Source organism: Microcaecilia unicolor, chromosome 2 (genome assembly GCF_901765095.1).
Source record: "Microcaecilia unicolor chromosome 2, aMicUni1.1, whole genome shotgun sequence".
Lineage (NCBI taxonomy): Eukaryota > Metazoa > Chordata > Amphibia > Gymnophiona > Siphonopidae > Microcaecilia > Microcaecilia unicolor.
Genome location: NC_044032.1, coordinates 71,166,660 through 71,275,724, shown reverse-complemented (window position 1 = coordinate 71,275,724; position 109,065 = coordinate 71,166,660). Strand labels below are relative to the sequence as shown.

Genomic DNA, 109,065 nt, shown 5'->3' with positions numbered 1-109,065 from the left:
GCATGAAATAGATCTACATAGAATGGGTCTCCAGTACATGCAACTGTATCTCATACATGTTCATTATGGTAATCCTGAAAACCTGACTGGTTTGGTGTGCCTCCAGGAAAGGGTTGAGAATTACTAGCATAAACTGTAGCATTTTTGAAAGCTGTCTTACCACTGGATAATATTACTAATATTACCAATAAATGTGAAAAACCCAGGCCAGTTAGAAAAAATGAAATGCCCAGACAACACAGGCAGAAAAGAAAAAAAATAATGTAATACTTATAAGGACTGGAATATGCCCAGTTTGGGAAATGTACATATTTTCTGTTTTTGTTTTGCAGAGTACAGGATTGTGGCTTGCGGCTGGCTGCAGGACCTCATAGAAATGTGGCACTCACGCACACAGGTTGCAGGTAAAAGTAAAATGTACTTTGTGTACACCGGTGTTGCTGGCGGCCTTGCATTTCAGGCGGCTCCCTTAAGGGAAGAACATAAAAGAGACTGCACATTTCTTAATAATGTTTATTAATCAGACACACCACCTCTTTTAGGGAAGGAGAACATATAAGTGACTCTACATTTCTTAATAATCTTTATTAGACACACCACCTCTTTTGTGCACTAAACCTTTGGCCATTTTCTGTTTTCTTCTTATGGGAAGTTTCACCGGAAGTCTAGAAATCCTTCTTTTCTGTTAATGTGGACTTCTTTCATGTTTAAAGCCCTAACATCTAAGAAGACTAGCAGGCCGTGCAATGCCTCGGGCGGCCCTGGCAGGTTACCAGGCTGTGGGCAGAGGCAGCTCCGGCTTTCTGTGCTTAAGCGACCTGCGTTGCCCTAGCAACGGCACCTGTGTGCCTCAGGCTGCAACAGGAGCTGGGCGAGGACATGCAAAATTTCCCAGGACAGAGGGATTGATTTCCCCAATCGGTGTCCGAGGAGTCTCATCCATAGCCTGCCTGAGCCAGTGAGAGCCTGAGAGGTGCGGCTGGAGTTGTAAGAGGCGGGACGAGTGTCCCGAAGTGCAGAAGGGGAGCGTCCATAGTTTCAAGTTGAAGCTGCGAGTTTCAAGGGGCGTCCGAAGGTTGAAGGTAAACGTTTTTGTTAAAACAACTGCAGCAAAGCTTTCTAGAGACGGCGCGTTTTGTTGGCGCGAGCCGGGTGCTTTTGGAGGGGTCCGAACTGTGGTGGTGCTGCAGTGGGTGGGTGGTGCGCACAATGACCTGGCCTGGGGGCAGGGCTAGTTTCTGGATTCTCTTAAAAGGAGCAAGACTGGCCAGGCCGGTGCCCTGTACTTGACCTAGCTCTGAGGAGCCAAGCAGATTCAGTCTCCTGTGGTGTTATTACCCTATCTCCCTAGTCCCTATCCTGACTGTCCTTGGGTACTACTGCTGTTTTCTCTGCTCTTTTTCTTTCCTGGGTGTCCCACTACTATTTTTATTCGGCCTCGACCCACTCCTTCCATCAAGCCAGCCCCCAGATATTCCCACTCTCTTCCTTGGTCATTTTCCATCCAAAGTTAAAAGAGCCATTTACCTGGGGCTTGTGGAAAGTCCTAGGCTGTCAGGAGCCAGTATGGGGGTGGAGTCGCAGGTATCCGCGAACCCGGAAGTGCTCCCGTGCCGGTAAAGGGAGGTGAGGCGAAGTGAGGCGTGGCAGTGGGGGGGGGGTCAAGGGCCGGCGAGAGACTGGGCCAGGCCCGGGGCAAGGCCACCCCCCCTGGGCCCCCCCTCACCTCTCCGAGTTCGCTGCTGCCGCTCCCCCCCCCCCCAAGGTCACCACCGCGTCCCCCCCGAGGTTGCCGCCGCTGCTCCCCCTCCGTCCGCCACCGGGCCGGGCCCCCTGCATTGAAATCACAGTCTCACCTCCGTGAAAGCAGCACTGTAGGCAGCAGAACGCCTCCCTTCAGCCCTCCTTCCCTCCTTGTGTCCCGCCCTCGCGGACGTTATGTCAGACTGCAATTTTAATGCAGGGAGCAGACGGTCGATGACGGAGGGCGGGTGGGACAGTGGCACCGGGTCCCCCTTGGAGGCCCGGGCCCGGGGAATTTTGTCCCCCCTGCCCCCTCCTCTCGGCGGCTATGGGGTGGCCCTCAAAATGTGCCCCCAACTTTGGGCTCTGGCCCCCTCCCACCGTAAGGTATGGCTACGCCCCTGGCCCAGAGGCAGGGGGAGCCCGAGGAAGCTGTCGTTCCGGTGCCAAGGTGGTCCTGGTTGCCGGGGCTGCGGGAGGCATGTTTTCAGTGCATGCGTGATCAGCGCACATGCCCAGAGGTGAGGAGTGAGGTCCCCACGAGGGGAGGGGAAGAGCAGAATTGGGTATAATTGTCCGGATGTTTGTGGCGCGAAGAGCTCCGGAGGAGTGTTGTTCTGATTGGCTCACACATGCCCAGCAACAGAGAGAAAGAAAGAGTCCCCAGATGTGAAGGGCGCAAAAAACGCCCGGAGGAACGGTCCTGATTGGTGCAGAGGCACCCAGTAACGGGGGGGCTGGAGAGAGTGTCAGTGAAAGTTGTGCACGGAGCCAGAGCTCAGTAGCAGGGGTAAGGTTGATCAACACAGTCACATTAGGTGTGGCTGAATTTTTAAAGTTTTCTGAGGCTTTTTCAGGCTCAGGGGTAGTCAGGAGCAGTCTGTAGCTGTTTGAAATGCTGCAAAGCGGAGTGGCTGCTAGAATGAGAGGTGAGAAATGGCAGTGTTAATATTGAGGACTGTCAGAAGATTTATCCAGCAGTGATCTGTGTGCTGAGAGCTGGTGTGCTGGATGGCTGAATGTGCTGTTGTGGCTGAACTGGAGGACTGTACACAGTGGTGTGCTGGAGCCGGTTGTTAAATTTTTTAACATCTTGCGAGCCAGTTCTGGCACGGTGAGCCGGCTCTCCAGGGCCGGCGCAACCCGGCGGTAAGCGAGGTAAGCATGACAGGAGGGCGCCACAAGCCATGCTTACTGCCGCTTACCTCGCCTCCACAGCCCTCGTTTGCCTGCACCCGTGCCGCCCCGGGGGGGGGGGGGGGGGGGGGGGTTAAATCTTTTATTTACCTCCATCGCAGCGGCCATGTCAGTGAAAGCCCTACCCATCTCTAGCCTTCCCTTTGTTCCCTCTCAGTGTCCCGCCTTCTTCTGACGTCATTTCCTCTTTCCACGAGGGCGGGACACTGAGAGGGAACAAAGTAAAGACTAGAGACGGGCAGGGCTTTCACTGATGCGGCTGCTGCGATGGAGGTAAATAAAAGATTTAAACCACGCAGGGTGGCAGGAACAAAAAGGGGGATGTTGGGGGTAGAAGAGGGCGGGCAGGTGGACATAAATGGGAGGGGAGGATGGGGGCAAAGGAGAAATCGCTGGACATGGAGGGGAGGGCAGGGCCCAGGGAGAGAGGAGAAATTGCTGGACATGGAGGGGAGGGCAGGCCCAGGGAGAGAGGAGAAATTGCTGGACATGGAGGGGAGGGCAGGCCCAGGGAGAGAGGAGAATTGCTGATTATGGATGGATAGATGAATGGAGGGCAGGGGAGAGGAGAGTTGCTAGACATGGGTGGATGGAGGGGAGGGGAGAGGAGAGTTGCTGGACATGGGTGGATGGAGGGGAGAGGAGAGTTACTGGACATGGGTGGATGGAGGGGAGGGCAGGGGAGAGAGGAGGGTTGCTGGACATGGATGGATGGAGGAGAGGGCAAGGGAGAGAGGAGAGTTTCAGGATGGAGGGGAGAGAAGGAGAAATTTTGGACATGAATGGAGGGGAGGGAAGACAGGATGGAGATGCACATGGATGGAGGGGAGAGAGAAGATATTCTGGACATAGATGGAGGGGAGGGAAGACAGAGGAAGTGAGATGAACATGAATGGAGGGGAGAGAGAAGAAATGCTGGACATGGAGGGGAGGGAAGAGAGAGGAAGGAGAGGAGAAAAACTGCACATGGATGGAGAAAATAGACAGAAGCTGGATCAACTGGACAGTCAAGTCTGCAGAGGACCCAGCTTTTACTTATGGAGGGCAAGAAATGAAGAGGAAAGGAGGAAAGTAAAGAAATAAATGGAAAGGAAACCCTGGAAACGGAGTTAAGCAGACAGATAAAAAGCTGTAGAATCATACTGGCCAGCCTGATCAGAAAAACAGTCACCAGAACAGGGGCGTAGCTACGGAGGGCCATGGGGGCCTGGGCCCCTGCAAATTATGTCCGGGCCCCTGGTTTGGCTGGTGGGGGTCCCCAACCCCCGCCAGCCGAAGCCTTCAGCGCTGTCTCTGTGCAGCCGCATTCCTGCCCTGCTCGTTTTGCTCCTCCTGTCCTGTACATGCTGACGCTTCTTTACATGAAATTGAGAAGGAGCGTCAGCGTACACAGGACAGGAGGAGCAAGAAGAGCAGGACAGGAACGCAGCTGCGCCGGAGACTGCCCTGAAGATGGCTTCGGCTGGCGGGGGTTGGGGACCCCCGCCAGCAAATGTATTTGCGAGGGGGGGGGGTGAGTGTCAGCGTGCACAGGAGGAGCAAGAAGAGCAGGGCAGGAATGCGGCTGCGCCGGAGACGGCACTGAAGAAGACTTTGGCTGGTGGGGGTTGGGGACCCTCGCCAGCAAAGGTATTTGCAAGGGGAGGTGTGAAGAGGCGAGGGGGGGGCGTGAGGAGGGGAGGTGAGGCGTGGCGGCGGGGGGGGGGGGGGGGGGGGTGGCGGCGGGGCGGCCCTCAAAATGTGCCCCTAACCTCGGGCTTTGGCCCCCTCCAACCGTAAGGTCTGGCTACGCCCCTGCACCAGACAACAAAGGTAGAAAAAAATCATTTTATTTTAATTTTAGTGTGTGGAATATGTCCAATTTGAGAATTTACATCTGCTATCATATTTTGCAATGTATAGCAATGTGTTTCTTTCTGTTTTTCTGGTATTGTGCTGCATGCAGAGTCTAACTTCTTAGGATTTCAGGTTAATTTTTGAAGAATTTGAAGAGGGGCTATCTTTTCTGCATGTGTGACTGCAAGGCCAAGTGTCTGAATAGGGATCTGTTAGGTTCTGAAATTTTGATAACTCATTGTTTTTCAGAGTTGGCAAGACTGTCTGTTCTCCTAATTCTTGGTCTGCAGCTAATTTGGTTTGTGTCATTTTGGGTATACTGGAGCTGTAACAGCTTACAGAAATGATTTATAATGACAATTTAAAAAAAAACTCCACACAAGTTATTTTTCTTCTATACTGGTGTAATATTTTCAATGATGCCATGGCTGGTAAAACGGGTGTGACTACTGTAGGGGCGGAGCCATAGTAATCCCGCCTCTGGATGGGTAGGGGCACTGACTAATAGGCTGCAGGAGGGCGTCAGAAACCGTAGTTCCGGCCCTGCGGCTCTCCGAGTTACAGGGTCCCAGGTTCCAAGTCCAGTACATACCTGAAGAAGGCAACCACCTTAGTGGTCCAGTGGATTCTTCAGGGCAGGCAGGAAAGATCGCCAGTCTTTCCTGCCCACTGCCGGCGCTGACCCTCCCCTGCTGCCGGATCGCTCTTTAAAAATGGCCGCCGAGACTTCTGCTGAAGTCTTGGAGGCCACCCTTGTAAGTCTTAGCAGCCATTTTGAAGAGTGATTTGGCAGTGGGAGAGTCAGCGCGCTGGCAGCAGCCAGGAAAAACAGGGGATCTTTCCTGCCTGCCCCAAAGAATCCATTGGACCACCAGAGTGGTTGCCTTCTTCAGGTATGTACTGGACTCGGAGCCTGGGACCTTGTAGCTCGGGGGGGGGGGGGGGGGGAGAACAGCCAGCTTGCCCTGCACCACAGAATCTTAGTTTTCACAACATTTATAGCGTATGAAAAATTAGTTTTGCTAGTCATCTTATATGTGGTTTAAAGATCAGCTATGCATTTATTATTATGCCTAAGTAGCAAACCTTATGACAAATTGAAATCATGGTATGGATGGGCAGATTTGATATGCCATTGGTCTTTATTTAGGGTACTATAAAAAATAAAGTTGTATTTTCAAACATGTCGGCTTGTGCAGCATACGGATATACACAGAGGATGTATAACAAGGGAATAACTTTTCATTGGTATAGTAATTTGTTGTAAATCGTAATTGATGTGTCATGTGGAGGGGTTTAGTACAGGGCCACCCTAATCCTGTTATATTGGTGCAGAGATTTCTTTTTTTTCCTGGTAAAGGGCTTCTAAAACAGACATCATGTTATGAGAATCAGGTGCTCCCTCTCCTTTTCTGCACACATCCAGCAGATAGCCAAGACCTGTCGCTTCTTTTTCTATAACATCAGCAAAATTCGCCCCTTGCTCTCCGAGCACACCACCCGAACTCTCATCCACTCTCTCATTACCTCTCGCCTTGACTACTGCAACCTACTCCTGACCGGCCTCCCAAGTAGCCATCTACTCCCCTTTCAGTCCATCCAGAACTCTGCCGCACGTCTTATCTTCCGCCTTAACCGATATACTCATATCACCCCTCTCCTCAAGTCACTTCACTGGCTCCCAATCAGATACCGCATACAGTTCAAGCTTCTCTTACTCCCCTACAAATGCACTCGATCTGTGGCCCCTCCGTACCTCTCTACCCTCATCTCCCCTTACGTCCCTACCCGTAACCTCCGCTCTCAAGGCAAATCCCTCCTTTCAGTACCCTTCTCCACCACCTCCAACGCCAGGCTCCGTCCCTTCTGTCTCGCCTCACCCCATGCCTGGAAGAAACTCCCTGAGCCCATACGCCGTGCCCCCTCCCTACCCATCTTCAAATCAATGCTCAAAGCCCACCTCTTCAATGTCGCCTTCGGCACCTAATCACTACACCTCCTCTCAGAAAACTTATCTACCCCAACTTGACATTTCGTCCTTTAGATTGTAAGCTCTTCCGAGCAGGGACCATCCTTATTGTTAATTTGTACAGCGTTGCGTAACCCTAGTAGCGCTCTAGAAATGTTAAGTAGTAGTAGTAGTATTTACTTATTTATGGCATTTTATCTCACATTAAACGTGAATTGGATTGGAACCTTGGAGTATTTATTTTTTGTTTCCTGGAGAGGGTAATACATTGCCCCCTCCAAGCTCTCTCCCCGGCTATAGCCAGCTCTGCAATTTGTGTGTGTGTGTGGGGGGGGGGGGGGGGGCGCAGAGGTGGACCGGGGGAGAGAGCCTGTTGTGAAACATTTACCAGCACACCACTGACTGTGCAGGTTTAGCTGCTGGAAAGGTATTTTGTGCAAGTATGGATGTATTAGTGGTGTGCATGGAAGGCAGCTCTGAAGAATGCTGTGTGAGAGATTGATGATTATTATTTTCTTTTTTGTAAGAAAGGACTAGAAATCTGTGTCTTTAAAAAGAGATAGAGATTATTTGTGCAATGTTTGAAGATGTGGCATGTGCAGGGTTTGGAACTTTCACGTGCATGAGCCTGGTAGAATGTGTGATGTCACCAGGAAAATTTCAGTTGTAGGAGACTGTTGGAAAATCTGAAGAGAGACAGAGGCAACTGTGACTGCAGTCTAAGTTTTAGATGAAATTAAGAGGAAAAAAGATTAGGCTCATTTTCGAAAGAGAAGGACGCCCATCTTTCGACACTAATCGGAAGATGGGTGTCCTTCTCACAGGGTCATCCAAATCGGTATAATCGAAAGCCGATTTTGGGCGTTCCCAACTGCTTTCCGTTGCAGGGATGGCCAAAGTTCAAGGGGGCCTATCGGAGGCGTAGCGAAGGCGGGACTTGGGCATGCCTAACACATGGACGCCCTTGACCCATAATGGAAAAAAAAGGGTGTCCCTGACGAGCACTTGGATGACTTTACCTGGTCCTGTTTTTCTTACGACCAAGCCACAAAAAGGTGTCCGAATTGACCAGATGACCACCGGAGAGAATTGGGGATGACCCCCCCCCCGTACTCCCCAAATGGTCACTAATCCCCTCCCATCCTCAAAAAATATCTTTCAAAATATTTTTTGCCAGCCTCTATGCCAGCCTCAGATGTCATACTCCGGTCCGTGACAGCAGTATGCAGATACCTGGAGCAGTTTTAGTGGGTAAGGGCTATGGTAGTGGTGTACAGTTGAGGTTAGTGGGTTTTGGGGGGATTTGGGGGGGGCTCAGCACACAAGGTAAGGGAGCTATGTTCCTGGGAGCAATTTATGAAGTCCACTTCAGTGCCCCCTAGGGTGCCCGCTTGTCCTGGCGTGTCAGGGGGACCAGTGCACTAGAAATGCTGGCTTCTCCCACTACGAAAGGGCTTGCATTTGGTCGTTCCTGAGATGGGCGTTTTTGCTTTCCATTATCGCCGAAAATCAGAAACAACCAAGTCTGGGGACGACCATCTCTAAGGATGACCAAAATTTCAAGATTTGGGCGTCCCCGACCATATTATCGAAATGAAAGATGGACGTCCATCTTTTTCAATAATACGGGTTTCCCCGGCCCTCAATCGGGATGTTTTGTGAGGACGTCCTCAACAAAACTTGGGCGTCCATTTCGATTATGCCCCTCTTTAGGTCTCGAGTTTCAGGATTTTCAGTAGTTTGGGTGACCAAGGATACTGATTTAGTGAGAAAGGGAAAAGAAAACTTCTGTTTACAGGGGGATGAGAAAATTATTGGAAACTAGAAATTTATTTTAGTTGATGTCAGAGCTCTGAAAAGAGTTTGAAGAGCTGGGGATTTTAAAGAAACAATATTCTCCTGAGGAATATGACAGGAGATCAGGAAAGTTATTAATTTCACTAGTAAAAAAGGCCCGTTTCCGAAACCAATGAAACGGGTGCTAGCATGTGGTTTTTTGTGTGTGTGTGTCACAGAGTTATTTTGTGTGTGTGTGAGGGTGCGGTGTGTGTGCAGGTTGTTGATGTGTGTCTGTTTTTGTTTTGTTTTTTGCTTGGGGGTTGGGGGATGTGCTGTGCTGTGGTGGCAAAGTGGGTTGGATTGGTGTGTGGCTTTGAGGGTGTGTTTCTGTTGTATTGTGTGTGTGTGGTTTTGTCTGTCAAGGAGGTTTGTGGAGGGGGGTCTTTCTGTTGGTGAAATGTAGGGGGTGTCAGCCTTTGTTGAGTGTTTTTTTTTTTGTGTTATGCTGAGGCAGCAGTGTTGTTTTAGATGGGTGGAAGGTTGAGGAGCACGTTCTTTGTCTGTCGGTATTTTTTTGGCTGTTTCAGGACTGCTGTAGGGGAATGCTGGAAGAGAAATGTGCTGTTGGAAGCAGCGCCATCTTTTTCCATTGGGCTGGGGTTCTGGGCATCCTGGAGGTGGGTGACGGGTTGCCTGAGGACGGGGATGGTTGTTTTAAGTTGGCGGAAGGGAGAAGAGCACGGTCTCGGGCCGTCGGGGGGTGATCCGGTATGTTTGGTCCATTTCAGGCCGGCTGCAGGGGAATGCTGGAACATTTATGCGCTGCAGGAATCAGCGCCGTTTTGTTCCGGGTGCTCGGGGAATCCCCGAGGTGGGAGACAGCTTGCCTGAGGCTGGGGATGGTTGGACACGTCCTTGGCCGCTTCGGCAAAAGGGGAAGAGGAAGGGAGTGGGGAGTTACCTGCAGCCGCCTGAGAAACCATGTATTCTTTGTTTGTTTTGTTTGCATTTCTGTTGAAGAAAGAGTGGATGCCTTTCTAATGATGGAGGTGGTGCGTCGGTGTGCGGTTGTTTCGTTAGTTTGGCAGCCAGTCTCCAGCGATTCCTAGGCAGGGAAGGAGTACTCCTCCCCCTTCCTTGGTCGCTGTTTGCTGCTGGCTGGGTCGCGGGTAATCCTTCCAGCTGGGCCACAGCTTGTCCTGTTCGCCCACGTCCCAGATGGTGACGGGCACGTTGTTTTCCGGCTCCTCTGACTCCATGTCAAGCGATCCCAAATATAGTCTGTGCTATAGGCCCTCTGGCACTCTTCAGTACTGGCATTAGGCATTTAAAAATTCCCCCCCCTCTCCCCTGGTCTATTTTTGCACATACCCACAGCAGGAATATTCTTCTCTCGTTCCAGCGGTGGTTCTGTGCTCTCCGTGCTGCACAGATAATGAGCCATTCTGCTGGGGAATGCTCCTCCCTTATTGTCACGTAGTTTCCTCTGATTGGTCCGTCTTACGTTGCCTAGTGTTGCCTGGGAACGGTGTTGTGATGATCCTTTGTGTTTCAGAATGTTGAGGGTGTTTTTTCTGATTGGTCCGTCATGCGAGGGCGGGGCAGAGAGACATGGTCAGTGTTCTGGCTTCACCACCATGAATCCATGAACCCTTCAGTGAGTGACTGAGTGACTTCAGAACGTTGTCTTCAGAATGTTGAGGGTGAGTTTTATTATAGTAGATGATTTCATATTAAAAGGGAACTGGTGTTTTGAAAGGCTGGTTTTAAAGAAAAAAGAGCCTTTAAAAACCAGATTCAGGGAAGAGTAATTTCAGGGAATACTGTGTTTTTTTTTTTTTTTAAAGTAATTTCTGATTGCTTTCTTGAGTTTCTGAGGAGAAAGAGAAAAGCAGAGCTGAAAAACAGTTTAGAATGCCCAGTGCTGCATTGACGCTGACGTGACCTAAAGCTTGAGACAGCATTAGAATGTTGGGGTCTGCAGTGCTGGAAGCAGCTTAGAAGGTTCAGTGCTGCATTGGAAGTAAGGAGACAGCTTGGAATCTGAGCAGTGCTGGAAGCTGCTTAGAGACTGACTACTACTACTACTTAACATTTCTATAGCGCTAACTTGAACCTTGCTATTTTTTAGAATTTATGGTTTCTTAAGTGGAAAAGGTTTGTGTGCTGTATTGTTGTGTGGAGCATTGCTGAGAGTGAACTGTTTAGTGTGCATTAAAAGACCTTATGGGATTTTGGGACATTAGCATTAGCGCAGGGACACATAATTATATTTTGTTTTCTTAAATAGTTAGTGTACACAGCTTTTCTGCCAAAGAAGGCACAGATTTAGCTGCACACACAGGGAGTTAGGTCTTGCTTCTTTGATTTCTTTGAGAAGGTTGGTAGGTCCTGAGGACACCATAAAGAAGAGATTCCAGTGAGGGAATCTGGAGACTGTTCCAGCTGCTCAGAACCTAAGGTACCCACCGCAAGAAAGAGCCGGTGACGTTTTAAAAAATATTTTTATTTCTTTTTGGTGTGCACACTCAGTTTTCTTTTTAAATGCAAATGTCAATTTTGGTGGCATTTTAAATGGACATTGGGCCAGGACAGAGCAATACTCAAGTGAAAAGCTGTAGTACCACATTCCTGCCAGGAACACAAAGGCTGCTTAAGCCTAGTTAATTTTGAAGACTCCTGTTGAAGTAAAACTATGTAAGGGTCTGTAAAGAAAAAGAAGAGTTTTAGTAACACATACATGCAAGCTTAGAAAAAGGTTAAAAGAATATTTTAAAAAGTACTTACCTGATGTGTTGATCAAATGACCTGCAAGATAAAGAATAATTGTTGACTTGAATAAATACTGCACTTTAGAAAGTTCAGTTGAGGTATTTAAATGTCTTTGAGTTTTAAGAATTTTAAAATGACTTAAAATGTAAAAATGCACTTTAGCTAGTGGTATTAGTTCACTATTTTAAAACTGTTTAGGATGCTATATATATTTTTTATGTTTATGTGCAATAAAAACTTGGAATACCTGTAAAGCCTGTGGAAGCCTTTTATTGCCTGTTGCCTGCGTGGAGGTCTCACTCACTGACAAATCAACACGGGGTGATATTTTTAGCGGCAGTAGTAACAAGGGTGGAAGTGTGCTTCGTTTCAGGGGAGCCATCTTACCCCCCGGTGCTGTGACCAATAGCAATTTTTGTTACTGTTGCGAAACGAAGCAGCACTGAAACCTAGGGGGCGCTACAGTACCTCTACTGTTGTCTCCCACCTGCTTCAATCCAGCTCCTGAGTATTTAATTTACCCTGTCCACTCTCTCAGAACTACTTTGACCTTTGTGCATTTGCTGTACGCCCTGCCTATTTTACCTAAATCTAATCCCATCTTGAGTACCTAATATCCTCAACCCTCCTGTCTCCTGCTGCTGCTGATCTGAAGTCTATTTTCTAGGTACCAGCTACTAAGTGCCCACCCGTTGCCCTGAAGGCCAAACAGCTTCAAGTGATTTGTAACTTATGCTAACTATTTGGATCCTGAAATCTGCTCATGACCCAGGACCTATTCTGCACATTATGCATTCTCTCTACTTACTGCTCTGTGCCTCATCTACAGGTGTAGGCAGAATTGCCAAATGACTGTGTTTTTGAGGATAGGTTCATCACTGCAGGTTTTACTCCATTGTATGCATGGACTTGTATTCCTAGAAAGATTAAGATCAATACAGAAATCAGATCAACCTTTCCTGAAAAAATGGTGCTAGTTGGACTGAATAGGAAAAAGCCATGGCATGCTAACATGAACATTAACAGCACTGCTTGTTTTCCACCATATACCTTGTGGTTCAATGCAGTTCACATCATAAAGGAACTTGACATTTCCAGGAAGTAGAATATTCAATCCGAGCTATGGTGTTCTCACCCAGCCCTTTCTGCGAAAGTGAATTCTAGGATGGCTAAATAGATCTCCCTCTTGTGCCCTCAGCATATCATAGTATTTGAACATCTTGTGTCCCACAAGTAACTGCAGATTCTTTTAGTTACGACCAATCATTTTCATGCTACCCACATGCCATTCACTGTAGTCTAGATTTGAATGTAGATCTATTGCTTTGGAGTATCGTTGGTTCTGAAATGCTTCCCACAAAGTGGGAGAAAATAAAGGCCAATAGAAAATCTACAAGGTGATAGTATTAAGCTAGTTAAAAATGTATGATTTAAGGCTTTTTTTTTTCCCATTATGTGTCTGGGGAAAAAGCTTATGGGGCAGTTCTATAAATTGGCGCCTTGGTCTACATACCCCAGTACCTTTTGCTTAGTGCCAATTCTATAATCTGCTATAAAATACTGGTGTAAGTCGACATTGATGTGCCCTCTTACACCATGTCAATGGCAGGCATAAGTTGGTATACCTCGGTTTGCCAAGTGATGCGCGTAATTTATAGTATTCTATAAAGTACTTGCATAAGTACTGGGTTTCTGCCAGGTACATGTGTTCTGGCTTGGCCACTGTTGGAAACAGGATACTGGCCTAGATGGACCATTGGTCTGACCCAGTATGGCTACTCTTTTTTTTTTTTTTTTTTTTCTTATAACTGGGAGGCATGTCCATGCTCTGCCTCCATGTATGCCCCCTTGCAGTTAGATGCTATGGCACTCAGGCGCTACCTTAAAAGAATAGTGCCTAGTTCATATGGGTGCCTGTCAATTAATGGTGCCTTCGACACATAAATGGTGTGTTCCTCTAGGTACCAGTCAGTGTATAGCATTGCCTCATTAGTAAATTGGGCTTTGTTAGTCCACTAAAAAGGTATTACCTTATTGATTTTATTTATTTTGACCTTTATTTTCATGCATATAAGTGATCTAACATGGCAACCACATTATACAAAGTAGGAGAGAATTGGCAGAGACTTTCTGGCCCAGTACTTCCAACTCTTGAAGACAGCAACTTTGTTTTGGAGGAGTTACAGGGTAGGTTCCAAGTGATACTTTCCCTTTAAAATAGCTGCTATGTACTGTGAGAAGCTGAAGTGTCTTGAATAAAGTTATTGTCTGATTTACATACCTTCAGTTCAGATTTTAAAAAAGAGATCCAGATTGCAAGTTTAAGCACAGTGGAGGAGTGGGGCCGCTTGATAACAGTGATCATAATATGATCAGTTTAGATATCGACCTTGAAGTAACTATACACAGGAAGTCAAATACATTAGCGTTTAACTTTAAAAAAGGAGACTATGATAAAATGAGAAGAACAGTGGAAAAAAAACTTAGGGGGACAACTGAGAGGGTAAAAACTGTACAACAGGCATGGACGCTGTTCAAAAATACCATCCTGGAGGCCCAGGCCAAACATATTCCGCAAATTAGAAAAGAAAGACGGAACTCCAAAAGACAGCCGGCCTGGTTGAAAAGTGAGGTGAAGGAAGCTATTAGGGCTAAAAGAAATGCCTTCAGAAAATTGAAGAAGGAACCGTCTGAAAATAACAAGAAGCAGCATAAGGAGTGTCAAAGCAAATGCAAGGCGCAGATAAAGAAGGCCAAGAGGGATTACGAAAAAAAGATAGCATTAGAGGCAAAAAAACATAGTAAAATTTTTTTTTCGGTATATTAAAAGCAGGAAGCCAGCAAAAGAATCGGTTGGGCTGCTGGATGACTGAGGGGTAAAAGGGGCGATCAAAGAAGACAAAGACGTAGCGGAGAGATTGAATGAATTCTTTGCTTTGGTCTTCACCGAGGAAGATTTGGGTGGAATACCGGTGTCGGAAATGATATTTCAAGCAGACGAGTCGGAGAAACTTACTGACTTCAAGGTAAACCTGGAGGACGTAATGGGGCAGTTCAGCAAACTGAAGAGTAGCAAATCTCCTGGACCGGATGGTATTCATCCTAGAGTACGGATAGAACTGAAAAATGAGCTTGCGGAGCTACTGCTAGTGATATGCAATTTATCCTTAAAATCGAGTGTGGTACCGGAAGATTGGAGGGTGGCCAATGTAACGCCCATTTTAAAAAAAGGTTCCAGGGGAGATCCGGGAAATTATAGACCGGTGAGTCTGACGTCGGTGCCGGGAAAAATGGTAGAGGCTATTAAAAACAAAATTACAGAGCACATCCGAGGACATGGATTACTGAGACCGAGTCAGCACGGCTTTTGTGTGGGGAAATCTTGCCTGACCAATTTACTTCAGTTCTTTGAAGGAGTAAACAAATGTGGACAAAGGGGAGCCGGTTGATATTGTGTATCTGGATTTTCAAAAGGCGTTTGACAAGGTACCTCATGAAAGGCTACAGAGGAAATTGGAGGGTCATGGGATAGGAGGAAAAGTCCTATTGTGGATTAAAAACTGGTTGAAGGATAGGAAACAGAGAGTGGGGTTAAATGGGCAGTATTCACAATGGAGAAGGGTAGTTAGTGGGGTTCCTCAGGGGTCTGTGCTAGGACCGCTGCTTTTTAATAAATTTATAAATGATTTAGAGATGGGAGTAACTAGCGAGGTAATTAAATTTGCTGATGACACAAAGTTATTCAAAGTCATTAACTCGCGACAGGATTGTGAAAAATTACAGAAGGACCTTACGAGACTGGGAGACTGGGCGGCTAAATGGCAGATGACGTTTAATATGAGCAAGTGCAAGGTGATGCATGTGGGAAAAAAGAACCCGAATTATAGCTACGTCATGCAAGGTTCCACGTTAGGAGTTATGGACCAAGAAAGGGATCTGGGTGTCGTCGTCGTCAATAATACACTGAAACCTTCTGCTCAGTGTGCTGCTGTGGCTCGGAAAGCGAATAGAATGTTGGGTATTATTAGGAAAGGTATGGAAAACAGGTGTGAGGATGTTATAATGCCGTTATATCGCTCCATGATGCGACCGCATCTTGAGTATTGTGTCCAATTCTGGTCGCCGCATCTCAAGAAAGATATAGTAGAATTGGAAAAGGTGCAGCGAAGGGCGACTAAAATGATAGCGGGGATGGGACGACATCCCTATGAAGAAAGACTAAGGAGGCTAGGGCTTTTCAGCTTGGAGAAGAGACGGCTGAGGGGAGACATGATAGAGGTGTTTAAAATAATGAGTGGAGTGGAACAGGTGGATGTGAAGCGTCTGTTCACACTTTCCAAAATACTAGGACTAGGGGGCATGCGATGAAACTACAGTGTAGTAAATTTAAACAAATCGAAGAAAATTTTTCTTCACCCAACGCTTAATTAAACTCTGGAATTCGTTGCCGGAGAACGTGGTGAAGGCGGTTAGCTTGGCAGAGTTTAAAAGGGGGTTAGACGGTTTCCTAAAGGACAAGTCCATAAACCGCTACTAAATGGACTTGGGAAAAATCCACAATTCCGGGAATAACATGTATAGAATGTTTTGTACGTTTGGGAAGCTTGCCAGGTGCCCATGGCCTGGATTGGCCGCTGTCGTGGACAGGATGCTGGGCTCGATGGACCCTTGGTCTTTTCCCAGTGTGGCATTACTTATGGTCTAATGGTTAGAGCAGTGGCTGAGAACCATGGAAGCCCAGTTCAAATCCCACTGTGGCTCCTTGTGATCTTATGCAAGTTATTTAACGCTCTATTGCGTCAGGTACAAACTTAGGGGCCCTTGTATGAAGGTGCGATAGGGCTATCGCGTGGGTAGCATGCAGCAAAACAGCGCTACTGCTGGGTGCGCCCAGGTGCCCTGCGGTAGGTTTGCTTTTGCCGCACTCCGTTTCCTGCCCTAGAAAATAATTTTATTTTATTTTCTAGTGCGGGGTCAGGCAGTGGATGTTCCTGGTGGTAGTCAGGCAGTGTGGGCACATTGCCACACGCTGCCTGATTACCACACAAGTAGCGCGTGAGCCCTTACTGTTTTCTAAATAGGTGGCGTAAGGGCTCAGGTGATAATGGCTGCAATTAGTGTGTGGCCATTAATGGCAGAAATAGAAATTTGGCCATTTTAGAGCCATGCTAAAAAGTGGCTGGTGTGCACGGGAAACCCATGTGCTAAAACCTTTGCTGGCCACTTTTTAGTGTGGCTTAGTAAAAGGACCCCTTATATTGAGAGCCCTCCAAGGAGAGGGCAGTACCTAGTGTACCTGAATGTAACTCACCTTGAACTACAGTTGAAAAGGCGTGAGCTAAATCCCAAATTCCTTCCCTTTCTCTTCTTTTTATGCACACTCTGTGGTGAAAGCAGCATTTGGGGGTGGGTGTGTGTGTGTGTGGGGGGGCTGTATCTTTATTCCTTTTCAGGCTGTGCATATCATGGGAATTTTCCTAAATAAGAAGGGTTACAGACAGTTTGATATGATGGAAGCAGTGTATTTATTATGCAGCCTAGCTCAGACCTAAATACAATATTTTACTTGCACCGACATCCAAATATCAGAGTAAGTATTTTTGAAACTCTTAGTGGATTTTTGCATGGTGGAGTCCTTTGACTTGCTGTTGGTGGAGAACTGTTTCTATATACGTACTCTGCATTGTATGTGATTTGTGTACTATACACTGCTTTGGACCAGTTTTGGGATTTAGCAGTTTATAAATGCTCAAGAATCAAATAGAACAGAACTGGGAACCCAAGAAGAGTTGATCACTTTTGGTTAGGCTTAGTGACAAATAAAAGGAAGAAGCGTGTTATGTATCCTAATGTCTCTCATAGGCAGCATAATGGGGTGAGCCGTTGGGGCTGGAGACTGGTTTGCTTGGCCCCTCCAACAAAAAAGGTGTTCTGCTGCTCTTGTCTATAAAAATATGCAAAAAGAAAAGAACCTGTTCATACAGCAACAGTGTTAGTACGGCAAGGTCTCCAGAAGAAGCTGTTGTGAAATGGGTTCCCGTCGGGACCAAAGCTGTCTTGTCTGGACATATACCGCGTTGAGAGCTGCAGCATTGCTCAAATGCTTTGAAGATTATCAGGCTCATTTTCGAAAGAGAAGGACGGCCATCTTTTGACACAAATCGGAAGATGGGCATCCTCACAGGGTCGCTCAAATCGGTATAATCGAAAGCCGATTTTGGGCGTTCCCCAACTGCTTTCCGTCGCAGGGATGGCCAAAGTTCACGGGGGCGTGTTGGAGGCATAGCGAAGGCGGGACTTGGGCATGCCTACCACATGGACGTCCTCGACCCATAATGGAAAAAAAAGGGCATCCCTGACGAGCACTTGGACGACTTTGCCTGGTCCTGTTTTTTTTTTATGACCAAGCCACAAAAAGGTGCCCGAACTGACCAGATGACCACCAGAGAGAATCGGGGATGACCTCCCCTTACTCCCCCAGTGGTCACTAACCCCTTCCCACCCTCAAAAAAGCATCTTTTAAAATATTTTTTGCTAGCCTCAAATGTCATACTCTGGTCTGTGACAGCAGTATGCAGGTCCCTGGAGCAGTTTTAGTGGGTGCAGTGCACTTCAGGCAGGCGGACCCAGGCCCATCCCCCCTACCTCTTACACTTGTGGTGGTAAATGTGTGTCCTCCAAAACCCACCACAAACCCACTGTACCCTCATCTAGGTGCCCTCCTTCACCCCTAAGGGCTATGGTAGTGGTGTACAGTTCTGGGGAGTGGGTTTTGGGGTTGATTTGGGGCTGCTCAGCACACAAGGTAAGGGAGCTATGTTCCTGGGAGCAATTTGTGAGGTCCACTGCAGTGTCCCCTAGGGTGCCCGGTTGGTGTCCTGGCTTGTCAGGGGGACCAGTGCACTATGAATGCTGGCTCCTCCCACGACCAAAGGGCTTGCATTTGGTCGTTTCTGAGATGGGTGGCCTTGGTTTCCATTATCGCTGAAAATCAGAAACGACCAAGTCTAGGAATGACCATCTTTAAGGACGACCTAAATTTCAGGATTTGGGCGTCCCCGACCGTATTATCGAAACGAGATGGACGTTCATCTTGTTTCGATAATACAGGTTTACCTGCCCCTCTATCACGACGTTTTGCAAGGACGTCCGCAGCAAAACTTGGGCGTCCCTTTCGATTATGCCTCTCTTGGTCTACTATGATGTGGTGTGAGCCGCAGCACTGCTTCAATGCTGTGAAATCTACAGTATAGAAAAGCGCTTCTGCTATCTACTATTTTGCAGTGGAAAGAACTACTACAGAGCTAAGTTTGCGCTGGAAAGAACTACTACAAAGCTAAGTGTGTCTTTGATGTATTAACACACAGATGTTTATTTTTTTGATACGATTAAAGTAATTGATTTTGGAGATTTTTCTGACCCATGATTACTTTATTTTTACTACTTACAGACAAGAAGTTAATACACTTAACAACTACATTATTGTAGCATTATCTGCACCAGTTTGATGAGGTCTTTTCCTCCTATTAAAAAAAAAGTAATAATTAAAAAAAACTATCTTTCAATAACATCTTTTCTATATGTTTTCCTGAGTCTTCCAGTTTTTCACTGTTTTTTTGGTGTTACTTGTCGATATTATGGTGCCTAAGATCTGAACTTTGTTATTTTATCTTTGACTATATAAAATATAAACATAATGTAAATATTTATAGTGAGAGCCACAGTTTGAGCAAAATGTCTCATGTTATGACATACTCTAATAACATGTTGTGCTGAATAAACAGGGAACACAGAGCGATCTGCACACAGAAAAATCAGGCATCAAACTAGATGACACTAAAAACTGCTGACACAGACATGATTTTATTAGTGAACGCTTGTATCAAGGGAACACAAGCAGTGAGATGGAAGAAAAAAACAAAAGTTAATAATGAGAATATATGTTTATGAAAACAATACAAAGTTCTTTTAAAGGTGCAGATGTCTGAAAGGTCAGGGTGTCGACAAACTGCATGTATGTTCTTTAATTCTCTTAGGTCACAATCATTTTCTGCAGCACATCTTGGTAATCAGGAAGTCTCTAAGGGGCTAATTTTCAAAGCACTTAGCTAAGTGCTTTGAAAATACGCCTCAAAAAAGTCTAATACAATTTTGCTGCAACCCAACTGGGAGTTATTGCCTGCAGGAAACATACTATTATTTTCCATATCCATATAGTATAGTAAAATCTGGCATATTTTGTCAGTTGAGAAATTGATCGTCTTTAGAAAATATATTTCATAACTGTCCTACTGTTTTTGCTCAGTTTGTAGAGTATAGCAAGGTGCTCATCCCATGGTTTTGGTTACCCTGCTAAAGCCTTCTTCCTTTCCTCCTTTTTTTTTTTTTTAAAGTTTCCTACTCTGGATGTATCTTAATGTCCATTGCTCTAATGAGCTTTACTGTTTATTTGTATTGTTATAATAATAGAAGAAGCTGATTATAGATTTGCATATGATGATATCAAACTTCTGGGTTCTATAAATACTGAATGGTCTGTCAAATTCTTTCCTAATATATTTCTTTGTATTTTTGTCTATATATGTAAGAAATGTGTTCTTACTGGAAGGAAGGTTCTGAAAAGATAAATTCCATATTACACCTTCCTGAAAAACCAGGGTATACCAAAATCTTATGCAACGGTGACATAAGCAAACAGAAGGCTACCATGCACTTAAATTGCTGATAATCTCTCTTCTAGGGTGATTCAAAAGCTTTCATAACAATGTTCTGACTAGTAGTGCTGCAGGAGTCCATTTTGATATAATTACTTGCCTTTCCCTTCTGAACTGAAGGTGCATTATAGCTCAGGTATAGGAGGTACTTCCCTTCCTCGGAGGGCTTACAAAAATTATGTCTTGAGTCAGTGAAAAAAGCAGAATTTGAACCCCCTGGCTTCCATGGTGCTTAGCTCCCTTTAACCAGTAGGCTTCACTTTTGCTATTGTAAGCATTGAACCAGGCAGCGGTGTGGCAGAAACTTGTGAAGCTGCTACCAGTGCATGGATGAGCCACAACCAGTCTGTGGCCCTTATTTTAAAAGGACCCTCATGTTTAAATAACAGCATTTAAATATCTGGAGAGGCCCAAATGTTTAAATACCATTTCAGAACAGGAGACATTTAGATGTGGGGAAGCTGAGTATGTCTAGATGACAAGAGGGCATGGGAAGGACAGGGACAGGAAGTAGCCTGGGTGGGACAATACCGATATGTATTCCCTATTTCACATAGGAAATCCATGTCTGCATTGGGAAACCTGGATGACAGAATTTATTCCTGCTCCAGGGCACATCTAAGTACTTGCTGTATGGACAGCTATAAATCCTGATATTTTGGCTCACTGCAATGGTAGCCCCCTACACACCCCTTCGACAACACACCTAACCCCATGACAGAACTTAACCCTTCCAGCAAGCACACTTGAACTCCCCATGCTAATGGGCTCCCCCCCCCCCAAGCAAAGACACACTTGGAGCAACCTCAATCCCTTCCCTACCAACAAAAACAATAGGGTATACCCAGTGGTGAGCTGGAGCCGGTTGTTATTTTTTTCAGAATTTTGGGAGCCGGTTGTTAAAGTAGCTACTTTAACAACCGGCTCCCAAAATTTGGGCTCTGGTCCCCACCTGGCAGTGTCGACAGCGTCCCCTGTGGCTTTGGGCATCTTCTCACACCGGCACACGCAGCACTTCTCTTGTTTCTCCTCCTCCCCCCCCTTCTTTAGCTTCACGCGAACCCGCGCTTAACACCGCTTTAAAAAACAATTAACACGTCAGCAGGAACAGGCTGCTTCAGCCAATCCCAGGGGCCTTCCTTCAGCCCTCGGGGGCAGAACACGCTGAAGGAAGGCCCCTGGGATTGGCTGAAGCAGCCAGTTCCTGCTGATGTGTTAACACTGCTTAAAAAAAATTAAACGGAGAAGACGGGCAAGAGCAAGGGGCAAGGAAGTGCAAGGGGAGAGAGCAGAGAGGTGCTGCTGGGGGAGCAGGGGAGAGAAGAGAATCGATGGGTATGGGTGGCTGGAGGGGGGCAGGGGAGAGAAGAGAATCGATGGGTATGGGTGGCTGGAGGGGGTGCAGGGGAGAGAAGAGAATCGATGGGTATGGGTGGCTGGAGGGGAGCAGAGAAGAGAATTGCTGATATCGATGGATGGAGGTAGGGCAGGGGAGAGGAGAGTTGCTGGACATGGGTGGATGGAGGGGAGAGGAGGGTTGCTGGACATGGGTGGATGGAGAGGAGGGCAGGGGGGAGAGGAGGGATGCTGGACATGGGTGGAGGAGAGGGAAGGGAGAGAGAAGAAATGCTGGACATGGATGGAGGGAAGTGAGGAAGGAGATGAGATGAGGGAAAAGGAAGAGAGGAGAAAAACACATGGATGAAGAAAATAGGCAGAAGCTGGATCCACTGGATAGTCAAGTCTGCGGAGGACCCAGCTTTTACTTACGGATGTAGGGCAAGAAATGAAGAAGAAAGGCGGAAAGGAAGCCCTGGAAACACAGTTAAGAGGACAGATATAAGCAGAATCGGATTCTGCGCCAGCATGATCAGAAAAACAGTCACCAGGCAACAAAGGTAGAAAAAAATCATTTTATTTTCATTATAGTGTTTGGAATATGTCCACTTTGAGAATCAGGTGCTCAACATTAAAAGTTTATATTTATTTACTTATTTATGACATTTTATCCCACATTAAACATGAATTAGATTGGAACCTGGGATCATTTATTTTTTTTCCTGGAGTAATGCATTGCCCCCCCCCCCCCCCAGGCTCTCTCCCCGGCTATAGCCACCTCTGCAATTTGGCGTGGGGGGGGGGGGCGCAGAGGTGGACGGGGGAGGGGGGTGCAGAAGTGGACCGGGGAGAGAGCCTGTTGTTAAACATTTACCAGCACACCACTGGTATAGCCTTCATGTGTGGGCTTGAGCCTAACATATGGCAGCCTCCATTAGACTCACCTCCCCCCCCCCACCAGCAGGGCCCAAGGCCCTCAAAATGGCTCCTGGAATGCAAGTCTTCTCACTCTCCTGACCCCAGTTCCTGAGCTTTTTGGGGGGCCCCTGTTGTCTAGTGGGATGTGAGTGATACCCACTCACTCCTACCTCATGCCCTCTGGGTCTTCAAAATGGCTATTGAGGCCTTTAGTGGAAATATCATAGTATTATTGCTGGGTCAGGCTTTGATATATGAGAAAAATGTGATATTTATTTATTTATTTATTGCATTTGTATCCCACATTTTCCCACCATATGGCAGGTTCAATGTGGCTTATATATTGCTAAAAAGGCGGTTACAAAAATTAGATTTGTAGAAGTCTAGTACATAATACAGAAGTACAATAAACACTTATGTTGATATATTAGCATATTGTGAGAGAGGTTAATATTATTGCTTTCCATTTCTGAACTTTCGTGATGTATGGTGGTGTGGGATTAGGCAGATCCAGGTGGGAAAGACTTCTTGAAAAGATGTGTTTTCAGGTTTTTTCTGAATTGTGGGTAGTTTTCTGTGAGTTCCAGGTCTTTGGGTAGTGAGTTCCAAAGTTGTGTGCCTATAAAGGAGAGGCTGGTGGCATATGAAGATTTGTATTTTATACCTTTGCAATTGGGGTAGTGAAGGGTTAGGTAGGTTCTTGCTGTTCTCATCAAGTTTCTTAATGGTAGATCGATAAGTTCCATCATGTAATCTGGTGCGAGTCTGTATGCATTTTGAATGTTATGCAAGCATAAATAGGAAGCCAATGTAAGCTTTTTAGGAAGGTTTCGCGTTTTCGAAGTGTGTTTTTCCGAAGATGAGTCTGGCAGCCTTGTTTTGTGCTGTCTTTTTCTTATGACTTGATCTTTGCAGCCTATGTAAATACTATTGCAGTAGTCTGCATGGGTTAGCACCATGGTTTGGATCATGTTGCGGAATGAATCCCTGGGAAAGTAAGGTTTTATACATTGGAGTTTCCACATAGTGTGGAACATTTTCTTGGTCGTGTTCTTAGCTTGGCTTTCTAGCGTTAGGTTGCGGTCTATTGTTATTCCTAAGATTTTCAAGTGGTCTGAGATTGGGAGGGATGAACCCTTTGCGTTAATTGCCGAGGGGGAAATATTATTGTATTGAGATGAGAGAATGAGACATTGGGTTTTATCTCTATTGAGTTTTAACTTGAATGCCAATGCCCAGGATTCCATGGTGATCATGCTGTTTATTATTTCCTTGGTGATTTCTGTGGGGTTCTGTTTAAAGGGAATACAGATGGTGATGTCATCTGGGTAGAGAAATGGATTGAGGCCTTGTTTGGATAGAGATTTAGCCACTGGTGTCATCATTAGGTTGAATAATATAGGTGAGAGCGGTGATCCTTGTGGTGCTCCACATTCTGCTTTCCAAGGTGGAGATGTATCTGAGTTTGATTTGACTTGGTATGTTCTGGATGTCAGAAATCCCTTGATCCAGGAGAGTACTTTTCCTGTAATTCCTATCTTGTCAAGGATTCTCAGTAGTATGTGGTAGTCGACCATATCGAATGCGCTTGATAGGTCAAATTGAAGCAGGAAGATGTTTTTACCCCTTGCTATTTCCTCCTTGAATCTGGTCAGGAGTGTGGTTAGCATTGTTTATGTGCTGTGCTGAGGTCTGAAACCAGATTGAGATTCGTGCAGTATGTTGAAATCAGTGAGGTATTCTGTTAGTTGATTGGCGACTATGCCTTCTGTCAATTTGGTTTTTAGGGGTATGGATGCTATCGATCTATAATCCGAGTGTCTTCTACTTTTTTTTTTTTGTATCGTTTGGAATGGGAGTTAGTAGGATATTTCCTCTGTCCTGTGGGAATAGGCCTCTTTAGGGGGGGGGGGGCTCATTATATAGTTGGGACAGGTGTCTAGTTGGCAGTGGGCGGAAGAGAATTTTCTGATATTACTCATAGAGGTCTCAGTGGCAATCTTGAAGACCTGGAGGACTCAAGGCAGGAGTGAATAGATATTACTTCTGTTCAATGAGACATCAGGAACCTCCAGTAAACCTGGGGACTTGTGGCCCAGAGGTAATTTTGAAAGCCTTTGGCTCTAGAGGGGGTGAGTCCAGAGGAGGCTACCATGTGTTGGGCTTGTTTCCCTTAGGTGTGTATGTGTGTGTGTCTTTGATGGCGGGGGGCAGGGGGTGGAGAGGTGGGATTAGGGTGGCTCTGAGGGGCATGTCTTTGTTACCCAGGAGGGGGGTTGGGTGTGCTGGTGGGGAGGTTGTCTTTGTTATCCGGTTATTGGGGTTGCGGTGGTGGGGAGTTTATTTGCTGGTGGGGGGAGGGGTAGGAGTGCTGCTGGGAGGGTCAGGTGTACTATTGGGATAGTGGCATCTAGAAAGCTGCACCAATGTCTTATATAGGGGGGGGGGGGAGTACATTTTTCCCTTTATTCAACTTTCTAAAATAGCTGTTCCCTTTGGACATGTAGGGTTTTGGACATACAGCCCTGCTCCTATTTTACGAGACGCTTTCCATTACCTCACCAAAGGCCCATCTACCAGCAGGTGGAGATAGAGATCACTAATGAGCTGTGCTTTAAAGAGTACTGTGCAGCCTGACTCAGCCAGTATTCTCTATCTCCAACAGGTGGATAAAAGCTCCTGTGCAGCTCTGTGACTATTCCTGGCTGTAACTGTTCCTTTGGTTCAGTTGAGTCCGGGGTTGAGGTTCTGGGGTTGAGATTCTTCTCCCCTACTACCACTACTCTGCCTCTATTCCTTCCCCAAAATATTTTATCCTGCCTCCTTAAAAACAGAATACAAACAAAAAACAAAACAAAGTAAGAGTTCTGGTGAGATTTTGTTTGCCTTTTTAGGGAAGTTTGGATCTCTGAAGTACTTTTGAGCTAAAATGACTGGCAGTTCCTGCACTGAAGTTGAGTAATTTCTCCTTTAAAATTTATGGCTGAGTTATGAAGTGCTGTTCCCAGTGTGGGAGTTGGGTTACAGCGTCGAGGCAGTGCCCTTCTCATCAGAATTTGTCCTCCTCCTGCACCATGCTTTTATGTAAAGAGGGACATAATCAAATGGGGCCACCAAGTTTTCCTGAGGACGTCCTCGCAGGACGTCCCGGCGAAGGGGCAGGTAAACCCATATTATCGAAACAAGATGGGTGTCCATCTTTCGTTTCGATAATATGGTTGGGGATGCCCAAATCGCGAAATTTAGGTCATCCTTAGAGATGGTCGTCCCCAATTTTCGGCCATAATGGAAACCGAGGACGCCCATCTTAGAAACGACCAAATCCAAGCCATTTAGTCGTGGGAGGAGCCAGCATTCATAGTGCACTGGTCCCCCAACCGGGCACCCTAGGGGGCACTGCAGTGGACTTCACAAATTGCTCCCAGGTGCATAGCTCCCTTACCATCTGTGCTGAGCCCCCCAACCCCCCCAAAACCCACTCCCCACAACTGTACACCACTACCATAGCCCTAAGGGGTGAAGGGAGGCACCTACATGTGAGTACAGTGGGTTTCTGGTGGGTTTTGAAGGGCTCACATTTACCACCACAAGTGTAACAGGTGGGGGGGGGGGGGCTGAGCCTGGGTCCACCTGCCTGAAGTGCACTGCACCCACTAAAACTGCTCCAGGGACTTGCATGCTGCTGTGATGGAGCTGGGTATGACATTTGAGGCTGGCAAAAAAATATTTAAAAAGTTTTTTTTTAGGATGGGAGGGGGGGGGGGTTGGTGACCACTGGGGGAGTAAGGGGAGGTCATCCCCGATTCGCTCCGGTGGTCATCTGGTTAGTTCGGGCACCTTTTTGAGGCTTGATCATAAGAAAAAATAGACCAATTAAAGTCGCCCAAGTGCTTGTCAGGGACACCCTTCTTTTTTCCATTATCGGTCAAGGACGGCCTTGGCTACGCTTCCGACATGCCCTCTTGAACTTTGGTCGTCCCTGCGACAGAAAGCAGTTGAGAACGCCCAAAATCGGCTTTCGATTATGCCAATTTGGGCGGCTCTGGGAGAAGGACGCCCATCTCCCGATTTGTGTCGAAAGATGGGCGTCCTTCTCTTTCGAAAATAAGCCTGAAAGCGTTCACAAAATGTTTCTGAATCACTTCCCTCTCAGATTCAGCCTGAGGAACACCTTTTTAAAAAGAGGAAATTAAATGCTGTTAGGTTGATGAAATATCTCTGTTGTCTCAGTCAGTTCTTTTTGCACCCCACCTTAGATAAAGGCAGTTTATAAATAAAAATTCTAATTCTAATACTGCTTCTCAGGAGTTAGCTGAGTCAGAGGTTCCTGGTGCAGAAGGAGATGATCCCATAGCAGCAAGGCTTTTCCTTTAAGAGGAATTAACTTTAATTACAAAAACCTTTGAGGTGCTAAATATTTCCTCATCAGCTTTGCAGGGTCTCCCTGCAGCATCATTATGTCAGGCACCAAGAGGCCTCCAAGAACCTTTCATATTCATGAGGCCATGCAAGAGCTTATTGTGGCTCAGATTAATGTTAAGTAGTAGTAGATTCCAGTCTCAAAGTGGCAAGAGCTATGGCAAAGCTTTATCTTTTTCTTTCCTCAGAGCTGGAACAGTTTAATTTGCCTAAGGTAGATGCACTTATTACAGCTGTCACCAAGGAAACAACTATTCTGGTAAAAGGTGTCACAGCTCTTAAGAATATACATGACCATAAGCTAGAAATTAGAATCATCTTGAAAGCTCGCCTTTCAGGTGGCAGCGCTTAGCTTGTAAGCTGCAGTTTGCAGTTCTTATATAGCTAGGGCTTCCTTATCCTGGGCTCAACAGTTATCTGCATTGAATTCTCCTCCAAGTTATGGTTGCTAGATGGTTGAAGGAGGCTTTTTCTTCAGCTTATTTATTGTCGGGGAAGTCTGCTCCCCTAGATTGTTAAACTATCCACCAATATATCCAGCACATAGAAAATGTGTTATAACTTGTAAATAATACTTTCAACTCCAAACCAAATCATACGCTCAGGATCATGCAAATTATATTAAACTTTGTCATTCCCAATTTTTCAAAAATCGTGTTATTCACAGTGTTAGTAATATTTAAAGGTACCCTCAAGCAGTGATTTAAAAGTAAGTAACCAAACAACTCACTCCAACTTTTCTCGCCATTGGTCTCCCCTAGATGTTAAGACTCATTCTATGAGATCCCTTTCTACTTCTTTTGCCGAGGTCCAAGCTACTTCTTTGGAAGAGATTTGTAGATCTGCTATGTGGTTTTCTTCTCATACCTTTATTAAGCATTACCATTTAGGTGTGTGGCAGCCAGATCAGATGCCTCATTTGGGGCTCAGGTTATTTCTGCAGGGGTGTCACAATCCCTTCCTAATTAAGGACTGCTTTTTTACATCCCATTAGTCTGGACTGATCCCTTGGTGACGTAGTGGAAAGAAAAATTAGTTCTTACCTGATAATTTTCTTTCCTTTAGTCCCAAAGGATCAGCCCAGAACCCGCCCTTGACGGATATTCAGTTCCTGGTTAATGTATATAGTTTATGGGTTTCTTTGGTTCTTGGGCATGAAATTTTGCAATTTTTTTCACTTTATTTTGGTTCATGTTGCTATATGAAGGCGGAGTTTTTGCTTAGCTAGTGCTCTCTATCTCCACCTGCTGGCAGATCGGCATAACCCATTAGTCTATCCCGCTGTCAAAAGAGCTTACAATCTAAATCAGGACAGACAGACAGGACAAATAGGGATAAGGGTAGGACAGACAAATAGGACACATAGGGAAAAGAGACTATTGAAGAGAGGAAGACAAGATAAAGGTTACGAGCAGGTGACAAGTTAGGAATTAAAAGCAGCATCAAACAGGTAGGCCTTTAGCCCAGATTTGAAGGCGGCCAGGGATGGAGCTCCTCTCTTCAATAGTCCCTTTCCGTATGTGTCCTTCTGTCTGTCCTACCCTTATCCTTATTGGTCCTGTCTGTCCTGATTTAGATTGTAATCTCTTTTGAGCAGGGACTGTCTTTTCTTCATGTTCAATTGTGAAGCGCTGCGTACGACTGGTAGCGCTATAGAAATGATTTATAGTAGTAGTAGTAGTCTGAACTATCTTTTGGGACTAAAGGAAAGAAAATTATGAGGTAGGAGCTTCTTGTAAAATAGTATGGGAATTCCACATCCTGACTTGGATGTTTGAAGTTCCCTCTACACATCTGCCTCTCCAGTGAATCAGAGAAGACAAATAGGTTCAACTTCCTGAAATTCAGTGAACTAATTTTTAATATTCTAGTCACAAAATTGCTTTTTACCAGTGCAAATCTGTTATGATACTGGTAGTCATACTGCCCTGGTGTGTGTTAGATATCCAGCAGACATAAGGCTACAGACAATTTTGCATATATCCTTCTAGAAATGTAAATAGAACTGTCTTGGCTTTCTCATTTATGTTTGCACAGCATAGCATGTGATAACTGTGTTCCACATCATGAGACGTTTGGCTGAAAAATGTGGTTATTACTGCTTGAGTGTTGTGCTTTGAGTATATTTTAAACATATTAGGATATTGGTTCAATTGTTTTGTTTCAATAAGTTTTTATTTAAAAAAGCTGTAGAACTTAATCACAAACTCAATAATAGTAATAACAGTTTGCAAGACAGCATAGCTTAACATCTTTGTAAATGAATCAACGTTATAGGTATATAAATCTAAACCACCCTCTCCTTCCCTTTTTCCCCCTCCTCCCCTCTACCCTTGCAAACATATAACATGAGTACACTGGTGTTCTATCAGTGTACCCCCAAACACAATACATCCCCTCCCTGTCCTTCCTTTTACCCCAGAAGGCTGGTCAAGTTAATCCATTCCTCATCGGTGGGATCATGTCTCACCTGGTGAATGTCTGTAAGCTTTTATACTTCTCCCAGAACTTTCAAACACAGCAACTAATGTTGCACAATTGGGCCTTGATGTTGCCTCCAGTGTGCTGCAATTTCACATTTAGCTCCTGCTAACCCCATATGACAAATGAAGTTGCCACTGTGCTCCTCTCCTTTTGCCCAATCCCAAAAGACATGATTTCGGGACCCTGCCATTTTGAATTTTACTGCAATTCCATTGGATATGGTAAAAGGTTCCCTCCTCCTCTCACCACCAGCAACATACGTCTGTAGCAGTATACGGATAAATACTTTTCAATCTGTGAGGAGTGAGATACCGTTGGGTAACTATTTATGTATTTATTTATTACATTTGTACCCCGCACTTTCCCACACACAGCAGGTTCAATGCGGCTTACGTAGTAAATAGAATTACAGAGTCTTGTAAGGAAAATAATACAAACTGTAATAAACATAATAATAGGTTTTAATAATATATGAATTGGATATGGGAAGGTGAACAAAGATAGGATAGGCAAAAGGAAAGGAAATTGGGAGGGGTATGGTATAGGAAAGATGGAGAAGGAAAGACTGGAGGATGAGTATAAGGAGATTGGGAGACAAGGTCAAAGGTATAATCGGTGTCAGTGTCAGAACAGGAGTTGTGTAGATGAGCTGATAAGATTAAGTTGGGTCGTTAGGGTAAGCTTGCTTGAAGAGATGTGTCTTCAACATTTTCCTGAAGGGTAGATAGCCATTAATTGTTCGGATGGATCTTGGTAGAGCATTCCAAAGCTGGCTGCCCGAAAAGGAGAAACTGGATGCATAGTAGGTTTTGTATTTAATTCCTCTGCAGTTGGTTGGGAAGGTGTAAATTGAGGTAAGTATGTGAGGACATTGATCTGTTTCTGATTGGGAGGTCGATTAAATCATTCATGTAGCTAGGGGATTCTCCGTATATGATCTTATGAATCTGGTATGGACCTTGAAATTTATTCTTTCTTTGATGGGGAGCCAGTGAAGCTTCTCTCGAAGAGGTGATGCGCTTTCAAATCTTGACTTGCTAAAGATAAGTCTGGCTGCTGTGTTCTGGGCAGTCTGAAGTCTTTTTATATGCATTCTCTTTAACCAGTAAACAGAGGGAGGTTTTCTGTACTTCTGCAAAGATATATTTCCATTGCCCACAACTCATATCTTCCCCAAGATCTCTTTTCCGGGTCTGCATAAATTTATATTTAATAAACTCTTTTGCCATGCATGAAACACTTTTCAAAGTCTTCTGTCTCCTCAGGATCATCTTTTTTTCACCCCTGGGTCTTCATATAATGCTAGACTTGCATTACTGGAAAAAAAGTCCCAGGATGGTAGATGGTATTGTTCTCTTACATCATTAAAAGTCAAACTCCTCCACATCCAGGAACTGTATGAAACAAGCCCCTCTCTTGTTTCTGAGCCCAAAGATGGGCTCATAATGGATGGGAGCCAGTGAAGATATCTTACCTTCCCTTCTTAGCTGTGACCACCCTCCAAATCTCCAATCTTCAAATCTCCAACAAGTGTTGTACAAAAGAATTATTGAGATGCTCTACCCCTCTCTAGGAGTAGAAGACACTCTCACAGAAGGTGCCTCAAAACAAAACAGGGAAACTGCATTGTGCAAGCTGTACAGCTGCTTTGTTTAGATAATGTTCCCACTGAAATTTGTTTGAGTTGTGCCATCCAATAATACAAAGTCAAGTTAGGGACAGCCCTCCCACCCATCTCAGCTCTGCACCACATATGTCCTGTAGAAGCATGGAGGTCTCCCCTGTAATATAAAATGGTTAACCAATCTCAATCCAATAGCATTTTGGTGGGGACTCTAGTGAGACCTTTATTTAGAATATTGTGTACAAATCTGGAGATCGCACCTTCAAAAAGATATAAACAGGATAGAGTCAGTCCAGAGGGTGGCTACACAAATGGCCAATGGTCTTCGCAATAAAGCATATGGGGACAGACTTAAAGATCTCAATATGTGTATTTTGGTAGAAAGGCGGGAGAGGGGAGATATGATAGAGGCATTTAAATAACTACGAAGCATTAATACACACTCTTACAATTGAAAGACAGCTCTGGAACGAGGGGATATAGGATGAAAGTAAAAGGGGATAGACTCCGAAGTAACCTGAGGAAATACTTGTTCTTGGAAAGGGTGGTGAATTCATGGAATGGCCTCCATGTGAAAGTGGTGGAGACGAAAATGGTATCTGAATTCGAGAGAGCTTGGGACAAGTACATAGGATCTCTAAGGAAGACATAGGATCTCTAAGGGAGACATGGATGGGCAGACTGGATAGACTATATGGTCTTTATCTGCCTACATTTTTCTCTGTTTCTATGTACTGTAGGGTTTGAAATTAAAAAAAAAAAATCAATTCATTTTTATTTCCGAAATCCTTCCCCACCAGAAGAGCCAACCTCCATGCCATCTATCTAAATTTAGCTCCACTGGAGGCATGTCCCTCCAGGGGCGGCCTCCTCTTCGGCCTCCAGAGGTTGTGGTGGTGGTGGGGGGGGGGGGGGGGGCGGAGTGGCACCTCCCAGGGCTCAGGGTGCATTTCTGTTTCCTCCCACACTCTCTCTCAGGGGCGGTCTGGTGCCGGGCAGGCTGTTCCAGATTAATATTTTACCCCCTATATACCAAAAGCATCTAAGATTTCCTGTAGCACTCGGTAATCCACAATATTGCATGCACTAGAAAGATCAAATTGCATCAACACAATTTGTTGACCATAAATGTCCTAAAAACATTGATTAGTATACCTAATAATGTCTCAGTACTAAATTTGTTTCTAAATCCTGGTTGATTTTGATGTAACAAATTAAACTGTTCCAAATAGTTTGTAAGCTGAATTGTTACTCTACCCCTAAGGTTTTAACACGCGGAAATATAGACACCACTGGTCTATAGTTAGCAACATCTCTGCTTTTCTTCTCATTTTATATTGGGTTTTCTGGAGTCTGAACTTTCCCTTAAATTGTTTCCAATTTATAGTAAACATCTCCGGCACCTGCATAACTGCCGGCTCCTCCCAAATGCCTCCTATGTACCACCCTTGACCTGTCCATTTTTTAAATGAGTCATTGAGATAGAGACAAGCATTCAAACGGACGTTGGACCAAAAACAGGGGAGAGAAGAAAAATTTTTAAGTAACTTGCAGGGGCATTTTTGATATGATGTGTAAGTCCAACTTTGGACTTTTGCTAAAAACGTCCAAAATTCAATAGGGGAATATAGCCATTTTCAAAACAGAAAAAATATCTATCTTTTTTTCATCAAAAATGGCTATTTGCTAGATGTTTTTGTGCATTTATCTTTTTGGTCCATTTGCAAAAAAAAAAAATCCAAGTGAAAAATGCACATAATCAAGCCATTGGGAATGTATGAGGAGCCGGCATTCTTAGTAGACTGGCCACACAGGCATCCCAGGAAAGCAATGGGGTACCCTAGGGGGCACTGCAGTGAATTTCAAATAAATGCTCCCAGGTACACATCTCAGTGTTGCTCCCTTATCTTGTCTACTGAGCCCCCCAAATCCCACCCAAAACTCACTACTCCCAACTGTACTTCACTCCTTATGGGTGAAGGGGGCATCTATATGTGGGTATAGCGGGTTTCTAGTGTGTTTTGGAGGGCTCACAGTTTCCACCACTAGACTACTCCAGGGACCTCTATGCTGCTCTAATGGACTTCAGCATAACATCTGAGGCTGGCATAGGTGCTAGTAAGTAATGTTTTTAATCACATTTTGGGGGGATGGGAGGAGGTTAGTGACCACTGGGGGAGTATAGGGAGGTCATCTCTGATTCTCTCCAGTGGTCATCTGGTCATTTAGGGCACTTTTTTGTGGCTTATTCATTAATAAAACAGGTGTAGACCAAAACGTCCAACTTACAGCCCTGGATGTTTTTGTTTTGTTCCATTATGGCAGAAAAATGTCCAAGTGTTAGGAACGCTCAGATCCCACGCTTAACATGCCTCTGACATGCCCCTTGTGATTTGAACACACTTCTGACGGACTTCATAGAAAAACATCTAAAAGTTGGTTTTGAAAATGCCAATTTGGATGTTTTTGTGAGAAAAACGTCCAAATGCAGATTTATGCCACTTTTTGGACATTTGTCTCTTTTGAAAATGAGCCCCATAGTAACATAGTAAATAGCAGCAGATAAAGACCTGAATGGTCCATCTAGTCTGCCCAACCGTCACGTTCATTATCGATTCAAGATTTAAATCAACAATGAACGTGATATTATATATTTGATCATAGTCTTCTATTTGGTTATGTCTTTGAAGGCCTGGAGAGAGGTAGCAGCTCTAAGGGAGGGGGGAAGGGTGTTCCACAGAAAAGGACCTAGATAGCTGAAAGCAATCTCACGAGTATATGACAGCGACAAAAGCTGAGGGTGATGGGGTAGAGAAGAGGTTACCTGATGAAGAGCATAATATGTGTGCAGCAAGTAGGGCCTCTTTTATCAAGCCGTACTGGTGATTCCCGGTGCAGTAATGCTGACCAAGCTCATTCACTTTGAATGTGCTCCATCGGCATTGCCGCGTGGGAACCATGAGGCTCGATAAAAGAGACCCTTAGTATAATACACATAAACTATATGCATCAAAGTAGCAGGCAAAATAAAACATGTATATAACTTATGTTACCGCCGTCTATTTTGTAGATGGTAAGGGCTCCTGGGCTAAATCCCATGCTGACTAGTTAGTGCATCTATGTAAGAACATAAGTATTGCCATACTGGGACAGACAGAAGGTCTATCAAGCCCAGCATCCTGTTTTCAACAGTGGCCAATCCAGGTTACAAGTACCGGGCAAGATCTCCAAACTGTACATTTTATGCTGCTTATCCTAGAAATAATCAAAAAGCGAAAACAAATGGCTTAAACGTGTCTGTAATCAATATTGTAAAAATACACAAATTCAATCAGACCACGAATGCTTATTATGGTGTAAAATTAATAGGCTGATAGAGGCGTCTCATATCTGAATGGAAGCTTCTGAATGTATGCTCCCTGAGTGGCTATCAAGCCAATGAAAAATTATAATCATCGACCACCTCCAGCCAACCAATCAGTGCCTAAACATTGCTGATCCTCAGCGAGTATTTTTCATTGGCTTGATAGCCGCTCAGGGAGCATACATTCAGAAGCTTCCATTCAGATATGAGACGCCTCTATCAGCCTATTAATTTTACACCATAATAAGCATTCGTGGTCTGATTGAATTTGTGTATCCTAGAAATAAGCAGTGGATTTTCCCCAAGTCCACTTTAATAATGGCTTATGGACTTTTCTTTTAGGAAGCTAGCCAAACCTTTATTAAACCCCACTAAGCTAATTGCTTTTACTACATTCTCTGGCAAAGAATTCCAGAGTTTAATTACACATTGAGTGAAGAAATATTTTCTCTGATTTGTTTTAAATTTTCTACTTTGTAGCTTCATTGCATGCCCCCTAGTCTAGAATTTTTAGAATGAGTAAACAATTGATTCACATCTACCCGTGCCACTCCACTAATTATTTTATAGACCTCTAATATTAATTACCCTCAGCCGTCTTTTCTCCAAGCTGAAGAGCCCTATCCACTTTAGCCTTTCCTCATAGAGAAGTCGTCCCATCCCCTTCATCATTTTCGTCACCCTTCTCTGAACCTTTTCTAATTCCACCATATGTTTCTTGAGATGCGGTGACCAGAATTGCACACAATATTCGAGGTGCGGTTGCACTATGGAGCGATACAAAGGCATTACAATGTCCTCATTTTTGCTTTCCATTCCTTTCCTAATAATACCTAACAATCTATTTGCTTTCTTAGCCGCCACTGCACATTGAGCAGAGCTTTTCAACATACCATCAACGATGACACCTAGATCCCTTTCCTGGTCGGTGACTCTTAATGTGGAACCTTGCATTACGAAGCTGTAGTTTGGGTTCCTTTTTACCACATGCATCACTTCGCACTTGCTCACATTAAACATCATCTACCATTTGGACGCCCAGTCTCCTAGTCATGTAAGGTCCTCTTGTAATTTTTCACAATCCTCTTGCGATTTAACAACTTTATATAACTTTGGGCCCTGTTTACTAAGGTGTGTTAGCGTTTTTAACGTGCCTAAAATTAGCGCATGCGCTAACTGTGTAGGCGCCTGTAAGGATATTGTAGACGCATACACTGTTAATGCGTGTACATGGTTAACGTGCGTTAAAAATGCTAATGCGCCTATAATGCAGCTTAGTAAACAGGGCCTTTTGTGTCGTCAGCAAATTTAATTACCTCACTAGTTATTCCCATCTCTAGATCATTTATAAATGTGTTAAAAAGCAGCAGTCCCAGCACAGACCCCAGTGGAACCCCACTAGCTATCCTTCTCCATTGAAAATACTGACCATTTAACACTACTTTCTGTTTTCTATCTTTTAGCCAGCTTTTCCTTGTCAACAACAGCAGATGAATCCATTAACTGATGGGTTGTATCCGCCTACCAGCAGGAGGAGATAGAGAACACTGAAAGCACATGGTGTTCCTGGATGCCCAGCCCCCTGTGCCTTCAGTATATCTCTATCTCCCAGCAGGTGTGGACGTCGCTTTCTCAGCTCCTGGATTTCTGCCTGGAGTGGCTCATGTGCTTTGCCAGTAGAGCGGGGGGTGTTGTGGCTGGTGGTGCCCACTTTAAAGGCATACTTGATTTTCCCTGTCCCTGCCTTACCCTAGTCCCCCTCCTCCCGGAGTTTCTCTTTGGCTACCTGCCTCTAACTTTCCTCACAGTAAAAGAAAAAAAAGAGAGGCTTTCTCCCGCTTGACCGAAGCTCGTTTGACTCGGTCTCCTGAGGTAAGAGTGGTGCCCAGCTCCTCCGGGGAGGTTCCCGCTGACAACGCTCTGTGCGGGGTAAGTTTTGGTGCAAAGGCGCCATTTTGTTTTTTGTATTTGATGGCTGCTGAAGGGGTTAAGCGCTGCCCCCACTGTGGGAAATGCAGCACATGCTGCCTTGATGCTAATGCTGGCACGAGCGATGCTTATGCTGGCATGAGCATGGCGGGCGGTGATTCTTCCCGCCCGACTGAGTTGGCAGAGGGTGCCATCTTGGAGGCGCCGCATGACTCGACCCTCGCGGTTGCGGAGGGGCCTGATTGCAGGGGGACACCTCGTTTCGAGGTTTTTAGAGGAGCTATTGCCTCCGCTTCCCCCAATGTGGGGACGGATGCGCAGGGTGAGTTTTTCTCCCCTGAATTTGTGCTGCTGATGCATAAGGCTGTTATGTTAAAAAGAGCACTGCCTGAGGCTCCTGACAATTCCTTTCGGACTGGGTTGCCTCCAGTTCTTGATAGCCCAGCGTCTGCTGGAGACTTTATTTCTTCCCCTGAGCTTTTGGCTGACGCTAAGTGTAGACGAGTGAATACCCTGTCTAAGGGGGACTATTCACCCTGTTCTCCCCCCTGGTCTAGTTTTGGGGAGTCTTAGGGGTCTGGCAGGCCCTCACGGACTGATGATCCAGACGAGGGTGGCTGCTTGCCACAGGAGTTGGATGACCAAAGCTGTTCGGATTTTCCACCGCGAGGAGCTGCCAGCTCTCATTTCTGATGCCTTACAGGCCCTTTGTATTGAAGATCCTGACGAGGGCACTGCCTCTTCTATTAATTCTCAGATGGCTAGTACTAAGAAGCCTTCTCGGGCTTTTCCCGTGCATGCTTTCATTCAAGAGCTTATTTCAGCTCAATGGTCTGACCCTGATGGTCCCTTGAAGTTGGCCAGGGCTATGTGTCACCTTTATCCTCTGAGTGAAAGTCAGTTGGCCCTCTTTGGGATGCCTAAAGTGGATGCGTTAGTCACGGCTGTGACTAAAAAGACTACTCTCCCGGTGGAGGGAGGGGTTGCTTTGAAAGATATGCAGGACCGGCGGCTGGAATCCGCGCTGAAGCGGTCCTTTGACATCTCAGGCCTGTCCTTACGGGCGGCTATTTGCAGTTCCTATGCAGCCCGGGCCTACCTTTCCTGGTTGCAGCAGGCGGTTGAGCAGCCTGCCAATGGAGTGGGTTCCCTCGCTGAGGGGTTCCCTCCATACATAGAGTCTGCCCTGTCTTTTTTGGCTGATGCCCTTTATGATCTGGTCAGAGCTTTGGCTCAGCAGATGTCGGTGACGGTTGCTGCCCGCCGCCTTCTTTGGCTCCGGCATTAGGCGGCTGAGATGGCCTCTAAACAAAGGCTGGTGAGGTTACCCTTTCGGGGTCTTCTTTTATTTGGGGAGGATTTGGAGTTGGATTGTTAAGGACCTGGGGGACTCTAAGTCCCAACGGTTGCCTGAGGATAGGCCGAGTCCTTCTTCCAAAAGTCCTTCTTTTCCCTCCTCTTCTAGGCCACATTTTTGCGAAGCTCGCAGGTATCGCCTGGGGTGCTCTGCGGAGTTGGATCAATGTACCCGTTTCCAGTAGAGGAACTCCTTTCGTTTGGACAAACGTGCTGTGGCGTCCGGGCAACATCCAGGAGTTCAGGGGTGTCTTCCACAATGATGGGGCGCCGGTCCACTCATCAGTTCCCGCAGTAGGGGGTCGTCTCTCCCTCTTTCTCGAGGAGTGGACCGAGATTTCTTCAGATCAGTGGGTTCTGGACTTGATCAGAGAAGGTTACCGACTAGAATTCGCTGCCCCGGTGGGAGACGCGTTTTTTGGAGTCCCGATGCGGCACTGCCGTCAAGCGGGTGGCGGTAAACAAGACATTGCAGGTGTTGCTGAAGCTTGGAGTGGTGGTTCTGGTTCCTTCCGCCGAACGTGGCAGCGGTCGCTACTCCATCTATTTTGTGGTGCCTCGAAAAGGCGGGTCGTTCAGACCTATCCTCGACTTACGCAGAGTCAACAAGGCCTTAGGAATGCGACACTTCCGTATGGAAACCCTGCGCTCCGTCATTGCGGTGGTACAGCCAGGAGAGTTTCTTACGTCTCTGGACCTCAAGGAAGCGTATTTGCATATTTCCATCTGGCCGCCGCATCAGCGGTTTCTACGGTTTGCGGTATTGAGCCAACATTTCCAGTTTCACGCCTTGCCTTTCGGCCTGGCAACTGCCCCTCGGACTTTTTTTTTTTTTTTGTTCCATTTGTACCCCGCGCTTTCCCACTCATGGCAGGCTCAATGCGGCTTACATATATAGGTACTTATTTGTACCTGGGGCAATGGAGGGTTAAGTGACTTGCCCAGAGTCACAAGGAGCTGCCCGTGCCTGAACTGGGAATCAAACTCAGTTCCCCAGGACCAGAGTCCACCACCCTAACCACTAGGCCACTCCTCCAAGGTGATGGTAGTGGTGGCTGCCTTTCTCAGGCGAGAGGGTATCAGAATTCACCCTTATCTCGACAAGTGGCTCATCAGAGCGGATTTGACAGACGAAAGCCGACTTGCCACAGCCAGAGTTGTTACAGTTCTTCAGACTCTGGACTGGGTAGTCAATATGCCCAAAAGTCACCTGACCCCCTCTCAGTCTCTCGAGTATTTGGGAATCCGGTTCGGCACGGCTTCGGGGTTCATTTTTCTTCCTGACAACAGGCGTCTCAAGCTTCAGAATCAGGTCTGCCTGCTCCTGCGGATGCTTCACCTTCAAGCTTGGGACTTCGTTCAGCTCCTGGGATCAATGACGGCCACCATAGAGGTGGTTCCCTGGGCGAGAGCTCACATGAGGCTGCTGCAGCTTGCTGTACTTCAGCAATGGTCTCCGATTTCCCAGGAATACCAACGCAGACTAAGGTGGCTTCCTGCGGCCCAGCGCAGCTTGCTCTACTTCAGCAATGGTCTCCGATTTCCCAGGAATACCAACACAGACTAAGGTGGCTTCCTGCGGCCCTACACCCCTTCCCGTGCACTCCGCTCCATGGATAAATCCTTCTTATCTGTTCCCTTCTCTACTACTGCCAACTCCAGATTTCTCGCCTTCTGTCTCTCTGCACCCTACGCCTGGAATAAACTTCCTGAGCCCCTACGTCTTGCCCCATCCTTGGCCACCTTTAAATCTAGACTGAAAGCCCACCTCTTTAACATTGCTTTTGACTCGTAACCACTTGAAACCACTCGCCTCCACCTACCCTCCTCTCTTCCTTCCCGTTCACATTAATTGATTTGATTTGCTTACTTTATTTATTTTTGTCTATTAGATTGTAAGCTCTTTGAGCAGGGACTGTCTTTCTTCTATGTTTGTGCAGCACTGCATACGCCTTATAGCGCTATAGAAATGCTAAATAGTAGTAGTAGTAGTAGTATGGATTGGTGGCTTTCCGACAGCTTGCTGCGGCAGGGGATGCCACTGGCTTTTCCTTTTTGGTGTCTGGTGATAACGGATGCCAGTCTTTCGGGCTGGAGAGCTCATTGCCGGGGACGCTTTGCTCAGGGTCTGTGGTCCACCGCGGAAGCGGGATGGTCCATCAATCGCTTGGAACTGAGAGCGATATTCCAGGGTCTTCTGGCCTTCCACAGGACGCTGAAGGGTCTTCCTGCCTGAGTTCTGCCGGACAACACGATAGCAGTGGCCCACATCAATCGTCAGGGCGGCACTCTGTGCAGGGCCCTGGCTGCGCAGGCGTCTCAGATCTGTGACTGGGCCGAGCGCCACCTAGAGCTGCTGTCCGCGGCTGACATAGCTGGTCAGAGCAACGTACTAGCCGATTTCCTCAGCACACACCAAATCAACCCGGCAGAATGGGAACTGGCAGAAGAAGTTTTTCTTCAGATTTGTGCCAAATGGGGGACTTCAGGCTTGGACTTCATGGCGTCAAGCTTAAACGCCAAAATCCCTCGCTTTTTCAGCAGAAGGAGAGATCCTCGCTCGGCAGGGTTGGATGCCCTGGCTCAACCTTGGCTCTCGGGCCTCCTGCATGTGGTCCCTCCTTGGCCCTTGATAGGGTGAGTTCTACTTTGGATTCGCCTGCACCGAGGATTGGCGATTCTCATGGCCCCGGTTTGGCCAAGGCGTCTGTGGTGCGCGGATCTCTGGTGGATGCTGGTGGACGCACCTCTTCCTGTGCCTCGGGTTCCGAACTTGTTAGTTCAGGGTCCGGTGACTATGGAAGATCCTTGCCGCTTTGATCTTACGGCCTGGTTCTTGAGAGGGCGCAATTGAGGGACAAGGGCTATTCTAATAAGGTTATTGCCACGCTCTTGCAGGCTCGCACGCGGTCTACCTCTGTGACTTATGCACGGATTTGGCGCACTTTTGAAGCGTGGTGTACTCCAAAGTCTATTTCGCTGACTCTGGCGACAGTCTCGCTTTTGCTGGACTTTTTGCAGGACGGGCTACAAAAGGGCCTGGCCTACAATTCCCTTCGAGGTCAAGTGGCAGCGTTGGCCTGCTTCTGGGGGAAAGTCTCCAGCTTGTCCCTTGCTGCTCTTCCAGATATTGTCAGATTTCTCAGAGGGGCGCTTCGTCTGTGTCCTCCTTTGCGGTCGCCCTGTCCGGCTTGGAACCTGAGGCTCGTGTTGAAGGCGCTCCAGCGAACTCTGTCTGAGCCTCTTAAACAGACTTCTGAGAAGGATGTGTCTCTCAAGACAGTTTTTTTTAGTGGCAATGATGTTGGCAAGAAGAGTGTCTGAGTTTCAGGCTCTTTCCTGTCGGGATCCTTTTCTACAGTTCTCAGAATCCGGGGTAACTGTTCATATGGTACCTTCCTTTCTGCCTAAAGTGGTTTCAGCTTTTCACCTGAACCAGCCCATTTTTCTTCCTTCCTTCCTTCTGTAAGGAGGAGTTTCTGGACTCCTTTGGGCAATTGCGCCTTTTGGATGTCCGCATGGCTCTGTGGCAGTATCTGCAGATGTCAAATGAGTTTAGGAATTCTGATCATTTATTTGTTGGCAGGTCCCTGATGGAGGTTTCTGGCGTCTAAGGCCACTATAGCCCGCTGGCTTAAGGAACTCATTTTTTTCTGCTTATCTGCTTTCAGGGCGGTCGCGGCCTGAAGCATTTAAAGCGCACTCTACGAGGGCAATGTCCTCTTCGTGGGCTGAAACGGGTGTCTTTTCTCTTCAAGAGATCTGTCGTGCGACTACCTGGGCTTCTCAGCTCTCTTTTGTGTGGAATTACAGGCTGGATGAGGCAGTGCAGCAGGATGCGCATTTTGGAGCGCAAGTGCTTGCTCGCGGAGTTGCCTTTTCCCACCCTACTTAGGGAGTGCTTTGATACATCCCATCTGTTAATGGATTCATCTGCTGTTGATGACAAGGAAGGGAAAATTAGGTTCTTAACTTGATAATTTTCTTTCCTTTAGTCACAGCAGATGAATCCATGATCCCTCCCTGTCTGACTTTAGTTTTTGTACAGGTGTTGCATACAGACATTGTGCCTCATCAGGAGTATTTGAAGACAAGCTATCAGAGAGTTACTACATGCTGTTTTTATTGCAGGGGGTTGATAACGTCCCTCCTTTGTTTGGTTATTGCTCCGGTTCAGGGGCATTTGTTCTCTGTGAGGAAAGTTTATGTTCTTTTTCCTTTCTTATTCACTCTGCTTTGGAAATTTCATATACTGAAGGCAGAGGGGGCTGGGCGTCCAGGAACACCATGTGCTTTCAGTGTTCTCTATCTCCACCTGCTGGTAGGCAGATACAACCCATCAGTTAATAGATTCATTGCTGTGACTAAAAGAAAATTATCAAGGTAAGAACCTAATTTTCCCTTAATCCATATTAGAACACTACCTCCTATCCCATGACTCTCCAATTTCCTCTTTCAAGAGGTACTTTGCCAGATACACAATAGCGACCGGCTCACCTTTATCCACATGTTTGTTCACCCCTTCTAAGAAATGTAGTAGATTGATGAGGCATGATTTTCCTTCACTAAATCCATGTTGGCTTTGTCTCATTAATCCATGCTTTTGAATATGCTCTGTAATTTTGTCGTTTATAATAGTCTCTACCATTTTGCCTGGCACCAACGTCAGGCTCAGCGGTGTATAATTTCCCGGATCGTCTCTGGAACCTTTTTTAAAACTCGGCATTACATTGGTCACACTCCAATCTTCCGGTACTATACTTGATTTTAAAGATAAATTACATGTTACTAACAATAATTCTGCATGTTCATTTTTCAGTTCAATACTCTGGGATGAATACCGTCCGGTCTAGGCAATTTACTACTCTTCAGTTTGTCAGATTGCGCCATTACATCTTGCAGGTTTATAGAGATTTCATTCAGTTTCTCTGACTCATCAGCTTTGAATACCATTTCTGGCACTGGTATCTCTCCCAAATCTTCCTCAGTGAAGACTGAAGCAAAGAATTCATTTAATCTCTCTGCTATGGCTTTGTCTTCCTTGAGTGCCCCTTTTACCCCTCGGTCATCTAGCGGTCCAACCAATTCTTTTGCTGGCTTCTTGCTTTTAATATACCTAAAAAAATTAAAAATGTTTTACTATGTGATTTTTGCCTCCAACGCAAACCTTTTTTCAAAGTCCCTCTTTGCCTTCAGTATCAGCGCTTTGCATTTGACTTGTCATTCGTTATTCTGTTTCTTATTATTTTCAGTCGGATCCTTCTTCCATTTTCTGAAGGATTTTCTTTTAGCTCTAATAGCTTCCTTCACCTCACTTTTTAACCATGCCAGCTGTTGTTTGGTCTTCCTTCTTCCTTTTTTAATACATGGAATGTATTTAGCCTGGGTTTCCAGTATGGTATTTTTGAACAGCATCTACACCTGATGTAAATTTTTGACCTTCACAGTTGCTCCTCTTTTTTTTCACTGTTGTTCTCATTTTATCATAGTCTCCTTTTTGAAAGTTAAAATGCTAACGTATTGGATTTCCTGTGTGTACTTACTCCAAAACCGATATCAAATCTGATTATATTATGATCACTGTTATCAAGTGGCCCCAGCACCATTGCCTTCACCAAATCATGCGCTCCACAAAGGACTAAGTCTGGAAGTTTTCCCCCTCTTGTCTGCTCCTGTACCAACTGCTCCATAAAGCGGTCCTTGATTTCATCAAGGAATTTTACCTCCCTAGCATGTCCTGATGTTACATTTACCCAGTCAATATCAGGGTAATTGAAATCACCCATTACTATTGTGTTCCCCAGTTTCTGATAACATTTCTACACGCTAACTGATTAGCACAGAAGCACCTACTCTCTGCCCCCAGAAAAATTAAAACATTAGTTTTTTGGTGCGTGGTATGTGCGTGCACATTTAGAACTTACTGTGGGATTCCTTGGCACGTTCCGCAGCAAGCCCTTCTATGTTGCAGTAAGCACATTCTAGTTCATACCACAGCTTAGTAAAGGAGCCCATAATGAAGTGTTTGCATGCTTTGAATATCATTGTTACGTATCCCACTTGTATTGTGCACGATTTTGCCGTGGTAAGAGCCAAATATGGTATTTCTTTAACGCATGTTAGTAACTACCTCCAAAGTCATAAAGAAAAAAAAATTGTATACAAATTAAATTAGGCTCCGCTCACTGGACAAATCTCTCTTGTTGTCCCCCTTCTCCTCCACTCCTTTTCTCTCGCAGCACCTTATGCCTGGAATAGACTTCCTGGACCTATACGTCTAGCTCCATCTCTACCTGTTTTCAAATCTATGCTGAAAACCCACCTTTTCACTGCTGCTTTTTAGCTCCTAGCCACTACTCAATTGCCCGCCCCTTGTCCCTTCCTTTCTCACCCATTACTTCCCTCACCTGTAACTGTCTTGTCTGTCTGTATTATTTAGATTGTAAGCTCTTTTAAGCAGGAACTGTCTCTTTGTATCAGGTGTTCAGCGCTGCGTGGTTCTGGTAGTGCTATACAAATGCTAATAATAAATTAGGCTACACTATAGTATTTAGTTTTTATTTTGTACTAGAACTTAAGGTGCTGTGTATATATGTATTTTTTTCTCTTTTCTTTAGATAATACTTAAAGCAGTGCAAGACAAAGTATAGGTTCCCCTATTTTATTTTTGCTGGACTTGTTCAAATTTTTTCTACAAGTAAATTGTATTACAGTTTTACTTAATAAATGTGGTAAGCTTAGGAATGCTTCTTTTTATTTATTTTACAAGCAGATGGCTGGAACAGCAAGGCATGACCGAGAGATGGCAATGCAGGCTAAAAAAAACCTTTCAAACTGTACAGATCCCATTGAGAAACTTCGGCTACAGTGTCTGTCCAGAGGATCTGCAGGAATTAAAGGGCTTGGTCGGTAAGTCTAACAGTCCAACATGGTAATAAGCTGTTTATCACTTATGTCAAACATACGTTGCTCAGAAAGAACCAATGGTCAGGCTTAGAATAATGAGCTGAGAACCAGGAGACATGGTTCAAATCCTAGTTTATCCACTCACATTCCTTGTGGTTTTGGGTCAGTTACTTTATTTTGCATTGCCTTTGGTGCTTACTTAGGGCCTCTTTTACTAAGCCCTGCTAGTGATTCCTGGTGCAGCAAATGAGAGGAAGCCCATTCAATTCCTGTGGGCTTCCTGTCATTTGCCGCGCAGGAATTGCTAGCACGTCTTACGTCTTAGTAAAAGAAGCACTTAGATTGTAAGCTCCTGAGAGAAGAGACGTGCAGTACATGGATGTTAATTTACAAGAATTATCTTTTTGTAGAATGCTATATAATTGCTTTTCTAATGCATTAATTCTACTAAATAAAGGAGTGTAAAACTAGAAGAATAATTGGAAAGTCTAAATAAAATTTAACATTTTTTTTATTTCCTAGTTTGGGGCAAAATCTGTTGAGAATGTGCTTGTTAGTTGACTGCAGTTCTTGCTTACATTTGCAGTTTCAGGAGGTCTTGTAAAACTTACTAATGGGTAGTACTTAAAAAAATTACTGGTACTCATACAGGGCATTTAAAGGGCAGGGTGACTATTTGTGGTTCTGCTCCCGCAGTTGTCCTACCCCTGTTACCAGCTGCAAGGGGTTTAGGAAAGGGGGAGTGATGGTTGTTCTGGGGCCTTATTTGTTAATGGGGGTGTCTGATCTGTCATTGTGTGGGGAGGAAGAGAGGATGTCAGGGTATTAATTAGGGGTGAAGTTTTTTGGGGAGACATCCAAGCAGCAATGTCAAACAGGCAGGCTGATATGTGGGTCTGGATTCCTGCTGAATTTCTGATGTAGAGAGGTAGATCTCGGAGTTATCAGCATAAAGGTAATACTGAAAACCATGGGATGAGATCAGAGCACAAAGGAAAGATGTATAGATGTAGAAAAGAAGAGGTCCCAAGACAGTACCCTGAGGTACACAAACTGATTGATATAAGTGGAGGAGGATCCACCAGAGTATACACTAAAAGTACGATGGGAGAGATAAGAAGAAAACCAGGAGAGAACAGAGCCCTGATAGCCAAGTGAGGACAGTGTTTCAAGGAGTAGGTGGTGATCAACAGTGTCAAAAGCAGCAGATACATTGAGAAGGATGAGGATAGAATAGAGACCTTTGGATCTGGCCAGGAACAGGTCATTGGAGACTTTAGCAAAGGCTTTTTCAGTTGACTGAAGTGGGCAAAAACCAGATTTAAGTGAATGAAGAATAGCTTGAGATGAAAGAAAGTCGGGACAATGGCAGTGAATAGCACTTTCAAGTAGCTTAGCTAGGAAAGGGAGGAGGGAGATGGGGCGATAGTTGGAAGGACAGATAGGTTCCAATGATGGTTTTTTAAGGAGTGGTATTACTACGGCATGTTTGAAGGCATCAGGAACAGTTGCAGTGGAAAGTGAAAGGTTGAGGATATGACAGAAGGGATGACAGTAAGAGAGAGAGAGTGCTAAGTGGGAATAGGATCAGAGGAACAGGTAGTCAGTTTGGATGAGGAAAGAAAATGTTCAGTTTCCTCTTCAGTGGTTTCAGAAAAGGAGGCAGGGTTGAAGGAGGGTTGAGAGAATGGACTGGAGGAAGGAGAGGTGGAGGTGACTTGGTTGAGAACTCAAGGTTATTCTTCTATAGATTTAAGAAGCTTTTGGCAGCATCCCACTGTGCATGCATGAGTACCTTCCCTCTCAGCGTGAGTGAATGGGACCAGCAATCTTCTTCTTTCTATGGAGCAGCGGGTCACGTTTTTTTCCTTTGGAAGTGGAGGACAAGCCCAGGGCCAAGATGCTCGAGGTCCTGGACTACAAGTCTCCTCCTTGAGAGGCTATAACTGTCCCTCTCCACAAGGTACTTCAGGAAGTCCTCGTTAGGAACTGGGAGTCCCCTCTGTTGGTACCGGTCATTCCTAAGAAGATCGACACCCAGTATCGGATCCACAATGCACCTGGTTTTGATAAGCCTCAGTTGCCTCACTATTTCATGGTGGTGGAATCCGCTCTCCAAAGAGCCAGGTGTTCCAGGGACTATGCCTCGGCTCCTAAGGTAGAGAAGCTAGAACCCTGGATTCTTTTAAGAGGAAGATGTACCAGACTTCAAAGCTCTTCTCCCGAATACAATCATACCAGCTGTTCATGAGGATCCACTTGTGAAACTCTGTGTGCAAGTTGTCGGACTTGGCTGAGATGCTCCCTCCGGAGCAGGTCGAGTCACTTCGCCAGTTGGTCAACCGGCAGAAGTTGTATCGAAAGTTCAGGGGCACTTATGACACTTTTGATGTGGCATCCAGGATCTCTGCTCAGAGTATAGCAATGTGCAGGTTCTCATGGCTGCATGTTTCTGACTTGGAACATTCTGTTCAGCAGAGGTTGGTGGATGCACCATGCCAGGGGGATAACCTTTTTGGAGAGAAGGTTGAGGAGGTCACTAACCAAATCAAAAAACATACCGATGGCATCTCTTCTCTCTCCTGCCGGTTCTGCATCTACCTCCTCAGCTAGGAGGACTTTTGGCAAACCAAAGAGGAGTATCTATTACTGTCAGAGGCTTAGGTACAACCCCTTGGCTCGCCAGCCTATTCAGGCTCAATCCCAGCGTGCTTGTTCATGTCAACAGCATGTACCAAAGGCCCCTGCTGTTCCCCAGGCAAAGCAAGGGATAAGTTTTTGACTGGCTCTAGTAGAGCATAGCCACAGTAAAAGTGTCCATCCCAGACTACTTGTCATTTGGGGGGAGGCTGAAAGATGGCCCCTTATAACCTCTGACCCATGGGTTCTTCAAATAGTCCGTCTCAGATACACACTCAGTTGGTATCTAAAACCTCCAGATTGCCCCCAAAGCTTATTCATTCAGCTCTTAGCACAGACAGGTACTTGCAGGGGAACTCTCAGCCCTTCTGAAGGCCCATGTGGTCGAGCCCGTTCCACCCGGGGAGGAAGGGCGGGGATTCTATTCTAGGTACTTCCTTGTGCAAAAGAAAACAGGGGGGATGCGTTCCATCCTAGACCTAAGGACACTGAACAAATTCCTAGTCTGAGAAAAGTTAAGGAGGTTTCCCTAGGCACGCTTCTCCTGATGATTCAGAAAATGATTGGCTATGCTCTGTGGACTTAAAGGATGCATATATTCACATCCCGATACTTCCAGCCCTCTGGAAGTATCTTTGATTTCGGCTGGGAACACATCTCTATCAATACCCTGTGTTGCCTTTTGGCCTTGCGTCGGCTCCCAGGTCTTCACCAAATGTCTAGCGGTAGTTGCAGGATCGCTATGCAGACTGGGAGTCCATGTGTTCCCGTATCTTGACGATTGGCTGGTAAACAGCACCTCTTTGAATGGTGCTCAGGAGTCCATGTAGATGATTATTCGGGTGCTCGAGCTACTTGGGTTTGTTTTAAACTACCCCAAGTCCCATCTTCTCCCTGCCCAGCAATTGGAGTTCATAGGAGCCCTGCTCGATACACAGAAAGTTCAAGCCTATCTTCCTGAGATGAAAGCGGACACTCTTGAAGCACTTGCTTCTAAGGTTCGAGCCTCTCAGCAGGTCACAGCTTGGCAGATGTTGAGATTGTTGGGCCACATGGCTTCCACAGTGTATATTACACCAATGACACATCTTCATATGAGATCATCTTAATGGACCCTGGCTTCTCAGTGGTATCAAGCCATGGGGAGCCTGGAAGATGCCACCCAAGTGTGCCCAGAGCTTGTATTCTCTCTTCAGTGGTGGACCATTCGATCCAGTTTGACTCTGGTACTTCCATTCCAAATTTCTCAGCCACAAAAGGTGCTGATGACGGATGCATCTCTCCTGGGATGGGGGGCTCAAGTAAATGGGCTTCACACCCAAGGTGTTTGGTCCACCCAGGAAACATCTTCAGATCAGTCTCCTGGAGCTCCAGGTGATCTGGAATGCTGTAAAGTCTTTCAGAGATCAGCTGTCTCATCAAATTGTGCTCATCCAAACAGACAATCAGGTTGCAATGTATTATACCAACAAGCAGGGGGACACCGGATCACACCCACTGTGTCAGGAGGCCATCTGGATGTGGCATTGGGCTTGCCAACATTGCATGTTCCTTCGAGACACTTATCTGGCTGGCAAAAACAATACCCTGGCTAGCAGACTGAATAGGGTAATGCAACCACACTAGTGGTCTCTCAATATGGGCATAGTCTGCAAGATCTTCCAAGCGTGGGGTACCCCCTCAGTGGATCTTTTTGGCACTCAGATCAACCACAAGGTCCCTCAGTTCTTTTCCAAGCTTCAGACCCATGACAGACTAGTGTCAGATGCCTTCTTCCTCAACTGGGGGACAGGTCTTCTGTATGCGTATCCACCCATACCTGTATTGGGGAAGACTTTGTTGAAACTCACGCAAGATCGTGGAACCGTGATTCTGATCACACCATACTGGCTATGGCAGATATGGTTCCCTCTACCTCTGGAGTTATCCTCCGAAGAACCGTGGAGATTGGAGTGTTTTCTGACCCTCATCACTCAGAACGAGAGGTCTCCATCCTAACCTCCAGTCTCTGGCTTTCACAGCTTGGATGTTGAGAGCCTAGAATTCGCTTCCTTGGGTCTTTCAGAGGGTGTCTCCCTGGACTTGCTGGCTTCCAGGAAAGACTCCATTAAGAGGTGCTATTTTATCAAATGGTGGAGGTTTGCCATTTGGTGTAAGATCAAGGCCCTAGATCTCCTTGCTTGCCCTACACAAACCCTGCTTGAATACCTTCTACATCTATCAGAGTCTGGTCTCAAGACCAACTCCGTAAGAGTTCACCTTAGTGCAATTAGTGCTTTTCATCAACGTGTAGAAGGTAAGCCCATTTCTGGACAGCCTCTAGTTATTCGCTTCATGAGAGGTTTGCTTTTGTCAAAGCCCCCTGTCAAACCTCTATCAGTGTCATGGGATCTCAACATCGTTCTCACCCAGCTGATGAAAGCTACTTTCGAGCCACTGAATTCCTGCCATCTGAAGTACTTGACCTGGAAGGTCGTTTTCTTGGTGGCTGTTACTTCAGCTCATAGAGACAGAGAGCTTTGGGCCTCAGTGGTGGATGCACCTTATACTAAGTTTCATCACAACAGAGTAGTCCTCTGCACTCTCCCTAAGTTCCTGCCGAATGTGGTGTCAGAGTTCCATCTGAATCAGTCGATTGTCTTGCCAACATTGTTTCCCCAACCTCATGCCTATCCTTGTGAAAGCAGTTTGCATACCTTGGATTTCAAGAGAGCATTGGCCTACTACATGGAGCGGACCAGACCCCACAGACAGTCTGCACAACTTTTTGTTTCTTTTGATTACGACAGGATGGGGGTTGCCATCGGAAAACGCACCATTTCCAATTGGCTGGCAGATTGCATTTACTTCTCTTACAGGCTGGGCTGGCCCTAGATGGTCATGTCACAGCTCATAATGTCAGGGCCATGGCTGCATCGATAGCCCACTTGAGGTCAGCCTCCATTGAAGAAATTTGCAAGGTTGCGATGTGGTTTTCAGTCCAAACTTTCACATCACAGTGCTGCCTTGAGCAGGATACTCGACGTTTCTGTTGGTTCGAGCAGTGTTGCAGAATCTGTTTGGGGTCTAGAATCCAACTCCACCCTCCTATTCCCGTTTTATTCTGTTCTGACTGCACTCTCATTCAGATTGTATATAGTTTCAGGTTAATCTGTATTATGTCCTCACCATTGCGAGATCCAATTGACCAGCGTTTGTTGTTTTTGATGAGCCTGGATACTAGGGATTCCACATTTGTGAGAATAAATAAGCCTGCTTGTCCTCAGAGAAAGTGAAGGTACTTACCTGTGGCATGTGTTCTCTGAGGACAGCAGGCTTTATTTTCTCACAATCCCTCCCACCTCCCTTTGGAGTTGCTTGGAGTTGTCTCCTTTGTTATTTTTACTTTATTTTTCTGTAGTATTAAACTGAGGAGACCACTTTCTTGTGGCTGGCGAGAAGGCACTTGTGTATGAGTGGTGAAGTGTGTCTCTCACTCCACAAAGCTCTACTTATACTTGTCACAAGTCCTGGTCCAAGCGACGCGGGTCGGCATCACCCACTTGTGAGAATATAAAGCCTGCTGCCCTTGGAGAACACCTGCTACAGGTAAGTACTTTCGCTTTACAGTCGAAAATGGATGCAATTCCTTCTATAAATCTTACAAGACAATCATAATTCTCTCTCAAAAATGAGGGAAGAGCTCTCAGAATTTTAATTTTAGCTTTTGGAGACTAGATCCCGCATGGAATAACTGAATAATAAATGTGGCGTCAACACTGTGGTCATTTCCTCTTTACAACGCAAAGCCAAAGAAATAGATCTACTAAGAAAAGAAATTGAAGATCTCAATAATAGATCCCAAAGAAACAACTTAAGGAAACTTGGCATCAGAGAAGGAGCTGAAGGCACCAACTCGATCGAGTTTAGAGTCTCTCCTGCCTAAAATACTGGATCTTTCCTTCTCCAGGCCTTTGGAAATAGAAAGGGCACATCAAGCCCCTTCCACGCGGTCTACTATTCAAAAGGTCCCCAGACCAATTGTACTCAAACTTTTGTGCTACCCTCAAGCAATTGATATCTTCCAAAAGACTAAATGAAAATTTCCTCTCCTTCATGATGGAATGAAATTACAAATCTTTCCAGCCCTGAATAAAATGACAGTCCAAAAGTGTAAAAATGTCCTCTCTCTTTGTGACCGCCTCAAACACACTGGCATGTAGTTTGGCCTATAGTATCCTGTGAGAATGAGTCACAGTTCATAACTCAACTCGCTTCTTCAATGACCCGAAGCTTTACAATCTTTCCTCGATTCCCTTAAAACCTGAGTTTCATCTCATATATCAAGTACCGTTTTTTTCTTATTCACTATATAAGAGAAATATGTAGGCACACATGATATTAACACCTAACTGTCTACTTCTATGGTTTATTGCCTATCAATATTTGTTCTTATCTAAATTTATGGTTAGTCATATGTTGTCATTTAGTTGTGCCTTCTATCTCCACTCATTATAGAAATGTTTTACTATTTGTACTATGTTTAGATAGTGAGTTATTTAAGATCAGTATTTCATAACTGCTTGCTTTCACTATATTGTATGTTACCACTAGAGGAGTTCAGTCTTTCATGCTTTTGACCTCCACTACCCACGTTTTATCTTGATGCTGTTTACCATAGTTGTCATGCTTTGGTATTCCATAGCTTTTTTGTTTGTCAATAGCTGGTTCCTTACGTGTATATATTGGTTGTTCTTTTATCTGTCAGTTACTGCCTCCCAAACTATTCTTGTCTTTCTTCTATTTCATACAATTTTTATTGATGCCCTACCTCAGTACAGTCGCCATCCAGTATACTGACATAAAAATGATGCACATTGTTTCTCTAAATGTTAGAGGGTTAAAAAACCCATTAAGCACAAAAAATTATCTGTTTATCTTAGAAACTTCAATGCTGATATTTTCTTATTACAAAAGACCTTCTTAATGACATGGACAAAAAAAGGCTTAATGACAACCTCTTTTTCCGAAGACAAGCAGGCTGATATTCTCACAAGTGGGTGACGTCACGTTGGCCCCGGAGGATTTTAAAGCAAAATCTAAAAATCTCTTTAACGGCGTTCCGTTGCGCGAGCGATCGCACCGCGCATGTGCGCACACATCTTCTCGCTCGCCGTGCGGACACGCCCCTCAGTTCTTCTTTTTCCGTGTTTTCTTCAGGTCCTCGGAGTTAAATCTCTTTTTTATTTTACCCTTTTGGGGGTTCTTTATTTTTTCAGTTGTACTTTCTCATTGTGGCTTACATATACAGGTACTGTTTGTACCTGGGGCAAGGAAAGTTTAAGTAATTGCCAGAGTCACAAGGGGCTGTGCCTGAAATGAGAACCAAAACTTATAGGTATTTCTTTTTAAGTTTCTTTTTTTCTTTTTTTCTTTTTTCTTATTAGGGAAGAGTGTGCTGGTAAATTGTTATCTGTGGGCTCTCTCTCGCCAGCAAAGTAAAAGAGAATTAAGGAGGCCAAGCCCACATTTTAGGATCCATTTGTTAAAGTCCCAAAATTCTTAAAAACTTAACAAATGGCTCTCGAGAGCTGTGTGAGCCTGCTCCAGCACACCACTGACTTTAAGCCTTGTACCTGCTGCAACCGGATGCATCGAGTGAGTCTCCACCCGCCTCGGCGCCTCCTGCTTTGCAGGTCATTCGGGCGCATCGGCGGACGTGTCTTGGGCCAGATCATCTCCCCGAGAAGTGCAAGTAGTGTCTCAAAATGACGAGACGTATGCTACTTGCCAGGGATGCCCAAAGGAGATCAATTTTTGAGTCCGATAGAGACCGATGCACGCTGGGTACAGTGATGCATCGAGTGGGTCTCCACCTGCCTTGGCGCCTCCTGCTTTGCAGGTCATTCGGGCGCATCGTCGGACGTCGGTACCATTGGTGCCCAGAGCTTTGCTCCCTCTGTTATGGAGGTATCCTGGCATCAGACGTCGGTCGGTGCCGAGAGCGTTGCTCCCTCTGTTATGGAGGTATCCTGGCATCGGATGTCGGTACCGTCGGTACCAGGTATCATGGGTACCATCGGTACCAGATGTCATGGGTATCATCGGTACCATGGGTACCATCGGTACCGGGTATCATGGGTACCATCGGTACCAGATGTCATGGGTATCATCGGTACCAGGTATAATCGATACCATGGGTACCATCGATACCAGACCTTAGAGTTCATAGGGGCTGTCCTCGATACTATTCAGTGCCAGTATTGCCAGATGGCGAAAATTTTTCCAGCCCCAAATAGTACAATATTAATATAAACATTAATAAGGTTGATATGAATTTTAAAAAGGTTAGTATGCATATTAATAGGGTCAATATGAATATTAATAAGGTAATCATAATCATCATAATCATCAGTTGTGCCAAGTCAGCATCATCATCATAATTAGCACAAATTCATAATCCACATCATAATTAGCACAAATTCATAATCCATTCATCCACCCACCCACAAAACAAAAGGAGCAAGTTCCCACCACAAACCATCTCTCTCTTTTGATATAGGCACAGGAAAAAAAGATTTTACGTTCTCCCAGGTTTCAACCTAAATCATGTTTAATATAGGATATAAATGTTGTAAGTAAATAAATAAATAGAAACTCTGAATGTTGAGCACCTGACCTGATTTTCATAACATGTCTGTTTCAGTGACCCTTTACCAGGAGAAAAAAAATCTCTTCACAATACAACACATGCTGCTAGGTTGTCCCTGTAACCAGCCCCTCCAGATGACACACTGATTATGATTTATGGGCGAGATTTCCAGCTACCTTCCTCGCCGTTGCTCCCTCCCCCCTCCATGCCGGGCCCCCTGCACTGACCTGACAGCGCCTCTCACCTCCGTGTGAAAACACTGCAGGCAGCAGCAGATCGCTCTGCTGCTGCCTGCAGCGCTTCCACACAGAGGTGAGAGGCGCTGTCAGGTCAGTGCAGGGGGCCCGAATCGGAGGGGGGGGGGCGGGAGCATGGAGGTTGGTGCGCGCGATGTTTGTTTCCAGGCGGCAGCGTCAGCGTCCGACAGTCCGACTCCGTTTCCCTCTCTCTTCTGCCCTCTGACGTCATCACGTCTTGACGCGAGGGCGGGACAGAGAGGGAAGTCTCTACTGCGCATTTGCAGGTGAGTTGGTCACTTGCCATTTATATGTTTGATTATTACTCTACCATCGAAAAGTTTTAGTTTGTGTACATCCATATGCTGCACAAGCTGACATGTTTGAAAATATAAATGAGATTAAATAAAAATGTTACCGACAAAGCACGATAGCGTGGATGCAGAAGCTCATAGCTCCGCTCCGGCTCCCTCCCCCTCCTCCATCCCGGCTCCCCGACTCACTCACTGTGCTTTCTGCCTCAGTCTTCCTCTCTGGTGGCAACCGCGGGTCCCTCTCTCCTGATGATCTGCTCTCTGACTCGGAGTGGAGAGCAGATCAGGAGGGGTCCTGCCACCAGAGCATCCAGCATCCGTCTGTCTCCTGCCCCTCCTCCAACTGAGTGAGAACTTAACTGCGGCTGTGCAGGCCATAAGAGGAGACTGTAAAAAAAAAAAAGGCATGCGGTCCGCGGCGCGGTACAGCAGCATTTGATGGCCTCCTATTGGTCCAATAGGAAGGCAGCAGTAAATGGGGAGCCAACCCGCGGGCCGCAGCGATTAAAAAAAAAAAAAAGCCCAACCCGGACAAAAATAACCCAAAAAGCTGTGACCCCCAGGCATTCAAAGAAAACTTTGCACAGGAGCGGGAAATAGCCCAATTCCGTGGTTTTACCACAGAATTAGCAACTCTACTCAGGGCTGGGCCTTCCTTCCTCAACCAAGAGCAAACAACATACTGTCACCACTCAGGTATTCAAATCCACCCGAGTATTTGCTCATCAGATGCTCTACCTACTCAGTCACATGGCTTCAACAGTTCATGTAACACCATTGGCTCACCTCCACTTCCGAGTTCCTTAGTGGACGCTCTCCCTTCAGTGTTCCCAAGCCACAGGATTGCTCTCGGCTCAAATTCAATTCACTCCATAGCTACTCCACTCTGTACATTGCTGAATGATGTCTCCGAATCTCAAACGGGGTCTTCCTTTTCAGCCCCTCCACATCACAAAGTCCTCATTACGGATGCTTCCATGGTAGGTTGGGGTGCTCACCTCAACGGATTCTACACACAAAGTTCTTGGTCCCCACAGGAGAAACAACATCATATCAATCTCCTAGAATTGTGGGCAATCTGGAACACTCTCAAAACTTTTCAAGACCGCATTCTCGATCAGGTATACTTGTTCACACAGACAGTCAGGTTGCAATATATTACCTGAACAAGCGAGGAACAGATTCTTACCACCTCTGTCGGCAAGCCGTATGGATACAGACTTGGGCAGCTTCTGAAAACATCTCTCTGAGAGCTGTTTACCTAGCCGGCAAACAGAATGCTGTGGCAGATAAATTGAGCAGAGTTCTCCAACTTCATGAATGGTCACTCAGCATTTCTGTAGCTCATCGAATATTCTAGCAGTAGGGGAGCCCAGCAGTAAACCTCTTCGCTTCTCCTCAGAACTACAAGATTCCCTGCTTTTGTTCCAGGATATATATACCCATCTGTAAAGCCCCGGATACCTTCTTGCTCCACTGGACAGCAGACTTTCTATACGCCTTAACCTGTTGCCTCTCATAGAGAAAACTCTTCTCAAACTATGTCGAGACCAAGGAATCATGATTCTAATTGCTCCCTCATTGGCCTCGTCAAATCTGGTTCCTTCTCCTAGACTTATTGTCCAGAGAACCACTGAGGTTAGAACCTTTTCCAACCCTAATAATGCAGAATTAGAGATCCTTTCTCCATCCATACCCTTGCTCTCTAGCCCTGATGGCTTGGTTCCACAGGCGGTTGTTTGATAGGTTTGGTATGAAATAAACCTTTGAAGAATCTTACTATGAAAGGATGAACAGAAAATGGTTTATTATCAACTTTGAAGTGAAACACACTAATGGCACTCAAATGCACTTTGAGTTAGTTTTGAGGCCAGACTCTGAAAGATGGAAGGGGTACTTCATAAGGGTAGGAAGATAGCATGTGACAGGACCAAGTGTTCTGATCGCACACCAGAGAGAAAAGCTTTTCCACTTGAAACGGTAACATTTTTGTGTAGAAGGTTCCCTAGAGATTAGGTGTGTCCTAGAGATTCGTAAAGGAAGGTTTAAGGAATGCACATCTATGTTGTCAGGAACCAAGCCTTCAGGGCTAGATAATGAGAGTCTGAATGGAGAAAGGATCCCTAATTCTGCGTTATTAGGGTTGGAAAAGGATCTAACCTCAAGAGAAGCTGGAGAAGCTGTCAGGAAAGCTAAGAGGCAAATGGAAGGAAAGATAAGCTAATACGGTAAAATTGGGTGATAAGACGTTTTTCAGATATGTAAGCAACAGGAGGAAGTGCCATACTACCATTGTGAGGCTCAAAGCTGAGGGGGAGGAATATGTGGAAATTGATAAGGATAAAGTTGAACTGCTCAACAACTATTTCTCTTCTGTATTCATGGATGAAAGGCTGGGGGGGGGGGGGTAGGACTGTAGAAAACAAATGCAAATGGGGATGGATGTATAGTAGACCAAGACCCATTCTCAGAGTAATGTGTTTGTGAGGAGCTAGCTAAAATAAAAGTAGACGAAGCGATGGGACCTGATGGGACACATGCAAGGGTGCTCAAGGAACTCGGAGAAGTTCCGAAGGCTGCGCTGATGGAACTCTTCAATGCTTCCTTACAGTCTGGACTAGTCCCAGAGGACTGGAGAAGGGCGGATGTGGTCCCTTTGCACAAGAGTGGGTCCCTTTGCACAAGAGTGGAAGTAAGGAGGAGACCTGTCAGTCTGACCTCAGTGGTGAGTAAATGAATGGAAATGCTTTTGAAGCGGAGGATTGCGAGGTTTCTCAAATTGAATGGAATGCAGGACCTGAGGCAGCATGACTTCACTAGAGGCAGGTCATTTCAGATGAATCTGATTGATTTCTTTGACTGGATGACCAAACAGTTGAACATGGGAGGGGCGCTAGATGTAGTGTACTTAGATTTCAGCAAAGCCTTTGACATGGTTCTACACAGGTGACTCATAAATAAACTGAGTACCCTTGGTATGGGACCTAGAGTAACTGGGTTAAAAACTGGTTGAATGGAAGCAGATAGAGGGTAATGGTAAATGGAGCTTGCTCTGAAGATAGGGATTTTGTCAGTGGAGTACCGCAGGGATCGGTCCTAGGGCCAGCTCTTTTTAACATCTTTCTGAGTGATATTGTGGAAGGGCTGTCTGGTAATGTTCATCTCTTTGCGAATGATACTAAACTCTGCAACAGGGTGGACACCCTGGAAGGTGTGGATGACATGAGGAAGGACCTAGCGAAGCTTGAGAAATAGTCTAATATTTGGCAACTAGGATTTAATACTAAAAAATGCAGGGATATGCACGTGGGTCACAAGAATCTGAGGAAGCTGTACAATATAGGGGGTGGAGTGCTTCTGTGTACAAAGGAAGAGCGGGACTAGGGGGTGATTGTGTCTGATTACCTTAAAGTTTCCAATCAGGTAGAAAAAGCGATAGTCATAGCCAGAAGGATGCTTGGGTGCGTAAGGAGAGGGATGACCAGCAGGAACAAAGATGTGATAGTACCCTTGTATAAGTCTCTGGTGAGGCCCCATTTAGAGTACTGTGTGCAATTCTGGAGACTGCACTTGCAGAAGGATATAAGCAGGATGGAGTCAGTCCAGAGGGCGACTATAAAATTGGTAATTGGTCTTGGACATAAAACATATAGGGACAGGCTTATGAACCTCAACATGTATACGCTGGAAGAGAGGAGGGAGAGAGTAGATATGATAGAGACATTTAAATATCTCAGGGGTGTTAATGTAGAAGAGGTGAGCCTTTTTCAAATAAAGGAAGACTGGAGTGAGGGAGCATACAATGAAATTAGAAGGAAATTGGTTTAGGAGGAATTTACGAAAAGTATTCGTTCACGGAAAGGATGGTGGAAATGTGGAATGGCCTCCTGGTGGAGGTCGTGGAGACAAGGACTGTGTCAAAATTTAAGAAAACGTGGGACAAGCACGTGGGATCCCTTAGGAAAAGAAAGAGTTAATGGTTACGGAGGATGGGCCGACTGGATGGGCCGTTTGGCCTTTATCTGCTGTCATATTTTATGTTTCTATATGGTCTTCTATCCACATCTTCACTGCTCACTGTTGTCTGGACCAGCATTCTAGGTGGGATAGCCAGTTTGGACAAGTAGTCCTAAAGATTTATTTTACTACTTAAAAGTCAACTCCACCATCTGGCCCTTTTTTCCCATCAGGCTCACTATCAACTAAGTTACAAAATTTATCTATGTTGTGAGCCTAGTAGCTAGTGAGTCCCATACATGAGAACATTACTGTACACTGCCTTGAGTGAATACCTTCACAAAGGCGGTAAATAAATCCTAATAAATATTATGTCTGCTTGTCCTTGAAGAAATCTGAGTTACTTACTTGTAGCAGGTGTTCCCAGAGGACAGCAGGCATATATTCTCACTTCCTTCTCGCCTCCTCTTGGAGTTGTCTTCTTAGCTTTATTACTGTACTGCTGGTCCTGTGCTCAAGAGTGGTCGGGAAGACACCTATGCATGCAAGTTGGGGTCACTGCCTCGAAGATGTAAAGTGACAGTGCAATTGGCAGTGTCCACAACAGGCTCCGTGGATGACATCACCCATATGTGAGAATATATGCTTGCTGTCCTAGGAGAACACCTGCTACAGGTAATTAACTTAGCTTTTTCCGTAATCAGCAGGATTGATCAGACACATAATCCCTCCTTTTTCGATGAGAGTAAAATGTATTCTTGAACTTTGAAACTAACAGAGGAGTTGAGGAGACTGCTGTGTGCAGGAAGGGCCATGCATTCTTAGAACTTTACACTCAGTTCAGAGCTTTAGAAAATCTGAGTTTTCCCGGTAACATGCGAAGATGTTATCCACTTGTGTGTGCACTGAATCCTGTGGTCTGTGGAAAAATCTGTTACAGTTGAGCAACAGTGATTTACAGTCCAAGTATCCAGATGTGGCCTGGATCTTTAATTAGACTTTATTTTCATAGTCACACCTGCAGACTCTACTGCTCACTGGTATAGTATTTCATTTTACTTTATCTGTTAGTTTTTCCATTGTTCTAATTTACACACTTTACTTGCAGAGCATTTCGGATTATGGATGATGATGGCAGCAAAAATCTAGACTTCAAAGAGTTTCTGAAAGGTCTGCACGATTACGGATTGGTGATTGGGAAAGAAGAAGCAGAAGCCCTTTTTTCTCAATTTGATAAGAATGGAAATGGGACAATAGACTTTGATGAATTTCTGGTAACTTTACGAGTAAGTAAACTAAGGCGCTCATGTTCAAAGCAGATGGTCGCCTCAAAATGCCTAAAAATAAGTCCATCTGCTAAACATATCCAAATCATGATTTTGGAAAGTCAGAATTTGGACATCTCACACTGCAGTTTGCCCAGCTAGCAAGGGAGCATGTTTTGGGCAGGATTAGGGAAAGACCAAAAGTAGGACGTTGAACAGTGATTTTTGAACGGGAAAAAACATCCATGTCTAAAAAGAAGGATGTTTTTATCTAGACCTGTTTTAGTCAGGTCCAAGTTATAAAAAGGTGCTCTTATTAAGCAGCTGACCACTGGAGGGATTAAGTCATGACCCTTCCTTAATCCCCCAGTGGTTGCTTTCCCCTTCCCTCTCCCCTAAAAGTGAAATTGGAAAGGAAAACCAGACTCTGTCAGCTGCAGGTATTATGGCCATTCTGAACAAAGTAGTAAGTAGGTCAGAGGAGTAACTTAGTGGTAAGAATAGTGAACTGTAAACCAAGGGACACAATTCAACTCCCACTAGAACTCTATTAATTTTTTTTTCTGGGACTCCTTCCAGGAACAGAAAAATATTTACTGTACTGAAAGTTATAAGACACCTGCAAGCCTGAAAGCTATTGAAGTGGTGTATATTCAGGTACAGTAGGCCTTCTGTTCCTGGAGAGATCAGATTTGCAAAAAAGAAAAAAAGTTACAGTGGGGTTTGAGCCTGTGTCCCTTGGTTTACAGTCCATTGCACTAACCCCTAGGCTACTCCTCTGTTCTGCAAGGACGTCTTTGTGGCCATTTAAGAATGTGGTACGGTAGAGGAGCCGGCATAACATGAAACAGATATGGTGGACTGTTGAGTTAGTCACTGAGCACACAGCACCTGTATTGTGATGCATACTAATGACTGGAGGTGGTGTATTTGAACAGCCAACGGAGGTTTAACGGATATACAGAGTTTGTCCATGAAGAACAGTCATCCAGCATTTATGTGGAAACATTTTCACTGCGTCCATGCGGAAGGCGTGGCGTTTGTAGGAAAAGGACCATTTTGCTGGCAGAACTGAGTTTTGATTATTTGAGTATGATATAATGTATAAGCATGGCAAAACATATGCACAATACGAAACAGTATAAGTATGCAGTTTAAAATGTAAAATCAACTGTTTTGTATTTAAATTAAATACAGGTGTGCAAGGTGAGCGGAGGAGTGAATGTGTGAGGTTTTAATAGTAGGCAGCAGTGCTAGTGAGGTTAGTGGGCATTGCAATACAATAAAATGTTTTTGTGATAAAGAAAAAATACTGGAGTCTTTGTGTAGTCGACATTTAAGAATGCTGCCAGACAGACGTCCCAGTGCCTTGTTTTCCCCTGTTTATAATTTAAGCATTTCAGTTTGTAAAATGATTGTTCAGGATGTTGTAGTTGAGAAACAGAAAGCTCTTCACTGCTTTTAAACTGAGTTCCATTTAATCTGTGAGGCCTTGCAGTGTGTCCTGGGAAAGGCAGCAGGGTTCACAGAATATTTCGTTCATTAACATTGCCAGAAACCCTATTGTGCAGCTATTATCCAGACAAAAAGCAATCTTCTCTATGGACTTGTCTTATTCCAGGTCAGTAGCTGGTCTTAAAGCTAGGGCTCCCTTCCTGGCCTGATCCTGGTTCAAGCACCCATGCTGGTCTTGCCTTGTTAATAACATGCAACTGCAGGACTTTGGAGGGTTAGGAGAGGTGAAGTGAGGATGTATGCATCTTCATGGCATTAGTCAATATCTTTCTGTGCAAATGAGGCAATGCATAGTATTTCTACTTTTTTCTTTCATGATATCTTCTTTTTTAAGATTTGGAAGCTGTTGTAATTTACAAAATACTCGGTGCACTGATAAAGTGTCCATGCTACTCTATCTGTGACTATCCTACTATTGTTTTATAATGAAGATAGGAAGTTTTTCCTTGATTTTTCTGAGTGTTTTTCATATATTTGCTATTTGAAATATATGGGGGTTATATTGCATATTTTGCAGAAGTCTTTAATGGGGTTATTGATCAATGGCTTGAATTCAGGTGTGATTAGTACATATCTTTTACACAGAGAGGATCTCAGATCTGGAGTGATCTGAACTGACTGGCTGATTCAGCTTTATTAGATATGTTTATCTGTTCTTTACTGGCCATATGCTGGTTACAATAGTTTCTATTTGAAAATAATAGTGTGACTGCTGCATCAGTCTACTTGGATACATAGAAATAAAGGTCAATAAGCAAGGTGTAGGTGATACATAACAATAGTCATACTGGGTCAGACCAATGGCCAATCTAGCCCAGTATCCTGCTTCCAACAGTTGCCAATCTAGGTCACAAGTACCTTTCAGAAACCCAATTAATAGCAACATTCCATGCTACCATTCTGGTGCAAGCAGTGGCTTCCCCATGTCCATCTCAATAGCAGACTGTGGAGGTTTCCTCCAGGAATTTGTCCAAACCTTTTTTTAAACCTAGATATGCTAACCACTATTACCACAACCTCCGGGATTGAGCTTAACTATTCTTTGAGTGAAAAAATATTTCCTCCTGTTTTAAAAGTATTTCCATGTAATTTCATTGAGTGTTCCCTGGTTTTTGTATTTTTGAAAGAGTGAAAAATCGATTCACGTTTACCCGTTCTACGCCACTCAGGATTTTGTAGACCTCAATCATATGTCCACTCTGCCATCTCTTTTCTAAACTGAAGAGTCCTAACCTCTTTAGCCTTTCCTCATATGAAAGGAGTTCCATCCCCTTTATCATTTTGGTCGCTCTTCTTTGAAACTTTTCTAATTACGCTGTATCTTTTTTGAGAGAGGATGACCAGAATTGAATGCAGTACTCAAGGTGCATTCGCACCATGTGGCAATACAGAGGCATTATAATATTCTTGGTCTTATTTACCTTTTTTATTGGACTAAATATATTTCTGACTGACTTAACTTTTGAGAGCTCTCTTCCTTTCATCAGACCAGGTTGTGGTCAGCTGTGGTCTTCTTCAGGGGAGAAGGCGTTTGACTTTTTCAGTCAGGGTGATCCAGTGCCAAACAAGGTGCTGAGGAGGAGTCAGTACTCATGCAGTATTCAAGCTTACATGTAGTGGCCCTAAAGGTCCTCTAGAAGTGAATGGTGCTTTATTTAGGAAGAAAAATGGAAAAGAACAACTCAGTATACCTAACACTGTGAAAAAAGGGTTCTGGTGGATAAGGGGAGGCTAAGATCAAAGCCTAAACTGGAGGAAAATTCAGAGATAAAAGTGAAAAAAAGGCATGTAGATACCAATAATATATTTAAATAAAACACTTTTTTATTTGTTGATGCCCACAAACAAAAGCATATACAGTCCTTCAAAGTCATGCAAAGCAATAGAAAAGACAATCAATATATATACTGTGGAATTCAAAGTCTTTTGTTCTGAAGTTCTCCTTGGTATTCTTACTCTTGATTCTCCCTGCTGATATTCTTTAGGTGGGTACCTTCTTCCCCACTGTCATCAAGCCTGATGCCCTTCCTGTAAGTGATTTTGAGTGTAAGCTTTACACTCAAAACATTGTGTACATAGTAACAGAGTAACATAGTAAATGACATCAGATGAAGACCTGTATAGTCCATCCAGTGTGCCGAGCAAAGTTGCCCCTGCTGCTTTGTGCAGTTTACATCCCTCTGTGCCCTTTGTCAAGCATGATATTATCCTTTTTTCCATCCTCTTTATATAAGGATTCTCTGTGTTTTTATCCCATGCATTTTTAAATTTCTTCATTGTTTTTGTCCCCACCATTTCCCCTGGGAGGGTTTCAGGCATCCACCACCCTCTCGAATGTATTTCCAGATGTTACTCCTAAATCTACTATCTTGCAACCTTAATTCATGTCTGCTGGTTCTGTTGCTTCTTCTTCTCTGAAAAAAGATTTGTTTGTACTTTTTTGGGGATCTTGCCAGGTATTTGTGACCTGGATTGGCCACTGTTGGAAACAGGGTTCTGGGCTTGATGGGCCTTTGGTCTGACCCAGTATGGCAATACTTATGTATTTATGTCCCTTACGCACCCAAGCATCCTTCTGGCTTAATTTTTACACAAAAAAGGAAATGGAACTCTGGAGCCGGAGGAAGGGGTGGATAGTCCCTATACCATTTTGGTCAACTTCCTCTGAAGCACTTCAAGTCTTGTTATGTCCTTAGCAAGGTGCAGTTTCCAAAATTGAATACAGTACTCCAAGTGGGGCCTCCCCAGCTACTTATACAGAAGTATTATTATCACCATATGCTGGTCATGCCTCCATCTATGCAATCTAACATCCTTCTGGCTTCGGCCACCGCCTTGTCACATTGTTTTGCCACCTTAAAATCATCAGACACTATTATTCTCTCCTGGTCTATGCACATCAGCTTTTTCCCTTCCATTGCAAAGCCATTAATCCATGCTTCTGGTTTTTATAGAACACTTCTCATGTTGTCTATTCCCTCTATGGTGTTCATGCTTGAAAATGTTTGTAACATCTGAAAGAAGGCAAACTTTTCCTTCTAAGCCTTTGCAATATTGCTGACAAAGACATTAAAAAGAATCGGTCCTAGGACAGATCCCTGAGATACTCCACTACTCACTTTTCTTTCTTCTGTCCAACCAATTCCTGATCCATTTCACCACCACCTTTCACTGGGTGGCCTGTAGGACTCATCCTAAGGCCACCCAGTTTGTTCATAAGCCTCCTCTGAGAAACAATATCATAGGCTTTGCTGAAATTTAAGTAGACAACATCCAACACACACCCTTGATCTAGTTCTCTGGTCACCCAGTCAAAGAAATCAGATTGGTTAGACATGATCTTCTTTTGGTCAAGAAAACAACAAAACAAGTGGAAGCTATCCAGAAGGACCAGACTGAAGCCACAAATGTTGGAAACCAGAATAATTTATTACGACCCAACACGGTCCGTGTTTCGGCCGAAAAGGCCTTCTTCAGGGGTCTAAAACAAAAATATAACATATATGATAAAAACATAATAAAAACATAAAGACATATATCATATATAATAGTGGCTTTAAAATAAAGTTTTATATCAGAAGTATACATTTAAAGTGCATATATGTAATCGCAACCCATTTATATAATGAGTGTGTGTAATCACAGCCCATGTATATAATGAACCAAAAATGTATAAAATTTAAAATAACAAATAAAGTATACAGATAAAATATATTTAAATAAAATATACATGATGGATGCAGAAAAGCTCATAGAAACAGTAGTCTTATAATGGCCATACATATTATACATACAAAACGGTAAAATATGTGAAATTTAGGAATACAATAAAGTGCTAAAAATCTATGTAGAGATACAAACAACAAGATTACAAACCATGTTGCCTCAGATCATGCAAACCATTGGATTCCAGAAAGTTCACTATTTTTTCTTGAGCTGTGGAACTAACTGAGATGGCCGAGGGGACAATTGCATGCAGGAAGGACCATTCAATCTCAGAAGCATGTACTTAATTCTGACCTTGGTGTCATTGGATGGTATCGCCCATTTATGTGTCTGATCAATCCTGCTGTCCACAGAAAACACCTGTTACCTTAATTGAATTACTAGCCTTTCAACAACATTGTAAAGCCTGGCTATGGTTAACTTAATGAGGAGGGGTTGCAGACCTGGGAAAAAGAGAAAGGAGTTTCTCTTCAATTGATGGTTGCCACCTAGGGACAGGCAGTTGTGTCAGGTGGTTTGGAAGTTTGCCATAGTGATTAGTTGGGGGTCTAGATATGGGAGAAGGGTTTCTTTGAGGCTGAAAACCAGTCTAGTAATTCAAAAGGCAAGAAGGTTCCTCAGCAACTTCAGTGAGAAGGAGAAGTCCTCCGGTGGGAAAAATATAACCCCTAAGTAGCACTATGATTCTTTCTGGTGAGTCCCAAGAACCATTTTGAAAGGTTTTCTCCTACTTTGAGAAAAAAGGGTGAGGACTCTCTGGTTGCAGTTTTTAGAATTATATTCTACTGTTGGAAATTTGTACCAACTCATGAACATGGACATGTATGTTATTTTATTGCTTTTCTATCCTGGGATAATTTTAGTTTAATCTTTGATTTGGTATGGAGCTTTGTAATATGGTCAGATACCAATACAATGCTTTATAGACCACTATAGTCCTGATATGGGTTCAATGTGGTGTAAAATAACATTTACAAATAAGATCTTACAGGATTTCAACATTTATGAAATACTCATAAAAACCAAAGTTAAACAAAAAACATAATAATAAAGAAATATATCAACCAAAAGAAGTGTTTTAATATTTTTTCTGAATTTCCAGTAGCGCTGCTCAAGTCTTAGTAAAGTAGGAAATGAATTCCAAAGATTTCCAATGACATCTGCTTTACTGACTAGTGTTCTTATTTCCTGTATTTGGGATGTCCTCTCGCCTGCTTGACAGGCTTATTCTTCGTCCAGCTTTTTGTAGCAATCTGTGTTTTGTCAGGGTGGCTAAGAAGTAAAGTAGGAAACGAATTCCAAAGATTTTCATCTTTAGGTATTAATCTTTGGAATTAATTTCCTGCTTTACTTCTTAGCCACCCTGATAAAACACAGATTGCTACAAGAGCTGGACTTTATTGTTAGGTAACATTAAAGATGATGGTACTGCTAGTCCAGGATTTTTAAAATCATAAAACTTTGGGTTTATCAGGATTTAGTTTTAACTTATTAGTTATAGCCCAATTTTGTATTTTAATCATTCCAGACAGAACATTGTTAGACAAATCAGTAATGTTTATTGGTACTGGTAACAAAAGAAAAATATCATCTGCATAAGAAAGAATTAATAATTCCTCCACCTGCAGGTCTATTTTACTAAGAGACGACATGAAAAAATTAAAATGTATAGGAGATAGGGAGGAACCCTGAGGGATAGCACAACCAAGTAACCAAAGGCTAGAAAATGATCCGTTAAACCAAACTTGATAGCTTTGCTTAGTTAAAAAATCACAAAACTAATTTAAAACAGTACCAGAAAGTCCTATCTCTTCCAAACGCTCAAATAGCAAGGTGTGATTTATAGCATCAGAAGCTGCAGACATATCGAATTGAAGCAGCAACATTTGCCTTCCAAAACATAACTGCTCTTTCACATATGACGTCAACAATTGCAATAACGTTTCTGTACTATGAGAGTGTCCAAATCCAAATTGAGTACAGTGCAAACATGAAAATTTCTCCAGATAAGAAGAGGACTGCTGACTCACATGAGATTCAATCATTTTAGTAAATAATGGAATTCTGGCAATAGAACAATAACTAGAAGGCAGTGCTAAATCAAGCCCAGTGCCTTTTGGAATGGGAGTAAGGATAATTTAACCCATATCAGATAAGATACCAGAGGACAGTGATTCATTAATTGCTGAAGTCAGCCATTGCACAACATCATCAGATGTGTAAGAAAACAGTGCTACAGGACAACTGTCTAATATACATTGTGAGTGAGAACATTTCAATAATAGTGTTTTTAGCCTCATTAAAAGACATAGGATGGAAAGTAGCTCAAGAGCGATCACAATAAGTAATGTGTTCGATCACTAAACTAGAAAAGCTTTTATTTTTACATGAAATAGTACATGTGCTCCCTAGTTCTAGGCAAATTTGGGAGATCTGATTAGATAAACAATCTGCTAGGTCTTGAGCTGATGGCTGAAAAAGATAATGGATTAGAGAAAACAGGTAATAATGTTAAATTTATTAACCAGATGAAACAATTTCTTGATATTGACAACACCTGCGCCCACAATATTTTTATAATAAGATTTTCTGGCATCTATTACCCTCTTATTATAATCCCTAAAAGCTGATTTCCATAACAATTTATCACCAGATAACATAGACACGCAAGTTCTTTCGAGTCGTCAACAAGTTTGTTTCAGTGATTTAAGTTCAACTGAAAACCAGGGAGAATATCTGTCTATCCTAATCTCTTTATTCACTGAAGGAGCAATTTTATTAAGCACTGGTAAAGAAATATGAAGTAAGATCCAGAGAGGGTAAAGCATTGCTCAACTCAGACCTCAACAATTTTTCCTCTAGTGGAAACCAATTTGGTTTGCTTCTTACTGATAAGTTTAGAAAAACAAATAGGCATAGTAAAATCTAGCAAGAAATGATCAGTCCAAGGAATTAGTGACCAAGTAAAAGTATTAACCAAACTGGAAGGACATACAGCTAAAGAATCTAAAGAATGACCCTTTTCATGGGTAGACATACAGTTCACAAGAGACAGATCACAGGAAGATTTAAAAAAAAAACTTTTAAAATTAACATTTGTATCAGAGTCATTTTCAAGATGCAAGTTCAAGTCACCTAGCACCACCAATCTAGATATTGGTGATGTTTTGTCCCAAGATCCAGGCCAGTTAGCATCACTAAATCACTGGCTGATAGAACTTGGGAAAATTTTACTCAGGTCCCAGTAAATAAAATTTCATCTTTAAAGAGTAAATTGGAACAGTCTTCTTGTTCTCTGGATGTGTGCCCCTCATTTTTACTGAGAAAAATAAAGCGCGGGGTACAAATGTAACAAAAAAAAATACTTCTTACTATTTTGAATTGACTAACTTTCTTTGTTAACAGTATTTTGGTAACAAGCACCTATTCATGAGGGGCATAATCGAAAGGGGCGCCCAAGTTTCCCTGAGGATGTCCTCGCAGGACGTCCCGGCGAAGGGGTGGGGAAACCCGTATTATGAAAACAAGATGGGCGTCCATCTTTCATTTCGATAATATGGTCAGGGGTGCCCAAATCTTGACATTTAGGTCGTCCCTAGAGATGGTCGTCCTTAGACTTGGTCGTTTCTGATTTTCGGCGATAATGGAAACTAAGGACGCCCATCTCAGAAATGACCAAATGCAAGCCCTTTGGTCGTGGGAGGAGCCAGCATTCGTAGTGCACTGGTCTCCCTGACATGCCAGGACACCAACCGGGCACCCTAGAGGGCACTGCAGTGGACTTCAGAAATTGCTCCCACGTATATAGCTCCCTTACCTTGTGTGCTGATCCCCCCCAAAACCCACTACCCACAACTATACACCACTACCATAGCCCTTACAGGTGAAGGGGGGCACCTACATGTGGGTACAGTGGGTTTGTGGTGGGTTTTGGAGGGCTCATATTTACCACCACAAGTATAACAGGTGGGGTGGGATGGGCCTGTGTCCGCCTGCCTGAAGTGCACTGCACCCACTAAAACTGCTCCAGGGACCTGCATACTGCTGCGATGGACCTGAGTATGACATTTGAGGCTGGCATAGAGGCTGGCAAAAAAATATTTTGAAAGATGTTTTTTGAGGGTGGGAGGCGGTTAGTGACCACTGGGGGAGTAAGGGGAGGTCATCCCCGATTCCCTCTGGTGGTCATCTGGTCAGTTCGGGCACCTATTTGAGGCTTGGTCATAACAAAAAAAGGACCAAGTAAAGTCATCCAAGTGCTCGTCAGGGACACCCTTTTTTTTTATTATGGGTTGAGGATGCCCATGTGTTAGGCACTCCCAAGTCCCGCCTTTGCTGCGCCTTCGACACACCCCTGGGAACTTTGGTCGTCCCCGTGACGGAAAGCAGTTGAGAACGCCCAAAATCGGCTTTTGATTATGCCGATTTGGGTGACCCTGGGAGGACGCCCATCTTCCGATTTGTGTCAAAAGATGGGCGTCTTCTTTCGAAAATAAGCCTAATAGTTTTGACTCCCATACCAAAATCTTAAAATGCTGATTTGGTCACTATAAGTAGCTTTAGACCAATAGCAGTTATACCTTGGCTTACTAAGCTTAGAAATTGTAGTATCCTTTCAGTTTACTAAGCTGCACGGCAATTTCGACACAGCCCATTCAAGTGAATGGGTTATGTCATCATTAGTACGTGGCAGCCGCTAGTGCGGCTTAGTAAACAGGGGACAAGTATTTAGATGCTTCTGATTGTTTACATCAGACCAAATTTGGAGTTAGATCTCTACACAACACCGAATCCTTGCTTGTGGTTTTGGGAACTGAGGTTAAAAACCACTTAAGTAGAGTTTGATATTCCAGCAGCTTTAAATAAAGTTGGCCACACCTTACTTTTATTGAGATTAAGGGGGAAAATTATCAATGGGACCCTGTGCTAAAGCTGGCACGACTTGTGGTAAAATAACCCGTCTTTAACGGTAGTCCATTTTGATCATTTCCTCTCAAGTGAGTTAGGAATAACAGGAAAGGTTTTGAATTGGTTTAATGAGTTTTTGTATGGAAGGAGCTATTGTGTGCAAAAACATAATACAAAACCTGCTATGTGGTGTTCTGTCTGCAGAGTACCACAGGGGTCTCCACTCTCACCTCAGTTGTTTAATATTTACACGAGCTCACTGAGATCTTTTTTTCTAGGACTGGGAGTATATGCTTTATCTTATGTGGATGACATTTTTTTTTATTTTAGTGCCTGTTTTGTACAATTGTAGTCAAATCCATGATATATTATTTCAATCTAGTTGAACAATTGACTCGTAATCAAATTTTGAAACTTAACAGGTAAAAAACAAAAACATTATGGTAACTCATTGACAAATATTCCAGAAAATATTGTCTTGATTCTGGAGAATCACTGAAGGTTGAAAACAAATTTAGGGTACTTGGGGTAATCCTTGATACTACTTTATCCTTAGAACCTTATGTGAATGATCTTGTAAAAAGAATATTTTTCAAGTTAGGGCAGCATCGTACAATTAGATCACTTTTTAGCTTTCAACATTTTTGAATGCTGGTTCAGGCAATCAACTTGTCGATTGCAGTTCTTTTCATTCAGAAATTACTACTAAATTACAATATCGATTGCAATGAATGAAGCGTGTGACAGCTAAATTGATTTATAATTCAAACAAGTATGATAGGGCTACCCCTTTATTGATAGATTTGCATTAGTTACCTGTAATTGATTTTAAATTAGCTTGTTTTGTTTCCAAAATATTACCTTGTCTTGTTCGGACTATTGTCCTTTTACCAGTCACCAAATGCTCTCGCCGCATCTTGACTCTATTTTCTCCGAGGACAAGCAGGCTGCTTGTTCTCACGACTGGGTGACGTCCGCGGCAGCCCCCACCAACCGGAAAAGGCTTCGCGGGACGGTCGGCACGCAGGGCACGCCCACCGCGCATGCGCGGCCGTCTTCCCGCCCGTGCGCGACCGCTCCCGCCAGTTCCTTTTTTTTCCGCGTCTGGAGAGAGTTGTGCTTTGCCGCTCTCTCTGTTTTCAGCCGCCGGATTTTCGATCGCGTTTACGCGGATCGTTGCTTTTTTCTCTTAGTTTTTTGTTACCGCCGGTTTCTTTTTTCAAAAAAAAAAAAAAAAACCCTGAGCGTGTGGAGCACGCGCTCCCTTTTTTCCCTCGTTTCCAGCGGGGACGCCGCGTTGCGGCCTAGTGGCCGCACGGTCGTTTTCTTTTTTCGAGGTGTGATTTCAGCCACCATTGACGACTTTGACTTCGCCGACGCGATTTTTCCGTCGATGTCCTCGAAGGTCCCGAGTGGATTTAAAAAGTGTGGTCGCTGCGGCCGGCCGATCTCGCAGACCGACACCCACGCTTGGTGCCTCCAGTGCCTCGGGCCGGAGCACAATATCAAGTCGTGTTCCCTGTGTCTCGGTCTCCGGAAACGGACTCAGATTGCGAGGCAAGTTCTGCGGGACCGTCTTTTTGGAACTTGCGCCGGCCCCTCGACGTCGACCTCGACGGCATCGGTATCGACGCCCGGTCCTTCGGTACCGGTATCGATGCCCGAGACATCGGCACCGATGGCATCGACCCCAGGAGAACAGGTCCCGTCGGCCCGCCGGTCCGCTGGCGAGGGTAGAGGTGAGCGGCCGCGTGGGCAGTCGGCCCCGGTCACTCCCTCAGCCCGTGGCCCACGGGACCGAACCCTGTCTGACCCGGCTCCTCGGGACCGAGGGGGATCGTCCTCCTCCTCCTCCATACCTCCCGGCGCCGGTGACACGCATCGAAAGAAAAACAAGAAGCGTCGTCACCGGTCGCCCTCGGTGCATCCGGACATCGGAGAGGAGGCGACGCCGAAGCGTCATCGTCGAGAGGAGAGGTCCCCGTCGGTTGTGGAGGTACCGACGCGTCAGGGTTCCGGCACCTCGGTGCCGTCTCCTGGCCCCCATCAGCTTCTGGCACCGACACCCTTACCGGTCCCACCACCTTTCCCGGCAGCGGGCCTGGACGAGTGCCTCAGAGCCATCCTTCCGGGGATCCTGGAAGGGCTGATGCGCCAGGCTGTGCCGGCGCCGGGGGTGCTTGCGCCCTCGGCGCCGATGTCTGTGGCGCCGGCGAGCTCTAGCCCGGCGCCGGTCTCGACCGCCACGCAGGTGGAGTCCCCGTCGACGTCGATGGAGGGAGCTCCGTCCCCGCCGGCACGGGAGTCCACCGCTCGACGACACCGAGACCTCGGTGCCTCGACGTCGAGCCGGGCCCGGTTCAGGACTCGGCTACACGAGCTTATGTCCGATACCGGGGGTGAGGCCTCGTGGAGGGAAGAGGAGGACCCTAGATATTTCTCCTCAGAGGAGTCTACGGGCCTTCCCTCGGACCCCACGCCTTCACCGGAGAGGAAGCTCTCACCTCCTGAGAGTCTCTCCTTTGCCTCCTTTGTGCGGGATATGTCTATTAGCATTCCCTTTCCCGTGGTCTCTGTGGAAGAGCCGAGGGCCGAGATGCTCGAGGTCCTCGACTATCCATCACCACCTAGAGAGTCCTCCACGGTACCGCTGCACAATGTCCTCAAGGAGACACTGCTTCGGAACTGGGTGCGACCGTTAACTAACCCCACCATTCCCAAGAAAGCAGAGTCCCAGTACAGGATCCACTCTGACCCAGAGTTAATGCGGCCCCAATTGCCCCATGACTCGGCGGTCGTGGATTCTGCTCTCAAGAGGGCACGGAGTTCGAGGGATACCGCCTCGGCGCCCCCGGGGCGGGAGTCTCGCACTCTGGACTCATTTGGGAGAAGGCCTACCAATCCTCCATGCTCGTGACCCGCATCCAGTCATACCTGCTCTATATGAGCATCCACATGCGGACTAATGTGCAACAACTGGCGGACCTGGTCGAGAAGCTCCCGCCGGAGCAGTCCAGGCCTTATCAGGAGGTGGTCAGGCAGCTGAAGGCGTGCAGAAAGTTCCTGTCCAGGGGTATCTATGACACCTGTGACGTGGCATCTCGTGCTGCGGCCCAAGGTATAGTGATGCGCAGGCTCTCATGGCTGCGTGCCTCTGACCTGGACAACCGCACCCAGCAGAGACTGGCCGACGTCCCTTGCCGGGGGGATAACATTTTTGGTGAGAAGGTCGAGCAGCTGGTGGACCAACTGCATCAGCGGGAAACCGCTCTCGACAAGCTCTCCCACCGGGCGCCTTCAGCATCCACCTCAGCAGGTGGACGTTTTTCCCGGGCCCGGCAGGCTGCACCCTATTCTTTTGCAAAGCGTAGGTACAACCAGCCGGCCCGAAGGCCTCGTCAGGCACAGGGACAGCCCCAGCGCGCTCGTTCCCGTCAACAGCGTGCGCCTAAGCAGCCCCCTGCGCCTCCACAGCAAAAGCCGGGGACGGGCTTTTGACTGGATCCATGGGAACATAGCCGCCCTCAAAGTGTCCGTACCGGACGATCTGCCGGTCGGGGGGAGGTTAAGTTTTTTTCACCAAAGGTGGCCTCTCATAACCTCCGACCAGTGGGTTCTCCAAATAGTGCGGTGCGGATACGCCCTGAATTTGGCCTCCCTGCCACCAAATTGTCCTCCGGGAGCTCAATCTTTCAGCTCCCATCACAAGCAGGTACTTGCAGAGGAACTCTCCGCCCTTCTCAGCGCCAATGCGGTCGAGCCCATACCACCCGGGCAGGAAGGGCAGGGATTCTATTCCAGGTACTTCCTTGTGGAAAAGAAAACAGGGGGGATGCGTCCCATCCTAGACCTGAGAGGCCTGAACAAATTCCTGGTCAAAGAAAAGTTCAGGATGCTTTCCTTGGGCACCCTTCTGCCAATGATTCAGAAAAACGATTGGCTATGTTCCCTGGATTTAAAGGACGCATATACTCACATACCGATACTGCCAGCTCACAGACAGTATCTCAGATTCCGCCTGGGCGCACGGCACTTTCAGTATTGTGTGCTGCCCTTTGGGCTCGCCTCTGCCCCACGAGTGTTTACCAAGTGCCTCGTGGTGGTAGCGGCCTACCTACGCAAGCTGGGAGTGCACGTGTTCCCATATCTCGACGATTGGCTGGTCAAGAACACCTCGGAGGCGGGAGCCCTCCGGTCTATGCAGTGCACTACTCGACTTCTGGAGCTGCTGGGGTTTGTGATAAATTACCCAAAGTCCTATCTCCAGCCAACACAGTCTCTGGAATTCATAGGAGCTCTGCTGAATACTCAGACGGCTCAGGCCTACCTTCCCGAAGCGAGGGCCACCAATCTCCTGGCCCTGGCTTCGCAGACCAGAGCGTCTCAGCAGGTCACAGCTCGGCAGATGTTGAGACTTCTGGGTCATATGGCCTCCACAGTTCATGTGACTCCCATGGCTCGTCTTCACATGAGATCTGCTCAATGGACCCTAGCTTCCCAGTGGTTTCAAGCCACCGGGGATCTAGAAGATGTCATCCGCCTCTCCACCAGTTGCCGCACTTCACTGCTCTGGTGGACCATCCGGACCAATTTGACCCTGGGACGTCCATTCCAAATTCCGCAGCCCACGAAAGTGCTGACGACGGATGCATCTCGCCTGGGGTGGGGAGCTCATGTCGATGGGCTTCACACCCAGGGTCTGTGGTCCCTCCAGGAAAAGGATCTGCAGATCAACCTCCTGGAGCTCCGAGCGATCTGGAACGCACTGAAGGCTTTCAGAGATCGGCTGTCCTACCAAATTATCCAAATTCGGACAGACAATCAGGTTGCAATGTATTACGTCAACAAGCAGGGGGGCACCGGATCTCGCCCCCTGTGTCAGGAAGCCGTCGGGATGTGGCGTTGGGCGTGCCGGTTCGGCATGCTCCTCCAAGCCACGTACCTGGCAGGCGTAAACAACAGTCTGGCCGACAGACTGAGCAGAGTCATGCAACCGCACGAGTGGTCGCTCCATTCCAGAGTGGTACGCAAGATCTTCCGAGAGTGGGGCACCCCCTCGGTGGATCTTTTCGCCTCTCAGACCAACCACAAGCTGCCTCTGTTCTGTTCCAGACTTCAGACACACGGCAGGCTAGCGTCGGATGCCTTTCTCCTTCATTGGGGGACCGGCCTCCTGTATGCTTATCCTCCCATACCTTTGGTGGGGAAGACCTTACTGAAGCTCAAGCAAGACCGCGGCACCATGATTCTGATAGCGCCCTTTTGGCCCCGTCAGATCTGGTTCCCTCTTCTTCTGGAGTTGTCCTCAGAAGAACCGTGGAGATTGGAGTGTTTTCCGACTCTCATTTCGCAGAACGACGGAGCGTTGCTGCACCCCAACCTTCAATCCCTGGCTCTCACGGCCTGGATGTTGAGGGCGTAGACTTCGCTGCGTTGGGTCTGTCTGAGGGTGTCTCCCAGGTCTTGCTTGCCTCTAGGAAGGATTCCACTAAAAAGAGTTACTTTTTCAAGTGGAGGAGGTTTGTCGTTTGGTGTGAGAGCAAGGCCCTAGAACCTCGTTCTTGCCCTGCACAGAACCTGCTTGAATACCTTCTGCACTTATCAGAGTCTGGCCTCAAGACCAACTCAGTAAGGAATCACCTTAGTGCGATTAGTGCTTACCATTATCGTGTGGAAGGTAAAGCCATCTCTGGAGAGCCTTTAGTCGTTCGATTCATGAGAGGCTTGCTTTTGTCAAAGCCCCCTATCAAGCCTCCTACAGTGTCATGGGATCTCAACGTCGTCCTCACCCAGCTGATGAAACCTCCTTTTGAGCCACTGAATTCCTGCCATCTGAAGCACTTGACCTGGAAGGTCATTTTCTTGGTGGCAGTTACTTCAGCTCGTAGAGTCAGTGAGCTTCAAGCCCTGGTAGCTCATGCTCCGTATACCAAATTTCATCACAACAGAGTAGTGCTCCGCACCCACCCAAAGTTCCTGCCGAAGGTGGTGTCGGAGTTCCATCTTAACCAGTCAATTGTCTTGCCAACATTCTTCCCCAGGCCGCATACCCGCCCTGCTGAACGTCAGTTGCACCCATTAGACTGCAAGAGAGCATTGGCCTTCTACTTGGAGCGGACACAGCCCCACAGACAGTCCGCCCAATTGTTTGTTTCTTTCGACCCTAACAGGCTAGGGGTCGCTGTCGGGAAACGCACCATCTCCAATTGGCTAGCAGATTGCATTTCCTTCACTTACGCCCAGGCTGGGCTGGCTCTTGAGGGTCATGTCACGGCTCATAGTGTCAGAGCCATGGCAGCGTCAGTGGCCCACTTGAAGTCAGCCACTATTGAAGAGATTTGCAAGGCTGCGACGTGGTCATCTGTCCACACATTCACATCACATTACTGCCTCCAGCAGGATACCCGACGCGACAGTCGGTTCGGGCAGTCGGTGCTGCAGAATCTGTTTGGGGTGTAAATCCAACTCCACCCTCCAGGACCCGAATTTATTCTGGTCAGGCTGCACTCTCAGTTAGTTGTTCTTCGTAGGTCAATTTCTGTTGTACCCTCGCCGTTGCGAGGTTCAATTGACCTGGGTTCTTGTTTTGAGTGAGCCTGAAAGCTAGGGATACCCCAGTGGTGAGAACAAGCAGCCTGCTTGTCCTCGGAGAAAGTGAATGATACATACCTGTAGCAGGTGTTCTCCGAGGACAGCAGGCTGATTGTTCTCACCTACCCTCCCTCCTCCCCTTTGGAGTTGTGTTTCATATTTTATTGCTTGTCATTCAACTGGCGGGAGCGGTCGCGCACGGGCGGGAAGACAGCCGCGCATGTGCGGTGGGCGTGCCCTGCATGCCGACCGTCCCGCGAAGCCTTTTCCGGTTGGTGGGGGCTGCCGCGGACGTCACCCAGTCGTGAGAACAATCAGCCTGCTGTCCTCGGAGAACACCTGCTACAGGTATGTATCATTCACTTACTCTGAAGTATCTAATGAGTAAAGAGGTTCATTTTAAAACTATTTTAGATATAGCTATAGGGCCCCTTTTACTAAGCCGCGTAAGGCTGTACACGCGCCCAATGCGCGCCAAAATGAACTTACCACCCAACTACCTGCCTCTTGCGGTAATTTCATTTTTGGCATGTCTGAAAAATATTTTTTATTTTCTGCTGCTCGTAGCGGATGTGTACCAAGTGGCATCTGGCACGTGTAGGTAGTTACCGCGCAGATTCCTTACTGCTAGGTCGATGGCTGGCAGTAAGGTCAGACACCCAAAATGGATGCGTGGCAATTTTGATTTTGCCACATGTCCTTTTTCAGGGAAAATTTTAAAAAGGGCATTTTTGGTAGGTGCGCTGAAAAATATTTCAGTGCATGCCCAAAACCCGTGCCTACACTATCGCAAGTCACTTTTTACTGCAGCTTAGTTAAAAGGATCCCTTCATTTTCAAGGAATAAAAGTCTGGAATTCTTTCCCCTTGGGATGGTAACTTCATACCTTTGTTTCGTAAAATGTTAAAATCTTATCTATTTTTGAGGAGTTTTGGGATTTAATATATATTGTGGAATGGAAATATTTGTATTTCTCAACTAATTGTGTTGACTTCTTATGAATTGTACTCCACTCAGACTTCTATTGGAAAGGAAGCAGAATAATGTATGGAATAGAATAGAAGGGATTACAAATGGTATAACTGGAATTGTATGGGAATTGTGTGGAAGGGAATATGAATGGTATAATTATAATTCTGTGGGAACAGTATAGAAGGGAAAACTGACAGATATCCTAAGGACTGTGATGCTGGAAGGTAATGGTGCTTAATGAGGAAACCTTGTGCAATCTGAGCTTTTCTTGGCCTGTGAGCAAGAAAATCTGACCTGGAGTAGAGTGTGGAGCAAGCCTGAGTTGCAGCACCACAAAATACTTTGTAAGAATTGTAGGCTGAGGCAGAGACTTAGGTTGATTGAATCCATAAGAGATCCTAGACAGGAGTTCCTAGAAATAGGAAGCATTAGGGGGTCTAGGGGACATAAGGGATATTTCCAAAAAGAGAAACCTAAAAATAATGACCCAAAGAATGATGCTTCTGTCTATTTGCTGTGAATAAAAATCAGTTGTTGAATGTTTTTTCTTTTATATAGCCACCGATGTCTAATGCCAGAAAAGACGTCATTATGCAAGCATTTAGGAAGTTAGACAAAACTGGTGATGGTATTGTAACAATTGAAGACTTAAGAGGAGTATATAATGCAAAACATCATCCAAAATATCAGAATGGAGAGTGGACAGAAGATCAAGTTTTTAGAATCTTTTTAGATAACTTTGATTCTCCCTATGACAAAGATGGACAGGTGAGTAAGAAAAAAAATGTTTCTGTATTTCATGTAATATTGGGCTTTACTATGAGTGACTCATATTTGATAGTGTAGGCATTTGTACCTTGCAAAAGAATGTTCTCTAATGACATGCAGATAGAGGGGTCCTTTTACAAAGGTGCGGGAAAAGTGGCCTTAGCATGCCCTTGTCCCACACGCTAAGGCCACTTTCTACCACAACAGTAAAATTACATTACACATTAATCTTTTATTCCGCAAAAGCCTTCCCAGTTCAGTGTAGGTCACAAAAGACTAAAGACCAAGACCATTCGGGAGTTTACTGTTTGAGTACAGCAAGTTAAAAAATTCAACCAACATATTTCTTAAAGAGAAATGTTTACAATTGTTTTCTAAAAGTTAAATGGTCCTTAGATAACTTGATTATCATAGGAAATGAATTCCAAATCGAAGCAGCCTTATACGATAGGCATGACACCAGCTGTTTCCTAAGTTTAATCATAGCCATAGAAGGAAATCTCTAAAATATCTGACCCCTATCTAATTGTCTGTTCAACAAAGAGAAAAACTCAGCCAAATATAATGGAAGATCCCCATACAAGGCCCTAAAAACCAAAGTATGTAATTTAAAATGAGACCTAGCGGCTACTGTTAACCAATGAAGTTTAGCAAAGTAAGGAGATATATGCTCTTCTCTGCTCAGGGAAAAGATAACTCTAACTGCAAGATTTTGAATCACCTGAAGCTCATTCATGAAACCAACATAAACTATGTTGCAATAATCCAACATGGGTGCGCTGAAATATGGCCTTCAGTAGTGTAGATGCGTGTTTTGGGCGCGCGCAGAATCATTTTTCAGTTCACCTGTAAAAAATGCCTTTTTAAAATTTTTGTTGAAAATGGACATGTGGCAAAATAAAAATTGCCACGCGTCCATTTTGGGTTTGAGACCTTACCGCCAGCCATTGACCTAGTGGTAAATTCTCACACAGTAACTGGGTGGTAATGACCTACGCGCATCAAATGCCACTTGGCGTGCATCCGATAGGAGCATCCAAAAATAAAAGTTATTTTTCAGACGTGCGTATCAGACACATGCCAAAAATGAAATTACCACAAGAGCCACACGGTAGCAGGGTGGTAACTCCATTTTGGCGCGCATAGACGCTTACGCGGCATAGTAAAAGGGCCCCTCGGAAGCAACAAAGATTGTACTATGAGCCTAAAACAATGTAATTTAAAATTTCTATGTATTGCTTTTAATTTCTTTAATAGAAAGAAGAAGCTTTTTACTACCTTATTAACCTGATTTAACATGGTTAGCTGACTATCCACTTCAACTCCTAATATACGAGTGGTGAACTCAAACTTAAAAAGTATTACTTCTGATAACAAAAGTCTCCTTACCTTTTATATTCTTTGGTGGACCTATCCAAAGTATTTTTAACTTGATTAAGTTTCATAAAAAAAAATGAAGCCCATCCTTCTGTAACCTCCACACATTTTTGAATGTCCCTTATCTCTTCTTAACTCTTTGAAAATGGCATCAGAGTAGTAATGTTATCTGCATAGGTAAAAGTATATAACTTTAAAGGCTGTAACAACAGATTAAATAAAATAAAATTGATGAAAGGGGTGATCCCTGTGGGACTCCACCTGTTGGAAACCAAACATCAGACAGGACACCCTGCATCTTAACCCTATAACGGTGACCAGTCAAAAATCCCCTATACCAGTTCAACACTGCACCTTGTATGCCAAAGCTTTCCAACATAAGCAACAATAAATCGTGGTCAACCAGGTCAAAGATGCTTGATATATCAAATTGAATAATAGTAGCACCTTGACCGCGACTCAACAGATGTTTCCCATGTGCCAACTGAGATGGATGTAACAAATATTTATTAATATAACGTCAGCTGTTTCATGACCCATCCCTCCATAATCTTAGGGGCCCTGTTACAGAGCGGCGGTAAGCCCAATGCAGGCTTACCACTCGCTCTTCCGGGACTACCGCCGGCCCAACACAACCACTGGCAGTAGTCCCGTTCTGAGCATTCGCCATTTCCGGGGGAAAAAGAAAAACCCTGAAAATGGCTTGCACGCCAGTAACCCGGCAGAAATCGAGCATCACTGCGTGCTGCCTGGTTACCGCTGGGTTAGCATGGGAGCCCTGATCACCTCAATGGGTGGCAGTGAGGGCTCCTTGCCGCATGACCACGCAGTAAGAGTTCTCTAACCATGTGGCCATTTTTTTTGGGGGGGGGGGGGGGGGGCTTTTACCAGCTGCGGAAAAAAGGGCCTGGCAAATGGGGAAAAACTGCACCCGCCAATACCGCTGGGCCCTTTTCCCCGCAGCTTAGTAAAAGGACCCCTTAGCAATGGTATAGAGGCTACAGGCCTATAATTTGAGATTTCCTGTAAGTCTCCTTTAGGTTTTTTTTGGTAATGATCAGTGCTGGCATGCCCACCCTGCCCCGACACACCACATCTGCCAAAAAAAAGAAAATTCTTTTTTGCGCGTGGTTTGCGCACACTAATCTCGGACGTACCACAGGACCTCCTGTGGTAAGCCCTTTTATGCCGTGGTAAGCTTAGTAAAAGGATCCCACAGAGAGCCATACACAGGTCATGTGACTTGCATCTCTGTAGGCTTCAGGCTTTCAAGAAAATCAGTGAATTCCAGTAGTCGTGTATATTTTTGATCCAGCAGTTCTTGCCTGTGCACTTTTCTTTCAAGTAATTATTTATTTATTGCATTTGTATCCCACATTATCCCACCTATTTGCAGGCTCAATGTGGCTTACATAGTTTGTTAACACATGTAATCTTGAATGTCAGGTACATTTATTATAGAGCAGAGATTAGTTAATGGAAGTAGGTAAAGAGAAGAAGGAAGGAATCTATTAGATATAGTAGAAGGTGGGTATTCAGAAGTGGATTAGTGAAATTCTGGGTTTTCATTGTAGGCTTTGTTGAAGAAATATGTCTTGAGGGATTTGCGAAAGTTAGTTGTTTCGTTGATTGTTTTCAGGTCTCTGGGTAGTGCGTTCCATATCTTTGTGCTCACTTAAGAGAAGGTGGTAGCATGCATCAGCTTGTATTTTAGTCCTTTGCAGCTGGAGAAGTGCAGGTTGAGAAATTTGCAAGATGATTTTGTGGCGTTTCTGGGAGGTAGGTCCACGAGGTTTAGCATGTAGATTGGGGTGTCTGCGTGAATGATTTTGTGTACCATCGTACAGATCTTGAATGCAATGCGTTCCTTAAGTGGGAGCCAGTGAAGTTTCTCTCTCAAGGGTTTTGCGTTTTCGTATTTAGTTTTTCCAAATATGAGTCTGGCAGCAGTATTCTGGGCAGTTTGGAGTTTCTTGATGTTCTGCTCTTTGTAGCCTGCGTACAGTGCATTGCAGTAATCAAGATGACTTATTACCATTGACTGTACCAGGGTATGGAATATGTATCTCGGGAAGAAAGGTTTTAATTATATAAAGATGATGGTTTATTGGAAGTGTAATAGTTACAATTATTTTCTTCATGCATCAAGTAGGCATCCAAATTCCCTTTTCAATAGGATGACCACATAGTTCCATGCTCAGAGAACAAGCTGAGCAAGTTCTACTTTCAATCCATTGGATGCACGAATCAGCTTGTCCCCTGAAAATGGAATGTTATGATCACCCAATTTTTCAGTATTTTTATATGGCCAAAGTTTGCATTTTAAAATTGTAATTAAAATGATTTGGATGAGAGGTTTTGGAATAAAAGAGGAGTAGCCAGTTGTGATGGAGTGAGTAAGGTATACATTGTTCCCCTTAAGTGCACTCCCTCACAGGGTCTCATTAAGAGAAAGCTAGACTACTGAGCTAGAAGGGAGGGGTTCAGGCTAGTAGGAGTTAAATCTTTGGAGAAGAAATGGGACAGGGAGACCCAAAGCATGGAGAAAAGGATTCTCTGTTTCCAAGCCTGAGGCTGCAACATTAGTTAGTAGTAGGATATGGGTATAATTTTAAAATTCTTTTGCTGACACACTGGGCATTTTGGTCAGGAGTTTCTGTGTATCAGGCTCATCTATTGTATCATATAGACAAAGTTGGGGATTTTGTTCTTCACAACTTCAAGCCTTTGATCTAGAATAATTACAGTTTACAGATAAGAATAATTACAGGCGTGCAGACAGTAGATTGGGTGGGACCGAGTGGACCAGCAGGCATATAGAAGGCAGATTTGGTGGGCCCAGGTGGGCCAGCACTACAGGCATGCAGACAGCAGATTGAGTGAGCCCGGGTGGACCAGCAGGCATGCAGTTGGCAGTTTGGGTGGGCCTGGGTAGGCCAGCACTGCTTGCAGACAGCAGATTGGGTGAGCCCGGTTGGGTCAGCACTGCATGCAGATGGCAGATTGGGCCAGCAAGCAAACAGTCTGCAATCTGCTGTATCTCCCTGACCTGTGCTGACACCATTAACTGAGCATGTGTGTGGTTGCTGCTGTCGGAGGTCTCCAGGAGATGCAGTAGACAGCAGAGCAAAAGAGCAGCTTTTTTTCAGTGTCAACAGCAGGCACACAAGACCGGTTCAAGTAGGAGGACTCGTAGGAGGGGAAGACACTGTGGACAGCACTATGCACTGATAATTTTCATTCTGCTATAAGGAATTTTCATTAAAGGGAATAAATAATTTTAGTTATTATATTCAGATCTGATAAATTATTTTATTCTTATCCAATTTTCATTCTTACAAAAAAATGATAATTTTCATTCTAGTTCTCCAGAACTAGTGACCTAAAATTTTTGTTCTTATTAACAAAAAATCCCTATTTTAGTGCACTTGGTTACCACCCCTACTCCTGATGTGCAGGCTAATTTCAGTCTACACTTGAGATTATACTCAGCCACTCTATTTGAAGTTCGTGAGGCTGTGTTTCATTAGTTGTTCTTGGTTTGGCTTTCCAGTCCACTATCTGCAAGAGGACTATCTTGTTTCAATAGTAAGGGCCCTGTTTACTAAGGCGCATTTACGTTTTTTACACATCTACAATTAACGTGCTCGCTAACCGTGTAGGCGCCTATAGGGATATTGTAGGCGCATACACAGTTAACGCGCATTAAAAATGCTAACACGTCTGTAATGCGGCTTGGTAAACAGGGCCCTAGGGTTGCAAAGATCATTGTAACTATGAGCCTACTTCGTATACTGCTTCAATATTATATTGGGAAGTAGATCATCAGTAAATCAAAATCATGGAGTCTGTCCCCCAAGTTCCCATATCATAAGTGGAATAGCAGGAGGCACTGGTTTATGAAACCTCAAAGTTCTTTCCAGTTCCTCTAAAATTTGTCAGTAAATGGCAACCTGGGCTCTTCCCCTAGTGCTGGGGCCATGGAACGGGTTCTTTGTGGGTCAGTTTGAGGCCTGCAGGGTGTCTACCTGATTTTGTGGGTGCTGCACTTGATCCTGCATGGTTTGGGCCACAGTGACTAATTAATTTAGTAGGATGGGTTGTTGCAACCCTGTCTCCATTGGGGTTGGCACAAACTGTCAGGCTGTATTGACAATCGGAGTATACTGTGTAGGGCTATCTCTTTGAAGGAAAAGCCCATGTAAGCCTAATTAGGAGGCCCTAAGTACTCCCACGTTAAGTCAGTGTTACTCAGTTAGTGCGCATTATTCAGAATGCACTAGCTGGATAACAATTCCACACTCATTCCCTGCCCATGACATGCCCCTTCCTTAAAAAATCTTTGAAAAATGAAATAGCGCATGATAGTGTGTTCTGACAAGCAAATTACTGCAAAATGCTTTTAACGCATTTTGCAATAATTCTTTTTCCTGCATTTAGCACATGTTAGTACTTAACATGATTTAGTAAAAACATACTTTGGAGTCCTAATGACTTTAGCATGCAGTAACTTGGTAGCACACTTCACTAAATCTAGCGGCATGTCTTTCCACATGACCCAAAGTAGCTCCTGTTAAGTCCAGGGCTGCTTCAGGTGCCAGGCCCCAGTACTTAGGCACTCAAATAACCCATGAAGACTAAATGGGGACATAGGTTCTCTGTAACAATATATTTCTATTACAAAGAAATATAAATATATAAGGTATTATGTTAGGCTAAATTGAGGAAGATGTAAGGATAAGACCAATAGATTAAAAAGTGGTGCTATAAACAGGAAGTCTGCTATTACTTTTGAAAATATAACTTGTATGGCTGCTTTAATATGTATAGTGTTGTCCCCATTTCAACCTTATAATGTTACTATCCTCTAGATGTGAAAGGAGTGCATACTTTGAAGTGACAATTTCTTTTCTTGTTTGTTGTGAAATAGCTCATGGTTCTTCCAGGCACATGAAAGTCTGATGTAACAAAGGGGCCTACTAAGGTGTGTAAAGCTGTTAGGGCCCTGGTTACTAAGCAGCGTTATAGGCGCGTTAACGTGCCTTAACCATGTACGTGCCTACAATATCGCTATAGGCACTTACATGGTCAGCACGCTAAGTGTAGGCTTACTAAAAACACTAACGCACCTTAATGAACAGGGCCCTTAATGTGTAAATTTGCCCACACTTACAGCTACCACACAAGAGCGCCAACTATCAGCACCTTGTCATGCTAGTTAGTGCACACACATTTCTCATGTTATAATAAGAGGGGGGAAAAGATGGAGAATGGGTGAGGATTTCATGTTATGGTTGGCATACAGTATTTACTGTGCTTTAACTGTAATTTTTGCTGTTAGTGCGGGAAAACTTACCATCTCCCAAATAGCAGATGCTAAGTATCTTTGCGCTAATCAACAAACGTGTATGCACGCTAATGAACTTCTCAGTGCAATACTTTCTGAGAGCATGCTGGCCATGCCACTAACAGTTAATGTACAGCCTTTGCACTTAGCATACTTTAATATTTGCTGTTAAGACATGCTAAGTGCAAAAACTTAGCTCGCATTTTAGTAAAGGACCCTTGTAGTATATCTCTTTTGACCCTCAGTCCTGTTTTAAACATTCAAGAATTTCTCTTCGCTTATGAAGAACGAAGTTGTTCTTTTCAGTTTTAATTTTTATTTCTTTAGGTTACAGCAGAGGAATTTACAAACTATTATACAGGGGTCAGCGCGTCAGTAGATACAGATGTCTACTTCATCACCATGATGAAAAACGCTTGGAAACTCTAACAGTATGACTTAGGATACAAAGCTTTATTTTCAGTTGCACTTTTATTCCCATTCAGTTATGATACTGTTTAGTCTTTACAGAATTGTAGTTTCAGAATACGGGGGAAATATGAATGTAAACATAGGCATTTTTTTAAAATAGCTATTTATTAATCTTTAAATTTTCAGTCAAATAATATTTTAAACATTATCACAAAATAACTCAATTACTGTCTACAAATTTATTAGAGTTGTACAGATTCTGTTGTCCCTTGTTTCAAGATCAGAACAACCTGTTTTACACTGCCTTGGTTGAATTTCTTCATAAGGAGACATGAGATAAGGATTGAGAGATGGATAGGCTTCAGGAGATGGAACTTGGGGTGATAGTGTTTTGAGGATCAATGCACAAGGTGGTGGCTATAGCAAGAAGATGCATAGAGAGAGGTATAACCCCTATACATGTCATTGGTGAGGCCCTACTTGGAGTATTGTGTTCAGTTTTGGAAGCTGTATCTAGCTAAATATGTAAATAGACTTGAAATGGTCCAGAGAAATACAACAAAAATGGTATGGGGTTTGTATCAAAAGAAGTATGAGAAGAAACTTGAGGACCTGAATATATATACCCTACAGCAGTGCTTGTCGATCTTTTTTTGTGGCTGTGACTCCATGATAGCAGCAAAATAAAATTGTGTGGTCCCCAGAGGTACAGAGTAATGATGCACTTATGGGGAGCCCACCAAAATCGTGATCTCCAAATGTGGGTTTTGTGGCCCCATCTGGGGTCCTTACCCACAGTTTAGGAAGCTCTGCCCTAGAGGAAATGAAGGATAGGGGAAATATGATAGTCATTTAAATATTTGAAAGGTATCAATATAAATACAAATGTTTCCAGAGATGGAGAAGCAGGCATGAATTGAGATTACAGGGTGGTAGACTTAGGGGCAACTTCAGAAAGTACTTTTTCACAAAGAGGGTGGTGGATGCTGGAATAACTTCCAAGGGGAGGTGGTGGAGACAAAAGTGGTGGCTCAATTCAAAAACACATAGGATAAACACAAAGGAATGGAAAAAGGATGGAATCAAGACAAAACATGTTTGTGCTTAGATGGCAATTCCAGTAGTAGGGAAATAGGACCAGTACTGGGTGAACTTCTACGGTCTGTGTCCCAACTATGGTCAAAACAGGGCAGAATTTTATGGTCTGTGTGTTGATTATGGAGAGACAGGTTTGGATGGGCTGGAGTGGACTTTGACAACGATTGGGAAGTAGGACCAGTGCCAGGCAGACTTCTACGGTCTTTGACCCAATAATGGATAGATAGGGAACGAGTGCGCATTTTTTTTTGTGTAGCCTTCATGTCATATGCTATGAGTGTGATCATGAGGGGGGGAGGGGAGACACCTTGAGGATGAAGGCGGGTACAATGTTGTCAGTTTGCAGCATTGTTGGATTGCTGGTTTAATCAAGTATTGACAATGAATGTAACTATGCTGCAGCCAGAGTTATAAAATCACTCTTCCATGATTATGTGACTGCCCTGTTTATTTATTTAATTATTTGTTACATTTGTATCCCACATTTTCCCACCTATTTGTAGGCTCAATGTGGCTTACATAGTACCGGAGAGGCCTTTGCAGGCTCCAGTGTGAACAAATATAGGGTGATGTTGTAAGATCAAGTTCATGTGGCACAACCACATTAGGGAATCGGAGAACGGAAGAGTTGTGTTATGTCCATTACGTGCTTTAGTTTGGTTGTGTTGCAGAGATTAGGCATTTAAGTTGGATCGGTAGGGTATGCCTTTTTAAACAGGTTGGTTTTTAGTGATTTCCGGAAGTTTAGGTGGTCGTGTGTCATTTTCAAGGCTTTTGGTAATACGTTCCATAGTTGTGTGCTTAGATAGGAAAAACTAGATGCGTAAATTGTTTCGATTTGAGTCCTTAGTAGCCCATAATTTCCATTAACATAACAATTTATTTATTTTTAATCTAGGATTAGACCAAAGGGAGACATGAACTGTGTTGTTTGTGGGGTGATCTATGATTTTGTCAAACTCTAATAGTCAATATTGCATGTTGGTAAGTGTTGAGTTCTCTGTTTGAGCCTATGATAAAGCTGTGGACATTGCAAGATGTGTGGGAATAGGATTGAGAATTGAGTGCTCTAGATGTAGCCATAAAGGAGTGGAATGAGGATTAGGGGTGAGCCAAGAGAGGCCCTGTCGAGTTATGAAAGGCTTGTGATAAAGCAGAAAGTCGAGGAAAAATACTCTTAACTTATCCTTGGGTGCCTTGAGCTTACTGAGAAATAGTCTAATGAGGTTTTGATTTCTACAAAAAGGAGGTCAATAGCTTTTCAACCTGCAAATAGAAAGATTTATGGAAGAGTGCGCGCACGGATCATGCTTAATACAAAATTAATTTTAGGGGAAACCATCATTGTGAGAGATTCTAGCCTGCCCCACTAGGATAGGTAAAGGGGATGCCAGGATGAGAGTAGGCATTTTAATGATTGAAGAATCTTGTCACCGTTACACTATACTGTTTGGGGCAAGGCGTTAAAGACAGTGGTGTAGCTATGTGGGCCCCCGTAGATTTGGCCTTTGACCCCCCTGCTGACGACCCTCTCGACCCCCCCCTCCCGCCGCCAACCCTCCCCCGCCACCTTCGTCGGCTACCTTTGCTGGCGAAGAAGTGTTTTGATCATTTAGCAATCTTCTCTTATGGCAACACAATTTTACTCTCAAGATATCTAATACCATAATGCCTCTATTATTACCTTGAGACTTAAACGCATTTATTTGAAAGTCTTTCAAATGACATTTTCTAACATTTTCACAGACCTCAGCGGTGCCACTTAGGGCTCAAACTTCTCATAGCCCTAAGCTTGATCCCCAACTTCTTCATCAGTCTGATAATAAATTTAACTTGTATACATTCAGCCATTTCAAATGGTAAAATGCTTAGAAAAGTTTTACTTAATAAAATCCTCATGGCTAGGGTGAATGTACAGCCAACATGTTTTGCCCACCTGCTTCCTGTGGAAGTGGCTGGGGTATGGAGAGGAGTTTGCCGTCGCTAGGTGTATGCCTTGAGAAAGCTGGTGGGCGAAACATGTTGACTGTACATCCTCCCTAGCCACAAGGATTTTATTAAGAAATTTGAAATAGCTGAATGTATACAAGTTAAATTTACTATCAAACTGATTTATCACTCTTTAACTTGTCAGTTTGGCTCAGTACATCTTCCAGGTTCACCGAGTTTTCTTTCAGTTCCTCCGCATTGTCACCCCTGAAAACCATTTCCGGAATAGGTAGATGTCTTATATCTTCTTTCATAAAAACAGAAGCAAAAAATTCATTCAATCTCTCCGCTATGGCCTTGTCCTCACTGAGTGCTCCTTTTCCTCCTTCCTGATCTAATGGTCCCACAGATTCCCTCACAGGCTTCCTGCTTCTGATATACCTGAAAAAAAGTGTTACTATGAGCTTTTGTGGCGTTTTTCTTCATATTCTGTTTAGCCTTCTTTATCAATGCGTTGCATCTGGCTTGACAGTGCTTATGTTGCTTCTTATTTTCTTGATTTGGATCCTTTCTCCATTTTTTGAAGGATGTTCTTTTGGCTCTAATAGCCTCTTTCACCTCACCCTTTAACCACGCTGACTGTTGTTTGCTCTTTTTTCCACCTTTGTTAATACGTGGAATACATCTAGTCTTGGCTTCCACGATGGTATTTTTAAACAACATCCACACCTGATTTAAAGTCCTAACCTTTGCAGTTGACCCTTTCAGCTTTTTTTTATCCATTTTCCTCATTTTGTCATAATCGTCCTTTCAAAAATTAAAAGCTGCTACAGTTGATTTCTTTAGTGACTTCATTCCAGATGTGGCTCAAATTTGATCATGTTATGATCACTGTTTCCCAGTGGATCCAACACCATTACCTTTCGTAGTAAGCACTGCATTCCACTAAGGATTAGAGCCAAAATAGCTCCCCCTCTCATTGGTTCCTAGACCAGTTGCTCCAAGAAGCAGTCATTTATTACATCTAAAAAGTTTACCTCCCTAGCACTCTGATGTAACATTTATTCAGTCAATATTAGGATAATTGAAATCTCCTATTATTATTATAATGTTGCCCAATTTGCCAGCTTTCCTGATTTCTGTAAACATATTTTCATCTGTCTATTCATTCTGTCCTGATGGATGGAGTACAGCTCTACTAACATATTCTTTCCCTTCACACGTAGAATTTCTATCTGTAAAGATTCCATGCTGCTATCTGTTTCATGTAGAATTTTTATTTTGTTTGACTCAATTCCCTCTTTAACAAATAGCGCAACGCCCCCTCCAATTTGATCCACTTTATTATTGTGATATTATTTGTACCCTGTTAATACAGTATCCTATTGATTGTTCTTCTTCCACCAGGTCTCTGATATGCCCATTATATCTATCTCTTCATTCAGTGCTATATACTCCAATTCTCCTATCTTATTTTTAAGGCTTCTAGCATTTGTATATAGACACTTCATATTGTAATTTTTCCTTGCATCTACAGTCTGCTTTGAAGTTAATGGGCATAATTTGCATCCTTTACTCTGTTTTCCTATTGAACACTCCTGGCTTTCTTCCACCATTATTGAAACCTCTTTATCTGGATTTTCTAAAGATCCTGTTTGATACTCCACACCGAACCATGCGCTCCTAGGCAACTGTTGGCTCCCCTCTCCCCCCATTTTAGTTTAAAATATGCTCTATCTCCTTTTTAATGTTAGCGCCAGCAGCCTGGTTCCATCCTGTTGGAACAGGCTCCCCGTTCCCCAGAATGTTGCCCAATGCCTAACAAATCTAATTCCTGCTCCATCTTTTCAACCATGTATTGAGACTTCGGAGCTCTGCCTGCCTCTTGGGTCCTGTGTGTGGAATGGGAGCATTTTTGAAAATGCTACCCTGGAGTATGTGAATTTCAGCTTTCTACCTAAGGGCCTAAATTTGGCTTTCAGAACCTCCCTCCCTCATTTTCCTATGTCATTGGTACAAGACAGCTGGCTCCTCCCCACACTATCTAATATTCTATCTAGGTGACGTGTGAGGTCTGCACTTTCGTACCAACATTTTCTTCCTTTCATTCAGCCATCCCCATTCTGTCTGAGTGCATCTCATCTTCATTTCTGTCATCATGCCTCTCCTACTCTTCTCCGTACTCCCTTGCTCCTTCTTCTGCTCTCTGCTGGAGATATCAATTCCAATCCTGGTCCTCCAAATCAGCTCTCACTCTACCCATGCAGGTCACACTACACTGTTTCCAATCTTTTTTCTGTTCTCCTTTCCCCTTCTTCTTGGCCTTTCTCATGTGCCTTGTGGAATGCCCGCTCTGTCTCCAACAAGCTTTCCTGCATCTATGCCCTCTTTATCTCTGATACTATCCATCTGTTTGCACTAACTGAGACTTGACTTTGCCCTGAAGACTCTGCTACATCTGCTGCCCTGTGTCGTGGAGGTTACCTTTTTTCCCATACACCTCGCCTGGCTATCTGTGGAGGTGGTGTCAGGCTACTCCTCTCACCCTGTTATTGATTCCAACCTCTTCTACCTCAATCTTACTGCTTTTCTTCCTTTGAAGTCCACTTCATCTGTCTATTCCCTCCTCTGCTTCTCTGAGAAGCAGTCATTTATCGACCTCCTGATAAGTCCCCTTCATCTTTTCTCACTGCCTTTGACTCCTGGCTTTCCTTCTTTTTTGAACTTTCATCTCTGTCCCTCATTCTTGGGGATTTTAACATTCATGCTAATGATCCCTCTGACTCTTATGCCTCTCAGTTTCTCACTTTGACATCCTCTTTCAATCTTCAGCTTTGCTCCACTACCCCTACTCACCAGAATGGCCACTGTCTTGATCTTGTCTTCTTCCCCAACTACTCACTGTCCACTTTCTGCACCTCAGTTCTTTCCGTCTCTGACCATCATCTGATAACTTTCACACTTAATCCCTCCCCCCAGTCCCGTCCAATCTCCACCATGTCTCTTCTCAACCACTATGTTATCCAAGTGTTTCATCCCTCTTCTCAACCGTTATGTTATCCAAGTCTGTCATTGAGGCTGTCTCTTTCTATAGTGCTATTCTCTCTTCTGCTCTGACTACTCTTGCTCCTCTCCATTCTGTAAGGCGTACCAAACCCCAGCCATGACTGACCTCTAGAATCTGCTACCTATGTTTCTGTATTCAATGTATTGAATGACTTTGCCTGAAATCCCGTGTCCATGCTGACTTCAAACATTTCAAATTTTTACTGACTTCCTTCCAGTCTGCTCTTTCACTTGCCAAGCAAGACTACTCTCTTGGTTCAAACCCTCAACGTCTCTTTGCCACACTGAACTCTCTCCTCATTGTATCTTTGCTTCCACCCCCCCTTCACTCTTTCCCCAGACTATGTCTGAGTACCCCCATGAAAAGCTTCACAAGATTAACCTTGAGTTCTCAACCAAGTCACCTCCACCTCTCCTTCCCCCAATCTATTCTGTCAACCCTCCTTCAACCCCTGCTACCTTTTCTTCCTTTTCTGAAATCTCTGAAGAGGAAACTGCACATTTTCTTTCCTCCTGCAAATTGACTACCTGTTTCTGTGATCCTGTTCCTACCAATCTACTCAGCACTATCTCTCCTACTGTCATCCTTTCTATCTGTCATATCCTCTTTCACTTTGCTTTGCAACAGTTCCTGATGCCTTCAAACATGCCGTAGTTACACCGCTCCTCAAAAAACCTTCATTGGACCCTACCTGCCCTTACAATTATCGCCGCCATCTCCCTCCTCTCTTTCTTATCCAAGCTACTTGACCTTGCTTTTCACTGCCATTGTCGTCTTGACTTTCTTTCATCTCAAGTTATTCATGATCCACTTCAATCTGGCTTTCGCCCTCTACATTCATCTGAAACAGCCCTTGCTAAAGTCTCCAATGACCTGTTCCTGGCCAGATCCAAAGCTCTTTATTCTAACCTCATCCTTTTTGATCTTTCTGCTTTTTCTGACACTGTTGACCACAACCTTCTTCTTGATACGCTGTCCTCACTTGAATTTTGGGGCTCTGTTCTTTCTTGGTTTTCTTCCTATCTCTCCCATCACACTTTGTGTATTCTGTGGTGGATCCTCCTCTACTTCTATCCTACTATCAGTTGGTGTACCTCAGGGCTCTGTCTTGGGACCTCTTTTTTTTCTCCATTTGTACTTCTTCCCTTGGTGCTCTGATCTCCTCCCATGGTTTTCAGTATCACCCTTATGCTGATGACTTCCAGATCTACCACATCACACCAGAAATTTCAGTAGGAATCCAGGCTCAAGTCTCAGCCTGCCTGTCTGACATTGCTGCCTGGATGTGTCACTGCCACCTGAAACTAAACATGGCCAAGACTGAGCTTCTTATCTTTCCCTCTAAACCCACCTCCTCTTCCCTCATTCTCTGTCTCTGTGATAACACTCTCATCCTCCCTGTGTCATTAGGTCATAACCTTGGGGTGGTCTTTGATTCCTCTCTTTTTCTGGACATATCCAACAGACTGCTAAAACCTGTTGTTCTTCCTGTGTAATATCATCAAAATTTGTCACTTTCTTTCTGAGCACTCTACCAAAACCCTTATCTACACCTCACGCTTAGACTACTGCAACTTGCTTCTCACAGGTCTCCCACTAAGCCATCACTCTCCCCTTCAATCTGTTCAAAATGACGGGCTTAATGAGAAGAAAGCAGAATGGCAAGTAGCTTGAAGTCTAGTATGTGTTAAAGAAGGAATGGATAGTTGATTACCAGATGAAGAGTGCAAAGAACATATTGGTCTATATGGAACGTTCAGGGACAAGAAGTAAGTAGGAATCTCTGAGAAAAGTACCTTGAGTCAATGCTAGGTTTTTATACTGCAAATGGAAGATAATCGGAAGCCAATGGTGATATCTGAGTAATAGTGTGATATGATCAAAATGGCATTCATGTGACAGGATGCTTATAGCAGTGTTCTATAGTGATGGCAAATTTTTAAGAAATGAAGATGGGAGGCCCGCATTGCAATAGTATAGTTGGTAATGACTAAAGCGTGAAGCAGAATAGAACAAGCATCATCATCCAGAAAAGTGTGAAGGATGCGGATAGAACGCAGTGAGGAAAAACATCGGACAACAGATGAAACCACACGTAACCCCCGAGATAATCTAAGCAGAAAAAATTCTTTATAAAATTACCCCCTACAAGTATATAGAACCTGGTTGCTATGATATTAAATGTTGATTTTTTTAAGCTTAAAAATACCCACTAATATATATATATATAGTTTGAATGATATGAAAGTGCAGCTGTAAATATTTCTCTGATAACTTGGGGTTCAGCTAACTGTGCAAATAATTTTACTAACTCTTGTAAAACAGAAGATGAAATGTGATTTAAGAAATACTTTCATATATGGTAAGTCTTCTGTTTACTAATCATACTTCTGAAGGGTAATTTTAAAGTGAGTTTCATAGATATAGCAGTGTTTGGGAATGTGGTGCAAATTTACATTCACAAGTTATGTGAAAAAGTCCCTTCCCCCTAGTTTTCTCTGTTATCTCATAAATGTCACACTGAATGGTTTATGATCTTTAAACAAATTTACTCAGATTCCCTTTGTTTAATATTAAACAATTTTTTAAATTATTACATCATTTGTTTAAGTAACAAAGAGGGGCATAATCGAACGGTGCCGGCCAAATAGAGAAATCAGAGGCAGAAGCAGAGCCAGTATAAGCATAGGGATGTTAGGCTGTCTGGGCAGGGGAAGGGGGCTGAGACTCAACAGTGAAAAAAGAGGTCCTGAGAGGAGAGCAGCCACCCTACTATGTAAGTCTCTTCTGCTTATGTGTAAGCTACCAGAACCTAAGGGGCCCTTTTACTAAACTGCGCTGAAAAATGGCCTGCTGTAGTGTAGATATGTGTTTGGGCACGAGCGCACCTATAAAAAATAGTCTTTTTAAAATTTTTGCTGAAAGTGGATGTGCGGCAAAATGAAAATTGCCGCTCGTCCATTTTGGGCCTGAGACCTTACCGCCAGCCATTGACCTAGTGGTAAGGTCTCATTCAGCAACTGGGCGGTAATGGTCTCTGTGTGTAAAATGCTAATTACAGCCCGATTACCGCCTGCACGCCAGAAAATAACAATATTTTCTGGCGAGCATAGTGGATGCGCGTCAAAAATGAAATTACCACAAGAGCCACATGGTAACCAGGTGGTAACTCAAAATTGATGCGCTTTGGGTGCTCATAGGCACCTAGTTGGCTTAGTAAAAGGGCCCGTAAGGTAGGCCAAGCTTTAAATTTAGCTTTACAGAAGTTGTTCTTGAGGTCTGGCTTGAGCCAGACCTGTGTTTGTGCAATCTGCAAGTAGTTGTATGCACTGTGGATTTGAGGCCTGTTAGCTACAGGCCTGTGCAAAGTTTTCCTCTGAAACTCAAGAGGCCTTATTCTTTATTTGCTGTACCTGTGAGATAACAGGGTTCAGTAGTTGTTTAATAAAAGGTTTTGTTTCATTTTTTTATCCTTGTCTATTGTATTTTATGAAGGCCTGCCGCTGTAATCCCGCTGACTATCACATATTGTGGCAGTGGTGGGGTTTTTTTTTGTGCCCTGTAGAAGAGACAATCCATGTACCTTAAGGGATTGGGGTGTCAGTACAGCTGAGGGATTTTCTGTATAAAGGTTAAGGAGTCTAGCTCTGCCTTAGCTAGGAGAAAATATGTAACCAGTTTAGTAAGCACTAGAGAAGCAGGATTAAAATTTTTTTTATAGGGTTTAAAGAACATAAGAATAGCCAAACTGGGTCAGACCAATGTCTATCTAGTGTTTATAGTGGAGTCTGTTAGGGCCTCCTCTGACAGCCTAGTATCAGTGAGGACCGTGATTATGTGGGGATTATTTAGTAACATAGTACATAGTAGATGACGGCAGAAAAAGACCTGCATGGTCCATCCAGTCTGCCCAAGAAGATAAATTCATATGTGCTACTTTTTTATTTGTACTGTGCTCTTCAGTGCACAGACCGTATAAGTCTGGCCAGCCCTATCCCCGCCTCCCAACCACCAACCCCGCCTCCCAACCACCAGCTCTGGCACAGACCGTATAAGTCTGCCCAGCACTATCCCTGCCTCCCACCACCGGCTCTGGCACAGACCGTATAAGTCTGCCCAGCACTAGCCCCGCTGCCCAACCACCAGCCCGGCACAGACCGTATATGTCTGCCCAGCACTAGCCCCGCCTCCCAACCACCAGCTCTGCCACCCATTCTAGGCTAAGCTCCTGAGGATCCCTTCCTTCTGCACAGGATTCCTTTATGTTTATCCCACACATGTTTGAATTCCGTTACCGTTTTCATCTCCACCACCTCCCGCGGGAGGGCATTCCAAGCATCCACCACCCTCTTCTCTGATATATCTACATACCATAAGAAATATACAATTTGGAAGTATGGGGCAAATAAGGTTTGTCTACCTCCTTACACCGACCCCAGATATAATGGACCAACCACCCCCGAGGTAAGGGGTGATAGAAAGGACAGAAGCTATTTTCCTTCCAAAGAGATAGTCTTTATTCCAGTACAGATAATAACAAGGCAATAAGATGATAAAGCAATTAGACAATAATTTATTTAGGCAATAAAAACAATTAGGCAAAGTAATTAGGCAGTAATTGGAAAGCAATTGGAATTAGGAAGTAATTGGACAGTAATTGGAAAGTAATTAGAAAGCAATAGGAATTAGGAAGTAATTGGAAGTAGTTAGACAGTAATTAGAAAGTAATTGGAATTAGGAAGTAATTAGAGTAATTAGAATAATTAGATAGATGGAGTAATTAGGTAGAGTAATTGGACATAGTATTTAGATAAGGCAATTAGAGTAGGTTGGATATTAGGTAATTAGGAAATAACAAATAGTAATTTGTTATTGAGAGGGAGTGAAACCACAGCTGCAAAGAATTACTCTCTGTTGGTCATCTCAGCCCTCAGACTAAATCCAGCACATCAGCGTCTTATATACACTGGACTGAGCAAAAATCCCCTCCCATCCAGTCTACAACTTGCAGTGTCAGCCAAATTTATTGTAACATCAGCTAAAATCCTGTCTTACGTTATTGTTTACAGAACACAGAATAATGTTTATAAAACTCAGCATCTTAAAATAAGTTCAAGGTTCTTTTACAGAGGATTATAGACGCCATTTTGTTATAGGAATTTCCTAGTACCCAGGGCTTATCTAGATCCTCAACACTTCTCCGTGTTCAAACCTTGTGGAGTAGCAAAAGTATAGAAAAGTTTGAGCCTTATAACTATGCAGTTCATAAGTCATAAATGACCTGGCAGTGGTCAGAAAAGAGCACATCAATTCACTAGCCCAGTATGCTGCTTCCAACAGTGACCTATCCATGTCACAACAAATATCTAGCAGATTGATGTGCGGAGAGTGTTGTGCAGCAACAAAGAAAACCTGGCCTGGAGGGGTCAGAACAGTCAGGAGACTGTGTTTGGGCTGTGTTGCGAGCCATACAGAGCCATGAGAGTTGGCACAGTAGCGAATATGAAAACTTAAAATGAAAATGGGACTTGATATACCGCCTTTCTGAGCTTTTTGCAACTACATTCAAAGTGGTTTACATATATTCAGCTACTTATTTTGTACCAGGGGCAATGGAGGGTTAAATGACTTGCCCAGAGTCACAAGGAGCTACAGTGGGAATTGAACTCAGTTCCCCAGGATCAAAGTCCACTGCACTAACCACTAGGCTACTCCTTCACTGATTAGAGATGGGAAAACTCCTAGGGAATATTTATTTATTTATTGCATTTGTATCCCACATTTTCCCACCTTTTTGCAGGCTCAATGTGGCTTACAATGTGTCGTTGGTGGTAGTGGATTAGAACATAGTCACTTATTGTTACATAGAGATTTTGAATAACATGGTAGAAGTTTAAAACAAGCAGATATTATAAAATAATTACATATTATTACATAGAGATTTTGAGTAACATAGTAGAAGTTTAGAACAAACAGATATTATAAAAATAGGTCTGTGTAAAGGTAAAGGAGATGCATGCATTTATATTTGTTGTTCTATGTGGTATGCCTTATTAAAAAGATGGGTCTTCAATGATATTTGGAAGTTTGTTGAAACTAGAACTGCTACTGGTGTTGAAGCAGCTTGGAAAGCCGGTCCAGACTACAGAGTGGAGCAGAACTGGAGCTGTTCATAACAGTCTGTCTCTTGGAAATTGTACAGCAGGGGCGTACAATACTCCAAGCTGTGCACATAGACAAACAGTGAAAGTGGAATTGCTGCCAAGGAAGCGGCAACTGAGACCGCTGGAAAACCCAGAGTGGAGTAGTGGGTTCAAGACAGAACTTCAGCATATACTGGTGGGAAACCAGAGCAGATACCTGGAATGGTGAGGAAAGCTAAGCATTGCGATGGGAGTTTGGGAGCAAGAATGGCAAGAAGCCTGGATAGCCCTGCAACAGCGGCTGGTGAATGTAGAAAACTATCAACCCATACAGATTGCTAGCCAGAAGTTTGAGCTGCTTGAAGAGCACTATGACTTAGAACCCAGAGCTGGCCTCCAGAATACTCAGATCTAGGCCAGTAGAGGGATAGGGCCAAGAAGTGTGAACCTAAGGCAAGATGGGGGCTTGAATTGACCCCAGACCAACTGTCCACTCTGAATGCACCTATATGGGTAGGAAATTCAAGCTACTCTTAAGAAGCTCAAGTTAGCGAAGGCGCCTGGTCCAGGTGGACTGGGTCCTGAGTACTACAAGCTTCTGGGGTCTCACATAGTGGGCCCATTTAGTGATTTGGGTCAGGCATTGCTTTTCCCGGGTCAGTCCACGGGCACTTTGACCCATGCCTCAATAATAGTACTACCCAAACCGGGAAGGGATAGGGAGCAGCTGGGGTCATATCACCCGATATCCCTATTAAATCAGGATATTAAGATGTTTGCCAGCATCTTGGCTTCCAGACTAGGAAAAGTCGTTCCATCCTTGGTTCATGAAGATCAGTCGGGGTTTGTACCAGGAAGGTATGCTTCTACAAATATTTTGCATGCTTTAAGTGCACTACAGGTAAAGAGGAGACAACCTGGGGATGCCATTATTGCCAGTTTAGATGCGGAAGAAGCTTTTGACAAAATACTTTGGTACCACCTATTTTGGATTCTGTCGCAGTTTGGCATATACGGCGAATTTTTGACAGGTGTGAGAGAACTTTATAGTAAACTTACAGCACAGATATTGATAAATGGAGAGTTGTCAAACACATTTGTATTAGAAAGGGGCACGTGACAGGGATGCCTTCTGTCCCCCATGCTGTTTGTCCTCACCAATGAAACATTAGCATGCAAAATTAGACAATCGTTAGAGCTACGGGGAATAATGGTTGGAGCGCACAAATATAAAATCAACCTCTTTGCAGACGACATGTTGATATTTTTGGACCATATATCTCAGGGGCTCTCCCTTCTCATAGACCTTATTCAGCAATTTGGAACCTTTTCAGGTCTTAAGATCAACTTTGAGAAATCAGAAGCTTTGGCGCTGTCAACTAACTCTACCAGCAGGCATCTGCCAAACTTTCCCCTGACCTGGTCTTTGAGCCCTATGAAATACTTAGGAGTGTATTTACGTTTAGATTTTACCATTATGTACAAGAAAAATATATCTAACAAGCTAGATGCGATCCGGGCGCTGTGTAGTAAATAGAAGGATTTTCCCCATATCATTTTTAGGCAGAGTGGCATTGGTTAAGATGGTCCTCTCCAGATGATGCCTTTATGGGTCACAAGCAAGGATGAGAGAGCTTTCAGAGGAGTGATTTCTTCCTTTACATGGGGAACGTGGAGGGCACGAATTGGGTATGATAAATTGACGCGAGAGAAGGGTGAGGGGGGAGTCAACTTACCTGATCTCAGATTATATAATATGGCAGCGGTCTTAAGATGGATTCATGAGTTACATACAGGGACTTTTGTATTTTCTCCACCTGGTGTGTGGGAGACTGCATCAACGCCTTCTTCATTTTTTTCTGCTCTCCATAACAAGGGTTTGCAAGTTAGGTTATCACCATTTATGCGACCGCTCAGGTTGGCCTGGAATTAGTGGCGGACTAGGCTGGGGGGGGGGGAGTGGGCGGTTGCTTGGTCTCCGTTCTTGGAAACACAGAACAACTCACAGTTTCCTACAGGGCAGGGGGGGTCACCTTTCCTGGCATGGGCTACACTTGGGTGCCACTATGTAGGTCAGTTGACTGTTGCGGGGGGGGGGGGGGGGGGGGCGCGGCCCCCCCTCCTTTCCCATTTGCCAGAACAATTGGCACCTTCCACAAAAACTATTCTTTTCTTTTTTACAACTTGTGCATTATGTTCATTCTCTGAGAACCTCTGATAATAAATACCCTACATTTACTACACTAGACACAGTTTTTATGCAGATGCCTACTGAACACAATAGACTATCTCATTGGTATCAGATAGGAAGGAGTTGGCAACCCTCCCCTTTCTTTGCTCAATTAGCGGGGAAATGGAGTGCAATCTTGGAGGTGACAGAGAAGGAACTTTCTTGATGCTTCTTCTTGGCATTCAAGATTACTCCTAATGCAGGGCTTCATGAAATCCAACTTAAAATACTACACAATGCATATGTCACTAGATGTAAGGGCAAGGCGATGGGCCTTTGGGACTCTGAGGATTGTGATAAGTGTCTGAGGGGCAGAGGCACCATAGTACACCATTTCTTAGAATGCATTGTCTTGCGGGATATCTAGAGGGGAGTTCTTGTTAAATTGGAGGAAGTCCTCCACTCCCCGCTGGAGTGGTCTTATGGAATTTTGCTGTTAGGCTCAGATTCAGATCTTGTGGCTCAAGGGTTTTCTGCTTATCAATGCAAGTTCATCCTTTTGGCCATAGTGCTAGCTAAGATAGTCATTTTGCAGCAGTGGGTAGATAAATCTCCACCTTTTATAGCTAAATGGCATGCTAGTATGTTGCAGATGGCGGAGTGGGAGGTGGGGGACCCCGATCCAACCCATAAGCAGGACAGTTTGTACAACAGCTTTTGGTGGCACTGCCAGGAAAAAATATTGCAGGTATCTCCCACACAAAGTACATCCCGAGAGTCTTACTCAGTCGGGGGGGAGGGGGGGGAGGGGAGGGAGGGGAGAGGCGAGGGGGAGGGGGGGTAGCTTGGGGGGGGGGGTTCTTCCTATTCTTTGGGGGAAAAAGTAAAAGGAGATGGACAGACTTCTGTGAATGATGACTGATTAGCTGGTCACACTAGTGGGTGATGGGAACGCATTGTGCCGTATTACACTGAAGAGGACATCAAAGTACCATTGTATCCCTGTGTGATATGTTTTATTTGTACACAAATGGTGAGTGTATTGTATTTTTGTTTATTGCTGTGTTTCTCCGGTTAATAAAAATATTAAAAAACAAACAAACCAAGAAACAGAGAGGCTCTCGATTAGAATTAAGCAGCCCTGAAGAGGGCACTAGAGGAAACAAGGAAAGTGAAGAGAGTAAAGGAGAAAGTGAGGCGTTGTTAAGCTGGAAAATGTTGAACAGGAAAGGCCCATTATATAAAAGAAAGTCACCTCAAAGAAGTGGGCAAAGCAGAAGAGTATCAAGCATGGCCACCTCGAGAAAGGATGGAACAACCTATGAGAGTCCTTTTGAAGGAGTATTTTTTATTATGGCCCTGGTTGTGGATGTTCCTTGCTCTGATCCTCATATTATGAAAGATGGAACGCCTCGTGGACACTCAAAAACAGGAGGCAGAGTGCAAGGCAGTGCAGGGCTGGAAGCTTTGGAAGTTGACCTATCCATACCCATGGATGAGAAGGCAGAGTGGGCCAACAGACAGAGTTTTTGGATAGAAGAGAGGACTCTCACCCTGTTTTGATTTTGGATATTCAGCAGAGAACTGGGTGGAGTGTTAGGAATTACCTACCCCTCACAAGGAGACATTGTGGAGTGGAGTGGAGGAGTAGCCTAGTGGTTAGTCCAGTGGACTTTGATCCTGGGGAACTGAGTTCAATTCCCACTGCAGCTCCTTGTGACTCTGGGCAAGTCACTTAACTCTTCATTGCCCCTGGTACAAAATAGGTACCCGAATATATGTAAACCGCTTTGAATGTAGTTGCAAAAACCTCAGAAAGGTGGTATATCAAGTCTCATTTCCCTTTCCCTTTCTTGAACCTGATGATGGATTCAGAGAGATGGAGCAGCAGCACTTACCTGAAGAAGTGCCACTGGAAGGGAGAAGAGGTGCTCAAGTATGGGTGCTGATGGCGAGAAACAATGTCCTTGACCAAGTACTCCAGATGGTTCAAGGCCCTTGGAGTGATGAAGCCCGGTGCTTGCTTGGTCTACTGTGCCTTGTATCTATGTAGGAAGGGGATCCTTCCTTGTCTGTGATGATGATTAGTGGCAGCTGCTGAATGAGAAGATTGCAGCGCAACCTGTGGATGTAATTCCAATCCGCTCATTTTCTACTGGACTGAATGTCCCTGTGATAGGGGATTTGGACAGTTTGTGACCATTAGTGTGACGTGGCCCAATGGTTGCTGTGTTTACCTTGCCCTGTACGTGTGTGGATGCAGAAGGCAGGGTATGACTGAGATGGTTGTGTAGTTGTGGCCCAGGGGTTGTCTCGGGGATTCCTGGTGGTTGTGGGTGCCCTAGTAAGTGATAGGGCTCAACCCCTAAGCAAGATGACCCAGGTAGTGGTTGAGCTGAGGGGGAGAGTATGTGACGGAGCGAGTAGCATAGTTGAATTATCTAACTGGGGATCGCATGTAAGATTAGTCACCCTCTACAATTAAAATTCCTTATTTAAATCCCAGTAATAACTGCTCAATATGCTCAAGTTGGCTTTCTAGCTCCGCTTTAGCACCTTTTGGGGTCCTGAGGGGTATATGTTACTATACATTAAACATTTTTGTAAATCAAAATTCCCACCCCATTCGATTTCTTTCGGGTTTTATTTGTGGCCTGGAAGATGTGGGCAATGCCTATGAACTAACAAGTTCTCATACCTGGAAAGCAGATGAATCTCTTGAATAAAACCAACGTCTGTGTTATTATGCAGTGCTTCTTTGAAATACAACTGCCTCTTCTGTGGTGAATTCAAACCCTTAACATTATAGGACGTAAACTTTAAATTGGACATGACAGTTATTATAATATTTCGGCGCACACCTCCATCTGGCACTGCATGTGCCCCTCCCAAGCACGGTACTTTCTTACAAACTATCATTGTACAAAACCCCTGCCTTCCCCATTTATGTCTTCACCCCTCTAACAGAAAAACTTGATGAGCAAAAGCCTCCTCCCTACCACCCCCCCCCCCCGAAAGAGTGCACATTGCATAGACAATGGGCCCATAAAGAGAGGAAATGTGAACAGTCTAGGAGCCATCCCAAAAAGGAGGACAAAACATAAAAGTGCCCCTCAAATCCTATAGGAGAGCATTAATGTCAAACCATAATCTTGCCTTATTTTCTTGGTACTTGCGGTGGCGAGTCAGTGTTGCAGGAGAAATTTCCAGGTATATCTACACCTCTGTGCTATCCCACCATACCGTTCCACCATTGTGTCGTACTTCTTTAAGCATGTTCTCATTCTCACTGTACTTGTGAACAGACAACTATATCATGGGATTTGTTCCCTGTCTGCGGTCTTGGAACTCAATGTACATGATCCAGTGTTAGTTTTGCTAGGTCTGAATTATCACCTGCTTGCGCAGCAGTAGAGCACAAATAAACTCAATCCCCTCCAGACAACAGGCATCAGTAACTGTTTCTGGTACTCCTTGTAAGCTGAGGTTACAGTGTCTGTCTCAAATGATTTTCAGGATCCTCTAAATAAGGACTCCTCGTGCTGCTGTACCAGCTGCTTGACTCACTTCTGCAGGCAATTTGGAAATCAAGGAGTTTACACATCCAGCATCTGGTGAAAAATTTATTTTACAGCAGTTCTCCAATTCTATAGGAGTTGTGTATCGTCTATCTGTCCCTGCAACAAAGCAGCTTCAATATTAGGTTCATTGAGTACAGGAGTGCAATAAAAAGGAAGATCAAAGATAAACTACTGGTGGAACATACCTTAGAAGCAGGCCATGCATTTGAGGATTATAAAAGTTTTGTGCTGTCATGTCCAAGAACATCTTGGAAAGGAGGCAACATTGACAAGCTCCTGCTAAGGACCGAACATAGATTGATTTTTAGGTTCCAGACTGTGACACCAAAAGTTTTGAATCAGGAGATGGACTTATCAGTGTTTCTTTAATTTGTAGCATGCCATGAGTACCTGGATGGTTCAGTGCTATTATTTTAACATATTTATTGTATTTATATCAGTTATATAATTTTTATTTATATTATTGCTTTTTTACATGTGCCACGTTTAGTATTTAATCAGTATTTATTTAATTATGTATTATTATTTTTTTACATGCTTTGAGAGGATATGTATGTTTTGACTGCTTTATTTATGTTACCATTTAAAATTATTTTTCATTATTTATTTGCAAGGTTTTATTTACACCTAAAAATGGGAAAAACGTGGAAAAAGAGCTCAGAAAGCTGTGGCCACCAGCTCCAAGGCTGGAAGAATTACAATTTGAATCTTTCTAACCACAGTTCTTCACTTTAATCATCGGTCATAAAAAAAACCCCGATCTAACCTTGGTGTATATTTGCGATTTTTAAAATTTTCTTGTTGCTTTTGTCGCTGGGGGTGGAGTCAGCACTGATGCAGTTAAATGCTGATATTCAGCACTTAATCGCCTATTAAACTCAGTTCTATCTTTATGTGGCGTCGCTTAGGTGGTTAAGAGCTGAATATTGAATTTAACTGCAAAAAGATATCCAGCTACACAACCCTGATATTCAGTGCCGATGCCCAGACATGTTCCGGCATTGAATATCTGGACATAACGCTTCTGGCGACTAAAAATACGCTCCCTGCTGCCTGCTAAATATCTACCCCTGTGTTTTTATTTAGATTTCCTTTGTCTAATATTACATTTTGTTTAAAGAACAGAAACCATTCAGTGTGACATATATGCATTAATAGGGAAAACCGGGAGGGGGGGGGGGGGCAAACTTATTCACCTCTCTGTACATGCATACTTTTGAAATTTCAAGCATCTACGTGTAATTTTATGCAGAAAATTGGTATGTCCCAGTAGCAGATGTAAATGCAGTCAGTGTTCTGGGGAAATTTTCAGAATGGAAGTATGCATGTACTTTTGCTTTGAAATCTAGTACAACCATTAGATAGAATACTACATGCTGTGCTAGCGATTCCAGCATGGCAAATGCAATGAAGCCCATTTAGTTCCTATGGGCTTTGTTGCATTTTCTGCGCCGGAATCGCTAATGCAGCTTTGTAAAAAGAATCCTTTAGTGTTTGACAGATTAAAGGCTGTATTTATACCACACATGGCTCTGAAGCCATGCATGGTCAAGTTTAGTCAAAACCTAGAAGAAGCAGGGTCCTAAGAAACTAACCACTTCATTTCATTCTATGTCGGTACTGAACCAGTGTGCCATTGAAGGTGTTGGATGAAAAGTTACACTAAAGTACTATCCATGTTTAACACTACTTCATGTTTTGTTTAATTTTGGACATTGTGTAATCTGGTCTTCCTAAATTCCCCCTGTAAAAATTCTCCATTTGATTCTGAAAACCTTCCAGTTCCTTTTTATATTATGAATATGATTTTTTAATGTACTTAAAAATCTCTAACTATGAAAATTATTGAAATGTGTGATTTTTGCAGTGTTTCAAAATGTGCCTCATCTGTAGAATCTTTAAACTTCTGTTGCTCTTTGTTCTTTCACTAACTGTTGGTGGAGGAGCTTTGCTTGGTTGGACACTTTCATGTTATTCATTTCATTTTCTTACTTTGCAAATAATAACATTAATTATTGTTAGGTTCAGATTGGTGTGTATTCTTGCTATTATGAAATGGACATGAATGGTCATTCTGTTTGGAACAACGATCTATAATTATAATTTTAATGCTGGTGCCAAAAGCTTTGGCATAGTGATGGACAATCCATAAACTCAGTATATCTCCAGTGTTATAAAGCCATTTCATGATGGTTAATAACATTATTAATAAATGTGAAAGTTGTTTTCATTAGTTTGACCCAACCTACGTATTATTTGTCTAATATTTTGATGTGCAGTTGACTTTTGTCTTTTCTTCTCATTTTAGGTTACAAAAGATGAATTTTTGAACTATTATTCTGGAGTTAGTGCATCAGTCGACAGTGATGTTTATTTCATTCTTATGATGAGAAGTGCTTGGAAATTGTGATGTTTCTTATGTACATATCTTGTTTGCTTTGAGGTTTTAATATTCCTGTTGATAACTTCTGTCTGACCTAATTTCTAACTTATATTGACTCAGCTATGCAACCTTACTTACTTACTTCCTTCCTAGATGGATACTGTCTGAAACTCTGTACATTCTGAACTTCTGTACAAAATCCATATAATTCCTTTACTGACCACCATCTTATACCCCTACACTTACTAGTTGGCATCCTTTTCAGCTGTTTTCCACTAGCCTTGTCAGACAGATTTCTTATGCTGTAGTTAGCATTTCATAATTGGGCTCCTTAATTTACCCATTAGATTAAAAAAATTTGATTCCTCTTTCCAAGCTGCTTTTTGAACTTTTCACTCTTTTTTTCAATGCTGGTAAGCAAGCCCATTGTCTCACTGTGTTCAAAAGATTCCCAGCTCTTTGTTCATGTTTACATTCTATAAAGCTCATAGATCATGCTACCTTAGAGAACACTAATTGAAAAATTCTTGATCAATCTCTGCTTTTTTCTCTGTCATGTACTTGCATATTCTTTTCATTACTAAACATTTAGAAAACAATTTACAGCAGAGGGTATTTTGCATAAAATTAAATGGCTGCCTTACCACCATTGTTCTTTTAAGTGGTACCACTAAAAATCTATGTATAAGGTTAAATTTTCTATTTTTGTTACATTTGTATCCCACATTTTCCCACCTATTTGTAGGCTCAATGTGGCTTACATAGTACCAGAGAGGTGTTTGCAGACTCCGGTGTAAACAAATACAAAGTGATGTTGTGGTAAGATAAAGTACATGTGTCACAGCCACATTAGGGAATCGTACAACGGAAGAGTTGTGTTATGTCCATTACGTACTTTAGTTTTGTTGTGTTGCAGAGATCAGGCATTTATGGTAGATTGGTAGGGTATGCCTTTTGGATAAGATGAATAAGATATTCATTTAGGGGCTCATTTTCAAAAGAGAAAAATTTCTAAAAGATGGCATAAATTGGCATTTGGATGTTTTTCTCCAAAAATGTCCAAATTGAGATTTTTGAAACTTGGATTTGAGTCGTTTTTCTCTACAGTGCATGCAAATTACAAGGGAACATGTTGGGGGCACAATTAGGTGTTCTACTACTACTACTACTTATCATTTCTATAGCGTTACTAGATGTACGCAGCGCTGCACACTTGAAGAAGAAGAGACAGTCACTGCTCGACAGAGCTTACAATCTAATTAGGACAGACAAACAAGAGATAAGGGAATATTAAAGTGAGGATGATAAAATAAGGGTTCTGAATAAGGGTTAGGAGTTAAAAGCAGCATCAAAAAGGTGGGCTTTTAGCTTAGATTTGAAGACGGCCAGAGATGGAGCTTGATGTACCGACTCAGGAAGTCTATTCAGGAAGGTGTTCCCAAAACTTGAACTTTTTTTGCCATAATGGAACAAAGCAAAAATGTTCAGGGCTAAACGTTTTTGGTTTAGACCTGTTTTAGTCACGCCTAAGTCACAAAGAGGTGCCCTAAATGATGAGATGACCACTGAAGGGATTAAGGCATGACCTCCTTACTCCCGTAGTGGTCACGGATCCCTTCCTACCCCTCAAAGATATGAAAGAAACAGTACATACCAGCCTCTATGACAGCTTCAGATGTTATGGCTAGTCCTATTATAGCAGCAAGCAGGTCCCTAGAATAGTCTAGTGGTCGGTGCAGTGGTTTGTAGAGGGGAGACCCAGGTTCATATCCCATTCTAACTGGTACACTATGGTGGAAAGAGTGAGCCCTTCAAACCCCACCAAAAACCTACTGTACCTACATATAAGTGACGCCTGCAAGCATAATGGTTATTGTAGTGCTGTAGTTGGTACAGTAGTTTTTTGGTGGGTTTTGGAGGGTTTCCCATATAATAGGGTAACGTTGATATGTCTACCTGGGACCTTTTATGTGAAGTCCACTGCAGTGCTCCCTAGGGCGCTTCACTGCTCTGCTGGGATGTCTGTGTGTCAGTCTGCTAAGAATGCGGACCCCCTAGATTTCCCAATAGCTTGTTTTTGTGTTTTTTCCCCCTTGAACTGTCTGTCTAAAGCAGCTTCTGACCCAGTTGGAGAGCTGTTAGTTAGTTGAATGGAGAGGGGCCTCACTTGAGGTTTTAAGCTCTGCTATAATTTAAAAATGGGGGGGGGGGGGGATTAAGTAATTGAATTGAACCTAGAGCTGGGATGATATGTCCAAGTTCTTCTCCCCTCTCTCGCCCCACTGTTGTTCTCTCCTTTTGGAAGGGGTTTAACTAATTAGATGGGAAGTTGTTTCCTCATCTCAGAACATTAGAAGAACTTCAAACTCTGCATTGTTTGTTCCAGGTTACAATACTGGTTAGTGGAAACAGGTGGCAGTTTGTTCCCACAGCGTGAGGAGGGATGTTTTCCTAGTTTATGATGAAGGAACTTGTGTTAGAGTCCGATTAGCAGCAGTGCTTCTTCCAGAGTGGCTTGGCTGAAGCACCAGCCTTTTTCCATACACCTGAAGTAATTTTAAGGTTGTATTTCTGGATGCAGACCTTGACAGAGGAGGATAACTTAGAGGAATCTGGGTTCCCTTCCTTCCCCCTGCTCTTCCCCCATGCTGGTTTCTTTTTCTTAAAGCAAGCAGGAGCTGGAGAGGGTGATTTGGAGGGAAATTAACAGTTTTCAGTTGACTCAAAATATCACGATTAAATTGATTTTTAAAACAAAAACATGACCTCGCTATTGAAAGCGGAACATTGGCTGCTGATTAATTATCAAATAATATACAAAATCTAATTGTGTAGTTCCTTTCAACATTATATGATTTTATTGTGCTCTGTTTTGATGGTTTCCTTAAGTGGATAATCAAATAAATGGAACCTTGAAACCTGAGAACTACATAGCATCCAACCAAAAGCAAGCTGGAGGGGTTCCCCAGACTGATTGGTACCCTGTGTGATGTATGTGGAGTAAGAACTGGTACTATTTCCCTCCATGGAGCTAAAAAAAACAAGCAAATAAAAACAAAATGTAAACTTGCTATTCCTTTATCTCCCCTTCCTCTTTCTGACAGAGAAATAGTTACGTTCATGAAAGCTACATAGTTATCCTTAGGTATTGCAAAGCCTGCACAGTTCCAGTTCTCTACTGAGTTAATATTTCAGCAGGTAATGCCACATGCATGTCAGAGCTCCTCTCTCTTTTTCACTCCCAGCTAGGGAAGCAATAATGGAAACAGCCTTCAGAACTGGCTCTCTGCCACTCTACATAAGTGAAGCTCCCCAGGTACCATTAAGGCCAGTTTGGGCTTGTGATGCATGAAAAATTTCTGCAGTCTGAGAATAAAACAACAACAACAACAAAACCCTGGGTGACCTGCTTTGGCAGTACCTTCAGGTTCAATTTTGAGCTCTTCCTAGCCCTAATCTGTGTCCCTGCATGAAAGGAACTACACAGGTTGCCTTTGGCAATGTTTGGGATACTAGAACATTTCACTAACTGGGGCAGGAGAAGAAGGGAGATAGCCAGGTCAGCAGACAGAGGGAGATTGTCTCCTCAGAAGGAGTGCCTCAGTGAGGAGGTTGTGTGAGAGAAGCTTGTGACCCTTATTCTCTAAGGTTTGTTCTCTGGGCCATGAAAGAGGTTAATCTGTAGGTG

At 44.2% G+C, this 109,065-nt stretch overlaps 1 protein-coding gene and 1 long non-coding RNA gene across 5 annotated transcripts; both read left to right on the top strand.

Annotated features, from left to right (window-relative positions):
• Positions 1-332: 332 nt before the first annotated feature.
• On the top strand, positions 333-106,141 carry CAPSL (calcyphosine like). 4 transcript variants are annotated; one of them, XM_030193033.1, is made up of 6 exons: positions 333-404; positions 44,215-44,351; positions 59,235-59,412; positions 77,662-77,871; positions 84,923-85,026; positions 105,303-105,386. In XM_030193033.1, exons 2-5 carry the CDS (start codon positions 44,215-44,217, stop codon positions 85,022-85,024), a joined length of 627 nt encoding a protein of 208 aa, XP_030048893.1. In that variant the 5' UTR covers positions 333-404; the 3' UTR covers positions 85,025-85,026; positions 105,303-105,386. The 4 variants fall into 4 exon arrangements, with proteins under 4 accessions (XP_030048893.1, XP_030048892.1, XP_030048895.1 ...); XM_030193032.1 differs by lacking the exon at positions 333-404 and adding an exon at positions 1,007-1,082; XM_030193035.1 differs by lacking the exons at positions 333-404; positions 84,923-85,026 and adding exons at positions 1,007-1,082; positions 84,179-84,232 and having other exon boundaries at positions 105,303-105,322.
• A 229-nt stretch (positions 106,142-106,370) lies between these two features.
• Positions 106,371-108,775, top strand: LOC115462934. The gene is made up of 2 exons (XR_003940975.1): positions 106,371-106,525; positions 106,810-108,775. It is a non-coding gene; the product is annotated as an uncharacterized LOC115462934 (long non-coding RNA).
• The last annotated feature ends 290 nt before the right edge of the window (positions 108,776-109,065 follow it).

Excerpts from the sequence above, each read along its gene's own strand:
- CAPSL (XM_030193034.1), top strand. The coding sequence starts at position 44,215 with ATGGCTGGAACAGCAAGGCATGACCGAGAGATGGCAATGCAGGCTAAA. Across the intron at positions 44,352-59,234 it reads GGAATTAAAGGGCTTGGTCG|AGCATTTCGGATTATGGATG; the intron begins GTAAGTCTAACA and ends CTTTACTTGCAG. Across the intron at positions 77,872-105,302 it reads CCTATGACAAAGATGGACAG|GTTACAAAAGATGAATTTTT; the intron begins GTGAGTAAGAAA and ends TTCTCATTTTAG.